The 113,850-nt window shown below is 41.1% G+C and overlaps 11 protein-coding genes and 1 pseudogene across 14 annotated transcripts; 6 read left to right on the top strand and 6 right to left on the bottom strand.

Annotated features, from left to right (window-relative positions):
• The first annotated feature begins 3,043 nt into the window (after positions 1-3,043).
• Positions 3,044-5,949, top strand: LOC129596138 (zinc metalloproteinase nas-14-like). The gene is made up of 8 exons (XM_055493327.1): positions 3,044-3,184; positions 3,280-3,386; positions 3,461-3,562; positions 3,654-3,777; positions 3,904-4,082; positions 4,163-4,447; positions 4,607-4,732; positions 4,825-5,949. Exons 4-8 carry the CDS (start codon positions 3,671-3,673, stop codon positions 5,571-5,573), a joined length of 1,446 nt encoding a protein of 481 aa, XP_055349302.1. The 5' UTR covers positions 3,044-3,184; positions 3,280-3,386; positions 3,461-3,562; positions 3,654-3,670; the 3' UTR covers positions 5,574-5,949.
• Positions 5,950-18,163: 12,214 nt separating this feature from the next.
• LOC129596101 (dual specificity mitogen-activated protein kinase kinase 4-like) lies at positions 18,164-25,117 on the bottom strand. Its single transcript, XM_055493283.1, has 13 exons — positions 24,718-25,117; positions 24,294-24,447; positions 24,070-24,130; positions 23,783-23,834; positions 23,128-23,189; positions 22,867-22,983; positions 21,736-21,855; positions 20,457-20,508; positions 20,251-20,375; positions 20,016-20,090; positions 19,354-19,508; positions 19,150-19,195; positions 18,164-18,669 (listed from the first exon to the last, which is right to left on the bottom strand). Exons 1-13 carry the CDS (start codon positions 24,803-24,805, stop codon positions 18,556-18,558), a joined length of 1,221 nt encoding a protein of 406 aa, XP_055349258.1. The 5' UTR covers positions 24,806-25,117; the 3' UTR covers positions 18,164-18,555.
• A 231-nt stretch (positions 25,118-25,348) lies between these two features.
• Positions 25,349-32,905, top strand: LOC129596118 (N-lysine methyltransferase setd6-like). Of its 2 annotated transcripts, XM_055493303.1 has the most exons (11): positions 25,349-25,578; positions 25,803-26,082; positions 26,195-26,332; positions 26,389-26,533; positions 28,930-29,083; positions 29,666-29,797; positions 30,118-30,409; positions 31,189-31,407; positions 31,975-32,152; positions 32,222-32,267; positions 32,643-32,905. In XM_055493303.1, exons 2-11 carry the CDS (start codon positions 26,020-26,022, stop codon positions 32,842-32,844), a joined length of 1,569 nt encoding a protein of 522 aa, XP_055349278.1. In that variant the 5' UTR covers positions 25,349-25,578; positions 25,803-26,019; the 3' UTR covers positions 32,845-32,905. The 2 variants fall into 2 exon arrangements, with proteins under 2 accessions (XP_055349278.1, XP_055349279.1); XM_055493304.1 differs by lacking the exons at positions 25,349-25,578; positions 25,803-26,082; positions 26,195-26,332; positions 26,389-26,533 and adding an exon at positions 28,589-28,782.
• A 134-nt stretch (positions 32,906-33,039) lies between these two features.
• On the top strand, positions 33,040-37,854 carry LOC129596087 (TBC1 domain family member 13-like). Its single transcript, XM_055493260.1, has 10 exons — positions 33,040-33,371; positions 33,449-33,489; positions 33,618-33,679; positions 33,740-33,836; positions 33,894-33,976; positions 34,795-35,150; positions 35,805-35,903; positions 36,307-36,532; positions 36,594-36,651; positions 37,416-37,854. The coding sequence occupies exons 1-10, from the start codon at positions 33,281-33,283 to the stop codon at positions 37,494-37,496; spliced, it is 1,194 nt and encodes a 397-aa protein (XP_055349235.1). The 5' UTR covers positions 33,040-33,280; the 3' UTR covers positions 37,497-37,854.
• A 1,684-nt stretch (positions 37,855-39,538) lies between these two features.
• LOC129596124 (uncharacterized) lies at positions 39,539-41,794 on the bottom strand (annotated as a pseudogene).
• Positions 41,795-44,040: 2,246 nt separating this feature from the next.
• LOC129596106 (LHFPL tetraspan subfamily member 3 protein-like) lies at positions 44,041-48,200 on the bottom strand. Its single transcript, XM_055493288.1, has 5 exons — positions 47,777-48,200; positions 46,784-46,861; positions 45,986-46,147; positions 45,247-45,498; positions 44,041-44,500 (listed from the first exon to the last, which is right to left on the bottom strand). The coding sequence occupies exons 1-5, from the start codon at positions 47,955-47,957 to the stop codon at positions 44,280-44,282; spliced, it is 894 nt and encodes a 297-aa protein (XP_055349263.1). The 5' UTR covers positions 47,958-48,200; the 3' UTR covers positions 44,041-44,279.
• Positions 48,201-49,965: 1,765 nt separating this feature from the next.
• On the top strand, positions 49,966-52,953 carry LOC129596105 (tryptophan 2,3-dioxygenase-like). Its single transcript, XM_055493287.1, has 4 exons — positions 49,966-50,300; positions 50,717-50,964; positions 51,267-51,728; positions 52,341-52,953. Exons 1-4 carry the CDS (start codon positions 50,096-50,098, stop codon positions 52,614-52,616), a joined length of 1,191 nt encoding a protein of 396 aa, XP_055349262.1. The 5' UTR covers positions 49,966-50,095; the 3' UTR covers positions 52,617-52,953.
• Positions 52,954-53,796: 843 nt separating this feature from the next.
• Positions 53,797-63,134, bottom strand: LOC129596122 (uncharacterized). Its single transcript, XM_055493313.1, has 6 exons — positions 62,882-63,134; positions 62,098-62,620; positions 57,643-57,953; positions 56,188-56,421; positions 55,101-55,438; positions 53,797-54,346 (listed from the first exon to the last, which is right to left on the bottom strand). Exons 2-6 carry the CDS (start codon positions 62,405-62,407, stop codon positions 53,797-53,799), a joined length of 1,743 nt encoding a protein of 580 aa, XP_055349288.1. The 5' UTR covers positions 62,408-62,620; positions 62,882-63,134.
• Positions 63,135-65,768: 2,634 nt separating this feature from the next.
• Positions 65,769-66,366, top strand: LOC129596128 (uncharacterized). The gene has a single exon (XM_055493318.1). It carries the CDS (start codon positions 65,856-65,858, stop codon positions 66,129-66,131), a length of 276 nt encoding a protein of 91 aa, XP_055349293.1. The 5' UTR covers positions 65,769-65,855; the 3' UTR covers positions 66,132-66,366.
• Positions 66,367-66,884: 518 nt separating this feature from the next.
• On the bottom strand, positions 66,885-69,714 carry LOC129596100 (X-box-binding protein 1-like). The gene is made up of 5 exons (XM_055493281.1): positions 69,439-69,714; positions 69,266-69,362; positions 68,626-68,703; positions 68,195-68,478; positions 66,885-67,562 (listed from the first exon to the last, which is right to left on the bottom strand). Exons 1-5 carry the CDS (start codon positions 69,579-69,581, stop codon positions 67,451-67,453), a joined length of 714 nt encoding a protein of 237 aa, XP_055349256.1. The 5' UTR covers positions 69,582-69,714; the 3' UTR covers positions 66,885-67,450.
• A 262-nt stretch (positions 69,715-69,976) lies between these two features.
• On the bottom strand, positions 69,977-71,071 carry LOC129596085 (cytochrome c oxidase assembly factor 5-like). The gene is made up of 4 exons (XM_055493258.1): positions 70,781-71,071; positions 70,482-70,527; positions 70,340-70,395; positions 69,977-70,240 (listed from the first exon to the last, which is right to left on the bottom strand). Exons 1-4 carry the CDS (start codon positions 70,883-70,885, stop codon positions 70,199-70,201), a joined length of 249 nt encoding a protein of 82 aa, XP_055349233.1. The 5' UTR covers positions 70,886-71,071; the 3' UTR covers positions 69,977-70,198.
• An 88-nt stretch (positions 71,072-71,159) lies between these two features.
• Positions 71,160-88,614, top strand: LOC129596084 (proteasome activator complex subunit 4A-like). 3 transcript variants are annotated; one of them, XM_055493256.1, is made up of 19 exons: positions 71,160-71,240; positions 71,307-71,437; positions 72,229-72,668; positions 73,381-73,720; positions 74,604-74,997; positions 75,713-75,952; positions 76,041-76,196; positions 76,743-76,884; positions 77,248-77,562; positions 78,109-78,616; positions 79,680-80,092; positions 80,729-81,022; positions 81,624-81,978; positions 82,621-82,952; positions 83,776-84,086; positions 85,228-85,593; positions 86,134-86,350; positions 87,068-87,413; positions 88,015-88,614. In XM_055493256.1, exons 3-19 carry the CDS (start codon positions 72,246-72,248, stop codon positions 88,392-88,394), a joined length of 5,532 nt encoding a protein of 1,843 aa, XP_055349231.1. In that variant the 5' UTR covers positions 71,160-71,240; positions 71,307-71,437; positions 72,229-72,245; the 3' UTR covers positions 88,395-88,614. The 3 variants fall into 3 exon arrangements, with proteins under 3 accessions (XP_055349231.1, XP_055349230.1, XP_055349229.1); XM_055493255.1 differs by having other exon boundaries at positions 71,178-71,437; XM_055493254.1 differs by lacking the exon at positions 71,160-71,240 and having other exon boundaries at positions 71,431-71,552.
• Positions 88,615-113,850: the final 25,236 nt, after the last annotated feature.

Genomic DNA, 113,850 nt, shown 5'->3' with positions numbered 1-113,850 from the left:
GCACGCTGCGGTCCTGCGTGACTTTTAAAGGGTACATCATGCCGCTGGTAGACTGTTCAGATATTCCCCTGCTTGCAAATATTCGCCAAATTCACAATCGCGCCAAGCCGCCGCCAACTACGATCGCAGTGAAGTAGTAAAGGTTAGTAAGGTAACAGCAACTTCGTCAAACACGTCTTGACGGCGGCCTACAGTAGTTGTTCGTTTCTAACTTAAATATGAACAAACGCCAGCGTGAGAAAAAGATACTCGGTACTTTTTACAATGTACACGTGCATCTCCTACATTGTTTCTCGAGTTCTAAGCGAACAAATCTACAAAGAACGAGTACTTTGCTGCCATTATGGGCCTTTTCGTGCGCCTTCAACTGCCTTGAGAAAACCGTTTTCACGCAGAAGCTGCCACGTACCGATACTCGTTACATCATTAATATTAGTTATGTCTTTTGGTTATTTGTGATTGTCGCATATTCTTAAATGGTTGTACGAGTATAATTAATGATGTTTTATTTGTACAATGTGTAATACATAAATAACTAACTTTTCGTAATTCGTTGACCTTCCATTAGCCTGACATGAAATTTCTGCTATTTATTTATGCTCCATATCCTTTTGTTTTAGAAATCACCCTCTATTAAATCAGTAAGGTCACTGAAGCCGAAAGACATAGTTTTTTAAATTTTTTTTCATGACAGTGCATCGCATAATTACGAAGCTAAATACAAAAATGAAGTTTAAAGGAAAAAGGAAGTGTCATAAGCTTCTTAAACACAATAACGCCAAGGACAGTACTCGTATTGGCATTTTGTAAAAATTGTAACGTCACGTCTGCTTCATTTCTAGGTCTGGTTACGATTTACGAAAGAAAATCAGATATACTCGCCGCAATAAAAATATTTCGAGAGAGGCAGCTAAAATGTGCTCATGTGTGCGAAAAGCGGTGGAAAGTCAAAGCAGAAAGCAGTCGTAGTGTAGCGGCTGACCAGTATGGTGAGCGCTGCGACAGTGTGGACGGGCGGGTTTGTATGGACGTGATGCAGCTGACAGCAGTGATTGCCGGCAATAGACTGCAGTTGGACAGCAAAGTGCACTTCTGTGTCCGCGCTCCGCTGCAACAGGTTCATGGAAACCCGCACGTCCACGCTGTCGCAGCGCTCACCGTACTGGTCAGCCTCTACACTACGACTGCTTTCTGCTGGGCTTTTGACACTTTGAGATGCATATTTTAATCTGTCCAGTACTTATTCCACTAATTAAATTACTTATCTCCTGGTGTTAGATCGGATCGGTATAAGAGACCTTTGCCGGATGGAAGATTGCCACTTATGCGGTTATGCCACTAAATCGATCGATGTACGAAATGAGAGAATGTGAAGCATTCGTTAGTTAACCGGTAGTTCCCAAAATATGTTTTTGCGCGGTTTGATACGTTTGAGACGTTCCACACGTGACGATTGCTTTCAGTTTCTTGGCTGACAGCTGGCAGAATGCCTCCGTGGATGAAATACGCTGCGGTCTATTTGATTCCATTTACATGATGCGGTAGGGTCGCTTTTGCCGCTCGACATCTTCGGCTTAGTGCACACGCAGGTAATCGCTGTGGCAATCCGGGAATGCCTAAGCGATCGCACCACTATGAAACCACAGAATTACAACATGCTTTTGCTGTTTGAGTTGTTCCTTTCCAATTGGAATGAACATCGGTGGCGAAATCAGATTTTGCTAATATGCCATATCTAGCTATTATTACCTTCTATCGTACAACAATCGCTCATTTAGAACCCAACACGTTCACTGATTTGCCCAAACTCCGCCTGCTGTCTTTGGACGCCACTTTCAACAACGTTTTATCTCATAATTCCGACAAGAACATTATCGATTACATCGCGCGACTGCACTGCAGTTTTGAATTCGCTTGGTTTCGAGAACGGTGGAAATCTAACAAATAACAAACTGTTTAAGCACCGGGTTAATGAAGACGAAATTTTTTTGTTTCGGAAGGCGTACGGACATAAAGCGTATGAGAAACGTGACATTTATCTGCCCGTCAACTGTCGAGAAATAAGTTCCAGATCCAACGCGCTAACCATCAATCACAGTCAGGAAGAAATCTCCATCAACGAGCCAGCATGTCATATGTGGGATGCGCGATAAAATGACCGTCTTCTTATTTTTCTGTTTTAATTCACTACCATACGGTTCGTTCTTACGATTAGTACGTATGTACTCTTGGCTGGAAATTGGGGAAACAGTTACTGTAGCGCCTCTTTTCTGTGGATCACACTCTGAACTCCTCAAAGGTGTTTTTTGCATACTCAGTGCTTGGACGCACGGTGCAGCCTGGAGTCTCGGGAAGTTGTTCACACATCGCAAGAAAATCATGCCATGGAAGACGTTTCACAATATGTTACGTGGAATCTCCGTGTCTGCGGCAAACGAGATGCTGCGCGCACAGACGGCTTCACTTTTCCCTCACGTGTATCATGTACAATCATTAATTCGGCTACACAGTGTCAGAAAAATAAAAAGTGTTGGAAGCCCGATGCAAATTGTTATACGTACCTAATAAAAGAGCTGGATAGTAAGTACTCGATAAAAGAAAGAGTAAGTACTTTGCTCGACGAAAAGCCGTTTGTATGCGTGCGGTACATACAACATTGAATATATATATGCAGATACGTCAACCCAGAATAAGTTCTGTTGCGTATTTTTCCGATTGCACGACAATATTATACTACAAACTATAGTAGCTACAAGTTCCGTATTCCTTTCTCGGTAGAGCGTCGGAACAATAATTAAAACAGCTCAACGGGAGGCTGGTTAGCCAGCCCAGCAAAGCACGAGACGTAATTATGCGCATAATAACACTCTCGTCGCAAACGTGACTGAGTTTTAAAGCAGTTCCTGCATGTATTTATGTTTTTCTTGTACCTGCTCAAACTTTATCGATTATAAAGTAAAGCATTCGGAAAACACACCGGTTTTACCGCATTGACGCTCCTTCATCGTAGTCTTCAGTCGCTGGATAAGCAACTCAGCATAATTGTGTGCTCAGTTCCGGCTGCGTTAGTGTAACACGCACAACACAAAAATGGCAGCGGAAACGTTAAGCAGTTGGCTGCGGTGCGGATTCACTCTGGTCATGGTCCTCCATGATTCTTCTTTAGCCGGAACGCTGCCAGATAGTATGTAAACAATATTTCCAGATTTCCTATCTTGCCGGCTTTCATCAGTGCTTTTTGGAAGAATGTTATCGGTACATTTACCATTATTTTTGCAGACTGGAGAGAGTACGTTGATGTCGCTGCATTGACAGCGGATAACGACCAATCACGATACAGCAGCGACTTTTGGGAGGGTGACATTGCGGGATTTGATTCTGAAGAGGTAATTAGTGTTGACCATTATCCATTTTTGCCGATATAAGAATAATGCGTAGTGCATGCTCGTCGTTGTCGCAGATGGAAGGAAATTCTGCCGCTAACGCGGTCAACGACGACAATTTGTTGTGGCCTAACAATACGATCCCTATGAATTCACCACGCAGCTTTCGGCAACGTTTAGTAAATCATAAATAACAATCTAACTATCGTCCCATTTAGCCAATTTTTAAGTAGCCCCGATGAATCGTGGTGGATTAAGTAATAATTTTAGGGGCGTCAGAAAAGAAGATGGTTGAGGAAGCGATGGGCATCATTATGCATCTCACCGACAACTGTGTGAAATTTGTGGCCCGCACCCACGAAAGTGACTACGTTAAATTCCAGAAAAGTTCCCAGTGAGCTACAGTCTTCGTAACTATTGTTACCGGAAATGGTCCGGAATGTAGACGGATTTACGGTTCTGTAAGACTGTAAGTCATGTGTAAGCCGGCGTCAGTGCAATAAAAGCACGCTTGTTGCAGATGTTCGTGGAATATCGGTCGCATTGGACGGAGACAGCTGATACAACTGACGTCGGGTTGTATCCTTCATTACGGCTGCATCCAGCACGAACTGATGCACACGTTGGGTTTCTATCACGAACAGTCGCGACTCGATCGGGATGACTATGTTCTCATCAACTGGGACAACATCGCGACAGGTGTGCAATTTTTACGATGGATGTAGTGGTAGCATGTTAGCAAACTATCAAGTAAAATGATTACCGGTTGTATTTCGCAGAGGATAAAGGTCAATTTGAGAAGCGTACAGGGAAGACGTATGGTCTCCCTTACGATTACCAGTCGGTTATGCATTACGAACTGAAAGCCTTCGCCAAAGACCCAAATTTCCCGACCCTTATACCGAAAGTGAAAGGAATGAAAATGGGACAGAATGAGAATCTGACTCCACTGGATTTAGCCAGGATTTACAAGCGTTTCAACTGCAATGTGCCCACTGGTAGACAATTCGTGTCAAAGCTGGGAGAATGTCGAGATTCCGCCACATTGGCGTCCACGACTTCAGGTTTGTCTGTTATGCTTTCGGCAATTACCGCTTTGCTAATCCATCGTCACGCTGCGTACTGTGTACGGTTTTGTCCAGTGTTGTGTCGTGGATATGAAACGTATGAAAAGAAGAAAAGCAGGCAAAGCGGAATACACGAATTGATCACATAACCCTTAGGCGATCAAGACATTACTGCCAGCACTGCAAGGTCAACCAGAAAAACACAGCAGGAATTTCGGACCACACCGATCAGTGATGCGACGCCTTTACTTGTATCTCCTAGTGTCCCAAAACAACTTCAAGGTGACTTTCCTGTATATGTTTTATACGGCGTAGTTTAACGTATGTATTCAGTACGAGCATGCTTTAATACATGCTTAGATATGTATTTACAGACATTCGTGACCGGCGCTTTGATCCGGATGGATACGTCTACTCAGTGCCGATTCGGCCTGAGGTGGCTTGGACGACTGAACAGTGTAACAGACAGCGCTCGGATCATTGCACTCCTTGGTTCTTCGGGTCTGATTGCAATCCTGCAAATCTATACTACGAGTTCACTTGTTACAGAGCAACCACCCAAGTAGAAATGGAGCGAATAATCGAAGCGATGTCCCGCCCACCAGTCCGCTATATACTGGCTCAATTGCCCGATTCTGAGTATTTAACCGACGAACTCTTGCAACCCGTTGCCGAACAGATTATTCAATTCGCGTTTTCCTATCTAAATACCACACGAGCCACAGACAAACTTCGCGATATGAAGCTGACCAATATGCTAGAATTTCAAGGATCGTACTGTATGGAGGATTTGGTTATTCGACGAACGGATTTCACCACATCGCTGAAACTTCGAATACTTGGTTTCTTTAGATGCGGTATTGCATCACTGGAAGCCGACAGTTTTTCCTATCTGGAGGATCTTCGTGTTGTCACCCTGGACATGTTCAATTTGGTGGACTTTTCTCAAAAGAAGCGCATTTATTGTGATCGGGCGTTTGCATGGTATCGAGCGTGGATATCCGCAAATCCGTATCTGATTCAGAACCGGACAGAGGGGAGCGTGTACAGTGTAACAGGGGGACTGAAAAACATGCCGTACACACAAAATCATCTATTCAGACCAGTCAACTGCAGCGCTTGACCGGTACGGGACAGTCGTACTCGGAGGTTACACTCCCACCGAGAAGATTCATCGGGCGTTCAAGGAAGTTTTACCATTCGTCGACAATGACATTACAGTTGCTGTGGGTTTGTGTATGTAGTGTGCTAGCCTTTTCAAACGAACGTCCATACTCGAAGTAGTCGTTTCCTGTTAAAGAATAATGCGTAGTGCATGCTCGTCGTTGTCGCAGATGGAAGGAAATTCTGCCGCTAACGCGGTCAACGACGACAATTTGTTGTGGCCTAACAATACGATCCCTATGAATTCACCACGCAGCTTTCGGCAACGTTTAGTAAATCATAAATAACAATCTAACTATCGTCCCATTTAGCCAATTTTTAAGTAGCCCCGATGAATCGTGGTGGATTAAGTAATAATTTTAGGGGCGTCAGAAAAGAAGATGGTTGAGGAAGCGATGGGCATCATTATGCATCTCACCGACAACTGTGTGAAATTTGTGGCCCGCACCCACGAAAGTGACTACGTTAAATTCCAGAAAAGTTCCCAGTGAGCTACAGTCTTCGTAACTATTGTTACCGGAAATGGTCCGGAATGTAGACGGATTTACGGTTCTGTAAGACTGTAAGTCATGTGTAAGCCGGCGTCAGTGCAATAAAAGCACGCTTGTTGCAGATGTTCGTGGAATATCGGTCGCATTGGACGGAGACAGCTGATACAACTGACGTCGGGTTGTATCCTTCATTACGGCTGCATCCAGCACGAACTGATGCACACGTTGGGTTTCTATCACGAACAGTCGCGACTCGATCGGGATGACTATGTTCTCATCAACTGGGACAACATCGCGACAGGTGTGCAATTTTACGATGGATGTAGTGGTAGCATGTTAGCAAACTATCAAGTAAAATGATTACCGGTTGTATTTCGCAGAGGATAAAGGTCAATTTGAGAAGCGTACAGGAAGACGTATGGTCTCCCTTACGATTACCAGTCGGTTATGCATTACGAACTGAAAGCCTTCGCCAAAGACCCAAATTTCCCGACCCTTATACCGAAAGTGAAAGGAATGAAAATGGGACAGAATGAGAATCTGACTCCACTGGATTTAGCCAGGATTTACAAGCGTTTCAACTGCAATGTGCCCACTGGTAGACAATTCGTGTCAAAGCTGGGAGAATGTCGAGATTCCGCCACATTGGCGTCCACGACTTCAGGTTTGTCTGTTATGCTTTCGGCAATTACCGCTTTGCTAATCCATCGTCACGCTGCGTACTGTGTACGGTTTTGTCCAGTGTTGTGTCGTGGATATGAAACGTATGAAAAGAAGAAAAGCAGGCAAAGCGGAATACACGAATTGATCACATAACCCTTAGGCGATCAAGACATTACTGCCAGCACTGCAAGGTCAACCAGAAAAACACAGCAGGAATTTCGGACCACACCGATCAGTGATGCGACGCCTTTACTTGTATCTCCTAGTGTCCCAAAACAACTTCAAGGTGACTTTCCTGTATATGTTTTATACGGCGTAGTTTAACGTATGTATTCAGTACGAGCATGCTTTAATACATGCTTAGATATGTATTTACAGACATTCGTGACCGGCGCTTTGATCCGGATGGATACGTCTACTCAGTGCCGATTCGGCCTGAGGTGGCTTGGACGACTGAACAGTGTAACAGACAGCGCTCGGATCATTGCACTCCTTGGTTCTTCGGGTCTGATTGCAATCCTGCAAATCTATACTACGAGTTCACTTGTTACAGAGCAACCACCCAAGTAGAAATGGAGCGAATAATCGAAGCGATGTCCCGCCCACCAGTCCGCTATATACTGGCTCAATTGCCCGATTCTGAGTATTTAACCGACGAACTCTTGCAACCCGTTGCCGAACAGATTATTCAATTCGCGTTTTCCTATCTAAATACCACACGAGCCACAGACAAACTTCGCGATATGAAGCTGACCAATATGCTAGAATTTCAAGGATCGTACTGTATGGAGGATTTGGTTATTCGACGAACGGATTTCACCACATCGCTGAAACTTCGAATACTTGGTTTCTTTAGATGCGGTATTGCATCACTGGAAGCCGACAGTTTTTCCTATCTGGAGGATCTTCGTGTTGTCACCCTGGACATGTTCAATTTGGTGGACTTTTCTCAAAAGAAGCGCATTTATTGTGATCGGGCGTTTGCATGGTATCGAGCGTGGATATCCGCAAATCCGTATCTGATTCAGAACCGGACAGAGGGGAGACGTGTACAGTGTAACAGGGGGACTGAAAAACATGCCGTACACACAAAATCATCTATTCAGACCAGTCAACTGCAGCGCTTGACCGGTACGGGACAGTCGTACTCGGAGGTTACACTCCCACCGAGAAGATTCATCGGGCGTTCAAGGAAGTTTTACCATTCGTCGACAATGACATTACAGTTGCTGTGGGTTTGTGTATGTAGTGTGCTAGCCTTTTCAAACGAACGTCCATACTCGAAGTAGTCGTTTCCTGTTATTTGTTCACCGTGTTTCTTTGCCCATGGAGCTGGCAGAAGAGCTGAACTCGTTATGCATTCATCTTCGAAAGTCTTTCGTTTTAACTCTTGAAGTTTCTGAGTGCGCTTTGTTTATGGCTGTCCTGGACTAGCTCTATGTTTACGAAAGCCGATCCTCACTCCCTAGCACAACTGTTTTTGCAGAGATACCTGGTTAGAGGCTGACAAGTTTAAGGTACTGGACAAGAAAGGGACGACTCGCTATTGCCAATGAACTGGTCGTGAGCGGCTAATTAACTGGGTGTATCGGAAGACGGTACTAGAGCAACGGACAAAACAAGCCATCCTCATGGGATCATTGGCTTTGGTTCATCAATTTTTGTATTAATCCGAAGGCCTAAACCCACTACTAACTGAAGCCGCAGAACAGGGACCACATCCTGTAACTTTTCCAGACACTAAATTCTTGTGGCGAAGAACACTTTCACACGGCAGAACACTACTATGCGTACAAGTAGTAACAGATTTAGGCATGCGGGGCAGCGGGAGTCACGTATTTCGTAAAAAAATGGGCGACGGCCAAAATTTCCTTGATAACTTTGTTCGGATATAGGATATTCATCGTAATTAATGAGTGTGGCCTGTACAGACAGAAATACTTGTAGTACTTAATCGTCTGGTGGCTTAATTACGGCATACACCGTAGCCCTTACTTTCCTCACTCCATAATAATTATGTTGAACAAGCGCAATAATGTTCCGAAAAAATACGAAAACTACGTTAACTAAATTTAAATTTTTCTTGTACCCGTATACCGTGTATACGGGTACAAGTACTTCAATGTGTTTTCCACCTTCACATTATGGAGCCGTGTGCCGGGCAGCAGAGACACGGTACCCTCTGCGTTACTCCGCATAACAAAAGTGATGGATTTATTGATCTTGTGTACAAGCTTGTATAAAAATATTAATAATCACGTAATCGATTTTTGAAAAGTTTTTGCCATGTGAAACAGCGCAGGCAGGGACTTCTACACCTCATCATAGGTAGAACAAAGAAAACATCATTACGACCGCCAGAACGTAGTACGAACTGAACCTGTACATACCCGTACTGGTCAATTAATTATATTAAAACATTTCCTTTTTTTACGATAGATTCTATTAGCGATGACGGACAAAGTCACAAACGCTTACAACAGTGGGCTGGTCAACCGTCAACGACCACGTAACAACCTATTAATGCTAGCATGTTACCAAGCACTGCAGTTTTGTTAAAAAGTGCAAAAGAAGAAAGCGGTACCTGTTATGAAGTTAAATTGCCGTTTTACTTTCCGCATTAACTGCAACATGGACGCACACGAAAACAAAAGCCATAAGTTTCCATACTCGCGTTATACTTATATATGGATTATTCGTTTCCCATGCATACATATGGGGCGTTAAAGGTATTATTTTAAACCAGCTTCCCGATGGGCTAATAAGCATGCACAACAATGTGCAAAACATAATTATGCGCATAATTAGCAGTCACGTCGCGAATGCTTATTGTTAAGTTTAAAGCAGTTTGGGAGGGTCCTTATAATTACAGTTCTTAAAGTTAGGTTTTGCTTCAACCTGGTTGCTCAAGCTGCACCGTTTTTTAAACGAAAGCAGTCAGAATATATGTATACCGGTTGAGCAGCACTGACGCTCCTAGTAGCCTTGGATAGGTGGGCAAGCAATTCCGAAGAACTTAATGCGCGCACAGCCCCGGTGTGTCCGTACCACAGAAACGACAGAATAATGAAAGCGGACAGGTCGAAAACTTGGTTACAATGCGGAATCACTATACTCACGGTCCTCCATGATTATTCTTTAGCCCGAACGCTGCCAGACAGTATGTGAACCATCTCGCCTGCTGCCGCCAAAAATTTTTGCAAGCATGTTGTTACGCCAATTACCATTATTTTTAAAACTTTTGCAGACTGGAGAGAATACGTTGATGTCGATGCGCTGACAGCGGATAACGACCAATCACGATACAGCAGCGACTTTTGGGAGGGTGACATTGCTGGATTTGATTCAGAAGAGGTAATTGGTGTTGACGGTTTTCCCTTTTTGCCGGTATGCAAGAATAATCCGCACTCGTTGTTGTCGCAGATGGTAAGAAAGTCAGCCGCCAACGCGGCCAACGACGACAATCTGTTGTGGTCTAACAACACGATTCCCTATGAACTCACCACGCAGCGCTCGGCAACATTCAGTAACCCAATAAAATGTTGTCGAATAACCTCCATTTTAGAAGCCTCGGAGAAGAAAATGATTGAGGAAGCGATGGACATCATCATGCATCTCACCGGCAGTTGTGTAAAGTTCGTGCCCCGCACCCACGAAACTGACTATGTTAAATTCCAGAAAAGTTTTCAATGAGCTACAGTACAGCCTTCGTAAAATCGTTACCGGAATATTTACGGTTGTGTGAGTTATGTGTAAGCCGGCGTCAGAATAACAAGAATACGCTTCTTGTAGATGCTCGTCGAATATCGGTCGCCTTGGACAGAGGCAGCTGATACAACTGACGTCGGGTTGCATCCTTCGCTACGGCTGCATCCAGCACGAACTGATGCACACGCTGGGTTTCTTTCACGAACAGTCCCGCCTCGATCGGGATGACTATGTTCTCATCAACTGGGACAACATCGCGACAGGTGTACAATTTTTACGATGTTGTGTTAGTATGTAAACTATCAAGTAAAATGATTACTGGCTGCATTTTGCAGAGGATAAAGGTCAGTTTGAGAAGCGTACAGGAATGACATATGGTCTTCCCTACGACTACCAGTCGGTTATGCATTACGAACTGAAAGCCTTCGCCAAAGACCCAAATTTTCCAACCCTTATACCGAAAGTGAGGGGAATGAAAATGGGGCAGAATGAGAATCTGAGTCCGCTGGATCTAGCCAGGATTTACAAGCGGTTCAGTTGCATTGTGCCTACTGGTAGACATTTCGTTTCAACGCAAGGAGAATGTCGAGCCTCGGGCACGATGGCATCCACAACTTCAGGTTTGTCCGTTAAGGTTTCGGTAATTACCGCTTTGCTAATCGACTGTCTTGCTACGTGCTTTGCACGGTCGCGTCCGGCGTTGTCTCGTGGATATGCAACGTATGAAGAGAACAAGCAAAGCAGGCAAAGCGGAATAAATGACTTAAACATAACTCTTAGGCGATCAAAACGTTACCAGCACTGTAAGGTCAACCACAAAGACTCAGCAGGAATTCTGGACCACGCCGATTAGCGAGACGCCGCCTTCACGTATATCTCTTTATGTCCCAAAACAAGGTGACTTTCATGTATATCTGTATTGTATACGGCGGATTTAACGTATTCAATACAAGTAAGTATTTTTACATGCTTAGATATTTAAAGACATTCCTTGTCGCTGCTTTGATCCTGATGGCTATGTCTACTCATTGCCGGTTCGACCTAACGATGCCTGGACTACCGAAGACTGTAACCGACCGCCTTCGGAACATTGCAGTCCTTGGTCGTTCGATTCAAATTGCACTCTTGCGAAATTATGGTACGGTTTCCCTTGTACCTCAGCAGCCACCCAAGAAGAAATGAAACAAATGATCGAGGCGATGGCCAGACTACCGCTCCGCTACATAATGGCCAAACTGCATGATGCCGAGTATTTAACCGGTGAACTCTTGCATCCCGTTGCCGAGCGGATTATTCAGTTTAACTTTCGCCATCTTCAGACCAGACGAGCCACAGGCAAACTGCGTGACATGAAGCTGAACAACATGCTCGAATTTTAGGCACTTATGTGCTCATCAGATTTGGTTATCCAGCGAACGGATGTCACCACATCACTGAAACTTCGAATACTTATCTTTTCTCAATGTGATGTTACATCACTGGAAGCCGACAGCTTTTCTTACCTGGAGGATCTTCGTGTTGTCTCCCTGGACTGGGTCAGTCTGGTGGGCGTTTCTCAAAAGATGCGCATTTAATGTGATCGGGCTTTTGCATGGTATCGTGCGTGGATATCCAAAAATCAGTTTCTCGTTCAAAACCGGGCGGAAGGGAGTATATACAGCATAGCAGACGGACTGGCTAACTTGGCGTACAACAAAGATGACCTTTTCAAATCTAATTTCGATAACTGGTGCACATGACCGGTAAGGCACCGTTGCACTCAAGTATCACACGCTCCCACCGAGAAGATGCCGAATGCCTAATAAAATTTTATTCGTTGACAGTTACATTACAGTAGCTCTGCATTTATGTATAGTAGCGCTTTTTAAGAGTTTGTACTTTATCCATTAACCGGAGCGCAGCGAAGGTCCTCTAATTCAGACGAAAAAAGTGTCTGTCCGTCTGTCTGTTACGGAAGTGAAAGAGCAGCGTCGTACGCGGAAGCAGGAAATGGCGCCATAGTTATCCTCTTTCATGTCAGGAGAGGATACAGAACCAGAGCGGATGTCCGCGGCTTATGTGCCCAGCTAAACATATCGATGACGATACCGGGCATCTGTTGCAGCACCCTAGAAATCACGGCTCTTATACCAGACAACTATGTGAACAGCACGCTTCAGTAGCGGATAAAGCTGCATAATTGTGTTGCATCCAGTATATTTACTGCACGTGGCATGTCGCGATTTATCCAGTTCATTATCGACGAACGCATCTCACATTGAACAGCAGGGCTCTTTACTTATGCTGTCCTCGCTGCAGGTCATTGATCTGGCTGGCTCATTCTCATCTGCGGTGACTGCGAAAACATTCCACCCAACCTTGGCGCTTCGGCCCGCACAAGGCGCTCATACGAAAAATCGATCGATATAGCCGTGCATGCAAAACTAGGGAAACGGAAACCAATAAAACTGCAGTCCTGCAACTCAAAGAAAACAGACAAAGAAAAACAGAAATGTACACTGTATTGAACATGAATACATGCGACAACACAACACATGGTGCAAACCAAACGAAGATGCAATTTTCACTTTGAAAAAAAAACGCAAAATGAAACAGAAGAAAATGCCATCTTAACCAAAATGTGGTTGATGTAACTTGAAACCAACATTTAACCAAGCATAATGCGCCCGCGTTAAAAACCAAGGAAACAGAAAGGTTTATTAATGCAACATGAGTAATCGAACTTTAGTCACATGCCGGCAACTTGGTGGTTCAGTGCGTTACGCTTCAATGCGTAACGTCTGAGTCAGTGCAGACATTTGACAACATACGAGTGCATTGCACCGCATTTACTGCTGCCGCTGTAATATATTCGCACAAGCCTGTTTTTTATTTTGTGCGTCCTACACGCAGTTTTGGATGCATGGAACATACAGACAGTTCCGCGTGTTTGGAAAAGTGAGAAATAGACCACTGTATTATAGTCAGTTACACAAATCATTAAAAGGTTAGTCGTACAATTGCGCTGTCTGTGAATTTAATTGCTAACCATAGATTTATACAGATCACAAATTTTGACATTTTTATTTGTTTTCAGGTGAATAAATTCTAGTTCTATTGACAGTAATCACCGATTAAATAAATACAAGTAATTGTTCCACTTTGCTTGGCAAATTGCAAATTTTAGGAGCCTTCCAATATACAATTTGTTGAAAGCAGGTATACAATAAACTATGACTAAAGTAACCGACTATTAGGGCGTCCCCCATGGCCAGTTAAAAACGATTGGATAACTAAACAGGAACTTACTTGTACCTTAGTTTCAGTGAAAGTAACGGTATTTTACCACAGTTTTTCAAAAATTTGTAGCAACATTCTGAATTAGCTGATGTTTAGACTGCAAAATCATTACTGACAGATAAAAATTTATAGACAACAGGCGGCAAAATAAATCAATAATTTAACACTATCAACTCTCTAAATTCCTCACAAAAATCTCATTTCTTACATCATCATCATACACAATTTTGTTTGTATATTTTTGAAAATGCACCATTTACAGACCAGGGCCCTGACTGTCCATGGCTAAAATGAATAATACAACTTTATTCACTCAAAGAAAAATTTTATTTTCAACACACAGCTATAACTAATATACTCCATACTGTCCGCCTGTTGCCTTACTGTCATAGTTTTTATTTTTAAAGGCTTTGAACTAACACGCAAAAAATTGATCGACGATCATTAATTATTATTATTATTCTTTAGTTTTACACCTGCGCTACTTTGTATACCGTACTTTCTCATTACATTTCGGACTTATTGCCACGTTAGTTTTTTTATCGATGTATCATGTTTACCGACAACCGACAAGTACTGTTGTTTTCTTTTAATGTCTTTAAGCCTCTCAACAAACCTATCAACAGTATCTGGTCTGTCTTCGATAACTGCTGCTTTCAGTTCAGGTGGCATGTGCTCAAAAATCACGCGTACTTTTTCCTGCTCTGTTGCAAGAGGGTTTGTTATGCGAAGGTAATCGAGAATCTCGAAAACGTAACCCAGAGGATTTTGTAATGGATTATTAGAAAAGCTTAGTGATTGCAGATCAAGGTCGTACGCACTTTTGCCAAACACTTTAAGAAACTCTTTCTCAGTTTCATCCCAGTCTGGTAGCTTAGTTTTATTCGTAATAAACCATTTTAAAGCGTCTTTGTTTAACCGCATCGGAAACATTTCTTTCAACTTTTCATTATCCCATTCGAAATATTCACCAAAAAGTTTGAATTTTATCAGAAAATCTGCCGCCGATTCTGAGTCTTGCCCAGAAAATGACGGCAAATCTGCAAGGTTAACCTTCCGGTCGACTTTGGCAGGATTTAATTTATTTAAAGCATCAGCTAATTTGTTTACTGCAGCTGCATCCATTTTGTTCTGTACAACTGCACCAACAAATTTTCTCTCCTCAAACAACTCTAGGTTTGCAGTAACCGGCAAAATATCGTTATCCTGAGAATTAAGAAACTCGTTGTTATTCCCAGTAACCGTACTATTCAGATCATTGGTTGTAACCTTGCTCGCGCCTGTAACCGGCTCTTTACTGGTAATCGGCTTCACTTTGTTACTTCTACTTTTTATGGCTTTTTCGCTTTTATCAACAAGCTCCCTTTCACTCACATGTGTTAACGGTAAGGTGCTTCTTGTAGCAGGCATAGCTTATTGCTATTATTAGCCATTGTAATTCAAGGTTAACAGTTACAATTATCATTAGAATTATTACTTAAAGCAGACTAAATTATCATTACAACTGGTACGAGTATATTGGCATTGCCGTGCATGTTAATAAATCACATGTACAGAGTACACAACAAAAGGTATGTACCCGTTGTACCGGTATTTATGTACCAACAACAGCTACGAGATTGCGCCGCGCGTGTACATGTGCACAAGCCAGGATGAACACGGCAGTACAGACTTACACAGTGAACAGAAATACACAGGAAACTCAGCTTTTTTTTTTCTCAACAAAAGTTATCACTTACATAAGCAAGTGCCGGTAACTGACACTGTTTACTATAAAGTTGATGCATTAAACAAAACGCTGCCCAACAATGCTGAGACGTGAATTTGCATGCTGCTAACTACATCAGGTTACCGGCAACTGATATTGCCGGTCACGCCCAAACAAAATACCGGCCATGAACGGTACGAAAGCAACAACGAGGCCACAAGAGTTCCATCACATCTACGGTACAAGCCGATAAACAACAGCTGACAAACGCGTGGTATGTCGGCGGGTTACACAGACTAGCACAGCTATTGTAGTTAAACGAAAATTATGATACTGTTCGTTGACCTTGTACATATTTCTATCTCAATGGGTATATCGTTCCCACACTTCCGTCTGGATTAGCAACTTCGATTCTTTGTACACAAGGGACGTAAGAACAACTATCACCTACGTAGTGCACTAACTGTTGTATCCCATTACATTTAACGCTGACTTCTATCTTATCGAATCGTAAACCGGTATCAAGGAAAAAGTTAGTCTAAACCATTCACGCTGGCGTTCCATCAAAATTCATGTAGTAACAACCATTATAACAACAAGCCAAGCAATATCGTGCAAAACGGAAAGATCTTCTTAACGTAGGGAGAAATGACTCATCGCAACAAAATTAAACAGCATGCTTCACTAGACACGGCTATCGATCTTCCACTTACACCATCCGTGTGGTTCTTCAACCGCGAACTTCGCCCGCGTCATCCGGTTGGCACCGTGCTCGCCGGCATCCAGCTGCATCCAATCCGCAAGAACAAACACAAAGGTATCCCACTGTAGACCGGTAACAGGCAGGCGATCCGGGTTCACAGGTAAAATCGCACAGGTGAAATCGGACAGGTAACAATGACTATTGCATTTAGTCGACTCGATAAACCACACAACCGCGCGTAAAAACACATAGAATGACTTTCACCACCAAATGCCCTCCATGTCAGATAGCGTAAAGCTACTGATGGTTTATGGTAGTGAATGACCTTTACTAAACAGCTAACTCAGGCACGACGCTAACCCAATCGTTCTGCTAACGGTGACCTTTATACAGACTCATTCAGACTAACAGTGCAACAACATCTAGGACAAGAAGATATGCCAGAGAACACTTCCCAAGACCAGATATTCCAGAGCTGCTAGCTATGCAAGATGACATTAATTCATTCACAAGGAGTTCTTCTCCCTCAAGCACTCAGAAGCGATTTCTGATCCAAAATATGAAAGATGACAGAACACGCCTTCAACTTAAAAACACTCATAGACAAACCATGAGACAACATTTTATTGATTGTTTTATGAGAGATCAAAGTACACTTAACACTTTACTAATTGGCTGATACTTTCTGGCCACTTCCTTCCGTTGCAAACCACATCAAAGTATAACTGTCCATACAAAATGTACTTCAACCAGTCGTACTCGTGACACAACTATGTGAACATTCACGTAAAAATATGCCGTTCTGCCGGTTTTTGTTAATTTTTGATTTAGTAGCGGTGTAGGAGCACGGGTAGTAGTGTGGAAAAGTCACGGATGACCGTTCTACCTTTCGTTTTCAACCCTGAGAGCTGTGCTCCGGTCTATCGTTGCTCAGTTAGGTGCACTTTTCTACACTTACTTTACTTTACTTGTTTTACACACTTTTTTTCACTTTTTTACACACTTTTTTTGTATACACACTTTTTTTTAACAGTTAGCAGGGGAGAGCAAGGGCAAGAGCAATAATTAAATTCTCTTGAAATTCCCTCCCACGATGATAGTGTTGCTGAAATGGCAGACGTTTATAAAATGCCCTCGTATGTAATTTTTCATTGTACCGACGTCTTTGGCCGCTACGAAGAACAGGTCAGGAGAACAGGACTTCCGATGATTAACAGGATGCGAATTACACGTTACGGTGATTGATCAGCAAGCTCTCTACAGGTTCGTGCTATGGACGTTGGCAATGCGACTCCTGTTCACTGCGCTGATCGGATGGACTACATCCACTCTCAATCGGTACCGCTCCGCAGTGATCGATCGCCACTTTCAGTGACCTTTCCCAGAAACTAAGCTCTTTTGGCGAGAACCAACGTTAACGAAACAGAACGTACACGCCAGTAGCCGCAGACATAGGCATGCCACAGCCAATGTCCACTGAGCGGTAACCATAATAGCATGACATCTGTAATCAAATACTGGTACTCGCAGCGATTAGTGACCATAAGTGCGGTATCATCCCGGTATGTAATTGTTTAGTAGCTTACGGTATCCCCACATCCCAGCCCTCACTGTCACCACACCATAATATTTTAAGCAGGCGCACTGCACTGATCATTCTCTAAGAAAAATACTCGTACTACAACTAAGCCGAGCAAGTACACAAATTTCTCAACTTTTTTCGGTGTACCGTGTAGATGTTGCTCTGGTTTTGGCAGAACGCATCAGACTACATTCGTAGTTACAGTGCTATCAAGTTTTGCCAATACCGTTTCTTCGATCCAAATAATTGTGTGTTTTGAGAAGAAATCGAAAAACTTACCGAGCCTAAACAAACTTTTCAAACATCAACCCGATTCCACCATTGATTTGATTCTCTATTTGCAGTTCTGAGCTCTCAGCGTTGGCGTTCCAACTGAATATTTCGTGTTTCAGTATGATCTCGTGACAGCCTTTTTATTATTACTACCATTTTTCTTTCCCGAAAATTCCACAAATGCCCATTAACAAACTTCACCCAATAAGAAAACATCAAATCAAAATAAAAAAAAATCTGCCACAAAACATCACGTTAACCGGCACAGAAAAATCGTAGCTGCGAAACTGACTGAAGGGGCGCTGGCCATCACACCAGGCACAGCGTGACGACCAAGTCCACACACAAACAAAAATCCCAAATAAAAATTTAGTAAAAGGTTATCAACAAAAAATCAAAAATAAATATAATCCTGTGGAGTATATAATCAAATTTTATATTTATTATATACAGAAAGAACAGCATCGAGTTTGGGCGTTGGCCGAGCAACGCGTCCCGTCACCGGTGCACACCGCACGCCATTTTTTCCCATAATCAGGATATGGATAAACCCGGGAGATTGGCGCATTCCATCTTCAGGAGAACGGCCTCCACGAAGGCGCGGGTGTCCGTCGGAGCGGCGGCGGCTTTACGAATAAACGCATGACTCTGCGAAAAGAAAAATGCATAAAAATTACTACAATTTAAATCAAAATTATTTAAAATGTCTTTTAGAATTTTTTTTCTCAATAACAATCGATCTGCGGAGCTGTTTCAGCCGCACAAAATAAAGCAGAAAGGATTTTTCAAGAATAAAAAACAGTAAATTAAATAAAAGAATAATAATTAATAAGTAAGTAGGTGCTTAAAATTTTTTACGTTTAATTAAAAATTTATAACTACTAAATTAATTCAGTCTTATTTCGAAATATCATTACTCCTGAAGAAATTACAAATTATAAAAAAATTTAAATGGAGAAATTTATAAAAATTACTGAAATTTAAATCAAAGTACTGAGATCGTATTTTAAAAGTTTGTAAAAAAACGGTTTTTACAAAAATTCATCTAAAAAACATCTACCTATTTTAATAATTTTGTATACTGGGAAAAGCACATTTTTCACACATAATTCTGGTTAATCAGCTTACCAGGAGGAGTTTATATTTGGGTCTCTTTGGTACATCTTTGGCCAAACTGCAAAGAAAACATTAATTAAATATTAAATTTAAGGTGGTTTGGTACGAAATAAAACCAAGAAAACAGCAATTCCACACAACGCTTGAATATTTTTCCCGATTTTTTGTAATATTAACGAACATTTTACTGCATGCTATATGACCAGGATTACCCACCAAATATTGACGAAATCGATGAATTCATCGGAAAAGCGCGGATGCCGCATGCGGTCTAGCCGGGGCGGTTCGCCCTCAACGACCTGGGCCAGCTGCTTGAAGACGTTGTCCCATTCCTGAATAGGATAGGGGAATTGACCCAACGCCAGCTCCATCTGCAAAACATCAGCGAATACTTATTAATCACTCAGAAACACTTCGACCACTTCTTGTGCCAATATAGATAAGCGGAGGCATGCTTTATCTGGATTATAATTTTTATTAATACGATAAAAGATCTTAAAACATAAAATATTAACGAACAATATTTTGTTAGTTTTATTTTTACCGCATATTAATTTATAAACTATTCCAAATAAAATAAGTATTAACGAACAACAATATTCTGTTAATTTAAGATTTTTTACGCGCATATTAATTTTACAGATGAATAGAATATTCAATATTCTAACTAAAATAGCTAGAAACGAATAATATTATTCTGTTAATTTATATTTTTTCCCCGCGCATTAATTTTATATTTAAAACAAAATATTAACGATCAATGTAATTATTATTAGTTCGTTAATTTTATTGATGCCTTTCCTACCGAATAAAACTGCATTTCCGTCAAGGCTATTTAGTACAGTTTAACTGGATAGAATTAAGATATACAAACTCACCAGTGTGATGCCCAGACTCCAGACATCCGAACGAATATCGTACTGCTGCGCTTTGGTCGGATCAATACGTTCCGGCTGCAGGAGAAAATCATGTCAATTTATTCCCATTTTTTTCCAATGTAAATTATTGAACAATTACAATAATATTTCAACGAAAAATTTACTGGTAATAATAGCATCGTTTTAATTTAAAGTTGGAATTAGAGGAAGTTTTCTGTAAAAAAAAACTGCTTACCGCCATGTACGGTCGGCATCCGACATTGGTCCGGGCGATGGAGTCCACCAAACGGCCACTAATACCGAAATCACACAGTTTCATATTGCCACGCCGATCCAGCAGAATGTTAGACGGCTTCACATCTGCCCACAACAAAACATATTTTTTAATTACGTATTTTTCTCGTATTTTCCCGTACTTTAGAATGCCATCGACGGACTCACCACGGTGTATGATATTTAACGAGGATTTCAAATAATCCAGCGCATTCAACGTCTGCAGTAAAAAACAAGAAATTTGTCAAACTCGGACTTGAGTACGGTAGAAACAACTAACCATAGTGATCGGATGAAATATCGTAGTGTAGTGGCTCACAGGAGGTAGCACTGTCTGAGCACTGCTATTCAAAGTTAAGTGCTTACCCACGAAAACACTCAATGCTCTGACTAAAATTTTTTCCTCTATTTATTTCTTGGAAAATTTATTTTCGAGCATTACCACACCATTTATTGCCCAAAAATTATCATCATTATTAGTCAAAATGCAGTACCGGTATATTTACATTATACTGATGATTACAGCAAAACTGTCAGACATCACTAATATAATATTCTGCCGTATTACTCGTACGAAGTATTCATGTTCAGGATAACTAGCACATCACAAAAAACTCAACGCATTAATTTATCTCAACATGTCTGTACTACCAGGAAAAACAGGGTTTTTTATGTGCGGAATAAATTCACATTACTCATTCATACGAGCCTACGAGAATTGTATAAATCAGTAGTATAAATTTATTCGTTATATCAAGAAAACAAACCCGATTTTTTCCTGGCAATACGTTAAAATAAATCCGGCTTGCGTTGCGTTATTTTAATAAGGAACTAATTCACCTGACTTCACACCAGCCAAGATTCATTTAGTTTATCAAATGGCAGCGCTTTATTTTAAGTAATTAATTTCTACCCATTTTTCCGTAACCATTTTCTTTAATTTCTGCTGATTTTCTGGTAGGCGTTCGCACTCAGACAATAACGATAATTTTACGATATCGTTATTGTTTTATAACAAAATTATCGTTTTTAATATATTCCTGTCGTATTCGGTGATAAAATTTGTATTAACGAGTACGACAGAAATAAATCGGTCGATATTCTTGCACAGTCGGGGCTTTCATTGGAACAATCACCAATAACCACTTCCTGGCATTTGCGAAAACATCACCAGCCCGACAAAAAGGCCATTTACGTCAGCCAGACCCGGTCTAAATTTATCCCGGCGGCGTGCTAAATTCAGCCGCTTAATTCAATAATCCCTCACCGAAAATAGCCACCTCGTAATAATCCCGGGATAAAAATAGCTATTTTTTCTACAGGGATTTCTATTTCGGTCCCGCACCTGCCGCTACACGGCCAACTTGAGGTCAGCCTTGAATCATCGCCAGCAGCGATCAATACCTTAATGGCATCGCTACGCAAATGCTAAAATTGTGCAACGTACCGCCACGGCGATTTTTCCCAGGATCTCCTCGGGAATTTCACTCTGGAGGATTTCATAGATGAATTTATAGAATTTATCCAGGGATGTATCCATCAGTTCCATACATATCCAACAATCACCCTATTTTTGACAAAAGACAATCCATTCACTATGTTTCTTATCACTTTTGCAAAGACAGATTTTACTCACACACAGAGTTTTTCCATTTATTTCAGATATTAATTGATTCTGATTTACTTTTCTCCACAGATTCTAAGCGTTTTCAGTGACTGTACAGTTTTTTTTTAAATACTGTTGAGATGCTTGTTAAAATTGTTAGTTTAATTTATTTTTATTTGGATTTTTTAATTTTTTTCATTAATTTTTATTAGACAAACCGAAAATTTTTCATTAGTGTGTTAGTTAGATTTTACGTGCCGAACGGTTTCTTCTCGAACATGAACACTAAATTAGGAAAGGTCGCAGTAATTGCCGATTTTTATCCCTGTCTAGGAACTGACTAAAATATTAAGTATTTAAAACAATTTCAAAATTACAATTACATTAAATCATTTTTAATTCTTACATATGAAAGCGTATTCTGTAGAAGCTTTTATACGTAACCGTCACAATTTCAGGATATAAAAAAGAATTAAATTAAACAACAGCTTTGGTCGGTTAAAGGACTACCGCAAACATTAAAATGTCACCTTTTAATAGGCAAGAACTAATGTACGAGCTGTACAGATATGTATGCAGCTGCAGGTAAAGCAAATGAAGCAATTCCAGTTGATGCGATCGTAGTGCAAGGGCCTGATGGCGGCTGCTGTACAGCGGTGAACCGCAATAATTTAGAGATACATTAATAAAAACCCGAAAAAAGCAGTCTGGCAACTCTGCCTGCCTACATACGATAGTATAATTTCTACTTTTTTATTCTGCAGTTCAACATTCGTAATTACAAGAAATAGAATATATAGAAAGTATCAAAAAAAATAAAACTAGAAAAGCAGAAACTATCTGTAATTGTATGTGAGTTAAAGTACCAATAAAGGATTTATTGCTAGAAATACCAAAACATCCCATGCATAATTGTAAACGAACCAGAGAAACGATGTACGAAAATCTGATGAGTTTCGGTAGCCGACTTACATCTTTGAAAATGGCCCCGAAGAACTGGATGATATTGACGCAGTTGGTGCTGCGCATCACCACGGCCAGCTCAATGAGCTCCTTCTGTTCCCGCTCGTCGACGTTGGAGAGGATCCTCTATTAAGGATAACACGCCGCGGGTTAGGGCACACGCGGTGTCAATAGTGCGCTCATCAATTGCATCGAATGATCCGCATTATACTCGTATTTATGACTCATATTACCACCCAACAACATTCCGTCAATCAATATTACGCTCACCTTCACCGCCATCACCGTCCCGCTCGTCTTGTGCATCATCTTATTCACCGACCCGTAATTGCCTAATCAAACAATCAACGCGTGTCACTTCAACGCAGCGCTAAAAGCGCAAACGATGGACAAATTAGCCGGTGATTAATTTAAGTATTTTCTAAGATTTTCCTCGCAATTAGCGCTAATGTACTAATAAAGATTAAAAAATAATAGGCAAATTTATCTAGCAATTCACACGCAGTAAATCAGTAATATACGAGTAGAAGCCGAAAAACAGCCTAAAATGAAGAAAAAATTTTTAATTATTTTTTATAAAATAAAAAAACAAATTCTGTATAGAAAGTTTTGCGCAAATTAAAAAAATAAATATAAAATAAATTCGAAAAGTAATTTTTTTGTGGAAGAAAAATGCACATCCATTTTTAACAAATAATTTTTACAGGGAAAATCTCAGAGTACACAATATTTTAAAAATTACTTAAGCTTTAAAAGAAAATTCAAAAACAACCAAATGTACTTTTCAGTTTTCAAAAGCCAAAGAGGCGAGTTGCAAATACGAGCACAGTGTTTGTAATTTATGACAGCAAGTATAAATATTATTATTACTTTTGCAGAGGAGAATTAAAAATTAATTATGCGTAATCTGGAATCGGTGTCTTACCTCGACCAATCTCGCCCAAGTCCATCAAATCTTCCGCGGTAAATTCATACACCTGCGCGAATAAAAAGAAACTAGCAGATATAAAAACATATGTAATTATAAAATTAAAAAGTAGTTACAAAAACTTTTTCCTTAACAACAATTATTACCAGCAGCTGTTCAAGAAAAGCTAAAAATCTGACAAAATAAAAAAATAATATCAATTGATAATACCCGTCTACCAAAAAAAATTAATTTTCTTATAAAAATTACAACTGAAGATTTTTTAAATTATTTTGATGACGTACCATGTCGGGCGATATCTGCAGCTTCCCAGTCGTCTGCAAACTTCGCGACTGCAAGCGATCTCTGCAAACAGATACTGACATAATTATGCAGTCAACTAACTGCCGACATATTGAATAAACATGTTAAAAGTTCAAACATTTTGCTAAAAAAACCAGTGAAAACACAGCGCCTGTACGAGCATCGAAAGCATCTAATTAAGCAGAGAAAATCAACCAAAACTCACATTTGCGTGCTGAAACCAATATCCTCCAGCGACTGCATCTGCAGTGGAAGGGAGATCGAGGTCTTCATCGCGGATGATGTTTCCAGGCGTTCTGGCACGGCGCTGCTCTTGCCGAATGATAAACGCAATTTACTCTTCCGCTCGCCCAGATTTCCTGCAGAATTCCCATATAATTCCATTACGAACCACGAAAAAAAACGACAACAAAACAAAATTCAATTCCAACAAATGCAACGCAACCCCGCGACTCTTTGCTTCAACCAGCACAAAATGCATCGACGCAGACAGAGAATTGACCCAAAGCGCACGAAATAACATTAAACATTATGAACAACACGCGCATGCGATAAGGAATCTGTACGCTAGAATTTAAAGCAAGACGAAAACGGGGAAACGTGCAGGCGCGCCGGGATTAAATAATCACCTGGATCAGAAAAATCCAGTTCCAGTCTGGAGGTACTCCCAGGAACACTGTGCGGTAGATGGGGCTTAGCATGATCCCCCGTGTCCATCACAAAATTCCGCAAATCACAAGAATTCCGCGGGGCAAATATCAGCCCCTCCGTCCGCAGTGTGGCACAGCACAAACGGACCAGATCAATACTTCATGTACCCATTTTAAGCGCCCCGATCACACTGTGTAATCCACTAGATCAACCCCAGTAAACTGCAAACTCTTCAAGAAATTACAAAGATCCTGACAAGTTTAATCCGTCAATATCATCCCGCCAAGGCAGTGCGGACCGGCTGTTTTAAATGGAAATTTTCAGGGAGAAAAGTGGATGGCATGAATGAAAGTGAAAGTCTGTCTCTCTGGTCTGTTGTATATGTTGGACAGATTCGCGGTACAATTGAGAAAAGAGCGCGAGTGGCGCAATGAATCATAGGTAGCCGCAGTCTGTCTGCGCTGTATGCTGTATGAATCATGCTGGCCGCTCACGGGCGGCTTCACGGGGCGTGGGAAGACAGCGCGACGTACGTATCCGTGTGTTAGACGGAAATCGATGCGGTTTGATCTGTGAGTAAATGTTGTGGCGACGCCGCGTCACCCCGCGCTCGTTAAGTATTCGAACGTATCGCACCGATCAACGGGCATGTCTTTTCATTCAGAAATTTAACGGAAACCCATTTGGCAAGGCCGCAAGGCGTTCCAAGGCGGAAACACCGCGGGGAGTATGGACTGTGCAAGACTTCCGACGACTCGTACAGAATGTAGCCAAACGCAACTGCAACCGCCCTGGAAACACATAATTAGGGATTTTTTCACATCAGCAACAATCGATTTGTACGTATAAATTGCTCGTTGCCCCATTGCGAATCCTTTATAAATTTTTTTTAAAATAGCTTTCATCATCGAAACGGCTATTGTAAATTTTTATAAAAAGGTTTTTTATCTTACAATTGAAGTGAAACTTATTTTTGCGTTGCCGCTAAATAAGAAGATTGTGCAGAATTCATTTTTACAGCATACTGTGATTTCATTTTATGAGTGCGCTGTGGTTATCGCAGGTGGGCGGTCCACTGCATTTAAACCTCGGCTCGCTATGCCTCGCTTGTCTGGTTTCTGACTTTCTGTGTTGTTCATTTTCCGCTTTTTGGATGTTGATTTTTGCAAATTTATTCGTTGTTCGTTTTATTTTATATTTCTCTTGCATGTATAGCGTTTTGCGAATATTTTTTGCTGTGTGAATTCTGAGATCTTTTTGGCGTGTGCCAAATATTTGCAATGGATGCCGATTCCGGCGATTCGTCACAGAATGGCTGCGAAAGTGCTGCGAAGCGTTTCAAGGTGAAGTTTTTTTGAATTTCTCAACTTTTCCCACGAATTCTACCACAGAGGCATAATTTAGCATTTCACTGGTCAATTTCTGTAAGTTTTACAATTATTGTGATTTTCTCAGACGCACCACGACGCGTCAGAAGGCAACGGCATCGCGGCGACCGTGTGCGGTGTCCATATCGACAGCGCTGATGCGGAGCTGCGCGAGTTCGTCGCCTGGTGTCTCAGCGAGCCCGCTCCGTGTTCCATCAATCCCAAAGTGCGTGCAACTGTTTCTGGCATGAAACAGGGCAGTGTGAAGATGGTGTTTCGCAGGTGTACATGGGCCGGGTGGGGTCGTGTGCGCGGTACGGCATGAGCGCCGCGGAGGACATCGCGGATGGTGAGGAGCTCTTCAGGGTTCCCCGCGCCAAGACCCTGCAGTGGGAGAACATCCCGGCGCTCCTCAGCGTGCGACCAGGTATGCGCGGATATCAGTATAAGTTTCAGTATGTGCGCCGGTTCTGTGCGGGTCGAGAAATTGTTCTGTAAATATTTTTCTTTTATTTAATAGCATTTGCCATTGTTTATTTGTTTTGCGTTTTCGCATATTTTTGCATTTATTTTCCTTCACCTTAATTTATTATAGAATTTTTTATTTACCCAAAAAATGGCAGTTTTTGGTTTTCATTAACCAAAAGAATTTTTTCAAGGCTAAAATCGATACGGTATATTTTTTTAATTCAAATATTGTCATTTTTTTGGGGGAAAAGAAATTTTATTTTACATCTATCTTCTATCTATCTATCTATATAAAAGAATAAGAAGGTGCACGAAATCTGTGTGTGTCAGGGTCTAAGTCATAGACACGTTCAACCAAACTTGAATGTCTATGTACCGTTCGATGGCCTTGAATGTGTAGATTTGTACAAAGTTATCAGATTCCAGAAAAACGTAAACAGTTTTGAGAAAAAATTCAAAACTCTAACATGGAAAGTCTACGGGGCGTCAAAAACCAGTTAACAGAGCGCAGCTAAGTAAATATGTAGCTGCCACCTTGCGCAGGTTGTGGAGCTCTACTGATTTTAATTACCGTAACTGCGAAGAAGTACTTACTTACGGCTGCAGCTTGCAACACCTTATCCGGTTTGTACGTAGTCGAGTTCGTTTAAATTGCGTTTAAATTGTTGAAGGTAAAAGGCACACCTTTAAACTTTAAAGTTTGTCCAGTTGTGATTTCTACAGATTATTTAAAACGTACTGTAAAAAACTACACATAGTAATCTGACTGCTATTCCAGTTATGAAATTTGTGCAGTTGCTGCTGCTGGGCTGCGAAGTTTCGCAATATCTGTGGAAATTGCTACAAGCAAAAACTGAAAAAACCGGAAAATTTTGTGTTTGTTATGTTCAGTTTTGTAAACGTGGAAACTTCTTGCGAGCTTTGCCGCCGTTCGGGTTTCAAACCCCATGTTACCAAATTTGATAGTTTCACAGGCACTCAGGCAGGTGACACCGGTCGACACGACACAAGCGGTTTCCGTGGCACAGTAATAGCCAAATTCCGAATTCACACGAACTAACAATACACAGCAATTCCACAATTGGCGAAAGTCGAAAATTAGATTTGCTTTTAGTGTTTTCGGAATTGCACTTTCAAACCACAAGTAGACGTGAAAACCGAAAGCCAAAAGTTTGCGACCACTTCGTTCACAAATTTTAAAACCTTTCGGTTGGTCTCACTACGTTCACCCCGTGCGCTACATTGCGCGCTATTTACTATGGTAAACTACCTTTTCGGTTTTCGCCATTCACCGTCCATCATGGTCCGACGTGGGCAAACACTTTGAAGTGTATTTTCTGCACAATAATTTTGCTGTGTTTAAGAGACGTACGCGTTATTGTAAACATATCTGAGTTCCAGAAATTATTATTTTTATAAATTCCAGCAATAAATTCCTCTGAATTTCGGAAATTATTCCCAATTCTACGTCCAGAAATTCACTGCGCAACAACATAATGGTATTTTGTCCGACTGTTTAAAGTATCTAGCAGCATATTTCGGACATTTACGAAACATATACTTTCGAAATATCTTAAAAAATGCAAGTGAATGTAAAGTACAGAAATATTTTAAACAAGAAGGTGTGGTTAAAGCAAATGCAAATATCAGGCGAAGGGAATTTTGTCTTGGACCGTTGGGCAGCCAGTACCGCAATGAACGGAAGGAAAAGTAGTACGAGTACCGAATTCGAAAGTTTCAAACTTTTTTGTGTACAGAAAGAGTACGATTGAAAGGCAATGAGAAGTGGTGAACGGAGTGGTCAAATTATTAATTAGTTTTCAAATGTTTTAAACGGTGCAATCGCGCAAGTATTTTTGGTTGTTTGGCTGGCTGTTCATTATCACGACTGCTGATAAGTACGTAATTTTTACTATCGTGCCATTTATAATAACGAAAATAAGTACAGTATTGTACGAGTAGGTCTCCATAGTTCGTGCAGTTATCAGTCACTAATTCACTTCGCGCAATTTGCGCGGGGTCCACTAGTAAATTATAATTTCTTATTTTTCATGAACGATTCATCATTTTTTTGCAGTGGACATGTGGAAGTAAAATTCGATTTTTTTACGGGTTATCGTGCTTTTTTTTTGATTTATGATTTATCTTTCGTGTTGTTGATGTTGCTTTTAACTTCGCTTTGCCGATTGTACTTTTTGCAGTTCATCGGTCAGATTTGTTTTTCGAAAATCGATAATATTCATGACTGGACTGTCCAGAATGGTGTTTTCGGTTATTTCAATTTGCTAATAAATTGTGCACGTTTGGCATGTGGTCGGTAGAAGTTTTGTACTGGAGTTGTGCTTTGTGTTGTAGAAATGGAGAAGATGGCGCTGGAAAGTCGCTGGGCACCGACAATCGTGGCCATCCTGCTGGAGGCGACAAAAGCACCGCGCGAATCGCTCTGGTATCCCTATCTGCGCATGTTCTTCCATCAGTCCAATCTGGATGTGCCACTGTTCTGGGATAGGTATGTGTTACTGTCCCGTGATTTATTGCGTAATAATTAAGGAAATTTATTTTGCCACACGGCACAGCGTATCCAGTGCGCCGTAAGGAACCTCGTCAAATGGATGAATTTAAAATGAATTCAATTTTTTGCATGGTCTGCGGAATTTCACAATCTTTTCCCGGGTGTTGGACTTTTGGTAATTGTAAAATAAACGCAAGACGTTTGTTGTTAGTCGCCCTGAACCCAGTGTAGAGTGTCGTGTTATCGTAGTGCACTGGCAGAATGACGATCTCATTCTCATCGTTGAATAATTCCAAGGCGTATATTTGGCGTTTAATAGGTGCTAGTTAATAGATGTTTTATGTTGAAAATGTTTCCTTTTTCTTTAATTACATTCCACGATCAGTACGATGCGGTGCGTATTTGTGGTTGTCTGCAAAACATGCGACACGTGCCGTGGTAAAGGCGAAAAACTGGCATTTGCATGATTCTGTCCGTTGTCTGATTAGCGTTGAATGTTGCATGCAATTCAGTTTGGAGGAATATTTTTTCGGTTTATGAAAATTGGGTTTTTGTCCATTTATTTGATGTTTATCGCAGAGCGACACAGCAGCGCTTGCTGGGAACGTCGACGGTGCCGCAGCGTATCACTGGGGATCGTCAACGAATGGAGACGGATGTGGACAAGCACATTGTGCCGCTTTTACGCAAACTGCATCGCTTTCAAGAAAAGTACAAACTGCAGACCTGCTTATTGTTTTCGTGTGGACGGCATTTTTATAAGTTGAATAAGCAATAATAATAAATAATAAAAAAATTTCGAATATTCGGGCAAAAGCAAAAGCTCAGTAATCAACATGATTAATAAATAATAAAGATAATTTAGTAGCAATTTAAAAAAAATTAGATAATAAGAATAAAAATAATTGACCTAAAAAAATTTAAAGATTCGAAAAAAATAAAAAGCATCTTGGATAAACATGATTAATAAATAATTGTTTATTTGATATTTATTTTCTGGTAATAATTTTAATTTCTTTCGTGGATAACAGCGAATTGGAAAGCCTCCGCGAGACGGTGGTGAAGATCTCCGGTTTTATCATGGCGTACAGTTTCACGCGGCCGGACAGTGAGGACAGTGCCAGCACGGTGGATAAGGAGAATTCCGATTCGGAGGACGAGGACCGCGAAGCCAGCCAAGTGGGCAATGCGCTGATGGAAGTGCCGATTATGGTGCCCATCGCCGACTTCCTCAACGCCAGTGTCCGCCGCAATAACGCCAGACTCCACTGGGACGATGATGGGGAGGTGCTGAAAATGCTGGCGGTCAAAAATATCAAAGCGGTACGTGCGGAAAAAGTAGTTTAATAAAAGGCAACAATAAAATCCAGTGTACAGTCTGTACTTATACAGGATAAATCACTTTCTGTGCATGGAAAAGTTATTAATTTTAAAAATGGAAAATTAACGCATTATAAGGTGTGCATCTATGTTTCTCTAATTCTTGCACATGATTCTTGAACACAGCTTTTTTTATGGAAACCCGGTTTGCCACTGCTCTACGAAAGTTCCACACTATTTTGGTCACAACCATAAATCTATTCCAAAAAATAAGTTCAGTTTGATTTAAATAGTTTAATTCTGACAATGAAAAGTGTTATTTAACTCAGACTTATGAGTAGTAAAATGGAAACCGTCATTTAAATTTGATGAATTAAGATTGAATTAAAATTAATTGTCAGCAAAAAAAGCGCATTTATGCCGCATAATGTATTTTAATTTTTATTTAAATTCAGACTTATGAGTATAAAATACAATGAATACCGTCAGTTTGATTTAAATTTGATGAATTATTCGAATTAAAATTAATTTTAACAAAATCCAGAGTAATTATGCCGCATAGTTTTTTGTTATCCGTGAATCATAATACAATGTTTCGTTAAATCTGCATTCATACGGAAAATATGAGGTTGTATTTGAACTCACATTTGTGGTAGTAAAATACTGCTGTAATTATTCCCATTTTTCATGCTTCATAATATCATTCAAATCCAGTAAAAGAAGACTAAGTTGAATTTATTTGCAATTAATTGTGATAATTGAGAAACTGGTTGAATTTCCAGGGTGAGGAGATATTCAACACATACGGGGAGATTTCTTCATCGGAATTATTGTATCTCTACGGGTACGCGGAGGATGACGAGGAGAATCCCTTTGAAGAGGTCTTTATCCCGTCGTCCTTGCTGCGCGACACCCTCACCGATTTACTGCAGCAGAATCCGCCGCGGCTTCCGCTGTCGCCGGCCCAACTGGATAAACGCTGGAGTTATTTGGAGAAAAAGGTCAGCAACAAGGAAAAGTAATAAATTATGGTCTTTTTTTCCTCATAGCGAAATCAGCTTGGTGTGTTTTTGTTTCCTTTTACAAGTAACCGGCATACATATTGCGTGAATTTCTGCTAGCGATACGAGTTGTATTGATATCCGGCATGCAGCAATGTAGCCTCTACTGCTGTAGAAATTACGTAGTACAATGGCAAATGCGAAAGCAAATTGGAATGACTTCTACAAGTTTTACAGAGATACAGCCTGTATAACCGATTTTCTGCAGATGCTTTCATTTTCTGATTGTTTCACATTTTTATCGGATATGCAGAAAAGAACGAATCAGTGTGAATTAACGTAGTGCGATGGCAGAATGTTCAACATAACAAGAAAGCGCTCCTGAAAAGTTATAAGCTCTATACAAACATTGCTACACTTTTCGCTTAGATTTCGTTTGGTTTATTTTTTCTTTTTATTTTTCAGTTCGCGCAAGTTTGGTCTTTTTGTGGAAATATGTCCTGTTTGTGTAAAATTTGATGCAGTAAATATTCCTTCGACAGCTGTAATTAAATTTTGCTTTTTTAGGAACTAGTTGGTGAGAAATATCCGATCGTCATAGGGAAGAAAGAAATTCTCACGGATATGGAAGTGAGCCGCATTATGGAGGTGCTGACCGCCGACGCGCAGGCATTTGCCGACATGGACGCGGCCGGTGAGGATGAAGAAGAGGAAGCGGATTTCAGCCGGGAGCAGTACCGTTTAGGTGATTTTATCGGCGTGCAAATTTAATTTGTTATTATTTACTTTAATTTTCACTTGAATTGTCTTGCAGAAAATCTCTCGAAACTGGATCCCGTAGCGAAGGATATTTTTGCTAGGTAATTTAGAGCTTTTCCATTTTCGGTTCGGTCGTTGCCTGTGCGGTTTCTGTTCAAAATTAATTGTATGGTTTTTTGATAAATTTTTAAAGAAGATTTTTCCATAAGCAAGCATTATTATAAAAATGATAAATTTGCATGTTTCAGATGATAATATTATTTGAATTTTGTTATGTTTAAACTATGTATTTTGTTGAAATCAAATCGAGAAAATATTCCTGTGTATAAGTGGCTTTTTTCGGTGTTTTAAAATTTATGGTTTTGACAAATAGAATTTCGTTTTTGTCAATTAGAAAATAATTATTGTTGCACTTATTTTTTTTAAACATGTTTTTCATGTACTTACTAGTTTCATTTATGTGTTTTTTTATTCAGAGTGATACAGAAAAAACTGAACGAATATCCACGAACATTGCCGGAAGAAAGAAAAAATATTGAACACATTCAAGAATTGTTGTCCAGACAAAAGAGCGCCGGAAATGTGGATGCAGATACGCAGCGCTCACTGTTTATTGCTTTTGTCCATCGAGCCGAGTTGGTGCTGTTAAACGAATATTTGCGCTGTTTGAATTCTTGATTCTTTTTTTATTTTTCCATTACTTTCATTGTTACTTAATTTATGAGAAAAAATAAAATATGCACGGAAAAAACGCAATACATTACCACGTAAACGGCCAGCAGAAGAAAACTGTGCGCACGTGTACAGCGGCTCTGTACAGACCAACCTACACAAATTATACAGGGAACTGCAGACGTTGCGCCATTACAGCTCAGACGTCCAAAATTCGAATTTCCGAATTATTTGTTTTGATTTTTTTCACTTTGGATTTGTTTTCGTTGATTCTGCAGTTGTTTTCCTAATTTGATATGGCATTTAATTAGATTTTCCCTAAATTATGTGGAAAAAGGTTACAGGGTTATGATTAAGAACTTGTGATTGCTGCGGGGATTTTATTTTTCGGTTATGATAGTGTCACTGTTATGATTTATCTCGTAAATTAGCGCGGACTGCAATGGCGCACCGTTCCAGAACGGAGGATCTGGAGCGCATCTTGGCCGACGAGCGCATCAACATGGATGAACTGCGTGCAGCTTGTTTTCAAGGTTGATTAAACTTGCATTTTCCACGTTTAAATTACCGATTTCATGTTGGATTCTATACGGAAACCGATTTTTTGAAGGCGTTCCCGACGAATCTGGCCTGCGCCCAAAATGCTGGAAAGTAAGTTGATATTTCCCTGTACTGACTGAACAGAATTGTGTAACGGCGTACAGAGATCCAGCAGCCGTGCGCGGTGTTTAATTATGAATACATTTTTCTGATGGATCAGCTGTTTTTTCTTCATTCAGGTGATGCTAAATTACCTCCCACCGAAGCGTGCGGATTGGGAATCGACGTTAAATCGTCAAAGGTAAGAGAATCCGGGAAAAAGTTGAACAAAAAATGTCAACCTGTTGCTTTCGGACTGCAGGAAGCTGTACATGCAGTGGGTGCAGGAGATGATTATTTATCCGGGCGAGCACGAGATTCCCAGTGATGGACGGCAGGATATCACGTGTGATGATCATGTAAAAAACGCGGAAAATTATCAGGAAAATTTTGTGATTTATTGGAGATTTTTACAGCCGCTGAATCCCAATCCGCAGAGTAATTGGAGCGCGTATTTCAAGGATAATGAAGTGCTCATGCAGATCGACAAAGACGCCAGGTATGCAGCGTTTAATATTCCACAATAAAAAATCTAAAATTTCGTAAAACTGAAATATTTGTTAAATTATTTGAATAATATTAAAACTTCGTTTTTTCTGCGCCTTAAGTGTTATCATGAGTTAGAAGTTGCCACTGCGACGAGCGATCTATGTGAAATGTGCCTGAATGCGTGCAGAAATGGGGAAAATTGTAGTGTAGTGGAACTTGAAATCCAGATTCTTCCTTTGTAGAATACAATTTGGAACGGTAATACAGCTGATCAGTTGCTACAATAAAAGCGTTCCTGTAATTTAAGTAATTTTTTCTTTTTTGTCTAGTACGTTTTTCCTGTTTTCTTTTTTGATACATTTCTGATGCAAGTGCGATGACTGTAGTTTCGCAACGAGCGGCGGAAATAGGCTTTCCGTCAGAGAAAAATATAAATTAGTAGCGTGGTTAAAAAAGGCAGAAAAAATGTAACATACATAGAACAGTACAAAACAAAAATTTAAAAATAAAAAAATTAATAATCAAAAACAGAAGTAATAAATTTAAATTTTTAGAAAAGCGTTCCTGTATTTTAAGTCAAAAGTTTCTTTCTTGTACAGTAGGTTTTCATGTTTTCTGTTTTTATGCATTTCTGATGCAAGTGCCATGACTATGCTTTCGCCATGAGGGACGGAAATTCGGCTTTCATTAGAGAAAATTGAAAATTAGTAGCGGTGTTAAAAAAAAACGGAAAATGTCTTAAAAAATGTGGAACAGTCCAAAATAAAAATTTTAAAAAATAAATAAAAATTTAAGCGGAAAACAATAAATATAAAGATGGATGTGCAGGCGATTATATCCCGACATGTGCTTCTTCCAACGCCCCACCGACTACCCCTTCCTCATGGCGCACAAGACGCACGCCGCCGCGGAATACCTGCGCAAGCGCATCGATCACTGCGTGCTCAAGTGGTCGGCGGTGGTGAAGAACCGGTCGGGCGGGTGGAATATGAGCAGCGGCGGCCGGAAGCGGACCGAGTACGAGAATCTGTCGGAGAACGAGGAGGCCCACTGGGAGGTGGTGGAGCGCATGCTCTTCATCTACGCCAAACTCAATCCCGGCCAGAGCTACGTGCAGGGCATGAACGAGATTATCGGGCCCATTTATTACACCTTTTCCACGGATAAGGATGCCGCCTTCCGAGGTTAGAGATTTTGTTACATTTTATGAATATTTTTTACATTTTCATAATTATTATTCGGTAACATTTTTTTTCACATCGTTTTCCGAAAATTTGTAATATTTGTTGGTTTACCTTCAAATTTTTTATTTCTTTTAAATTTTTATTGGGTGACGCTTTATTGAGTATACTGCACCATTACATTGTTGTGTACATAATATGAGTAAACGAATACGTAATTATAGCAAGTAAATCTCGTTAAATTTATCCGCTTCGCCAACGGTTCCGAATTTTTATTTCATATTAGCAATATTCTGTTTTTCATCGATATTGGGCGGTGAAGACATCGTGGAAATTGTAGTGTAGTGGAAATTGTGCAAAATCTGTGCCTTCTGAAAGAAAAGGCGTAATTCTTCCGGTTACTTGAATAATAGTTAATCAGTTGTCAAAGTTTTTCAGCTGATGTTTCACCTTTATAAAGTTTTTCACCTGATGTTAGATTTGTTTTTAGAAATTCTTGAGTTAACTGTTTTGCTTTTATTTTATGTTGTTGTATTGGTTAGCAGAATTTTCAGGAAAGTTGTAATTAAGATGTTTGAGTTTGAGTATCATTTAGTTTGAGTATCATTTTGTTTGAGTTGTTTACCGTTTAATGAAGAATTAATTTTCGTTTTTCAGAGCACGCGGAAGCTGATACATTTTTCTGTTTTACGAATTTAATGGGCGAAATTCGGGATCGATTTATTAAGCACCTGGACGAATCAGCCAGCGGAATCGGTAAGAAAGTAACGAAATAAATTTGCGCTTGATTGTGGAGTTTGGAATTTGGCTGGATTATGGAATTAAATAAGTAGGCCTCTTGTTTCCTAATTAACTTTATTTTATTAATTTGGGTATGATTTTTTATTAATCTGGAAGGTAATGCGTGATTTTAGTTTAACGTTGCAATCAGTGTGTGTAAAATGCAGCGAGTTAACATTTGTGTTAAACGTAGTGCAGTGGATGTTTGTCCCTTACCCTGGGCGCCATTTAATCTGATATTGATGTTCTAATATTAGAGAACAGTTTTCAGCGGCTCATCATAAAGATTTTTTTTGGCTCATTCTTTTATTCTTCCGGTTTTTATTAAACAAATTATTTTCTTGACTACTTATTCGCTTTTTTCTGTGTGTGTATGCAGTGAGCTCCATGAACCGTTTGATGGAGCTGTTAAAGCAGACGGACCGCGTTCTGTGGGCGTGGTTGGAGGAATTGGACCTGAAACCGCAGTACTACAGCTTCCGCTGGCTGACCCTCCTCCTCAGCCAGGAATTCGCCCTGCCGGAAGTGCTGCGCCTGTGGGACAGTCTCTTCGCCGATCGGCAGCGCTTCGACTTCCTCCTCGACATCTCCTGCGCCATGATCATGTAGGCCGCTTCGTTTCTCACGCTGAGACATGATGACTCCTGTGTTTGTTGATTTTGACAGTTTAATACGGGATCAGCTGTTGGATGGGGATTTTGCATCTTCCATGAAATTATTACAGGTGCGTCCGATAATTCCATCATTTGCGTTGGAAAATGTCATGGTTGGGCTGTAATTATATGTTTTTTTAAATTTACTTGATGAATTTTTCCGCTTTAACCATAATTTGTAAACGTCGGCTGCTTTATTCCTTGACATTTCTGAATTTGCTGCATAAAATCATAGTAAGAATGAAATAGCACTTGCCTTCTTCTTTTTGACGCCTTAGTGTCTTAGTAATTAAATAATACTAATACTAAGTCTTTAATTCCTCATTTTGCTGCCTTAAATTTCGTAATTAGAGAATACTTTTGTTTTTGTTGCTCTGCTGTTGCCGAATTTCTCATTTCGTGCCGTTTTTGATTTAATTTCCGTTTCGGTAAAAACTAGTCCATTCTTGGTTAATTCTCAAACACTGCGGGTTTCTTCTAATAAAAAACAGTAAAGTTTCAAATTTTGGTGTTTATTATGAATTATCCAACGGCCAGGATGCTGGGCACAATGCTATCATGGTTTCTGAGCCACAATACTACGATTATTCGTTTGATTATTAGTAACACATGCACGTGTAGCGATGATAGCAGCCAACAAAAAATTGTATACAATTGTAATATTGAAATTAATTCGCTATTTCCTGATGGCCTGCATTTTCTTGGTAACATTACGTTTTTCCTGTTTGTTTGTCCGGTTTTTCTGTATTTTAAATTGAAATGGCTAAAATTCTTATTCTAAATGGTTAAATCTTTATTTAAAATGGTTTTAATCTTGTGTTTTTCTTTTTTTTAGAATTATCCCAATCCGGATGTACATAAGATCCTCGTCAAGGCCGTCCAGCTGCGCAACGCCCGCAAACCCGCCTCCTCGTGATAACATTCCGTTGGACTGAGTTTTTGTTATATTGTTGCCAGTATAAATTGAAATGAATTTTTTAATTGATCTTAACCGCCTTTTGATTTGTGTGTGGATGGATTGGTGAGCAACGACGGTGTGTGTGCCTCAGCGATACGTTTCAGTGGAGTTTCCGGTTTTTACAACGAGATTACTCGGCGCTTTCTCGTGGTGGTAATGTGCTTCCCGATTGGAAATCTGCTGAAAGTGGTTTTTTTATTAATTTTATTTGGTGGGTGGGCGGTTTTTGCTAACCGGGTGTCTGATTGGTTGTTGATTTTCTGAACCGCTCAAAAATTCTTCCCGATAATACTGCAATAAATTCTGTGAGATAGAAGTCGGATAAGTAATGCTTGCATAGGTATATTATTTAGAAGGTAATTCAAAGTATTTCGTTATAATATAAAATATTTAAGAATATCTGAAATATTACATATATAAAATTATGAATATTATTCAAAATATCTCATCTCTTCATAATCTTATTTCATAATATTAATTTCGAATTATCAATATTTTTAACCCATTTCGGCGCTTGGATTTCACTGTTACTGCTCAATAAATATGTACATTAAAATTCATATTTTGAAATGGCCAAATTATGCGGTTGTTCAAAAAAGATTTTCTATGCTTTTTTTAGTCTTTCCTGCAAGAAAAGTAAATTATGACAACGGTTAAAAAATAATACTGCTGGCCGCGTAATAAGATTATCATTCTAATATTGCATTTTACGGCTGATTAACGAACCGGACCTAAGACTTTCGCCACTGTGCTACGATCTCCATGGTTAATTTGCCTGACTTTTAGCGTATCAGCGCAACCCAGCGGCATATGCGTACGCTAACAGTTACAATCCGTTTTGTCACATTTTCTTCAACTCGTATTATACAAAGAAATCCTGAATAACTTAAGTGAATAGAAACGATATGAAACAGTGACTGAAAAAACAAAAAAATCACCTAAAAAGCCAATTTAAGCCATAATGTACCACCTAGCCGTTACGTACCTCGTCATCACCTACCTCGAGCTCGTTAGTCGTAAATACAGTTATTTATGGCATTCAGCTGTTCTGCTTCCATATTCCATACAATTATGAATATCTTTCAGTGACCCTTTTGTTTTTCTGTATTATCTGTACGTATCTAGTTTAATAAATTTCTTACGACGCATGCGCATTCGGTGTTGTTTTTCATACACACCTGTTGCTAGATCGCATTTCTAAATTTACTAACGTTCAGCTCCGGTGTGTACATGGGCGTTAACGAAGTAAAGGGCACCTCAGGCGCTGGACCAGTGACAATAACCACATTGTATTGTGCTCTAATAGAAAACGCTCGTTGATCCGCAACAAATGATCTTCTATTTCTTAGTTAAATATCTTTGTTTCTTATGTTTTCATTTCTTATTATTTTTACTTCATTTTTATTTCATAATTACTTTTGTAATTTTATTTAATTATGAATTTTTTATATTGTATTTCATTTATGTCATATTTTTTTAATTTAATGATAATTATTTCTGATGTGCGTCTGTAATTAATGCGGCGCTTTCTTTTCTCGAGTTTCTGTCAGTTTGCCATACATAATTTTTCGTTAATTTGTTTATAATCTTTAATTTTTTCTCCTGTATTACACTTCATCGAACTAAATGATGACTGACCTTTTGATCAATCTTCTTCCGTACGTCGCGGTTATACTGCCCAGGTAAGCTACTATAAAAACGGATAATTTTCAACCCAGCTTCAATATGCCTTGTGAAGCTGAAGAGAGCCTAGTTTAGAAAATGAGGCTGATAATGCCGGTATCTACGAATAACGTAAAACAGGAACACATGGGCCACTGGCGATATATAGATGAAAATATACTGTGTCATCACTTGTCCAGTTGTCCTGTTGTTGAATCTCCGATCTTCTCCGATCTGCTGTTTATTACCACTAGCGTTGCTCTGTTGTGTTCAAAGATTCAATAAAGGGCTGTTCGGCGCGGCTTGTCTCAACGGAAGTCGGCGACCAGCGGCGCCGTTCAGTTGCGACCGTTCGGACATCGTCGGCTTTCGAGCACTTGCCCCGACATCCTCAAAGCGGCATCCACAGATGAAAATGGCCGTTGCAGTCGCGGTGTCTGCGGTTTGCCGATGGAGCGATCGCGGCGCGCCGTGAACTCGCTCATCTTGCCGGGATGATCGTGATCGTGGCCGGGTGGGTACAGCACCGGCTGCAGGTTCGTCGAGCGCTTCGACACCACGGAGTGGGCGTCCACCGGGATCCCGGTGCCGGTGTAGGCTGAATTAATGTCACCTGTACACGGTACATTCAATTTTACATCCACATTAATAACCAAATACAGTAATTGAAGTTAATTATAATGGTATAATATTTTAATTCGGTTAAGTTATTATAATAATAATATAATTATAATTTATAAAATGATTAACTAATTAATGAAAATTCTAATTAATTTAAGTATAATATCTAATTATTCTTCTGCAACTATAAATAAAAAACGCGTGTGGTTTTTTCAGTCTAATTTCAAACGTAGTGATTTTAATGCTTATTATTACTTTTTTTTACATCTTGATTTACTAAAAAAGGATGAAAACTTCGTATGCGAAAAAAATTTCATAATTACCAAATCTACATTGTAGAGTCGCTATCGCGATCGTGGATTGTTATCGCTCTCCTATCGTAATAAGAAGCAAAGAGTTATGAATAGTGAGCCACCGTACTACAACATATCACCAAATGCGAACTGACACCGTACTTAATTGCAGCGGCTGAGACGAACTTTTTTACGATCAGAAGTCAGCAGATAGCACAATAATAATAAACAAAATCAATTACTTCACATATAATTGTGATTCTGTTAACGATAAAAATAAACAGAATAATAAAATTAGGATAGTACTTCACCGCGTCGTTGCCGCACACCGACCGCACCACCGGATGGTCCCATCCCGACGGATATATGACCACGCCCAGGAACATCAACAGCGCGGAAGATAAAAATCAGATTATGTGTATTTTCACTATTTTGACAAAAATAATCATAATGATGCAGGCGACACTGTGCGGAATGCCGTGTACACTATTTTTAAGAGATAAGCCCTATAAAAAAAACAATAAACTTCATTAATAAATTTTTAAAATCAATTAGTAAACAGCTATTAATAAATAACGTAATAAAAAATCTGAGCAAATGTCAGTGATGGAAAAATGGAAAAGATTTAGTTTTATTAATTTTACTGCGTTTCATTGCAGTTGAGGGATACGTCAACAAAGAGGCGCGTTTACGCGTAAATTTCGAGATGGAAGAAGCCGCTGTTCTACGCTACTGCCTACCAAGGAGATATTTTAATTACATTTTACCGTAGAATTCAATTTAAAATTGTATTAAAAAAGTATTAATTCTCAATATTTGTGTACGTACTCTGTACGTCTTATTTTTGGTTCAATGTCAATGGCGCCAAATGTTCCGACTTACCGGAAAACGCTTGCAGCCATCCGCAGATTTGATATACAGTGGCCGGATGTAGAAAGAAGAACAGGATCATGCACACAATACAGATCAGGATGATCAGCGCCGAAATCCCGATGAACACCGTGCTGGCGCGCAAGGCATGACTGGGGATCGTGGAGAAATCCGCTGCAAACCAATAAATGCACAGGTTTGGAGGAATTATTGCCTACACTATTTAATATTTTCTACATAATACCGGTAAAAGTGCCTCTTTTATTCAAATAAATTGCATGTACATTCACTCAAAAAATTACTCTTTCAGAATATAGACACCGAAAAAATAATGCAAAATTCAAAAAATGCATTAAAATGCAAAAAAAATAGAAGGACAGACAATAATATTGTTCAGTACCGCAAGTATTAACCTTAGGCTTGGATCCACAGAATTGTATTGGAACGAGATCGAGAACTTGCCAATAGCCCGTACACTACGAAATCACAGAATCGTTGGCAGATCATGGCGATGCCGGTTCTCACACACCTTAACAACCAACCGAAAATCTGCAAAATATATTTCTCAACACGTAACGTATAATTTTACACATATTATTTTATTAATTCTCTTTGCAACCACAGGTAAAATTATTCTTTTGTTAAATTCTAAAGACAATGTTTTTTTTGCCACTGGAATTTTTTTCATATCGGCTCCCAACCAGAGAATCTTCAATGACGGTTTGGCAGGAGAAGGCGTTTGGAACAGCCGTTGAATAATAGTCCAGTACGCAGTTGCACAGTACAATCAAATTCAAATACACCGGTCATGAAGAGTAACCGCAGCTTCCGCTGGCTGACCCTTCTCCTCAGCCGGGAATTCGCCCTGCCGGAAGTGCTGCGCCTGTGGGATAGTCTCTTCGCCGATCGGCAGCACTTCGACTTCCTCCTCGACATCTCCTGCGCCATGATCGTGTAGGCCGGGTTTTCAATTTGTCATACTCTGAGACTTTCGGTCAAAGGTCATGACTTGTTGAGTTCGTTGATTTTGACAGTTTAATACGGGATCAGGTGTTGGATGGAGATTTCGCATCGTCCATGAAACTACTACAACAGCATCCAATAATTCCACCATTCCTCAATATTAATCATATTAGAAATTAAATATTAGTAATAATAGTAGTCATTAAATATAAACAAGTAACACTGTGATTCCTCAATGTGCTGCCGTAAATTTAGTAATTACAGAATACTGTTGTTTTTGTGGCTCTGCTGTGGCCACATTCCTTAACTGGTGCAGTTTTTAATAAGCATTTCTCTGTAGATATTTGTCCGTCCTTGATTAATTCACACATTTTTCGGGTTTCTTCTACAAAAAAGCATTTATATTTGTTACATTTTGGTATTTATTATGCATTAGCCAGCGGCCTGCACGGTTGCCATTAGATGACCATGGTTTCTCATGGGCCACGATACTACGAGAATTCGTAATAGTATTGCCACATGTAGCGATGACAGTAGGGCCAAGAGCATAAAATTTCAATAAAGAAATTAATTCGCTTTTCCTTATGGCCTGCATTTTCTTGGCAACATCATTACGTTCTTCGTAGTTACTTGTCCGGTTTTTCTCTGTTTTTCTGTATTTTAAAATAAAATAAATAAAATTTATTTTGAATTATTACAACCTTTACTCTGTTGTGTTTTTCCCCCTTTGTCAGAATTATCCCAATCCCGATGTACATAGGATCCTCGTCAAGGCCATCCAGCTGCGCAACGCCCGCAAACCCGCCTCCTCGTGACAACATTCCGTTGAATTGAATTCTTTGTTATATTGTTGCCAATATAAAATCGCTGTATTGTATATAAATTTAAATGAATTTTTTTAATTGATCTTAACTGCCTTTGATTTGTGTGTGGATGGATTGTGTGAGCAACGACGGTGTGTGCCTCAGCGATACTTTTCAGCGGAGTTTCCGGTTTTTACAACGAGATTACTCGGCGCTATCTTGTGGTAATCATGTCTTCCCGATTGGAAATCTGCTGAAAGTGATTTTTATTAAATTTAGTTTGGTTCGTGGGAGGTCTTTCCTAACTGGGTTGTGAAGCGAGAAGCGGTCACGTACAGGGACAAAATCTTTCAAAGGATTTCAACGTATTGCGCCGTGGTGCAGTGGTACTGCCTACGCGGATCTAACGACGTAGCCGGGGTTCGATTCCCCCATCGGCGCCTTTTTCAGCCGTTTCTCGGTTTCCCTCGGATTGCGCCCTGCTTAGAAGGTGTTTGATTGGTTATTGATTTTCTGAATCGCTTAAAACTTAGAAAGGCGTTGACACTGCGTATGTTTATGCGCAACGAGTTATGTGAATTTTGCGCAGCTTATACGTTTTTGCCCATTTCCACGGCATTAGTCGAAGATTTTTTATACTATTGTATATTAAAATAGGGATAATTTCGACGCCGATATATTGTCGCCACTATTTCCTTTGTAGTATCAATTATGCTAGCTATTCCAAAAACATTTTTTCTGGTCTTTCGGGTTAGAAAATGAAATTACTGTGAAAATGCTTTAAAAATTAAAAATGCACTAGATTGCATAATATTATTATTTTACAGTGTCAATAATTTTTGCGCTGTGGTGTTTCGGGGTCAACTTCATGAGATGTGGTGGTTCATTAAAGCCCCTCTGCTACGATCTTCGATGTTATCTAATAAGTATGAACCACAACTATGAGTTAGCAGCATACCGAACGAGATACAGGCGCGCTGTCGGTTCCCTCATTGGATTTACCACGTTGGCGATAATCTCACGAAGAATTAGTGAATCGTAATTTTGTAAATGAAAAAAAATTAAATAGGGAATAGAAAATAGGGAAAAAGCATATAAAAAACTGTAGTACTGTTAATCGTTTATATGTACAGAGTACAAGGGTTTTCCAAAGTAAGTTTCCCTGTTTTGTACCTCCCGCCGGCTCCCGGCACTGACGCAATCAGCTATTATTATCATCTTATTACAAACGTCCATTAAGAAACTGTAGAAACTTACAGGAATTTTCTAAACCTGAACCTTTTGTATGGCTTTTTACTTTTTCCATTCTTTTCTGGTATGAAAATCATGCGAACGCCAAAGACTGACCTTTTCAATCACGCACGTCCCCAGCGTAATATACTGCAGTAGATTTACTGCATTTCCACTATAAAACGACTAATTTTAAATCCAATTTCAATGCTGTATAAAGCTGAACAAAGCCAAAAGACAGTTGTCGGTATCTACATAAAACAGGAACACATATTGGCCACTTGCAAGATAGAGAACATCTACAGGTGAAAATGGTCGTTGCGGTCGTGCAGCCGCGGTGTCTGCGGTTTGCCGATGGAGCGGTCGCGGCGCGCCGTGAATTCGCTCATCTTGCCGGGATGATCGGCGTGATCGTGGCCGGGCGGGTACAGCACCGGTTGCAGGTTCATCGAGCGCTTGGACACAACGGACTGGGCGTCGGCCGGGATCCCGGTGCCGGTGTAGGCCGAATTAATGTCACCTGTACACAATGCATACAATTATAATTATTGTAAATTATTATTCTACAGTATACAGTACTAACATAAAGCGGATGAATGTTGTCTACGTGGCTCCCCATATTGTGACTACCTTTTCTGCCCCATTCTGTTTCTCAACCTGATTTTAGTTTTGGTTCTTCTTTCGTTCGTACGGGACGTTCTAATAATTAGGCCTGCGATCTGACCGCACAGTGAACTGGTGTTTCTTGATTCTGGTAATCGTAATAATAGATCCTTCTTGACCTTGCATATCCTTTTCCAACCTGAACAGTTGATTGCAGCTCCCTGGAAGCAACTCTACTTGAGATGCTTTATGAGCATCGTTATAGTACACACTACACACTAACATTATTACTAAAGAACATTTTGAAATTTATAAGCAAAAAAATATTATTGGGTCATATGCAAAAATTTCTATTCGTCGAAGTCTAATGGGAGGATTCGAGATCGTGCATAAAAATTTTGTGACTAACGTTCTACTACTGCATTTCACCGAATCCATGGTACGTAGTATTTGTTCACTGAGTAGCATTCGGACTAGGGATAATTTATGAAAACTCGCTAAATGCTATAATTATGATAATAAAAAATATTAACAATTTAATAAACTATTTTTCGATATTCAGTACGAGGTCTGGAAATGTCAAAACGGAAAATAAAATCTGGAGAGCAGAAAGCCTCCTTAATAATATTATGAGAGCCGTGTCTGCAGGGGAAGGATACCTACCTTTATAGACAGAGGGCGCTCGCGACGTCGTGACCATGGTCTCCGAGAGGCGGATGTAGCGAGTCCCCAGGACAAAGGCCAGCGCGGCTAAAACGATGGCGTCGAACATGCCGAGAATGGCCAGAATATATGCCCAGCGCACACTGCAACCGCCCGGGTAGTATTTGACCGCGTCGTTGCCGCACACCGACCGCACCACCGGATGATCCCATCCCGACGGATAAATCACCACACCCAGGAACATCAGCAGCGCTGTACAGAAAACGCAACAAAGGTTATTTTTCCCAATGCAGACTGGAAAAGTTAAAAAAAATGTAGTGAGACAGCTAGGTAACACGGTGCGGAGTGGCATGTAATCGTACAATTTTTAAAGGGAACTGCTATAAAAAAACCATAAAATTCAATAAAAATTGTTAAACTATTTAGTAAACTATAAATAAATCAAGTAATGAAAAAATGTGTGCAAGTCTCTGAGAAAAAGGGAAAACTTCTATCTATAATATTGCGTTGTATGCAATTCGGGATATCTTAGCTAATGCGCGCATGTATCGGGCAGGTCAGGAGGAGGAGGATGAAGCCGCTGTTCTACGCTATCACCTACCCACGGAGATATTTTAAATACATTATCTGATCATTTCATATAATGAAATTTTAATGAAAGATATTAATTCTGAATATCTGCGTACGTCTAATCCTATTTTTTAATTCGAAGTCTATGTTGTCAAAGGTTCCGGCTTACCGGAAAATGCTTGCAGCCATCCGCAGATCTGGTAGACCGTGGCCGGATGAAGGAAGAAGAACAGGATCATACACACAATACACACCAGGATGATCAGCGCGGAAATCCCGATAAACACCGTGCTGGCGCGAAACGCATGACTGGGGATCGTGGAGAAATCCGCTGCAAACCATTTCTGCGCGTTTAGAGGAGAACTGTGTGTACTGTTTTCTAAGACCGGCAAATTAAAAAGCACCTACAGGATATGAATAAAAATGCATGAAAATTCACTTAACAAAAACTAATTAACCTTTCAACTACCAAAAAATTAATTTTTCGAACAATGTTCTTTCTTATCTGTAAATAACGTATATGGGACTAGATGCAAAAATTAAATATCAAGGAAAGCAAATAACTCTTATCACCGTAACTTCCTTTTCTATTGCTTTCAGACCATTACTTTAGCCAGTGCACTACAGAATCACTTGTTTAATCGTGCCGATGCCGGTTTTTCGATAACGTAAAGATAAATTTTCTTTCTTTCACTGGCTTCGCAGCCAAAGGTAAAACTAATTATTAATAAACGTTTTTATTATTATAAATTAATAAACGTTATTAATAAACGTAAAAAGGCCCGTTTTTGCCGTTGGAATTTTTTTCATCGCTTTCCAAACAGAGGCTGTTTGGCAGAAGAAGCCGTTTTTGAATAACCCGTTAAATAATAGTTCAATATGCACTGCACAATACAATCAAATTCAAATACACCGGCCATGATGAAGCCGTTATGAATGTGTAGAAAAAGAGAAAAATCTGCCTTACACAGCGTTCCATCGCAGCTCAACTCGGTGCCCATCCCGGTCCATCGACAATATTTGTACAAGCCGAAATGTCCGGTGCCTGTCCAACAACACACAAAAACGGCTGTTAGCCAATCGCACACACACACACACACTCAGCGTGCGTACAAATAGCTAAACTGCTAAGCACGACACATTGCGCCATTGCGGTGCGGTGCATAATTAGCATACCACACATCACTTGCGCCAACAACCGGTTTTTTTTATTCAGTAATCCATATCGCTTAATTCATCACTCCTACTGACGATCAAATCATTTGCCTGTCTATTCTCTATACGGAATGATATAATTTTCGCATCTTGTCGATAAAACTGAAGTGAAATAAATTAATAAAAATAAAAATAAGAAAGGACTCGTGGTTCGTTATAACGATAGGATCAATTTACACTGTTGAATATGCAAATAATCGTCCCATGCAATTTGACGTGATAAAATTAAAACTGTCACAATTTCAATTTTATTGTGTACTAAATACAGACATTTATCGATCCACAGGTCTTTTATGACTTTCTGAAAACTGTAAATGTTTTTTACTATAATAAAAACAATAAAAGCTTTATTTCACGAAAAAAAATTGTAAAACAAATATAGCGATTTAATAAATGAGCAACAAGCTGACGTATAGTTTCGAACGTTTTGAAAAAATTTTTGCTAATTGTATTGGAATTTTATGCATTCTGGGTAAACTTTCCAGTGAAGTGTGAACTGGCCCATTAAGCGCCGACGTATATAGCCGTTACACTACGAAACCATACACTGGAATGGCAGTAAGAAGTAGGAGCAAACCCGACAGCAAAAGATTTTCACCATATTATAAGAAAATTTCAAAAAAATGCCGTTATTACAAACGCGTGAAATTAACTTGCAGCTAAAAAATTTTAACACATTCAGAGTGAATATACTAACGACATTGTTGAGTTCGTCACTTTACGGTGCGCACCGGTACGTTCCTACCTGGACTGAGCAGGGTATCTCCCAGCCACTGCGGCTGCACGAAGGCGACAATATTGATAATGGCGAAGCAGACGGTGAAGATGGCCCACAGCACCCCGATGGCCTTGGCATTGCGGGCGTAATTGGCATGGTACACCTGGTAACTGGTCTCACTGTAAAGGTCACCGTATTTGGACGACATCTTCCCGGGAGATCCGTATAATCACGCCAAGAAATCTTCAGCCAATCGCGATATCAAAGAACCATAGCGAGACAGATAGAGCGCGTGCAACAGGTCGCAGATTACGATCAGGATCTGTCTTTTCGATGGGTGACGCAATGCGCTCTCTCGCGCGCGATTGAGTGAGAGAGAGACAGAGACAAGTCCGTTGGTGGACGGCGCAGAATGTCGATGGAGATGAAGAGGCTGTTATGATTAGGCATTATGACGGAGACCGAGAGAGTGGATGCAGAGGCTGATCGGTGGAAATTTAAAAACTGGAAAGTGCTGATGCCGCAGTACGTGGTTGGTTGTACGTACAAATGTCGGCGCGGTGGAGTGTGTGCAGGGCAAACAAAGAGAGCGCGCGGTTACGTACGTCTGTTTGCCGGCGATTAGTCACACTTGGAGTGCAATCGAGTCGCCAGCGGTAAGCACTCGTCGAGCAGGTTGTGCGGTAACCGCCGCTTAATCGCGTCGCTATTAAAAATTGTATCGAAATCATACTAACCCTGTGTCCGAATCAGACAGCGCTTTCTTTGAAAAAAAGAACGATAAGAACATCAGGAAAACAAAAATTTATTAATATTACATTAACATCGTAAGTTCTTGTTTGATTATGTAAAACTCGAGCCTCGACGCTAACCAAGCCAAGCCTTTAGCCGCTACACTACGAAATTGTACCACGAAATACAAGCTAGAAGTGGTAAAAATGACAGCAAACAGTAACGTTTTAACTGCGTAAAAATTGCAAAAATATTATTACCAAAAGACAAAGTAACCTGCGGCGAAAAAATGTAGCAAATTTAAAAATATTATTGTTGTGACTTGTGAGTATTTGGTAACGGCGCTGTTCAGTCGAAACATTAAAAATACTACAGTGGAACCTCCCGACCCTGAACACTCTCGGTACGCAGTCTCTTGTTCAGGGTTCAGAGGTGTTCATGATTCGGAGGTACTGCCCCTAGGGGCGGAGACCTTCTTAGGGGGCCCCCTAGCTTTATATCAGTTATAGATATAATATAGTAGCAATCTACAATGTACTATTTGTATCATGTTTTGATGATCAGTTCGATACAGCTTAAGACAACAGGTTAAAAACGACAATTAGAATTAAAAAGATAAATTTTAATATTCGTCGGCCGAAAATGATCGAGAATATACTTTTTCTTATCAGAATAAGGAGCGGTTATCTTGTCCGCGACGTGTTTTTTGCCGTGCTGTTCATATAAAAACTAAAAATTTGTCCACACAGTAAAATACTAAACGGCAGACGAATAGTTACGATTAATAATACTTAAACTCCATGAGCGCTTGATCTTCCGGATGTTTTGCTGAACTGCTCTGTTCAAGTCGTGGAGGTCTAATTTACTAAGAAGACACACTACGGTACGTAACAGAGTGTTCACGGTTCAGAGTTCAGAGGTGTTCAGGGTTCAGAGGTCCCCCCTAATGTTATACATTACGAGAAGCGCCGGTATGAAAAAAGCTGTTCAAGATTCGGAGGTGTTCAGCGTTCGGGGGTGTTCAGAGTAAGAGGTTCCACTGTAATTTAGTAATTTTTTGATAATATATGTTATGTAAGAATAAAGGCTCATGGTAAATTATTTAATTATTTCTACATAGTTTGCTTATAATTGCCTGCATTTGTTTAAGTTTTGTTAAGATAATTTTTTTGTATGGATGAAGAAAATATTTTGTTTTATGGTTTACGCAAAAGATTCTATGAAAATCAGCAATGCAGATACCTGTTCACTCAAGTCTTCGAAATGCTCTAATAATCGTCTTAATTGCCTTATACAAACCGCATCGTGCAACCATGAACTGAACAGAGAAAATCCAATTCCAGTTTTCTGAACAAGTTTTGCGACATTTTAGCAACAACACGGCACCCGCACTGAACTGCTAACGATCACATTTTCCATCTACTAAAACAAAATGATAAATGATCTCCTTCGGCTACGCTGAGCCGCTGCGCTGTGAAAACGGTGGATTCTTCAATAATATTTTGCCTTCTTAATTCTTATTACTGCCCTTCTGTCACGCGTATTTGAAGGGCGTCTGTCCATACACCAGTATTTTGCAAAATTTTATTTTTGATTGTCTTCTAAGTGTGCAGGATGGCGGATAAGGAGAACCATACCAACGGCGTCGCGGATGAGGATAAACCGGCGCGCTTCGGCAGTTACAATGTCCACAGCAGTGCGGCCAAGGTGGAGGGAAAAATCTACAAGGATTATCTGCATCTGGATGGACTGTTGTCGAATGTCGATATGATGAGTGCCGTGAATTTGAAGCCCGTACATGACGAGCATCTTTTCATCAGTACGATACGCCCAGTTATTTTCTCGCATAATTATTTTTATATACTGACCCTTTAAAATTTTTGTTAATTTTATTTTAATTGTTTAGATATTTTAGTACAGAGTATAGGCCTTTATTCCTATTACGTGGTAATTAATCTGCTGTTGATAAAATTATTTTTTCGATAATAGAACCTCCGCATGAAGCCCATTTGATTTAATTTTTTTATCAAAATTACTCTCGAAAAACTTGCAAGCTGCAGTTTATTGTCAGCCAAAGACTATGTGCAAAAGTGCTTTCAGTGTCTATACAATTTTAACCGGCAAAAATCCAGTTTGACATGTGCGAACAGGTTTGAGTGTACAAAGTACTGTGTCCGTTTCACACGTACGATTTACTGCACTATCTCGAATTTTTCACGGAGCCCATCTTTGTAGTTATCCATCAGACATACGAATTGTGGTTCAAGCAGATCATCTGGGAGATGGACTCGGTGCGGCGCACCCTCAACGTGGACGTCGTGGGCGAGCGCAGTATGCTGACCATTCTGCAGCGGATGAACCGGGTGGCGCTCATCTGGAAGATTTGCGTCGAACAGTTCGCCGTGCTGGAGACGATGACGCCGTTGGATTTCATGGAGTTCCGCGGCTTCCTGGCGCCGGGTAGCGGCTTCCAGAGCTTGCAGGTATAAATCACGCTACACTGCAGTTTGATAAGCAGCTTTTTCGAAGCGTCCATAAAGTAGCTGCCACCCAGGAGGCCACTGTCTGAGCGCGTCTGATGTCGTCAAAAATTTCGTCGATCAACGAAGTCTTCGGTGTATCATAGTCAAAACTAACGAATCAGGAAACAGCGGCGTGACCTTTGGCATCAATACGAATTCTTAATCAGCAAAACAGAATGCGACTTATTCGATTGTAAAGAAATTCTAAAATCGTAATATTAAAACCCGGCGACCAGCATGTTGATTTCCTGGTCTTTTTTCAGTTTCGCATCATCGAGAACAAATTAGGCCAGAAAATGGAGAACCGCGTCAACCAGCACACCATCATCCAGTCCTTCCAGGATCCGGATTCCCAGTCCCAACTGCAGGTCTCCCTGACCGAGCCCTCCCTCTGCGATTTGGTTATCCGCTGGCTGGAACGGACACCCGGTCTGGAGGAGGACGGCTTCAACTTCCCGCAGCGGTACGCAGCCGCCGTGCGCCGCTACCTGGCCGACGAGGAAGCGGTGCTACAGACCGAAGAGGATCCCGAGCAGCGCAAGTCAGCAGAGGCCGAGTGGAAGAAGCAGGTGGAGACGTTTGACGTCCTGGTCAACGAGCGGGCCTACAATGTGGAGCGACAGTTGAATAAGCGCCGTATGACGTACAAGGCCTTTATGGGGGCTTTGATGGTCAGCTGCTACAGTTCGCAGGAGCGCTTCCACCTACCGCATCAGTTTTTAACGGTAAGAGTTCATAGGTTTCTGATGGTTTCTTAGGGTTTCCTAGGTTTCTTAGAATTTCTCAGGATTTCTTAGCGGTTTCTTGTGTTTTTCTTAAGGTTTTCTGAGAGCTTCTTAGAATTCTTGAGTTTCTTAATCAACAACACGTTTACTAACACAGCACTATTTGATACGCAAAACAACCGGAAAACTTTTAAGTACCCTAAAATTTTAAAACAAAGCTACTCAAGAACTAAGACTAAGGCCTCGAGGGACCCACTTCAAAAATGAAAAGAAATTTAAAAATCTAAAAAAGATCTTAAAATTCATAACTTAACTGAAAATTAATTCGAGTGCCTAGTTGGCCGGATTGATCAGTTATAATTTTCCTCTCGCCGGCTCATTACCTACTTCATTGAGTTACGTACTGGCTTTCTTTGAAATACCGGCATCGAGTTAGCAATTAATTTTAATAACACTTACAATTTTCCACATGGCACGTTCGGCACGCGGGAACACGACATCCCGCGCAGATTACATTTTACTAATCCATATTGTAATCAGCGCAACTGACGCAAACGTAACCCAGTCCCGTTGAACTTCCGATCAGCATTCCACAAATTAATCAATTTCTAGATCCTCATGGATATCGATAGCCTGATGACAAAGTGGCGCTACAACCACGTCATGTTGGCGCAGCGGATGTTGGGCAGCAAGACCGGGACCGGGGGCTCCTCGGGTTACCTGTACCTGCGCTCCACCATCAGCGACCGCTACAAGGTCTTCCTGGATCTGTTCAACATCTCCTCCTTTATCATTCCGCGCCACTACATCCCGCCGCTCACCGACCACATGTCGTCGCAGCTCAGTGCGCATGAGACACTGCGCCTGTCGGTGTCCGATGCCAAGTGAATGACGCATGGATGGAAATGGATTAATTGTGCGGTGAAAGGTCGCGGGTCTATGTAGTTTGTACGTACGTGTTGCGTGCACCCCATTGGCTGATTATTTTCTTAGCAAGTACTGTATTTCAAACACAGCGATTTTCAGTCTACCTTATTGATTAAATAAATGTTTTTAGTTATTCAGTTCAATAACTTATTCCGAACATTTTTGTACGTACGAGTTACAAGTATAACTAATTACTTGATTGCCAATAGCCAATAGGCAATACATATACATACATATATGCTGTGTTCAAAGTAAGACTGGAAAAATATGTAACACACGCTTATCAGAACGAAAATGAAAATGCAAGTAATTTCAATCTGCCATCACCGGGAACATTTTGCGTTTCGAAAAAATTCTTCTCTGCAAGAGTAATGAAATGTAAAAAGTAGCACTAACCAAAGGGAATACTGTTCGACAATCTATTTTAAAGCTTTCTACCATAGATTATTTGGAGAGCTGTAAAAGGCCCTTACACTACGAAAATGCACATGTTATTGTGGATCATGGCTAACGGACCTGTGCCGGTTTTCAAAAACAAGTCTTAAAACATCCTACAGCCAACAGTCACTGGGAAAATTGCGCCGAATGTGCCAAAACTTTATTTACTTTGCAGTAATTGATTGATAATCGAATTTTTATTTACGATTTTGTGCGTTTTTATATTCAAAAAAATAAAAAAAGTGCAAATAACTTTTAAAAAAATTCAGAAAATAGAATAGTTAAAAATAAGAAAAACTTTACTAAACAACTATACAATAATTGAGCATTAGTCACCTATAATCGTACTGGTTTAATCATACTGATTTTCTCGCCAATATAAACACCCGGTCAAAACGCGCTGGCTTTATTCTTGAACCAATATGTGAGAAAGGCATTTTTTCCGTATAATGTCCATTAATTTTCTGTCTAAACACCGACGAGTAGAAATATTACAGTTGCACCTGAAAAAAAGGCATTATCACTAACGAATCGCTTGCTTAATCCTCGTCTGCAACTTGCTTGAAGATGTGTGGCATATGCACAAACCGAAAAAGAGAGCGCAAAATTTCAACCTGCTCATACACACACGCACACACCGATCGTTGACAACCCAATAGGAAAGCACCAGTCTGTACACCATAAATTAGAATTCCGCCCCGCTCTATCTCCGGTGCTGGACACCATTGGGCGTGGCTTTGGACGGCACGGCAAAGGTAATCCCCCCCGCGGACCCCCGCCGCCCCCCGGTCCCGCCCTCCCCCGCGGCGGTCGGCGGGGGCCGGCGACTGTACTCCGGCTCGCGGTCGCTCTTCACTTGGCCGACGTGGGCGGCGATGATGCGGCACAGCATGGGCTCGGTGTCCAGCGGGAAGAGGCAGACCGCCTGATCCGGCAGGCACACCGACTGAAACCGCCGCGACGCCAGACTGGGCTTGGCGCCGAAGCGTTTGAGGGCGTTGGGCGCGAAGGTGATGTAGCGGTCCAGGGTGACCTGTTCCACTTCGCAGAAGAAGAGCTTGCGCTTGCGCAGGATGTGCTTGGAGTGTTCGCTGTTGAGGATGTGCCGGTCGATGGAGGTGCCGTAGAGCTCCACGGCGAAGGCGTTGGCGATGTTGGCCGAGATGTCGATGAAGCGGCACAGATTGCGGATGAGGTCCTCGATGGGCGCGAAGGGGTTGTCGGCCAGACTGGCCAGACGGATACGCAGCATCCTGCAATAACGCACAAATATGACTTCGAAGTTATCATTACAGATACGACTTTGACAAGAAAACATAAGGTTTCAATGTCACATAATTAAAAGGTCAACAGACTACATCACAATGTCGATTGCGGAAAAAAAATGAACATCTTTTGTGATAAGTTAACAGCCACTTTTTGACAGCCGAGACGGGTGGAATATTTTCGTATTGACTTTGCATGTAATTTTGTTCCCTTTTAAATAAAATTCATGTACTAGATTGGTTCAAAAACTTACAAATTAAATGCTGAGATATTATAGCAAATTGGATGAACCGAACAGCTGCTAGCGCCAGCAAAAGAAAAATTTCGAATCATTGCACCTCGATTTACGCACTTTTGTAAGTTGTACTGTGTTTTATATCACCTGTGGTACGAGTACAACGTAATTTTATCCACTACAGGAATCAATGAAGAGAACACAAGATCCGTTACACTACGCTCTATTCAATTTATTACAGAGCACAGGCAACGTTCACCTATATTTGCAGCCGAACTGCCAGTAACAGATTTTTCGGATTAACTTGCACATGCTTAATTTTTTACGTTAGCCTAATTTTCGCTTGATCACACGTGATCTCGATAATTAAAAACTAAATAAATAAATAAGTAAGTAAAGTAAAACTTCGGTTAAAGTTGCAAAATAATCTGAGAATTATCGGTATTTAGGTTAGAAAATTGCCGATGAGTAAATTAGTACAACGTGAGCTACCCGTCAGCCAGTACCTGTACTTGCTGATATCCATGCCGACGAAGGCGTCCTCGTCGAAGGCAAAGACAATCACACAGTTGACGGCCCGCTTGGGCACAAAGTCCATATGGATGAGGAAGTCGCTGATCTTCTGCCAGATCAGGTCCGGCACCCCGCTGCTGGCGTCCACACTGACCAGCCGGCCGGTCTCCCGGAAGTACTGCAGGAAATTGAGGACGGCCGACTCGTAGAGGGCGTAGCGGCGCTGCATGCGGTACGAGTCCATCTCGTCCGACGTGCTGGCCTCCGACCCGTCCGCATTCGTCTTCTTATCCTTCGAGCCGCCCTTCCCCTCGCTCTTCGGCAGTTTATCCTGCAGTCACACAAACAATTATGTCTTTTTTCGGAAAGCGCCGACTTTTCTCCTCATCGAATATGATATAAAACAGCGGAGTAAAAAATTCAGTCCACTTGTAAACTAAATTTCCCGTGCAACTCAGATTGAATTATGGCATTCTCATAGTACACATGCGAAAATTTCCAGTTTGTGTGATAGACGTAAATAACGACCACATGTGCAATTAATACTAGTAGAATTGCCGGTCATTTTCGACATCGGTGATAATACTGTACTGAACGTTAAACAGTATCAATTTCGTAGTACACGGGCTCAGTGCCACTAGCGTGAGACATAGATAGATATCAACCAGAGTGATTAAAAAAAAAATCGAAACAGCTTGAATGCAATTTTCAATGAAGAAGTACGAGTATTTTTGATAAAATTGAGTAACTTAACAAACTGCCACGATTTCAAAAAATACTGAAAATTTTTTAAGTGAAAGATATGAAACAAAAGAAATAAACCTCAATTAATAGTTTCCTAGATATTCTTACGTAATTTTTAATTCAGACTTCATGGAATTACATTCAAAAAGACGCAACTGGTCAGCATTTTTATTCCAAATTATTTATTATCCATTTTTTTTAAAAAATGGAAATCACGAGCGTTGAGTGGCCAACGCTAATCAGTAATCAGTGCGGCGGTTAGGTGGCGACTCCAACGCGTGCTAAGGAAACACAACCGCAACCGGCAGAAATGCCGGGTACATAGGTATACTGTACCTGTGGCACGGCAAGATCAATGGAGAAGAGCACCGGGTACTTCTCCTCCAGCTTCTCCATCTCATCCCAGCAGTCCTTAATCAGCGTCTCGCATTTGAGCAAATGGCGCATATTAGGCATGAGGTCCACCAGGAAGCCGCTGACATTATGCGACACACCCAGATCAATCTCGTCGGACACCAGCTGCAGTAGCCAGTCCAGGGTGATGCTGGAGGAGTATTCCCGCAGAATATCCTGAACACCGAATCCTCGCGTTTATACAGGAGCGATCACGCGGCTAATTACACGTATATACCGAGTAGATACGCTTATATATACCGTTGACCTTTCCGCACATCGTCGCCGGATATCCGGCGCGGCGCGGATTTGCCGGTCTCTGGTTTTATTACAGGCATTCGAGGATTAAATTACATTCTTCAGAAGACAATCGCGCGTCGAGGCGGTAAAAAAAGTGTGCGTTGTGTTTACGCAATTTACACTAACTAACTTCCTCTATGGGTTTTTTTCGATTTGCATTGCCCAGCTACAATTACCAAATTTAAGCGGCGATATATAGTCAGATTAAACAGCATATATAACAGCATCATGAATCTAAATAATTTTATGTTATAAAATAATAATATTTATTTAAACTGTTTAATTATACTCAATACCTCTTAAAACGATTATTTTTTATTATTAAATCATACAAAAAACTTTTAAAATGTGACAAAAACTTGCTAAAATAATTCATACCTTAGGAACGAGAGCCAGTTCATTTCCGCTGTAATTATTCGTTATTCTGTTTATCTTTTTGGTGCAATTATTCTGCACATTTCCTTCAGTTAGCGCCGCTAGATAACAGCACTGTTAACCTAAGAAAACTCAAAAAATAAAATTCTAAAGAAAACTTTTCTTATGAAATATAATTTTAAAAAATTTGGGCTCTTAAATGAGCAGCATTGTCAGCACATAAATTGTCAGTACTTTCAGTGCTTATCTTATTAGAATGTCCGCTTCTAGAGATGATTCCAATCGGTCATTCAAGAGCCGTTACACTACACATATGCCTACAATACGCTCCGGATGTTCGAAAGAGTTAAGTAGCGGCTACGACCTACATAATTAAGCGTACACTGGAGCCGAATTGACAAAACCGGCTTTCGTAAAAACATAACATTTCACTTAACACCTCAAGTCTTTAATTAATTTTGCTTAACCACGTGGATCGTTAATTACTGGTGCAAAATACCGCAATTAAAATTAATTAAGGACTGCACAAACACAATAAAAACAATATCAGCAATTTTATTTATTTTGAGCTTTAATTATCTTCTTGATTTTTTCCTTGAATTTTCGTTTGGTATAATTATTCTGTGTATTTTTTTTCACTTGATAACTTGATATTTTTCACTTGATATTTTCTTCACTTTAGTTAATGCCACTGGATAACAGTACCAAAATTCGGCAACCCACCTGTAATCCGCGCATATCCGGCCCGGTATTAATGCGATCGTTCTCGTCCACCTCGCTGCGCTCGCCATCCTCCTTATCGCCCACCCGCAGCGACGACTTGGAGTCGGAGGTAGGCAGACTGCCGCGCCGCGGACGGGCGCTGCCCAGCGCCGCCAGACTGCCCGAATGGATACTGCCGGTCTCCGCCAGCATCGTACTGCCGATCGCGCCGCCGAACGCCGTCGCCTTGACATTATTGTGCGAATTAGCATCGCGTAGCGACGTACTGGAGGCCACCCGGTCCAGCACGTGCTGCAGGAGAAGGGCTTCGCCTGTCGCACACAAGATTAACATGGATTTACAGGTCATTTTCATTCTTCCGCGGGATTATACCGTCTAATGACCGCCTCCCCCCGGGCGCTGTACATGCGCCCCATGCGGAAGTGGCGAGGACAATTATTATAATTATATCACTTAATTGATTATGATTTTTATTAGAAGATATAACATGTATCACGTTGACACATAGTCTGAGAAGACAATTAAGGCCAACATCTCCCGAAATTACCCCACAAAATACGATATAACAATGTGCTCGGAAAGCCGGTAATTACAGTGCTTAGGCGGAAATTAAACAGGAGACGGAAACGCGTCATAGTCTTGTGCAACGGTTAATTTTAGGCAATCTCGTGTTAATTGCCTGTCGCGATATTATTATTTTCTTTGTTTACTGTGACCTCGAATACTTTCAAATTTTATTATTCAACTGCTGACTACTTCTTTGCCGTAGTTATATTTATGTTTGCATTGTAAGTACGTACTTAAACAGCTTAATGAGCAAAATTTTAACATACATCTTAATAATATTTAAACATTATTTATCTTATTTTTATTTATACTTGTATTTTAAGAATCATGGTATAATGATTATATTTTTTGTTATTAATTTTGTGTACAAATACCTATGCCATTTAATATGCAATTACAAATATTTTTTATTTAAGCATTACACGTTGGTAATTATATTTTTTGGCGTTAATATGCATTATTTAACTGAAAGCGTTGGAAAGGTTTTTCTCACTTAATCAGTAATCGTCCCACGCATCTGTACCACAAAATCAATTAATCCCTGGAAAATCGGGGAACAAGCCAACGCCGGTCCCGACGGTAATTAGCCCCATTATCGGGGGGACCGTGTACTTACAAATCCCAGCGGACCGGCATGCACGGCGCGGTCTTCGAGAAACGTCGGGATTTATCGGACACGGATTAGTATATAATACTATACACATTATACACATATATGGCGAATACGGTGGTTGAGATCGCGCGCCTTAACACAGCGCAACCGCATTCTCGGATCGATAGTGGTAAACAATTAGTATGCCGCCCGCTGTGCAGGGTCCCCCTTAACGCCGACCGCCGGTGACAAGAGCGAGACCGGCGATGCAGGCACCGTTTCCGCCTGAACCGGCGCGATTGCCTCGTTACACGGATAATCTAATCAGTTTTACGCGATTATAGAGACACGGGCTCCAGCGTTTTTCACGAACCCTGGTTGTCATTGTGCAAGGGGAGACTTGGTGCGGTGGACTGGAAGGGGAAGAGCGGGGGAGCAAAGTAGCCGGATGCAGTGACAGCTGGGGGAAAAACTGTGGCGCTGAATGGGCGTTTTTTCCCTCGGTGCAAAGTGATGTCACTTGATTGCCATATTATGAGTGGCGGAAAGAAAAGTATACCAGATTTTTTTATCCAAGAAATGTGCGCCCAATCTTTGCCGTTGTATATAAGCACACCCGGCTTTCTTGTTACAATAAAATAGTGAAATACAGAACCATTAAATTACTTTAAGTTTGATATTAATCATTAACTGCTGTACCTTTGCCTCACAATTTGCCGTATAAAAATCTTGTTTTATTTTTATAACCTTTGTCAACAGTCAGTAAGATTTTAGCCATCCACCTGTACAGACAGAGAGATGCACGAAAGTAAAACAAAAAACAGTCGTAATGTTCCGGTGGATACTGTGGTGGAACCACGCACGAATTCGTCCGATACATGCGGCCATACATCTGACGAATGCATGCGAGATTCCACCACAGCATCAGCCGGTACACTACAACTGCGTTCTGTCTGTTTGGCTGACCAACAATTAACAAGTTTATTTAGTGTGGCTTACACTTTTTTCCTGGCACTGCAATTGAAATAAATTTTTGAAGTATGTAATTAAAGAAATTAAATTACATTAGTATGTGCACTTAATGCGCTTTTTTCCATGGTCGGGCCGAAAAAAGTTTTGCAGTTTTGCAAATAAACTACAATCTGGCGGTACAAGATTTTGTATTGCAGTAGGCCGTTTTGACTAGAAGTGGTTTTTCTGAAGACATGCCATAACGCTACGTTATTGCTTAGCAAACCGGTACCGCAAAACATTGTTCTTGAGAATTCTGATTATCCTTTCGAAGAACAATGTTCGCTCGTGTCCAGTACATCCGGCTTGAATGCCCCGACATACTTATTTAAAAGATTTAAAATACACTGCAAGTTTATTCTTAGAGGAAAATCACTTTTAAAAACGTCGCTGAATAGTTACTACAGTGCCGTTTCACGACACATTTTTATATGACAAATATTATTATTAGGCAAGGGGAATCTTCCTTAATGTCGGGACCATTATTTCTCAACCTGCTTTTGCAAAATTCCACTGCCTGTCGTTTACAACACATCCCCGATTTCCGTCGTAAAAGCGTCACATGCACCAACAGCGCGCCGCTTATATAAATAGCCCGCTATACACCAAAGGTCATCGGCGCACAGCTTAACCGCTAATATCGCTGCACGGCGTTAATACCGCGTTTATATCGCGGCGCCGTATGAACGCGGTACGAAAACCGCGCAGGAGAGATTGATTAATTATGTAGTAAGAGGAAAATGGATGCTGCGCGCGGGAATCAACACAGTTACCGGCACGTAGCGCCACTGTATCGGTGTGCGTCAGCTGTAGTTCGATACCGCTGCACACGCACATCATAATTCCGCGGGCGATCGAAGAATACATACACACATCCACATCCAAAAACGGGAAGTGGGTCGTTCGCTTATGCAACACAAATGCGAGATGCCGGGGCCGGAGCAGCCTTTAATCACTGGTGAAAAGGTACGCAACGGACGATCTCTCCTTTCTCTGTACACCCGCGGGTTCAATAGGTGCCTATCGATCGGCCGCGTCTAATTTCCCTCGTGCGGCAAACAACCTGCTAATTTTGTATACAGTGTGAGGAGACTGTCGAGGCCGTGTGGATAAAACTGTGTGTGTGTGCACAGACAGTTGGAAAAACTTGTCAAGAACCATTTATAGAACAACACTCGGGTTCTTCTGTTTCCTCTCTCGACTGTCAGCTGCAGGAGAAGAGGGTAGAAAAACAACCCGGCATAATCGCCACCCTAATGTCCGGTACATGTGGGAAGTGACGGGACCGGCGGCCGCCCTCGAGGGGGGTTGGCGCTGACGCCGGCTAAGTGGGATCAAAAGATCGCAGCGACAATGAGGTGCTTGAGCGGGACATTTATTTTATTCTTCACTGTACGTAAATCTCGCTTTCTAGGGCACATGTCAGCGTTTCTGAGTTCATTTGCGTTACGCATCCAAGAGCAAAGCAATCTCTTTTTGGATGCCGATACCTTACAGTTTACAACAGCCGGCAACTGTCGTTAATCTTGAGATACAGGAACGTTTTTGGTTTAAGTTTTAAAATAAATTCGCCCGAAAAAGAAAACACTATCTACTGTAGAACAACACTACGGTAAGCCGGTAACAGAACATATTCCTGAATTTTAGATTACGAAAAAATCCTAGAAGCACTTATTTAAATTCATGGAAAATCACTGAAATTTTAATGGATGACTTTATATGATCGACCAACGCCCCAAAAATTAGCATAAATTGTCCTGACGGTCTACCGGATGCAGGCTGACAGGAGAAAGTGCTTTCTGCCATCGATGACGTAACGACATGGGGCATTGTTTATGACGGCGATTAGCCGGTCCCGGTGCGGGCGGCCTACACGAAAATGTCACCCCCACACGGCACACACTGGTTACTTGTGTGCAGCCTCACAATTTATTCATTCATCCTCCCATTATCAACCACCCCATTTTCAGCCTACTTAATTATGGATTTTTCCACAAGCCCAAACACATTTACAACGTCTACAATTCCCTGAAAAACCGGCATCCTAAAGTATAGTAAAAAAAATGCGACACACAATACGGACCAATGGAAAACAAGAAATAGCCAATACGACAAACTTTGACCGTTAGGTCACTTTTTCCACCCCCGAGTTGGATGGTAAACGATTTTATCGATAAATCGGAGAATCTACCTAGTATTTTTCCAAGGACGCATTACGCAAACTCTCCTATCGAACACGCTGATGACGCGCGCGACGTCACCAGATCCCGATTAGCCACACTTACCCGATATCACGGTCAGGCCGAACATTTGAGCGACATCATCGACCACGCGGCCCTTATGCGTCCCGGGTCCGCCGAAGATGAAGATGATCTTGGGGCCCAGATACGGACCGGGGCGGGTAACATTCATGCCCACCCGGATACTGATCTTGGGCATTTTCTTGGGGGCATCCTTCCCGTTGCTGACACGGGAGCGGTTGAGGAAGACACGCGATGGCCACGAGAGGCATGACTGCATGGAGGACGGGGGTGGTTGATCCGCGCCGCCGTCAACCGCCGCGGCTGCCGCTAACGAGGATGCACCGCAACCCATGGACAACGACACATTACCAATGCCGGCCGACAACGGATGACCAACGCCGGATTCATCGTGCCATAAGATGACGTAATGAAACAATAGTCGATTGGGAAGAAAACACACAAGGTTTTGGTTATTCCACAGCGGAAGATCCCACTTTTTTCGGAGAATGCGGAAAGTGGTTGGACACACACCAGTAGCTGGATGTCGTCTCGAGAGAATTATTGTCTGCGGTGCGAATCGATATTATTAGAGGAAAAGATGGCCAACAGTGGCTGAGAATGCGTTGAGTACTGATAAACGGCCAAAATAGCAGCAAATGTCACATTATAGTTTGGTTGTGCTCTGGCACAAGAGAAAAGGAAGAGAGGGAGGTAGAGGGAGAGAAAGGGAGAAAGAGAGAGAGACTACAAGTGCTGTGCTTGAGCTCGTCTCTTTTTGCAGCTTCAATGCCAATCCCCACGGCGACATGTGCGTACATTCACTTACCCGGATGTGCCAGTGTGTGTGTATGGAGGGAGCTGTATGTGGAGACGTACGTGTGCGGGAGATCAAGCGGGATTATGGGATGGTGGGAAGGCAGGTTCACCTGTGCGCCGGGAATACTTACCGCGGGTGTGATCGCTGCTAGTGGTGCACGGGCGGGGAAATGTTGGTATCTGGTTGTTGAATTACTGTAATAGAAATGTTGCTGTCTTGTTGAACTTGTTGCACTTGCTCCAGTGGAAAGACGCATCGAGCACTTCGGTTCAAACCTTTTAAGCAGGGAGCTATTAATCTGGTCGTTGTTTTCACAGCGCGGTTGTTTGCGCAAAGAATTTCTTGGGAAGTTGTGGTTCATCATGACCTTTGACCTGTAGTGAATAGGCATTAGATAATATTCTTTCGGGTTAACATTCCAATTAGCTGAAAATTTTATATCTCGATATACGACCCTACGTTGCATCGAGTAGTACAGCATTGTGGCATAAGCCACTCCGGAAGTTTGGCAGTTTGCGGTCCAGTGTAACGACAGAAATGGGAAGGATCGACCATCTTGCGACCAGTGAGAAAAAATTCTGTTACGGCAGTCTTTACTTATTCAAATGTTTAACAACTGCGAAATGTACAATTACTTACAAGAACAACAGGTTGCAAACATAAAAGTAAGTTTTCACTGCATTTCTTCGGTTGGCAGCCCGACAGGAGACAAAACTGAATGATCCATTGAAAAAAGTTCTTCTAAACTTAAATGGCAGCACCGCCAGCACGCGTTGTCTACAGCCGCAGCATCGACAAATTAATAATTATTATGTTGAAACTTGCGTATAATTGTTTATTTGTGATAACTATCAACCACGTACGGAAACTCCAAGTAAAAATGTAATGGAATTTGAATACACTACCACAGAGCAGTATATGTACTACGAAATGTACGAATTACACCTGTGGGTGACCTTTCAGTTTTCGGTGCAGTGCGGCGGGGCGGTACGTGCAGACCACTGTCCAGTCAGTCCAGATAATTTTAACTTGTAAGAGGTTTTATTAGGTTCCCGCTGAGTGAATATTCATCCCTGGTGGACAACAGAAAATTATCAAAATTCGATACTACAAGTTGTGTTGGCTGGGTTACAGATTGGCTGGGTTACACTGTACCCCGTAGCCGGCGAAACGGGCTGTATTAGAACAATGTCGCAGCCTCCACGATTACGCAACGCGGCCTTAAACCCTCGCATCCACCACCACCACCTGTAAAGATGCGGTAACGCGCGGTTAATCACAGTGATGGCGGTGGAATGGGGGCGATCGTTGATCGATAAGCGGTGCGGCGCGCGTTCCACTCCAACAGCACCGAACAGTGAGGCAGTCAGTGCGCGGGATCAAGCATAAGAATAGTGAGTGTACTGTATCCCTTTCCGCCGTGCCCGCCAGCGTATAAATTCCTACCTGAATGTCAGCTCTCTGCGCTGTAGTCAGCGTACAAGCGGTGTTGCGCTGACAATACCAGCGGTCGGAGTTTGATTAGCAAGTGGCGTTTTAACTGCCTCTTGCGCTTCCCTACACCGCAGTAGTGCAGCAGCAGCCCCATCGACCGTGCACGCGCCGCATCATTATCGAGCCCATCGTACACGGGCGTTGAATTAGATCGATGGAGTCCGGGGAAAACAATGGCAGGCATCTCGACGAAGAGTCTCCCTTTTGCTTCCCTTTGGTCGGCGCTTTTTTTCTCGCAACCACTTGCCACCTATTTAGCAGCGCTCTCACTCAAAAACGCCCCTGTTGGACAGATGTATCAATTTTTCCGACGTGTGCAGCGTCATGCGCGTTGTTGTAATATCAAATTTTTCTGTAAATCGATGCTGACGTGTACGGTGTACATGGAAAGATGCATGGTTAAATACGGGGACCATTATTCCGCCCGCAACCATGACCGCGGTTTAGATATCCGCTCCTACTCAAGTGTCGATCGGATGTATATATTCAATATTGTGTATTGCGCAGCGCAGTGCAGTGTTAATTATTGTCGGTCTTTCTGGAAAGCAATAATGGGAAAAGACATACGGTGGACGCCGTGATTGTATGCCTCCAAGAAATAATTTCACTGGAAATTTTTCAGCAGTTATTATTATTAATTCCTGGAAAATTTCGGGTGAAATTATTGAATTGGGTAATGGGTATATTGTCGCTCATTTACCAGTTTCCGCACAAAAAGTGATACGCTGCTTTTTTGTAACTCGAATTCATACAAAAAACGAAAGGTTTTAAATCTGATTTGCTATCCGCTGATTGGATAGATTTTTTGACAAAATTTGGGTTATTGTTCGATTTTGGTTTTAAGTGTTATTGAAACTTGAAAGGAACTAACAATTAATTAAATCTTTATAATTTTAAATTTTATCCATAAATTCAGCCTAATTTAAGCTAATAACAGCAATACAACCTTGCGATTTATAATTTCACGCTGTTCTTATGTTGGACTGTAAGTAATTTGTCGACAATAATTTGTCGGCTTTTTATGCTACACGTTTGTACGTTTGTATGTACATACGGTATGTCGTTTACAGTCCGAACACGCCCATAAAAACAGCTAGCATTTTAAACAGCAGCGCCGGCAGTGGCCCGGCACCGCTTTGTTACCGATTTCCGTTATACGCGCTGATTCAGCAGTGCGGCATCATTTTTATATCGCGATCATTTTAACAGCCGCATTAAAAACACCACGCGCACCCATCCTTACACATAAAACACCGCCGAACCGCAGCGTTATTAACTCTCCCTTCTGGATACACATCAACGTTTAATTTTATTGACCGATCGTGATCGGATCAGATAAACATTTCCACCATTCAATGCACGCTCGAAACTGCTTGTGATGTGTATCAGAAATTAAACACACAACACGAGAGAACTAAAGAACGACACACTGACAAACATTTGCCAACGCATTGCTGTTTGCTCAAAATATTTTTTAGAAGGTATAGAAATGTCGTTCGGTTATGCGAAGCGGTTGACCGTGGTGGTCCTGGTAATGAGCGTGATGTTCCTGCGTCTGGACGCCGAACCCGCCACGTCCCAGGAGCACACGGGACAAGGGAGGACGCCGTTGCCACGCTGCACGTTTAGCCACCGGGTGACGCCCGGGGATTCCTGCGAGGAGATCGGGGAGACGTACGGATTGGCGCGCGCCACCATCCAGAACTACAACCGCAATATCGACTGCAGTCGGCTGCTGGTCGGGCAGAAGGTCTGCCTCAATTGAGGCCGGGTGTAGTCTAGTGTGTGATTTTATTGCTGTTTTCGGGGATAATTAAATTTTATTGAAGGGTGTGACCACGCCCAGGTGATACTTGTGATTTAGAAAGCATTATTGATGATGTACTTACGGTGTACTGGTTGCGGCATAGTTTCGCAGTTAAAAATTTGGCAGTGTAATTCCAGCATTTGAAGTGTACATAGTCGAGTACAAATTAAATGCAATAATTACTTAAGAACTTGATAAACAATTTTACGTTCAAGTTCTAACTCCATTAATCATTATGCAATCTGCTGTATATGTCTTTCATTACAGTTTCATATATCGTACTCGAAAATTCATACGACTAATTATGTCACACGAAAACAAAAAGTTTTGGTTGTTTTTTATTCTTTTAAATTTATTTACCAGTAAAGCACTCTGTATTGTACATATAGTGTGCCCGCATTTGCACTTATTGCTATTTTGATGGCTTTTGTCTACTACAAACTAAAAAGTGTCTGACAACGAAAAAACATTTTCACTTTGTTATTCAGCACGTAAAAATTCAAAAAAGGGTTATACAAACAAATTGATCATCGTTTATTTAATAAATAGGCAGGGAATCCCAAAAACTCCATCTTATTGATCAACTGCTAAATCCCATACACTACGTTTTGCGCTAGGGTATGGCAAGTTCATATTAAAAACGCAGCTGCAGCAATTTCAGATAAAGTGTAGATGCTGAGCGTATAAATAATACGCGACGCAAGCCATTAATTAAAACGAAATATTTTAATCATTTGTATGTATTCTTGAACCATACAAGACAAAATTAATCGAATAACGGGAAATTATCCCGAGCCACCAAAACATAAGACCGGCTTATGACGACCGAGAAACCCATGCACACCGACATAAACGTAATAAATAGATATTAAACTTTGTAAAAACCAATGATAAAATTAATCTTGCCGAGAGAAATCCCAATTTTTACATGCATAATAATGCTGCACAGTGAACACACCAGATAGGATTTATTACCAGAGTTAAAAAAACGAAACACGGAAATGTGCACTAATGAGATAACGATGAACTGTGTAGTTATTCGACGGGAACGATGAAGGATGTCAGCATCTGATCGAGATCCCGCAGCGTCTCCTTCCAGTACAGATCATCCAGCTCCTCCTCGCCCAGCGAACTGACCCCGCTGTCGCTGGCCACCGGGGAGGCGGGGACCAGGGGGAGGGGTGGGGTGCTGGAGGAGGGAAGGGTGTCGTCGTCGGGGATGTGGATGAGGGGGTGGCAGGGGGCGCTGTTGGGGTCGTCGAGCAGGAGGGGCGGGACTACGAACAGAGGGGCACGGTTTGGTCCGCACTGCAGGAGATCTTGGAGGGATTCCAGCTCTGCTGGTGTGGGCCCCACCATGGCTCCCGCAAGTCCTTCGACGCTGAACAACTGAACAAACGCAAGAAATTAAATTATTAAAAATTAGGGCAATAAATAACAATTATTAAAAATTAGAAAAATAATTTTTTAAAAATTAGGACAACAATTATACGAGAAAAACTAAGACGAAAAACAAGAAAATTAAAGAAATATACGGGAATGCGAGAAACATTACAGAAAGATTAATCTGAATTCTGAATAACACGGATTCAAAAAAAAGGCTAAATTGCTAATGAGCCGAGAAAAACAGCAAATTATCGTACAGCAGGAAGTCGAATACGTAACGAAATAACGCCAAAAACGCCACAAAATTCAAGCTCTGGTTTTAAAATCCTGCCATTTTACCAATAGCACATTAACGCATTTTACCACTAGCACATTTTATCAATAGGTTAACAGCACATTTCAAATATTAACTGTGTAGAAAAATGCGGCGAAAAATCGGACAAAACTGCTTTAAAAAATGTAAAAATTTCAACATCAATAAAATGTTATATGTTGCAACAGACGGCATGCTATACAGTACGTACAAAAACTGTCAAAAAAGGCGCGATAATTAGAAGAATTTAAGGAGGTAATAAGGGAAAAAACACGGTGCTAAAAGGGAATATTGTTGTTGTGAATTTCAATGGGGTACGCACCTGAGCTTGATCTGGGAACGGAGCAGCTTGAGGCGCTCCATTAAGGTCTGCCCAAATGTCCTGGAGGATTGCGAGGAGATCCGGCGAGTCGAGGTCAGCTGCATGATCCAGACACAGTGCATCAGCCAGTTGATCAGCATCCTCATGACCTGTTCCTGCTGCAGAGGACCACTAATGAGCGCGGCGGACTCAAAGGCCATGGGGCTACTGTCAACGGCTTCCGGCACGATGCTGGCGTCGCTGCTGGTTACGGTGGGGCACGACTCAGCCTTCACACTTCCCGTCTACCACAACAAATACCACCACATTAACAAACTAGACAAAATGTATAATCGTACCAAAAACATATATTTTGCAAAATTTGCGAGTTCGACAAGATTGTTGAATGGAAGCATTAAAAAGCGGATGGAAAAACAACAACGACAACGTACCTTCAGAATTTCGTTCTCGATTTTCAGTTCGTCATTTTGCGATCGCAGTTTCTGATTATCTGTTTTTAAGGTGGTATTCTGCAAATAAAAAACAAAGATATTTATTATAATGCCTCGCGTATAAAATTTTGGTTTCAGCGAGATCTATAGAAATCGGAAGAAACTCGTGTTTTACTCGTACACTACACTACGCAAATTCTCAGTGTTAAAATGTGGGCTCACAAAAATGTGGTGACACGCATGAAGACGCCGCCCGTAGTGGTAAGGCAAAGTGTGAAATGACGTCATTTCCGTCAGCCTATCACAAGCACGGTTCTTGGAAAACCGACCTAATCGGGAATGGAAAACTACATTCCACAATTCGAAACTTTTAAGTTTTATCCAGAAATGAAAACGCTTTTAAAAACAACAGGAAGCAAGCAGGAAATTGCTCAAGGTAAAACAAACGAAGAATTAAAAATATTTCTTTTACAAGGAGAACTGCAGGATGAATGCAAATTTAAAGGTGCAGCATAAACATTAAAATAAAACTGTATTAATTTTATAAATTTGAAAATTGGATAATAACAGTGACTAATGCCCGATCTCCAAGGCAATGAAGATAATAACTTATGACCAAAAAGGATTATTGAAGACTCACTTCGTTGCGTAACTTCTTGATTTCCTTCTCCAGGTCATCCACATACTGTCGTTTACGATCACGACTCTGCTGGGCTGCAACGCGGTTCATCAACTTCCTAAACAACGATTCACGTTTTCATCCCTTCAGTTTTTCTTCTATAACACCTTAGCCTCAAAGTCGAAAGAATTTACCGTCGTTTCTCGCGATCGACGCCATCATCGCAGTCCAGCTTGCGTTTCCCTCCAGCAGACTCGACGCTGGAGGTGATGCTGGGCGAGGGACTGCACTCTTTGACACTTCTGACTTCCTGCTTAATCAGTATTTGGGGGGCCATGGCTTGTTTCGTTTCTGGATGGTAAACGAAACAAACTTCAATGAAAATCTTCAAGAAACCATCACTAGGAAAGGGGAGAAAATGTCTTTATTAAACTACTCCTGCCAGTGTGCGCAACACACTGACATTGCGACTGAATGCGAGCTGTGTTGGAACCTGATGTGGGCCCGTGTGATTGGTCGGCTGGCATGCGGAGTGAGGGTGATCGGCTGACGTCAGGCGGCTTATGCAATTATGGGCGGTGCGTTGCGGTTACGTGCCTTGTGCGCCGGGGCAACCGCCACGCGCTACGGTTTACGAAATCACGAATTTCTGTTGATCAATCAGCGGAAATTGTGAAGTAAAAATTGTAAAATTCCAGATTTGAAACTTCTCAATTCCGTTTCAACTTTTTTTTCCCATTTTTATTTGCACACTTCCGAATTTAAAGCGACTTTCACTTAGTTACCCATAATATTCATCATATTTCTCCATCACATTCACAAATAAAAATGCACACAAGCCGAAGTTATGACAAATAAATACAGCTAAAATATTCACTGCAAATATTCACTGCATAGCAGTGAAAAGCAGCCAGCAAGCTTCAACATACACATTTGACTATTTTACAAGTCCACTCATTGCGCCTTCGGCCCGCGAAATCGCGATCGCATATCAATCTGCAACCAGGTAAACTTCGTCAAATAAATCTTACACGCAACGCAATTTACAGTTTCCAGATCACCAAATACATAGCGTTTTTAATTAATTTTTCTTACCAAAGATCGTTTGCACTCGAAAAACGCTGTCCGCAGCGCATAACACTCATCCGGGACTGCAATTCAACCACAACACATTTTTTGCGATACAAAATCAGCTGTTTGGATATTTATCGGAAGAAATGAGAATGTATCGGTTTACCTGAAGGATGATGTTCGATGAGGCATTGCTTGGGCGTCTTTCTCTCCTGCGTAACAAGAAGAAAATTCACTCCGAGTACCAACAATCAAAATACAATCTCGCAAGTTTTCCGAATTCTATCCAGAAACTGAGAAAAGGAAGAAAACGCGAAACACTACGAAATACTTAATAACAAAACTAGCAACGTGCAACCGCAGTGTCAAAGTTACTTATCAAAATTGACAAATTGGAGAAATTGTAAAAATCTGTGATCATAGGCGAAAAAATCAAAATTAAAACGCTGGTTATTTTGAACGTACCACCGCGCAGCAGTCTGTCTGGAGTAAGCAGTTTTTCAGATCCGCGCGCACTTCCGCGCAGGGAGAGTGATCCTTCAGACGAACCTCGTCGTAGTAGTTCACCATTGCCGGATACAAATGCTGTTGCGATTCAGATCATCCGCTAATCCAAACCAACAGAAGACTAAAAAGAGACGTAAAAAATTGATTCAGAATTTTGTATTTATTTTGAATGATTTATTTTCGGATTTTCTGAATGAAAGCCACTCTGATGCAGCGTAGCGAGGCCAACTCAGTGGTAATCCGGGGCTAGAGGGGAATCGTTCGTCTTTTACTGTTGTTCACTAAAGCGAAGCAGCCTCGCCTCGCTTCTCTTCTAACTTTTAAATACCCATTGGATTATTGTGGTTTGCTGAAAAAGGGACGTCCATTTATTTTGGTTCTTCGCGTGATATTGCAGAATTTGTCAGCAGAATCGCAGGTATTTCTATACGTTCCTACCTTTTCTGTTATTTTCACCAATCAGACCATCCGTTTTTTTATCCAGAAATTTCTCTTTCACTTTAATCGATCGTTCGATGTTGATGATGCTGCACAACGGAGCAGCACAGCCCTAATCGCTGATAAGACCCCATCGCGGAAATCAGTATTTATGCGCCTGCAGTCGTGAACGAACAGGTACTAAGAATGGCAGTCGTTACAAATTTGTGGTTAGTTGTGTAGTTTTATGGAAATTTACTTGTCATGGCACGACGGTTATTGCAAATCATCGGCGAGAAGAGCGCGTCGTATGGTGCGGGTTCTCAGCGTTTGTTGTTTACCTGTCTCGAAGATTTTTGATTTTTTTCTAACGTTATCGGTTAAGTTTTAAGTTCTCGTAACCGTCGCATAATTTTTACTCTTCTTTTACCATCTTTGTTTCAAATGCAACGAAAATTAATTTTGCCGTAATTAGTATTTTAGACATTTTTAGTGAAGTAATATTACGTATTTGAATTTCTAATTCTTGATTTATTCGAACTGGAATAAAAGAATTAAATTTATATGCGCATAATATTTGCTAGATAGAAAAATTAGAAACGAAGATTTATTACGCCAAAACAATCATGATATCATGGTGTGAATAATTTATAAAAATTAGCAGCTGCAATAATTATTTTTGAATATTCGAAAATGGACTTTTCGCTAAAAAATATTTTACAAAACCAGTAAAAAAAATTAATTGAAGGAAAATTTTGCTAGCGATTGAATACATATTTAGGCGATTGATCTTGTGCTTCTTTGCGAAAGATTTGGCGAAATTGGCGGCTTTCGTAAATTTTTGGGCTCTCGAAAATGGATTATATGTGACGAATTACCACGGATATTTAAAAATTATTTAACAAAAATTTAAAATTATCTTCCACGATCACTAAAACCATTAAATGATGGAAGAGTTTGAGATTAATCAAGTGCGTTGGTGTTTGTAGAAGAAATCGGAGCCAAGATGCTGGAGATCGACATTGCGGATGCGGAGCATGTCCTGGACGCGGACGACCTGGACGAGGACGAGCAGGAGGAGTACGACGCGCTGCAGCGGCGCTCCTCCACGGCCGGGCCGCCACGGGCGCGCAAACACTACCAGCAACAACTGGGCGCCAACTTCATGCTGCCCTACCACTCCCTGCTGGAGGAGGAGGCGGCCACGTGGTTCGCCGAGATCAAGGAGGGCCTGGCGCGCTCCGTGCTGACGGGGGACTACCGGCCGGGGCTGGTGTTGTGGTTCGGCCGGATGGAGCAGTATTTGCGGCTGTACGGCCGGCGGTTTGATAAGGCCGACCATGTGCAGCTGGTGCGCTTCTTCTTCGAGCTGGTCATCGACCACAACATGGAGGCCAGTATTGTCGCGCGGTCCGCGCAGATTCTAACGGTGAGTGTGTGCTAAGAAATTAGAAATATAAAAAATAAAACACAGCGTAAATGTTTAAATATTCAGTGTAATAGTTTGGAAAGGAGAAAATGTAAAAATCGGAGAATTAAAAAAGTAATTAATCAATTAATCAAATTGAAAAATGATCACTTACTTAGTTAATTAGAGAATTATTTTGAAAAAATCGGAGAATTTAATATTTAGGTTCCAAGAGAACAAGCAAACCTTTAAAAGAAAGCAGAATGAAATTACTAAGACAGAAGTCGTAATTTGAAAGAAATACGTTTTTTAATCGGTTGTTTATTAGCTCTACTGCTGATTTAGTAGTAGACACGGTTTTAAATGGTCAATCAGCTGATGCAAAAAAGCGATTTAGATCTGGTTGAATATAATTTTGGTTTGCATTGGTAAATATTTGTGATCCCGCACCTCAATGACACTGCTCTACGAAACTTCTGAGATTTGTTGAAAAGTTTATGCAAGTATTTTTGTTGCGGTAGATTCTGTTATGGTAGAATTACAGCTGCCTTTCCATACAATTCGCGATTGCTTTCGATTTAGCACCAGTCGGCATCTGCATGCCACTGCGGTATGTGGTCATTCGTATTACTGTTGCCTTTTTAAGGTGTATCGTGCTGCTTAATAAATACCGTAAAAGAAATTATAGTTTCTGGTTTCAATTGTGCACTGTACACTCGCGTTTCTCGAACAGGATTTACTACGCAAAACGGAGCTGCTGACGCCGGACGATGTGCAGATCCCGTGGCGGAAACTGTACGAGACGTACGAGCACTTTCAGTACAACCGCGACGAATGGCACGGCCTGATGAGTGTGCCGGACTCGTTGGAACGGCGCCTGACGGAACTGATCCACTTCTGTCGGGTATACTTCGCCCCGGAGGCCGCCCAGGAGATGCTGGACACCTGGCGCCCCCTGCTCTGTCCGCACTCCTCCTCCATGAAGAAGGCCATCAAGTATTTCAGTATGTTCCTGCCCACCGTCGGCCGCGAGGGGGAGCAGCCGTGGAAAGTGTGGTTCGATGAGATGATGGGTAAGAAAACAAAAAAATACTGCCAACCCTTCTACAGGCATTGCCTAGTGCATGCAAAAATTTTTCCAAACGAAATTACGAAATTGCGAAATTTAGTTGGAAAATTGCATCATTAGAACGGCAGTTTAATTCGGAAATGTGATATGAAAACGCAAAAAAACAACATTATTCACATTGCGATTTTTTCTTATACTCGTAATATACCGTTTAATTGCAATGATGACATTTATGTTCTACAGCCCTTGCACTACAATGGGCCAGGGCAATTGCTCTGTGTAAGTCTTACGCGACGCGCAAGCGGCAGTCGGGTAAAAAAACATGACGTCACGGCGCGTAAGCAGGTAAACGAATTGATTGGTAAACCAGAATTCTGGGATGGGTTTTCAGCTTACCCGTGCGTGTAACTGTTGCGCTTCGAAATCGAAGCGCAACCGTTACCCAAACTACGAGTAACTCGTAACTCTCCTGCATAGATCAACAAAATTTTTGTTTGTTTGAACCTAAAGTGCATCCAGCGACCCAGATTGACACTCCTTAACTCAGAATTAACTTTTTTGTTGTAGTACCACATTAAAGCATCAAAAATAAAATTTTCGGTTCCACTTCAGTTTTTTAGTTGTTCAATTTCTTTCTTGCCACGGAAGCGTACTCGACTTACGTTTGGACGATAAATTTTTCGCTGAGTCATGGACAGATTTTTACGCGTTTCTCCGTTACCCGACGCGCAATGGTTACCCAGATGTAATTGACCTGGCCCAATATGCCATTGCTACAAGCGTACATGTAAATTTGGCTTCATTGCTTCTATCGCACGTCGTGTGTTTTGTGAGTGGGGATTATTCTGATATTTGTTTTTTTTTTAAGTTATGCATGATGTTGACAGGAATCTGGATGACGTTCTCGGGTGTGCCGACCTGGGAGAGCGATCTGGTGTCGTTGCTGGCGCGGGTCGCGCTGGAGACCAGCGGCCACATCGACTGGCGCCCGTACATCAGCGTCATCTTCAACAAGTTCCTGCGCAATCTGAAGCTTCCGGTGGGGAAGAAGCGGCTGAAACTGGTGTTCGGGGGGAAGGCCTTCGATGCGACCAGTGCGGCCATGTGGCCGGTGGGCATGCTGCACCATGAAGAGTGCCTGGTGGCGTTGGAGACGCTGTTTAAGGCTGTGGAATCGTATTTTTATCCGTCCAACCACGGCGAATGGTCGGGTAATCTGTCCAGTGTGATTATGCGGCTGGCCTTGGGGGTGGTGGCGCGGGTTAATGCGGAACGATACCGGTAACACTGCGCTGAGAAATAATTCTGTTTTAAATGAATTACAGTAATTTCCGTGATTATCGCTTTTACGGTCATTTATATCTGAACTTTTTTTGAATTTTCCGATTTGGTTCGGCATTTTATAAGCTATTTTTCCTTTCATTTGTTCCCAGTCATCTACATGTGAATTTCATTCTTGACTTTTTCCTATTTCATAGCCATAGGCATTGCATTAGCAGTTTTGCAGTCATTTATATCTGAATTTTTTCAAATTTCTCCTGTTTTATTAGCCATACGTGATATTTTGAAAAATGTTTCGTTTTGTAGAATTTTTCTTTGTTTATGTACTGTATATAATATGTTTTTACCGTGAATTTCTTCTTTATACAGTTATATTGGCAACTTTCCTGATTATATAAACGCTTTTTTCATTAATTGTTTTTTCATCATAATTGTTTTCGGTTATGAATAAAGAAAGAATTTGTGAATTTTCACCCCTTTGCGATTTTATGTGTTTCACAAAAATTTCTTATTTTTTCTTCGAGTTATTTTTCCTCTGAATTTCCGGATTACTCGAATGGGTGTAAGGTTTTTATCCCCCCTAGGACTTAATTGCGGAAACGCATCTTTATTGTATCATTATTTTTTTTTCTCGGCATTTTCACCATGAATTTTTGTTTATCGCGGCGGACAGTTAAAAATTACTATGTGAAGGAATGCGTTACTTATTTGGCAGGGAAAAATCCTGGACGCCGGAGGTTCCCGTGGACGCCCGCTTGACCGACGCGACCATCCGGCGTTTCGTTAAAGGAATGAAGCCGTTGGTGCTGCTGAATATGTACAGTAAGAGCATCGGGCCCCGCCTGGAAAGTATGTTCGCCTTGAAGAACCTGGCCGAGCTCTGCCCCGAGGAGATTGTCCCTGACATCCTGGAGCGACTGTACCCGGCGCTGGACGCCTTGACTGAGCCGCAGCGGTGCGTAATTCATTCGGATTTTTATGTTGACCATTTTTCGTAATATTTTCCATGTTGTGAATTGTTTATTTATTTTTAACGGGTTTAGATTGACGGTCTCGCTCTCGGGCATGAGTATGTGCATGCGCAGTTTGCTGATGATGCCGGATGGACGGAAACATGTGCTGCCGCTGCTGCTGGGCGTTCTTCCGGGGATTGATTCCAATGATTTCCGCAAGAGCGGCTGCACCTTCCAGTTTCTCACGTAAGGATACGTAAAGAATAGTTTTGGTATTTTTTGACGATTTTCCGTTTCTATTTTAAGAATATTTCATAGTGCGTATTTTAAGAAAAGAGAAAAAAGTTAATCAATTTCTTTTCGCATATTTACGTTAATTGTCTGAATCTGAGCAGTGGAGCGAACTAATTTTATTGTTCACGACTATATGCCTCACGCCGCTCTACTACATTAATTCCATGTTCCCCCTGAACATCGGCACTAAAATCTGCTTATCAAATTTAATTACTGTAATGATTTTTAAATTTTAAATTTATTTTTCAGATTTGATTTTTCAACAGTATGTTGAGGTTTTCAGATACAAATTCAAGATATACTGAGCAAATGTAAACCAATATCAAGGAGAAACTTAGTGAAAGTTTTTGGCTCGTAAACAACATTTTCACGGCGTTATCGTGTATTCGTCGTACCGAGTATGACTATCGCATCATATGTCTTGCTATCCAGTGGTAGTCGGATGTTTTCTTGATTTACAGTCATTCGGTTTATGATTGTGATGTATTTTACTTGCAGTGCCTTGCTGTCTATGGTGCCGCTGGAAGATTCATCCCGCTACGGTGACCGAGACGAATTGACGCCCGAGGAGCGTGATCTGTGCCTGGAGACGTCAGGATTCGAGGATTTCGCTCTACAGTGCATGGAACGCTGTTTAACTGTAAATATTCGTGATGATAAGCATTCTTCCTTAATAATTACGAATTATTTGAAATTAATTTTATTTTATCATCACAATTTAGTGCGAATTGTTTTAGATTTTTATCGTTAATTTTAATATTTTTGTTTGTAGCAAATTATTTTAAGTTAATTTTTACAGGAATACTTAATTTTTGAATATTAATTTTTTTATTTCATTTGTTGCGAATTGTTTTCGGATTTTTATCGTCATTTTGAGTACTTTGTATTTTGATTTATGGCGAATGTTTTAAACTAATTTTTGCTGAATTTTCGTATAGGTGTTGTGATTGTTCTTTCTCCTGTCAAATTTCAGGTGTTAATGTTTTTGTATATTTTTCTGCAGTATATTTTGAATTCGACGAACGACCTGCACGGCCGGCATGACTCGGTGTCGCGCGACATCAACGAGCGCATGACGCAGGAGGAGCGCTTCACGCGGCTGGGCATGTCGTCGCTGATCGCCACCATCATCTTCCAGTCGTCGGACAATATCTGCCAGGCCATCCTGCAGAAACTGTACTCCTTCGTGTCCAACCGCACCCTCAGCTACAGCCACTACACCGGGGTGGCCGTGTCCAGTTTCTGCGCCATGGCCATGAAGTTCCGTCTGCGCATCGCCGAGACCGAGATCCTCGAGCCCCTCATCAAAATGCTGAAGGTACGTGCACGAAAACTAATTAAGGAAAATATTAGTGAAAATAAACCGGCAATTACGGAAAATGTGTGTACGTACTGTAATTACGGAATGGAGAAAGTTGACAATATTAGCCTGTATGCATATATCGAAAATAGCCGTTAATGATTTATTAGAGAAAAAGATAAATTTCAAAAACAAAAGAAATTGCTAATAGGTAATTTATTTGAAATGGCTAATAATTAGTTTGAATCTAGATTTTTAATTGGGCTGGAAAAAAAATTGAAAAGCTGAGTGATGGCAGTAATAAACAGTAAAAAAAACAGCAAAATTTTAGAGGCAGTAAAAGATTGGAAATGCAAGATAATTAACTGTGTCAATTAGTAAGCGTATAATGCCTATGAAAAAGGTCTATTTAAATGTGTTTTTAATAATATTGATTTAATTGTGAATTTGAGCTTGGGAAAAATTGACTATCAGGCGTGAGATAAACAAGCTGCTTTAATAAAAGTGAATTTTAAAGATAAAAAATTGCTAAAGCTGCCAGATTGATTAAATTGAATAAAATAGGTGCGCGTGGATCTGCGCCGTAACGACATCCCCGAAAACGACCAGATCGACGACGAACTGGCCTGGACAGTCAAGCTGGTCTCCGACAGCCTAGTCTTCTGCGGCAAATCCATCCTAACCCACCGCAACACCCTCCTGGAATGCTTAGAGGTCTTGAAAGAGACGAAATGCACGCAGCTGTTCAAGCTGGTGGCCGGCATGGTGCGGGCGGTGCTGCGCGGGGTCCTGAGCACCTTTCCGGTGAATATCGGGTCGGTGGATGCGCGGGAGATGGCGGAGGAGAGCGGGGAGTATGTCCCGGTGCGGCAGTGGGGCAAGCTGGTCCAACCCAGGAAAGTACAGATGGACTGGCATGTGGCGGATGAGGAGGAGCTGGATTTCGCGGAGGAGATGCTCGGGGTGTTGCTGCTGCCGGCGTTGGAGGCGTTGCAGCGGCATGCGAGCGGGGAGGGGATGATGGAGCGGAAGGAGCTGGAGCGGACGCTGTTGATGGTGGAGATGTGCGTGGGTGAGTGGCGGGAAATCGGACGTCCGACTGAAATTGTTTTGTTACAGTTTTTTTTAAGTTTCAGTTTAATAAATTTATTTTAAAATTTTTCCCCTTTTTCAATTTAGTTGAGTTTGTATAATGCTTCGCATTTGTTGCAATTTTTAATGTTAAATTTTATATTTATTTTACAAAATTTATTGTATATTTTTATTTTTTCATTTTTTTAACGTTTTTTGTTTTGTTAATCTTCATTAAAATGCGTCCGCTTCTGTTACTTAAATCTACCGCCGGCTTGTTGTTATAGCGCGATTAATCTTGGTTCTTAGACCGACAGGGATAGTGAAATCCGTCCGAAACAAATTTGAGAATTAAATTGCGAAAATAAGTTTTTTTCACCAGTTGTACGAGTACTACTTCCAGCTCCTTGCCGGTATCTCCTGCTTTTCCTGTACCTTTACTATTTGATTTTTAAGAGAATTGTTAGAACTTTGCGAGATGTAAATGGTTCAGTTTTTCCTGTGGAATATATTTTAGTCCACGCCGGGAAAAAAATTTGACGGCGGCCAGAGCCGACTGACGATCGATGCAGCACGCTGTTGACGATATCGTGGTGTTTCGTAGTGTAATGGCAACTGTCCAAATTTGCCTCCAATTTCATAATTTGTCAGCATGTGACGGTTCTGTAAAATCTAACTGCTGCCGAAAAGCTATTAGTTTTTCCTTAACGTTTTGCATGATCGTCAACTGGCAAATGAAACGCTGCACCGGTTTCCAGCACATGCCGGCATAAAAAGGGTATTTTTGATTAATTTGTTTAAGTATTTTTCAAAGTTTTAGTTGGTAGTATGGTCGACACCGCGGCCACGAATATTGCGAAAATAAATTAGAGCGTAGATTAAATTAAAGTTATTGATTTAAAACTGATTTGTAAAATTTCTGCTTGTAGCCGGTGCCGGCATCCGTTTCCCCTTCCACCCCGCGCTGGAAAATATTGCAAAAATAAATTAAAGCGCAGATTAAAGTTAAATGTATCAATTTAAGTTATTTTCTTAATTTTCATTAATATTGTTTATGCTTGCAGCCGGTGCCGGCATCCGTTTCCCCTTCGACACCGCCCCCGAGAAACGCCTCCTGCCCTGCCCCACCTCGGTGGAGATCTACTCCAAGCAGCCCGATCCCATCATCAGTCTGTCGCAGCGCGAGATCCGTCTGCGCGGCCAACCAGCCCGCGACTACATCTTCCAGCACGTCCAGCCGGTGCTGCGCAAGATCTCGGCGGCGGATGAGGACGACGTCAAGTCCATCAAGATCATTCTGCGCATCTTCAAGGCTCTCATGTTCTTCCGCGGGCTGGAGAACGAGGAATTGCAGATGCGGATTAAGGCGCATATTATTTCCAGGAAGACCATGACGCGGGTGCTGGGATCGAAAAAGGAACAGATGCGCTTGGTGGTGTTCGAGCGGGTACTGCTGCAGCATGAACGACGCCATTATGTGAGTGGAAAAATGCACACTAATCACAAATGGAAATATTTGGAAAAAATAACAACATCTATTAATAAAAATATTGTGTTAACGTGTTTTAAGTAATGATTACCGATTTTTCTTCGATTATTTTGGAAAAATTTCTTGGATATTACAATGTGATGATTTATTCTAATTAAAAATACTTGAATAGTATTAATGTAATTTTAGTTAATCTATGGCTTGATTGCTTTTGACGGATATTTTAATTGTTGAATTTGCTTTTGCGTTTTTTTGCTGCATCAAGAAGGCAAATTTTATGGTGGTCTGCATAACTTCATTTTCATCAGATGATATTTTATTCCTTTTATTTTCTTAAGTTTTTTGAATGGAGAATATCGTTCTTGATTCTCTCGGTGCGTGCTAATGTATGACATTGTAGTACAACGGCTGACCTAGAAGCTGTCTCCGAACACATACGTATGGTCGGTGTTAACTTAATCATTATTGGCCGCCTAAGAGATTTTCCGTTTTTTCGTATGGAAGTTTCTTCAACACTGCTGGCGTAACTGCGCTTTTCATTGTATTTATATTTCATCTAATAAGGCGTTGCCTTTTTTGCCCCGGCATCGAAGAACGGTTATTGAGCTCTTGGTCGGTTTCTAGGACCATCGTGGCTCACCGCTGACCGTCCTGCGGTCGGCCATCATGAAGGAGATGATCGATCTGGCCACCGGGCAGTACCGGGATGTGCGCGTGCTCGGGCAGAACTACTTCCAGGACGCCCTGGCCAATCTGCAGTTCACCTACCGGGCGTTCGTCGACGACATCATCAGCAAGCTGGAGACGTCCAAGGATAACAAGGAGATGGCGGCGCAGATGAAGGGCGCGCTGTATCTCATCTTCGGCGGCAAAGGCGGCTCACTGGTCACCAAACACGACTGGCACACGCTGTCCAAGGTGAATTCGGCATAATGCATTAGGAAATTGTACTGAATTTAAAAAAAACAGTCCCATCACAGAAGCAAATTTGTATTATAATCTTAAATAAATAATTACCTCCACTTTAATTTTTTTAATTTCTAGGAAATTTACAATTACTGGCCAGTCAAGATTTTCTTGAATTTTAGGAAGTAACGGTTAAGCGTTTCTTCGATAAATAAAATTTTATCTCCTTTAATAACTTTATTTTATCTCCTTTAATTACATTAGTAGTGAACAGGTTTGTGTAATTATTTAATGTAATTTGTGTAATTTAACTATGATTAACCTTTTTTTCGATATTAAATTTTTACGTTTTTTTTATTGCAGTAAAATGCATTTAAGTTAATTATATTGTAGCGCTTTTGTTACAATAGAATAACATCGTTTCATAAGCATAACCCTGTAAAAATAAACCGTAACGTAATGAAGTTTTTTTGAAGAACAAATTCATTGTAAAACTGTTTTTTTTAAGCCTCTAATTTTTTCTTTTAATACATACAATAAATTGTTCTCGTTTCTTAATGCTTACGGTACTGATTATTCATGTAATGGCTAAGCAGCATTTGGTTGTTTGTAGTGCTTTCCGTGCCTGATCAAAGTGACATCGGAGAGCAAGACGGTGTCGTTGATCTTCGATAAACTGGCGGACAAGATGGACCGGCACTTCTCGACGACGACGATCCACATTGTGCAGGCCGAGAAGGCCATGGAAGTGGCCCGCCAGATGCTGGTGAAAAATGCCGGCGCGGCGGTGGACGGCGATCCTCCATCGGTCCACGATATGGAGGAGATGTGGGAGAACCGGGCCGTGGAGAGCCGGGAGAACGAGAAGCTCTTCTTCGTCCTCGTCAATGAGCTGCTGGATTTTGTACGCGAACGCCTGACGAAACCAAAGAACTTCCACTTTTCCCTCTTTGTCCTGTCGCATCTCAGTAAGTTGATCGGTTTTGCACGGATGGCAGAATGTATCGGGCTTTTATTCCCAGAAATATTATTATCAGCAAAATGTGTAATTTCAAAAGAATATACTTAATAGGAAACTCATTGCACGATTTTTTTTGCAATTAATAAAATTAGATTCGTTAGTCATCCGCGGTTTCGTTTTTATCGGTTAGTGATGATTGTAGTGCAACGGTTGTGGTTAGTGATGTTAGGGGAGGGGTGTTGGTTCATTAACTCTTTACTATAACCATCGTTTGCGATATTTGAAAATCATTTATGATCAAAAATTTTTATCTGCTCACTGAAATTTTTATTTGGTTATTTTTTGTAATGATTAAAACTGGAACTTATTGCTCTTCTGTGTTTGACGGTTGCACATGGTTTCAGTTTTGTTGATTAGTAATGAACGTAGTGCAGTGGTTTTGAGTGGCGACTGTTTGTTCACTAACTTTCCAAAATAACCAGCGTCGGCAACATTTGAAATTTGCGATATTAGAATTATTGATTGTTTCCTACTTTTTATGAAGCGTTTTTTCGATGCCTCAAATTATTTCTCAGAAGGATTCTTGCTTGAAAATGTTCCGCAGTGTGAGAAGCGTTGTTAACGGATAATGTACTGAATGAATTTGTAGTTCGTCGTGATGTGGCCTTGGAGCCGAACATGATCGACACCTTCATGGACAACTGGGCCAATCCCAGTTCGGAGAAGGCGCGCAAACTCTCCCAGCACCCGATGCTGAGTTTTATGCGCTGGCTGAAGCGGCCCATCGTCCGCACCGAAGTGCACTTAAAAAACACGCTGACCAGCGCGCCGAATGGTCTCCCGCCCGCCGGGATCCGTCCCGACAATCTCTGGCTGTGCTTCGACGAAGCCAAACTCCCTCGCAACACGGAGGAATACGATAATACGATCTTCGTGGAGAAGATCCAGCATGGCTACTATGGATGGCCGGAAACGCTGAAGGTGTGTTTATAACGGACGGTAATTGCCGGTTTATATGCTCGGTTTGCTTGAGCTTGTTGTAAGCGGAATCAGTGAAATTGAAGAGTGGTGAGCTCGTGTTCCATGTGCCCAATGTTAAAGTTAGCTTTTTTTTGCAAAGGCATTTAGTTGACATGTCTCAGCTTTGTTCAAAATATTTTTAAAATATTTTGACATTTTATTAATGGTGCGAAGTTTTGATAAAACGGTGCGCTGATAAAACCTTTTGATTAGTATTTTTTCTTTGTTAATAATTGTTAATAATTTGATGCCTGTTTTAGTTTTTGAAACACCAGCGCTTTTGATAAATTAGTGTTTTTTCTGCGTTAATTGTTGTTAATAACAATTAACTTTTTTAGAATAAATCTGACGTTATCAAAGTAATTATTTTGGGGCGAATGCGCTAGTTTTTTTAAGATTTAGTTATATAACATCATACGATCGTAGAATGGTGGCGTACTGTCCGGGTAAAAGGGAATTGCGGCCGTAAATTCGAAGCGAAAAGTTTGCTAAACAAATTTTGATGCAGCTTAAGAAATAATTTTTTGTTTTCCAGATATCGGTTCACCTTTGTACTATAGAAAAAATTTTTTGGTGTGGTGGATCTTGAATTTCTTTTTTAATTATTGGGAACCTTGTTTTTGATTCTCTACAGAATTATGAGTGAATGTTGTCTCATAGATAATAAATTCTAAATATAAATTTACTGAATATTGTTAAATTCATATTTTTAGAAGGCTGTGCTCTAGAAAATTGTATTATTGTTTAACAAATAGTTTAATGGTGTCTTCATTTCTTCCGACAGTTGGCAGCTCCGCTGAAGGATCAGATCTGTCTGGGTAAAGTGCCGGAATCGTTGAACCAGCTGGAGAAGATCATCTACGAGAAGATGACGGACGAGGCGTACGTGGATATTCTCATACGATTGCTATCGGTGGAAGACTCCAAGTTGCACGGGAAATTCGATACATACACCTACTGGATTTTCCGCACACTGTTCCGGCATTTTGAAGACGCGTTTTTGCCGCTGTTATTACCGCATCTGCAGCGTTTGATCGCGTCTAAAGAGGAGCATCAGCAGCGGTGTGCAGCGGAAATTTTAACGGGAATTATTCGGTAAAATAACGGTCAAAACGCCACCATTGCATAAGTAAAAAAAAATTAAATTTGAATAAAATTTGATTTAATTTTAATTTGAAACAAAGTAAAGATTAAAAGTATGAATTTAAGTTGATTTTTTTAATTTAAATTTTAGATTTAATTTGACATAAATTTAAAATAAAATTTAGTTTTCAAATTGCCGGCATTTTGTATACGGAATTAATTGCTTGAGAAATTGAACGCTTCGTTATTAATTATACCATCCTCGATGTTGATTCGTTATCGCGCAGGGCAGTTTCTCGCATTTAGACATCTTGCCACGGATTTTTCGTGAAATCGAATTTCCAATTTTTTTAATGGAATGTTTTGTGCAAGTCATATTTCCTCCAAATTTTGCCAGAAAATCCGATAATTTTGTCAGAGAAAATTATGATAACCGCGGGATATTTTTTGGCAGTATTTCACAAGGAAGTGAGTAATTTTGGTAGACACTGCCAAGGAAGTGTTTCGTAACTCGATTTGATAGACAAGGTAGACGGAAACGCCAGTAGCAATGTGTGCGGAAGTTTGGGCTGTAATTATTGAGTAATCGGAATTGTGCTCCATTTGAAGAACAGCTGCCGAAAGTAATAAACATTTAAGAAAAACGAAGGGAGATAGATGATAATGCGCGTTTAAATTTAAATAGACGTGCATGGATACAGTCGAATAACTAACTATTCCACCACCAGCGCAGGCATTTTTTTTATCTTATTAGCGATTAAAAACAAAACCTTAACCAGAACATTGAAAAATAATAAAACTGAAATGTTACAGAATCGGAGTATTAACATGAATGCGTGATCAGGTTTTGCTTTTAAATCCGAAATGAGGAAATCTTAGCTTGCCATCGCTCTACGGTTAGCTGTGATTTATGTGTCTTCTTCATCTTACTAACATTGGCACTGCAGAATTAATAATATGAATAAAAACTGCACACTTTTGAAAACAATCGCACATTTTTGAAAATAAACAATTTTTGAAAACCTAAGAAAATAATTTTTGAAAAAGAATCATGAAACAATAAACATAATAAATTATAAAAACTGAATAAAATAAAAATAGTATAAATAAAAGTTAAACTGAGTTCAATAGAATAATTATCAATTTATGGCAGTGGTTCCAAGCGATGGCCGTACAAGAAAATCACCCATCTATGGGAGCAGTTAACCCCGCTACTAAAATTGGCGCTGAACAATCTGACCACGGAGTCGCTGGCGGATTGGGGGGAGCTGGCGCATTCCGGGCTAAACGAGGGGGATGCGCGGCGCACCTATCCCCTGCTGAAAGTGCTGTTTGATCTGCCGAAGAACGACACCTCTTTCCAGGCGTCATCGCGGCTGTACGTCCTGCAGAGTGCCTTCTTCGTGCAGTATGACTGGCGCCGGAAGGAGCTGCACCAGCGCATCGAGGAGATTATGAAGGAACGGATGGAGGAGCGCTACCGCGACCGCGTGGCCTGGACGCTGGCCAATATGTACAGGTGAGGCATTTTTGTTAAAATATTTGGTAATTTTCTTGGAAATCCTTTCATGATTTTTTCCAAAATAAATTTCTCGGAACTAGATTTTTGGTGAGAATTTTTTGCATTTTTTTCCACATTAAATCAACGTTAACTTTTCCGCTATTTGGCTCTGAGCATTTTATAAATGTTTTGCGGATTAAAATGATTTTTTATCCGGTTAAGGCGAATTAAATCAAACTAAAATAACATAAACAAATTAAATTAATCAAATTAGTTCAAATTAAATTAAGATTGCATTTTCCCGAGCATTTGGTTTCCTTTGACTGTTTTGTCAATGTTTTGCCATTTGAATTTAATTCTGTCTAGTTAAAGTGAATTTAAATCCCGAATAATTCACTCGATTCGCTAATTTTTCGGAAGAGCAGAATAATAAGAAAATTGTCGGGTTACTTGTAGTGCGATGGCTGCGAATCTAATTCGGAATCACAATGGTCAAGTCATGTGCGCATTAAACTGGTTTTGTTAATGGTAAAATTTAGGATACTCTTTTTACTGTAGATGTGAAATCCAGCTGCCGAACCTGTCGAAAGAAATGGAGCAGGGACCGAAATTTGTGAATCTGCTGAAGGAGTATTTTCCGCGTTGTAAGGAGTTGCTGAAGAGCGGGAATAGTCCGACGGAACTGGAAGATATTATGCGTCTGTTCAAGACGATGGTCAAACTGATCTGTCAGCATGTTCTCAACACGATGGGCTTCTCACCGCCGGAGCTGCAGGTAATTTGTTTGATAACTTTCTTGATGTCTGACTGAAATTCAGATCAGAATGAAAGAAAATGGTTTCTGTTGCACTCTGTGCCTGCCGGCATTTCTCGGAAAAGACTGAAGCCGAATTTAGTAGTGACTAAACAACTACGTACTTTGTATCCGCTTTATTTTTAGATACTATTAAAATTTCTTGTTAATAATGGTTTAATTAGCACTAAGGTTTTTGCGTTTTGGAGCGGTTTTATATATATTTCTTTGAATTTTCTTGTGGTTATTTTCTTAATTAAGTGGGATAAATTAATCATTTGAATTGTGTTTTTTTAATAATTTTCTCAAAAGAATAATTTAATAGTTAAAAAAGAGCAGGCATTTTAAATTGTTTAAATTTGGTTGTTTAATTTTTTTTATTAATTAGCATTAAGACTTTGAAATTTTGTATAAGTTTTTTAGTTCATTACCTTGCCTTGCATTATTTTATTTGATTAATCATTGTTGTTTTAGATAAATTGATCTTTGTGTGAGCAGTGCTAAGCTGATAACATTGTTCACAAAATGAAAGATCGTAGAGCAGTGGTTTAGGCTGGCTGATGACAAGCGCCATCTTACCGGCATAAACCGCTGTTGTACGGTTTTTGTATCTTTTTATCCGTTTTATTTCACTGCTCTGATTAATTTCTCTACTTTGCTGTTTTTTATTAAAAATTTTTGCATCCCTGTGCTGTGTAGTGGTTTCTGCCGTTGCTGATGCGTTTCGAGAGCGACACGCGGGACGACGAGCTGCGACGGGACTGTGTGGCGGCCCTGGCCTGCTTGTCGCAGATCGCCCTGTCGCCGGCGGAGATCGGGGAGATGCTGGGGCAGGTGGAGCGCATCTTAGCCGATGTGGGCAATGCGTTGTGGTGGCGCGATCGGGTGCTGGCGCTGGAGCATCTGCAGACGGCCGTCTTCAGCAACTTCTTCGCCATCCAACGCCTGACGCCGTCGCCGGTGGCGCGCGTCAAGCAGATGGTCCTGGGCAGTCTGGAGGATGAGAGTCTGGAAGTGCGCGAGATGGCCTGTGTCACGTTGGCCGGTACGTTCTGCGGCCCTCAATTTGTTAAGAATCAGTCGGAATATAAATGGAAGTATTTTCTGCGGCAGTAAATAATTTCCGCCGGGCTCAACAACGAGTGAGATTAATAATTTATTCGGTAGTAACACAGTGCTTGTTCGGTAATTTTGCCAGTTATTTACTCGATAATGTGTTAAACAATTCATTTAGTATCTTGATAAATACTTTTTATTAGTTATTTCCTGGGCTCTAAATGACGATTTTGTAGATCTGGTTTACTAAAATGTTCTACAAAAAAATAGACAAACTGCTAGAAAAATTAGCGAAATGTAGAATCTTCTGTCTGAGACTTTGAGTTGTAAAGATTAGTTGCATGTAGCTGCGTCTTATGTATAATTATAACTTTGATAATTTTTTTGTCTGTAGGATTTAATCATTTATTTAAGGAAATTTCAGGACATTCTTTGGTATTAGTGCTTTTCTTCGGTTAATAATGCTAGTTTATTCTGTGAAGCAGTAATTTTTGTGTACAATTTACTTAAGTTTAAAAAAGTTCTACTACTTCGTGAATTAATTGTGTAATATTATCGTCGTTATTATAAAAGAACGGGCGTTGAAACAGGTTTGGCGCAGTGCGGTTTCCTGCAGTTGGACAAACCCCTCCTAGACCGCTTCTACCGGCAGTCGGAGACGCCCGTCATCAAACAGCCGACGGACGCCCGCACGCCCAAATCCCTGTTAACGCGGCACGCCGGCGTGTTGGGGCTGTGCGCCTACATCGTCTCGCAGCCCTACGGCATCGGCCAGCACGAACCCGACGTCCTGGTGCTGCTCAGCGGGCACGTCAACGATCCGCAGCCGGTCAACCAGACGGTGAAGAACACCATCAAGGAATTCCGCCGCACGCATCTCGACAACTGGGCCGAACACAAGACCAAGTTCACCGAGGAGCAGCTGGCCTTGTTGACCGATCTGCTCGTCTCGCCCACGTACTATGCGTGAAATAATACTGTGTTCTTGGTGGAAAGTTATGCTGTTAAAATGGAAGAAAAATTTGGGGAAAATTGTTGCGTTGATTTGGCGTGTTTTTACTGGTTAGATTGGATGTCCCTGGATTGCAGATAATAATGTTATTGACTTGAGTTTGAAGAGATTGTGATCGTGTGGCTTGCGATAATTTTCCTCTGAATATTGTTTTTTATTAATAAAATATCCCATTCTACCGCTCGATTCATGTTACAAAAAAGTGCGCAAAACTGCGTGATGTAGCGCGAATGACGTATACGACTCCAAGTGCCTTGCAGGTCCAGTATAAGGTCGAACAAAAATGTACTGCTCGTTATTGATGATGAGCTGCCTTATTTATTTGCCATGTGCTGATGCAAGCCGGCATTTGTTTACAGTTTTACGGTACTCGTATCCATATGTACTCGTACAATGCTGATGCACTGTATTTATGCGCTGTTTCATGCGATGACCTCAAGGCACGGGTGCGAATTAATGTGCCAATCCACGCAGAAATGGCTGAGAAATCATTTGACTTAAATTAGGCCATACAAAAAATACATACTTCTATAGTATATGCATATAGGTACAGTATTATATCGGTATTGTTGTACACAATATACGTACTCTGTATGTAGACAAAAATGGACACCAAGAGCAACCTCACGGAGGAAGCATAAGTAGACGCTTTTAAAAACCGAAACCGTAATACATACCATTATCTAATGTTACAAAATACCTGATTTGCGATAAGCACGTAGACTAGTACCCATGCCCACAAATCGCGAGCACTGGCCATAAAAAGTAATTAAAAAGCAATTAAGACTGTGCTAACTAGTAACGGGCATGGTCACAGAGAGACGGGCCCGACTCCCAAAAGTGACAATCGGTAGGCCGCAAGTGCACATGCACATGCGATAGGCAAAATGAGAGATGAGTTACAGGAGAAGGGAGAATTTGGTCTGTCCAGTGTCTACCCGTGGTCGGTCCATCGCGGTTTCGCGGGTGTCGCAGTATAGAGTTCTCCTGTAAGTGCACCTGTGCTACACCTGTGCAGGTCGACGATGACCTTTACTTGTTACCTATGTGCCCTATAACGATTAGGCAACGCACCCGTAAGACAGTGACCTTTATTCAATATAACACTATGCCCACAATAACAATACTAATGCTAGGTAATCCAGGTGTAGGCTGGTAGTCGAGTGGTAGACTGCTGGTGGACTGCTGTCAGACTACTGACTGGTACGGTGTGGAAGGGTGCTTTATATATTGTCCTGGTCCGGATGGGCTCGGCTGCCATGGGAGGGGCTGGTGTGGCGACAAGCCAATGACAGAGTACATGACGGCATGATGATGTAATATGCGGTCACTATGATGTCATATGACCGCGCAGGAATGTGCACGGCATACCTGCACGCGCACTTCCGGTGACTGTTGGCGGTGCTGTGCGACTAGTGACGATGTCGTCACACGGGTGTAGTTTTCCGCAAGACGAAAGAGGTAAGCATCTCTCTCCGACGCAGGACGCGATGCCTCTTAGTCATGGTATCTATAGCATGGGTACTGGCCGTTTGCTTATCGCAAATTCCGAACTATAGATTTTATGAATAAAATGTATGTACAATCAATGCAGAAACACCGTAAATTCTACAGTGTACAGAGTCGTTAAGCAAGCTGCTGGCAGCGCAACAGAGATCTGCTACGAACTTGTATAAGATGTTTTAGATTTAGAATAATTACTGTATTTATTTTCCTACAGCGAAGAACCGATATTACATAACTGATGGATGCAGCACAGATAACTGGGATTTTATAGCACAGTAAATCTACCAAATAACACCGAGCGTCGGTGTTGTTGACGAGGGTAATTTTGACAGTTGATGGATGCATCTTACATTATTGCAAACAGTTCCATACATGCTCGTACGTATGCCGCGCCGGAGTGGACAAAAGTGTAACATTCCTTTAAAGATAAACAGTTCTTTAAAGAAACGCGATTGTTATTCGAACATTAGCACTTTTTCTTTGAAGAGCCAAAATATCTACAAATTTTGTGAAGAGATGCTTGAAGTTGAAAATACATCATTTTGAGAATTTTTACATTTATCATTGGACTAGGAACTATTCTCTAAAGAAACTTGTCCGAGGAAGTATTCTTTAAAGAAAGTCGTCTTTAGAGATCCCCAATGTCTAAAGACCTGAATTTGCAGAAGGAGCTTTAACTACATCTTTGAACGTACGTTTATGATCAACCATCTTTGAAGAGCGCAAGAAATACAAAAAAACATTAACACACCCCGGAGTCACTCTTCGACTTGAAAATTCAAAATACTTATACTTCTCCTCATATACATATTTATTTAGTCTTAACGCCCAAAACGTAATTCTTCGCCGTTTTTATGGATTCGTAGATCAGTGGTCAGTTTTAGTGGCCTAAAAAATTTTCATATTTTCTGTAGGATTACCAACATTTGCAATATTTTGTTTGTTTGTGAAATACAAGTGGTCAGAGGATGATCTTCAGTATAGAAAACGCACACAGCACCCGAAAAACGTTTACTGCACAGTACTTAATACAGAATACATAAGACTAACGATTGTAACCACGGAACCAGTGGATACATAAATACTGTACTTGCTTTTTAGTTACAATAATAGTATTACATTATATAGATATAAAACTGTAGAGTGCAGATGATTGTAGAGTGTGGAGTGCAGATATGTAATTAAGTATTTTCTGCTGCAGTAAATTACAAGCTTACGCAAAGTGTCCGTAAAAGATGAAATACATAACTTAAAAATTCTGCGAGTTTTACCCATGTTTACACGAACATAGTTCTGTACTTGCATGCAAATAAAATACTAACAATAAGATGCAATACTAACAATACGACGCAAGGCCAGAAGCCACAAGTATACGAGGTTGCGCGGTAACGTGTCAAAATGTCCGGTCAAACATAAACTTACAATCTAGAGAAGCACTCTGCAATGTTTACCGAGCTGATCCGTAGCGCACTAGTGTAGGTCGTGTATGCTGTGTGAGCACAATAACTGTCGCCTTAAGCCACATTTCAGCGGGACCGCGCTGTCCACGCCTTCGCTTGCGGGCGTTCGCCAGCTGTGTGTAAGCCCGGCCCTCCCGTTTTCGGTGTGGGAGAAAAGGTGAGCTGTGAGGTGGAGTATGAGCATTCATGTTGGATGAGCCGGCGTGGGTAAGAGCAACGCTGGCGCTTCCTCTCCGGGCGGAGATGTCACGAATTGTTGCTAGGACGTCAACCGGATTTGTAGTGCGGCCAATTGTTCCGGAATTCCCGGGACCTTGCGTACTCCCAGTTGCAAACAACGGTCCTGCACTGACGCTTGCCGCAACTAGCGCGCTGCTGGATGATGTTGATTGTAAATGATGGCAGGAACATAAATGTGCACATGCCGGATTTTTGCAGACAAGGTACCCGTCAGGGTTTTCAATAGTCTCAGTCCCCGGAATCCAAACTGTGCAGTTACAAAGATCGCACGAACTTAGTGCTGCTTTACCATACACAGAACGAAGCAACTCTGCCATTTTATTTCGCTATATGAAGAGTAGTTATTATTCTTTTTATCGAAAATGCAACGGAAGAACTTTGTAATGAATAAACAAATTTCGGTGAACTTGCCGAGTGCGCAAAGTTATGAAATACGTCAGCACGTGCTGTATTTTGCGCGTGTGCTGTAATCGTGGTTAACGAGTACTGGCATCCCGGATTCAAAAACAAAAGAAGGAGGTCACTCTTGGAAAAGTCTGTCTAGCAGTCGGATCTGATGTTATTATCTAATGCTGACCTTTTAATATACAGCATTGCAAGTACTCACATGAACAGCGAGAGAGACCGCCAGGCAGACGATTCTGTAAGGTTTAACAGAGTATCCGTTTCTTGCCGGCACTGCATCGCTTAATCACCAGCTATGCAACAATTTTCAAGTTTTAATGTGGAATTATTGAGGTTATCAATCTGCGTAATACTGCAGTGCAAGAAATAATCTCTTGATGCGATTAATATACAAACAATTATACCAAAAGCAGCAGTAACAGCAGTAATAACAGCAGTACACACAAATCAGTACAGCAGTACACACAGCAGTACACAGCAGCATAGCAAAAACAAAATAACTAAGTTATTTTGACTAAGTTTTAAATAATAGAAACTAAAAACGCCTTGCGAGAAGCATTACGAAACGTCTATGAAAAAACAAGCAGTTATATAGTAACAAAATACCAAAACTTTTATCAGTTAGATGACTGCATAAGTCTTACGTAAACCAATCCCAAGTAATTATTCCACGTAGCTTACTCCAAGTTTCCGTAAGTATGCAACATATAATTCATCATCTCTTCGTAGCGCGAAATGCCGGAAATCATATCTCCTTCGTCTTCCGGAAAGCGGCTGTACAAGTCGTTTAGATTTTCCTCCGTCAGTGGGAGTATGATGTTGGGAACAATAACACCAGACTCTTCTGCGACGTCTTCCGGCAGTGGTCCATCCACATCTATGCCATATATCCCGATATCGGTTGGGTCAATGTCAGCTCCTCTTGGGCCGCTTGTAAACAGACCGCTCGCATATAAAGCTCTTGGACTGTGGCCGCCCTCACTAGTCAGGCCATGAGAGTTGTAGCTAGCCACAAACTGTTGCAAAGAACTGTTAATTTTTGGCAGAAATATCCTGTGCAAACAAAATAAATGCATCTCGTTGTCTGGATCAAGAATTCCGCTTTGCTCCAGTTGCATGAAAATTGATTTGTAATAACTTGTTACTTTGCTTGTAACATCCCTCCAAAGACGCTCTATGCGTTGATTGTGCACGGAACGGCCACAAATAAAACTTCCTCGGCCCTCCCCGCGCTTTTCTTCCATGTAGCGTCTTACATCAACGTTTTCGACACCCCGATCTCCTCTTACTCGAGACGGCAGTGCACCTAGCGCTGCTGCCCCGTCAATAAAGCACCGCAGCACTGTTTCGGCTCTGTTGTTATCGTTACACCTGAGGAAAACAACGAGACGAGAAAATCCATCAATACAGCCGTGTATTACAAGCTTCCAGTTGATCAGCTTATGATTGCCGTCGAGATGCCATAGAGAGTTCGGCCCAGCAACTTTGTACTGACGGCGGGGGATTATTGCTGACCAACGCTCCAGTACTCCCCACGGATCTACCCTTCGAATTGAATCGCGCACACGATGCCGAGATACGCCTAAACCTTTGCTCCGAATTCCTCCGCAAACCATAATCGATCCTGAACCGGGCGCTTGCACGATTATCGAGCGCACGTGTTCATCCAGTTGCTCATCCGAAATAACGGTAGCGGCCTGGTTATCGACCAAATGTAATTCTTTTCTCCGCCGCTGCAATGTTTTCGTTGAAATTCGAAGAAGACCAGAAATTTCCGTCCAAGTTAAACCTTCACCGCGTAAGACTTCCAATACGTTTCTATCTAAAACAATCTTGGGCCGCCCGTTGGTTCGCTCCAGCTTGACGCGCAGTAGTTCCGGTTGCTCTTCGACAGGATCCTCGATCTGCAGAATTTGTAAAGGAAGTTCTTTGTGTTCGGCAAGTAACGTTAGCTCACAACTGCTTAGAATAATAATCTTTATTTTTTGTTAGATTTTTTAAACAAAAATTGTGCCAATAAACGTGTCTTTAAGAAAACACAAATGAAGGTATACTCAAGAAGAAATTTAAATTTTAATAATTTCATTAAATAGAAGCTAATTACCTTACCTGTCGATAGGCCAACCGCACGCGATTTAGTAGTGCTAGAAGCGTTCTGCGGTGAAACTCCAAATCAGTTTCATTTGCCATACCGTCTAAGAGATCCAATAAATTAATTACGCGCATCAGATGTGCTTCTTCTGTCAACAAGGAATCTGAGTTGTTGGCGAACTGAGCTAAAACCACTGAGGTACCGCTTGAAACGGTGTCTACGTAAGTCTGAAGTTGGAGGCGTTGCGTTTGATCCATGATGAATATAATAAACTCAATCACACAATCCAAATATACTTCAGGAACGATTAATATCTCGAAAAGTCATAATTACAATTGGCCTGCACTTCATACGACAACATTTTGTCTCATTTCGTTTCTTAAGATATCAAAAATGGAAACGGAAAAAAGCTAGCTAAGGTGATTTTCTCGTCATCTATATATCGCAAATAGAAATGGAAAAAAGCTAGGTAAGGTGATTTTCTCGTCATCTCACCGGAAGTCATTCACTGACGGTGATTCGGACTCGAAATGACTTGCAACATACTCTTTAAACTAACAGCTAACATCCTCTTTACAAGTTCTTTAATGTGCTCTTCCGTGATCATCGTGCCTGAACTCTTGTTTCAGCTTTCGTTCAGAAAGAAAGTTGTTTAAACAGTAATGCACAATTATCGAACTTTAAAGAGTTGTTCGCCATCACGTGTGTGTCTTAGTATTCCACGAATTGTTGCACTTTTGTCCAACCTGGCGCGGCATACGTACGACTACGGTGTGACCGTCGGTGCCTAACAAACAGACATTTCCACAAACCGCAACCACAAACCACAAACGCCAAAAGACCCAGAGTAATCAGATAAATTCCGTTCTGAGTATCTGTATATACCATTAAAATGTAGCTCACCTGCTAATTAGTGCGAGAGCGTAATATTAATGGGCACAACTATACGAGTTGTCAACAGCAAAGCGGTTTTTTTCTAAATACCGTCAGCGGTAACCTTTGCGAGAAATTCGTATTTAGAAGATGATCGGTACACTCGCGGTCACACTTGTCGGAGCCGCCTGATTAACCGGTCTCTGGGAAAGGGCCATATTCAACGCGGACTGAATTCCAGCACCCCGTTGGTGTTTAGACCCATCGTCCCAGACATCGCGGTCACAGGCAATTCCACGGTGGCCAACGCGAAGTCGTTAGTGGGCCCAAAGGTCAAATCTGCAGCGCCGGCAAACGCTACTAAGCGTAAACAGCTCAAATGTGTGATACAGCTGCTCTCTTCAAATCCGGCCGACAACGCAGACGCCGGCACAAGCAGTTAAAAGCGATTGATTTTGAACAGACATCAGTGCGAGAATCATCACACATCAGTTATACATAACTGCATTCTGATGGCCCCTTAGAGTAGTAATTATTTATATCGTCGCGAATGGCGATACTACGCTGTCTGTTATGTACAAGTTGTTTTTTTACTTTGCCAAACAAAGTCCAATAGTATCCTTTCTACTGGTGTACCACAGCGCGCACAAACATTATTCCCGCTCTAATTAGCCTTATTACAGCAAGCGCGGATGTTCCGCGGACAGTTTAAACGGTTTCTCATTTATGCATGCCAAATTATCTCACCATAGATCACAAGTAATGAAACAAGGCTAAACACATTGGTGAGACTTGAGAGTACACATTGGTGAACTCAGAAATCCATTTCCACAAGTCAAGAGGAAACCAAAATTGCGAGTATTTGGAATTTAACAACGTATATGCAGATAAATTCATTCTAGGATACTTGTAAACAAAATCCCAAAGCAAAATGATGTGTGACAAGCAAGCGGGAAAAAAAGGGTAATGGAAAAAATACGGTCCAATAAATTTGTATACAAATTGCTTCCCTTTCGGCATGACACTGGCACATGTGACCTGGCGGGCGTCACTTATTGTCGGCGATGTTTTTAGTCATTCACAAATGACAAACGTTTTTAGCATACGTTCATCGTTTTTAGCTTACTTTATCTGGACCAGGTTATTTTTAGCCCTGGCAGGGACCAGGTGCTCGAATTAATTGTTAAACACGTCTTGCGCATTAATCACCTCATACGTTTTTCAATTTACGTAGGACAAAATGGTCGCGCCTCCGCTAGCTTTGTTCCGTGTTATGGTTTGCCAGCTAAAAAGACCGACCTTCTCAGCGGGCATTTCTTCAAAACAACCCGGAGAGCCTCTGCTAAGGCCGTCGTCAAAAATAGGCAAATATTATAAAAAAAAACATAGACGCTATTAATCTCGATGTTCCACGAGATGACCTTTCTTTATTTAGGAAACTCTATGGATGATATTGATTATTGGATCCGCTCGATCAATTTGCATCAGTGTCAGGCCCGGCCGCTGCACTCTGTTCCCAAAGACGAAGTAATGGATCAAATAACAGACCGGTAGTTACCGATGAAAAAAACGCAGCCAGTGTTTGCTACCGGGGTACAATTACTGTACATGCGAAAAATTGCCCAGTCGATTCCTGGATTTCTTAAACGTGCTACCGTACGCTGGAACTAGTTGTATACAAAAAGTGTTAAAAATGATGCTGCGCAAATCTGTATGTATAATTACAAAGATATATAATATATGTGGTTAGCATACAAAATGAGACCGTTAATCGTTGTGACGGAATTGGATAAGATTGATAAACGTACAGCAGGACTAAAGTTATTTGATCGTTAAATCAGCTGCTGCTTCTGTAAATTGTCACACTAGGCGCTTCTTCGAAACACATCAATCGAATCATCTTGAATATTTACATATTAAAGTTCTCCTGTCATTCTGCAAACACAATCCTCCGACAATTACAGAACACAGACAACAGAGGCGGTCTTTGCATTACCCATTGTACCGACACTCTGTGTGGACCGACAGTGGACGCAGCTGATGCAGTAAAGCGTTTTAAATTGCATTGCAAGCTGCAGCTAACGTCTGCCTTGTACGATCACCCGGGTTAAAAACGTTTGCGTATCTACTGTTTCTGATCATTTACAAACTGCAAACGACTCTGAGGATGTTTTCATGCATGTGTGTTAGATTTCGCTAGCTTCTTCGACATAGTATTACGTCATACGATGGACAACGTAAGTTACGTAAAATTATACAGCATGGACAACGTAACATTTCTCAACGACTCCAGTTGGTCCAACTGGACCAACACGACCACTGCCGCTCCGTGGATCGCGGCTGGCTATTATGTGCTGTGGACCAGCATTATGCTCCTTACATTCATTTCCAACGGCTACATATTAATGGTACTATATAAAGAAGGAGCTGCTAACAGGAGCGGCCCGGTTCCCTGTACTGCTGCCGTCACCCGCCTGGAGTGTGACGTTACGGCAATACATACGGTTAAATCAGGCGCGGTATATAAGCGCCATGTATAGCCACAACGTAAAACACCAGCCGGCTGACATCAGAAGTACAAGGGACTGGTTCGGCTAGACTCATTTTTCCCCTTATATTGTACATGACAAAGAGGATGCAGATGTAATTATTGCAGATATATTGATGAAGAAGAGGGTTAGCAACATTTTCTGCGCATGCATAAATGGATTTGGCCAATAAGACATTCCGTGCTCCATTGCCGTTATTTATTTCTTTATCATCAGAAAAAACGGCACAAAGCTTAGAACAAAAGGTGCATGCCAACAAAGCTGAAAAAAACCATTATTACGGCAAGCTTACAGTAATATGGCGCTGTTATACTGACATCACTTAGATGAGCTTAAGCAATCAGCATAATGAGTTTGCGTATTACATACTGATACGTAATGACGTGTACTGGCGTCCCTTAGTACACATCGGTACTACTTTACTACTTCTACCCCTACAACTAAGGCTTAGGCTTTACTACAACTCCTACGCGAGTCATGACCGCGACTCCGAGTGTCGACTTCTCAGAAATCCCCAGCAGAGAACTTTGACCGCGACTTGCCATTTCGACGTGACCGCGCTTCGATGACGTAGCTCAACCTATTGTTCTAGTGTATTAGTTGACCTGATGTTCTCATTAGTCCACGTGTAGTGATGCAGCGGTGTGATTAGTCCACGTGTCCTCAGATGTCTCTTATTGGCTAGAGTTTATATCCCTATTGTTCTCAGACCCGTACCTGCGCGTATGAAGAGCCAGCACTTGCGGTGCCCAGGGCTATATAAGGCGCTCGTCGCCCACACAAATGTCAAGAGTTGTAATCCCAACAAAAGTAGAGTCTTGTTACTCGATCTGATTAACTTCAGGCTTTTGCTCTGGTCTTCTCTTTCCAAGTGAGGCTGTTCAAACTGACCTCTGGGTGACCTTTCACCTATTGTCAGGGGTCATTCCTCTACTTCGTCGACGTGCATTATCATCTTCGGATAGTCTCGTAACGTAACAGGCTACCCACTTGATCCCACTTGTTTGCCTTGACCTTTCGGTCCCTTCGATCTTCATGCCCTGTAGCGCCAGGTTGATGGATTTGTCATACTCATACGCTTCGGCTACCATCTAGCGTCGGACAGGTAACGTATAACTTCACGCATTCCTTGTGTTTCCTTTCGTGTCTTCTCTTTCAGCAGGCTTTCGAGTTCCGGATCCTCTTCTTCATCCTTGCATATCATCTCATACTTGTACATCAACATCCTTGAACTTTCGCTCCATGAAATACATAAGAAGTTGAGATTAAGAGTCGCTCTATTCCTCCGACTGGTCGTGGTCTGGGAAGTGCATATTTCCACCGCACAACCCCTTCATTTTATTTTATTATTCCTTATTGCACGACATGGCGCCCACCGGGGGGCCATATTTTTATTTTTACTTATTCTCTATTGCACGACATGGCGCCCACCGTGGTTCAAACTTTCCCGATGGAGCAGAAAGTTTAATTTAATCTGATAGTACAATTAAATTGATGGTGCAGGATGGTTGGTGGTCAACTCGAGAGAGCCCACATTAATTGAGTCCGTTAGGAGCCACTAGTGTGGTGCAGGAGGTCTGCGTTCCAGTTCTGACCTAGGGTAACCGAGTCCCCCGGTTTCATTGATGTATAGATTGATTCGCACTTAGCGATATATATTTTGGGTGACAATACGGACTGAGAACAGTATAGGCACTTGAAAACTGTTCGTGTATGCGGCACTTTACGTGTCTATGATTGAAAAAGCACCGTAAGACCATTCGAGGTAAAAATTTCCTTTCATTTTATTTTCTTTTCTGAACCGGGCAAGCCAGAAAGACTACGTGAATTTGAACGGCAGAACCAGCAGAATCAGCTGATCGGAAATTGTAAGTCAAACGTGCGAAAATTCGCAGTGTAGTTTTAGCCGTTCTTTAATATTGAATCTTCGTAAAAATGTCGAATTTTTGTAAATATGGCGTATCCGAGTTAGCGGAGTAGCCATCGTACTACGATTTTCTGAAAATTTTCGGTAATCAACAGAGCAGATATAGCTGTCTCTCGTTGTGTAACGCAGTGTCACTGTTAACTGGAAATCAGTCACAGTGTTGTAACTAGCGGTTAAATACGATTCACAGTTGAAACCTTAAAGGTCAGCTGTAAATACGAGTTGCTTACTTACGCTTGAGTGCGTGTTGTAGCAACGAGATAAATACGAGTTGGTTACGCATGCTTGAGTGCGTGCTGTAACAACGAGATTTTCGGACGTGTTGTTTCGGTACCGCGGAGGTTGGTATTGAGTCAGCGTCGTCCTAACGAAACGGTGTTGTCAGGAGTCACAGCTTTGAGTAGCGTACGTGTATTTCTGTCAAGAGCCGTGGGTCATACGAGTTGGTTGATTCGTCAATCAACGGGAACAGTGTAACTTTCACTTTCTGAATCCAGTTGTAATTGGTAAGGTCAGTCGCGGTTGCATTGCAAACAAAATGTCAGAATCAGCAGAATTAACTGTGAAACGAGATGGCTTTTGGCCATTGAGAAAAGTTGAATCAGATAGATTGCAGTCGAAAGCGGTTGAAAGCGGGTTTGACACTCGTTTTCAGTTTCCGAAGAAAGTTCCCCTTGGCTTAATGTATAGGGCAGTAGGGTTAGAACCTCCGGAGAAAAAGAGCGCGTACTGCAGTCAACAATGGGTAGACTGGGAAGACAAAAATTCAACGTTGGTAAGAGCTCCGAGTTACTATAGCACTTGGTTCTCGCACGAACGGTCTATTCCGTCAGCTTGTTTGAATATATCAGAAGCAGAGTTTAAAGCAGCAAAAGAATGGGCGACTTTGAATGTCACTGCGTACGAGGCAGAAGTGCAGCAAAGAAAGGAGTCAGGTACTGGTAAGAAATCTCGGGATACCATAGTTATGTCAGATGGGCAGTTAAATGCCTCGGTAATTATTGAAAATTCTGGGAATGCGGTAAGTGAGTCGTTGTTGGACTTGGAAGATAGTTCGGCGTCGAGTGCACAGAAAAATGGCATGACTCTGTCCAGTATGCAGTTGATTTCAAGTCAGTCAGTCGGTACGGTTAATCCTGGGAAACAGGTAACTCCGTCAGTGGTAAATCCAGATCAAGTGGTGGATCCGAGGAGATCGGTGATGTCGCAACTGGTAATTCCACACTCAGTAGGGCAGTCAGTAAATGTGCAGAATGCAGAAGTAGTGGGAAATGCAGTTGAAAATTTGAATTCGGTAGCGGTAGGGAATTTCGTAACTCCGTCCAATATGGCGAGAGAACGTAGTGCAGCGGCTCAAGTGAGCGATGAACGCGTGATCGCTATGAGCAATGATCAGAATAATAATACGGTTGGCAGTAATTTCCTTGGTAATATTACGATGAGAGAAGGAACTCCTTTTTCTGAAAATTCAGACGATGAAAATAATACGGCGTTTAATTGCGAAAAGTCATTGTTGGATGAAGATATTCCTTTCGATGAAAATGCGAATAATCTTTTGCATCCTCTTCAGTCAGATTTGCGGCATTTCATTCTTGAAAATGATTTTGATCCTTTAAATCGGGAATTTGCGCAAGAAGTAAGTGAGGTGGACGCTAAGTTGAAAGCTTCAAAATCGGAGCAAGAGGCATTAGCAGTCACTCGTGATTCATTGGGTACTACGATTCGGTGTACCAAAAATTATGTTGCATTGTGTCTTAGGCAATTGCAAAATAGCGATGAGATTAATCGGTTGAATGAAATTTTGTCTAAAGACGATAAACTGAAAAATAAACTGCACAGTGATATTTCGGCGTTAAGGCAGCAGTTAGCGGCAGTTCAGGCAAGTAATGCAGAACATGAGAAAAATGTTCGTGCACTTTCGAGTAAGTGTCAGGTGAATGAAAAACGTATTCGCGATCTTGAGGAGGAAGATTCTCAGTCGTCGAAATTAATTTTGGAAAATCAGGAGCTTAGTGCTCAGTTGCGGTCAGTAAATGAACAGTTGCAGAAAATCAAGGCAGAAGCGTCGAAATCGCTTGGTTCGAGTAATTTGCAGGCTTTAGCTGTTTTCAAAGAAAATGAGAAGAAATTACTTTTGGAAATTGAGCAGTTAAAAGTTAATTGTAAACTGGAATGTAATGCAAAAATTGTTGCGGAAAAAGATTTAAAATCAGCCTTGAGCAGGGAACGCAAGCTTAATGCAACGCTTGAAGAGAAAAAGAAATTAATTCATTCAGTTGGTGTCAGAATTGACGGTAAAGATTCCGAAATTCTTGATTTAATGCAGCGTATGGAAAAATTGCGAGTAGAAGCAGAAGAATTGAAGGGCAATCAGATTTCGCATGAAAGAGAGTGGAATTTTGAACCTGAAGTTCGTGTAGGCACGGATAACTTGGCTTTTAATCAGCCACCGGCTCACACTAATATATCGCATATGTCAGGTCAGTCTCAGGGTTTTGTACCGAGCGGTATCGTGAATAATTATGCTAGCGGAAGCAGTCAGTTTAACGCGGGTAATTCAGTCGGTAGCAGCAGCAATCAAGTTTGCGGGGGTGAAAGCTCTCTCCGAGTTCCCTTAGTTTCGCGTAATGACAGTGGTCAGTTAAACGAACCGAGATCAGATCAGCCTCGTTCGGCAGCATCTCGTGTTAGGCATCAGTCGCAAGATAGGCGGCATACGCAGGCGGTTAACGTAGGGCATGTTCCCTTGGTTAATGTTGAAATACCGGTAAATAACGGTATCGATGATGACGGTAATGTCGACATGGAAGACGTGAATGCAGCGCCGGCAGGTGGTTTTGCTGCTCAGCAGAATGCGAATCCAGATTGGCTTGGTGTGATTAAAATTATGGCGGAGGCGATGAAGAATGCAAATTCCAGTAAGCCGAGTAATGTGATGAAATTACAACCGTACGAAGGTAAGCGGAAGTCAGGTTCGATTGAACATTGGCTCACGCAAGTTGATCAGTGTCGATTGTCGAATGGATGGAGCGACAACGATACGTGCAGGCAAGTTGTCGGTGCATTGAAAGGTAACGCAGTATTATGGTTCCAAGGTTTACTTCGCGATAAACCAAATCGCGATTGGGAAAATTTTTATAAGAAAGAAATTCTTGAACATTTTAATATTGCGACGTCTCCAGCAGATATACGTAGGGAAATGACGGCAAGAATTTTTCGAGACGAAGATACAGTTGATAACTATGCGGATAGTTTCATTAAGTGGTTTAACGATTTGGAATTAGGCGATATTGAGAAAACTAGCATTTTGCTTGAAGGATTGAAAAGTAATAAGCCAGATTGGTATAGGCATTTATTTATCATGAATATTACTGATCCGTACGAATTGATTAAGCATATGAGAGAGTTGGAAAAACTTCAGAATATTCTCGGTGGTGAGAAAAAGTCTCCTGAAACTCAGCGTGTAAGTGCAGGCGGTAACAATGGTTTCAGCGGATTTAGCGGCACTTTCAGAGGTGGCCGTGGAAATTATGGAAGTCGCGGTAATTATTCAGCGAGAGGTAATTCCTTCCGTGGCCAGTATTCAGGGCGTGGAAATTATACACGTCAGTATAGTAATTTTGGAAACAGTAACGGCGGTAACTGGAGTGGTCAGCCTGTTCAGATGGTCCCACCAGTTTATCAGAATCCGGTAGTTTTGCAGCAGCCTGTGTTGTCTTCAGTACAGCAACCAGTGTATGCTCCAGTACAGATGTCGAATCCAGTGCAGATGTCAGATCAGCAGTCTTTCGTTCAGATAGCGCAACAGCCAGGTAGCATGGCGATGGCTCCGGTGAATAGCGGTCAGCCAATTCAGAATTTTCAGCCTTTACAGAATAATCAGAATATGATGAATGCACAGAATTTTCAGAATCAGGGTAATTTTAGGCAAATGGCGCCTATGAATAATTTTCGCGGACAGAATAATTTTAGACCGAGATTTCAGAACGGTAATAATTTTAATCGCGGCGGTTTTAATGGGAATAATGGTAATGGAAATTTTCGTCCTCGGTTTAACGGTAATAATAATTTCGGTAACGGTGGTAGTAATTTTGGAAATAATGGCGGAAATTTTTCGAATGATATTCGAAACGATCAGCAGCAGAATAGTGGTCAGTTTAATGAGAGTCAAATTCAGAGAGACAAGTGGAGATTGTCGAATGGTAGGGAAATTTGCTATAAGTGTCATGATTTGCATGCAGCGTCAGCATGTCAGCGACCCTTAGCGTATCCTCGTCTGATTGAGCCCACCATAGAAATGTTGCGACGTTATGGTGCGCAGGTAAATGTGATTGAGTTCGAATACGTATGGCAGAAGAAACCGGCGCAGTGTAATACGACGGAAGTAATTGATATGTCGAAGTATCCAGCGTCAGAATTGGTAATTCATAAGCCGACGTTAGACGCGCAGGCGTGGTATTGTACGATTGATGTGAATTACAAACAGGTTAAGGTCATGATTGATACAGGTTCGAGTATTTCGATAATTCCCTTTCGGTTAGCGAAGAAGTTGGATTTGCATATTTTTCAATGTCCGAGTCATGTTAAGGGTATGTTGGTAAATACGGCATATAATGGTCAGCATGCAGTTGAACCTTTGTCGACTTTAATTACTATTCATGAATTTGGTACGGCATTTGAGCATACGTGTTTGGTAAGCACAAATTGCGATCGCGATCATATTATTTTGGGAATGGACTTTTTCGTCACGAAGCCTTTTATTTTGGACTTCAGTTCTATGACCTGGCGTATGATTCGTCAGAATTCGTTAGCAAAACTTCATGAGAATGCATTAAGAAAGACTTGCGATATGGATGAGATTGTCAGAGAGCATAATTTCGTCGAGTTAGCTCCAGTGCATACGTATTATGGTAAGTCGATTCCGGCTTTAATGCAGGCGAACATGTTGGGTTTTGCTCCGTATGCAGAATTTCTTCCGTACAAAACAGCGCATAATGTGTACATCGGTGCACCAGTCGATATTTGTCAGATGGAGATGGATTATGCGGTGAGAAAATGGCCGAGAGTTTCAGATTCGATTTGTTACGCAGACGTAGATAATTCGGAATCTCAGTTGAGTAATAATCAGCAAGCAGGTGGCGGTAAGCAAGTTTGCGGGGGTGTATCTCAATCCACCACCCAGCAGAGAGAAGTTACGAACGATACGGCAGTAAATCGTAGTGTAAGGGATTCAGACTTAGCGGATGTTCGTAAGCGATATGATAAATTACTTGGTCATGTTGATGAACCGGTAATTGTGAATAATCAGAATTTCCGCGGACAAAATAATGGCAGAATTTTTGAGGAAGAAGTTTTCAGTAGTACGAATTCAGGTGAACAGCAAGTTTGCGGGGGTGTGTCTCAGCAAGTTTGCGGGGGTAACTCTTTCCCAGCCGATAGCAGTATTAAGCAAGTTTGCGGGGGTAAAGGTAATGATGAGAATGTGCGTAGTTATGCGGTCCCACCCGCCCAAACCCTTCAGAATAATTCTCAGAATAAGAGTATTGTGCAGCGACGTACTTTTCCTGATTCGAATATGGTTAAACGTAATCAGCATTTGATGGAGAAAGGAATTAATCAGCCAGCAGTTAATGGCGATAAAGCGGTTAATAACGGCAAATCTTTGACGATTGCGGGTAAGAAATTGAACGTAGTTCCAGTTGAACAGAATAACGGTAAGAGAGTGCCTGTTAAAAGTGCACAGTATAAATTTGAATCGGATTGGAAACGTTGGATGATACCGAGACTTGATCCGGAAACACGTGAGATGAAACCGAGTCTTGTGGATTTCAATAAGGTCACGTTTTGGCGAGCACAGCAGAGAGCGCAGGGTGACGCTAAGTGTTGGTATCATTTGCATTTAAATCCTCATAAGGCAGATACGAATTTCATTAAGGAAGAGATTAACTGGTTTACGATTTACGATGGAGTTTTGTGTCATAAGAATGAGGCGCGAGGCGCTAAACCACGTATTTTTGTACCGTATCACTGGCGTGTTAAATTGATTTTAGCAGTACATGCGGCAGTTAAGCACGAGAAAATTTTGAAAGATACTACGACTTATCGTCTTTTGGTTGAAAAATTTTATTGGCCGAATATGCTAGTTGAAATTGATCATGTCGAGTCTAATTGTAAGTTCTGTTATCCTGAGCATCGGGATACTCGTCCTCCGAGACATCCAGATCCGGCAAGTAATGAGTACTTGCAGTCAGATTTGTCGAAAGATGAAGTGGCAACTTGGGTCGATCCGAAATACACGAATAAGTTCGCGGTATTGCAAGGAGAAACTGGAGATTTTGTCGATGGAAAATTTGTACCGGCTGAAGGCAATTATGATGTTGACCTTGGTAAGGCACCAGTCTCAGCGGTAGACCAGCGTGCTATGGCGAGAGCTATTTCTCGAGTGGATTTTGACGGTCCTATTCAGGTAAATAGACCAGGAGTAATACGTGATCCGTTACCGAGTAGTCTGTTGGATCCGATTAAGCGGAATAGAGTAGATGCGGCGTATAAGAAGAGTGATAAGCCGACGAAGGCTAAGAAAAACGGTAAGAAAGTGACATTTTCAGGAATAGCTCCGGCAGAAGATGATGAGTGGTCAGTTCCACCTGTTCAGTCGAATGTTAAGCAAAACGTTAGACAGTCGAATGTTGAGAAGAGAAATCTTCGGAATGGGTCTGTTCCTCGGAATGAGTCTGCTTTTCGGAATGAGCCTATATTTGAGTTGAACAAAGAAGTACCTGTGGTGAGCAATGAAACGGCACGTCTGGTGAATGAAGCGGCAACGAAGCAGAATAAACCGGCAGTTGATTTTTGTACTATGGAAGTTTTTCCTCAATTTGCGGTTGATATTAAACCTCGGTCTAAAGGAGTGATTCGTGCACGTATAAATAAGTCTGAATCTGAAATTGCTGAATTGGTGAGAAATGGTTTGGTTGAGCAAAACTTTGAGTATGAAGGTAAACGGTTTGGCAATTTGCTTCTGTTTGACGGTGTGATTGATGTTAATGAAAATGGGTGTTTACGTATTCCTGTGATGAATCTGTCGGATAAAACTGTGCAAATTGGCGGTAATCTATTTCTGGGTGAATTAGAGCCTATTGACGAAATTTATGCGGTCGGTTCGGATAAATTCAACGATAATTTTCATGATGCAGTTTGTACTATTGCCAAAAATTGCGAGTGTTGGGCGAAAAAACTCGTTAATAGGAAAGTAGGTGCCGATAATATTGACCGAGATACGGAGGAAATGGTCAGTAAACTCGAGTCTAAGCATTTGGTGTCGGATTCTACTTTTGGAACTCCAGCGGTTATTGTTCAGAGGAGTAACGGGTCAGTAAGTCTAACTGACGATTGGCGGAAATTATCGCATAGGATAAAAGACTTACCGAAGCGAGAGTGTCAGGTAGCCACTATGGAAACAAGGAAGGTTGTTAGTTCGGAAACAGAGAAGGATAGTAGTGTCCCCGAAATTCAGAACAGTACGCAGCAAGTCGATATTAGTATTGAAGGCATGTTCGAGAGTGTGCCCGAATCAGAACTAAATATAGTAGTCCTGGGAAGACAAAAGGTCGAAGAAACTGTGCCGATTCCGGCAGTGCAGACAGCTAAGGAAGTTGTTTCAGTACCGGCAATACAAAGTCAGAAATCAGTAGAAATTAATACAGCAACGATGAAACGGTTAGCTGATTTTAGTAAATTAGGGTTAGTACCTCAGTATCCGATTGAAATTCAGCCGAGAAATAGGGGAGTTATACGTGCGCGTATTAACAAATTCGGAAGTGAACTAGCAGAATTAATTAAGGGCGGATTATTAGAGCAGAATTTCGAGTATGAAGGTAAAAACTGCGGTCTATTATTGTTTTGTGACGGTATTGTTAAGTTTGATGAAAATGGTTATTGCGGTATAATTGTTGTGAATAATTCGGATGATTCGATAGATTTATCTGAAAATTTTTATTTGGGAAATGTTGTTCCGGTTGAAGAAATCTATTCAGAAGGCGAAAACTATTATGAAGATGATTTTCACGATGTTGTTTGTAAAAAGTTACAGGCATGTGAGTGTAACGCAGTTAATATTTTTAATGAAAGAAATGGTGCTAATAGTATTTGCATTAAGACGTCAAATGCTTTTTGCAATAATGGAAAGTCAGTTTGTATTGTTAGGGATAGTAAGGGAATACATAAAGTAGCGGATGATATTAGGAAATTAACTAATGAGGATTTTTATTGTTATTTGCCGAAGCAAGCAGTTGCAGTTAATGCGAGTCCAGAAATTATTTTCGACGGAGTAGTTAGTAGCGGCAGTCAAGTACAGCATGTTGATGCATGTACCGTTGAGAAATCTACGGTCGCACATAAGCGAGTTGAACCGGAAGTTAGTCCTGTAGCAGCACAACAGAAAGTAGTGGTAGAGTCTGTAGTACCAGTAAATGTAACGGGTTATGCGGAAGTACCAGTAGAGTTGCGTGGTAAATATGTACCACCGCAAGAAGTAACTCAGAAAGCGGAAGCTCAGTGTATAGAAGTCGCTAAGAATGACGAATCTAAAGTGAAAAGTAAGCGGTCAGGAAAATCTAATAGTTTGCCTAAATGGAGTAGACCAAAGACGAATGACGGTGATGAATTTTATTTTCCGTCTAATGCCGAATGGGATAGTAAAGCTTTTTGGTTGGAACAACAACAGAGGTGTGTAGATATTCAGTCATGGCGCAATTTTTATAAGAATCCGAAGAATGTAGATTCTGAGGCAGTACGAGCGGAAATTAATTCGTTGTTGGTTGAAAATAATGAACTTGTACGTCATAAAACGCCAGGTAGTGAGCGGTATAATTCGCATATTTTTATCCCTTTCCAATGGCGTGAGAAGCTTATGTTAGCTACGAATAAACGGGTTAATTATGAGAAAGAATTCGGTCCAGATATGACAATATTCAAGTGTCTGTATGAAGTTAAAAAATATTATTGGCCTAATATGAGAGAAGAAATTGAAAAGTTTGAAAGCAAACTCCCTGGTCATATTTTTAAGAAAAAATGGGGTACGAGTTGAGGAAACTGTACATTGCAGTATAAGTGTTGTTAATTTCAGTAGATAGGAAATGACGTAGTGAAGCGGCGTACGTAGGAGCTGCAATTCTGTCATATAGCGCCTATAGTTGCATAATCAGTAGGCAGTGCTTTAAAATTGAGAAATCTGATGTAGTGTATAGCAGGGTGAAATTTTTAGTATGGGAAAGCGTGGTTAATTGTAGCGCGATGGCTTAAGAGCACTTCCACAATGCTGTCAGCATTATGCTTAATTAAAGATTAATAGAGCTGTATGAAGTCAGAGCAATGGTGAATTTTGAAATAAATTTTTGTCGAATATTGTAGTGCATAGGCAAATACATAGGGACAGTTGGCTTGAGTTCACTGAAAGTCCAGTCAATTTAAGAGACACAGCGGTTAATTGAAGTCTTATGCAGCATTTAAATGGAAACTTTAAATTTTTCCTTTTTACTTAGAAACATATGGTACAATATACTTGTAAGCAGAGGAAATTAAGGCCGTATGAGTTATTATTGTTTTGCGGTATGTGGAAATCAGAGTTCGGTGTTGTGAGAAATTGTAGCTTAAAGGCTAACGAAGTACTGCATGTCGTTCAAAGCGCTCATCACACTAAATGTGTAACTATGAACGATGTTAGTCAGCAGCAGGCTAGCTAAGAGAATTTTCTTTTACTGAAATTTCGTAGTGTATTGGTCCAGTGTGGATGGTGATAGATGCAAAGTACTAACAAAGAATATCCTGGTTGATTGCGTGTGAATTTGCAAATTTAAACAATTTTTTAGAATCACGGCATAGTTTTTATGAAATCGTAACAGCATAATTCGGTTGCAGTATGATTTTAAATAATAGGAGTAAATATGAAAGTTGTAGTGAAATGGTTATAAGCATTTCAAATCCATTCGAGTAATGTTTTAACAGCTCAGGTGAACTTGAATGACAGATCGAGTCGGCGCTTCGGCGACTTAAAATTTTATTCTTGCGTATAAACGTAGTGAAGTGAGTGTTTGGCAGATTCCCGTTGAACATAGCGTTAGCTTAACAAGGAAAACAATGGTTAATGAAAATTCAGGATTTATCCTTCCTTTTTGTGAAATATCGAAATGAGGAATAATGTAGGATAGTTTTTCCATAAATAGCGGACATGCTATTTCGCAGTATGATTCAGATTTCGAGTACAGATGTGGTGAGCCGTAGTGTTATGGCTAAAACGCAGGAAATTCCATATATTGTTGTTTGAATCAGTAATTGATGTAAATGTGGATCTAACCAGTACAAGGCGGTTAAAGAAAGTTAAGCTTTTATACACAAAATAGTTTTTGCACAAAAGATGTTGGTAAATTTTTGAATTACTGAATAAAAAGGAATTAGGAGAATGGGAGATCATGAATCGGTATCTGCTAGAAGTATAGCAAGTATTTGAATATTGCAACATGATTTCGAGTAAAGTTAGAAACAGTAGCGAATCGTAGTACAGGGGTTGAAACCCAATCCGATATCCGTTTAAAGAACCAGATCAGTCAGTATGGTAGCGGATTTAGCCAGCGCTAAGGTGGCTTGAAATTTAAGTTTTTGCGGATTTACGTAGTATTAAGGCTTGGAGAGCAGCAAGCCATCCACGGCACTAAGTCCTTAAAAGTACGCGTCAAAGTGCGCACGTTCAGATTAAAAGTGAAAATGTCAGAATTTAACTTTTTGATTTGGAGAATATGTTTTTACATAAGGAGATTTTGTTCTGAAGCGGAAAGCATCAAATGAAGTGCGAAGGAATAGTTTTGGATGCGGTTATGAAAATTGTATATCGCGGCATGTGTAATTCATTGGTAGTAAATATGAAATCTTGTAGAATACTGGCGTTAAGGTTCAGTATCTGCTGGTCTCGAAACGGTACGCATTCTTCACTTTGAAATTCGAGCAAACGATTATTGAAATTTATTTTTATCGCGAGTTTGTAGAATTGCGGCAGAGCACGGAGTGGCCGTCTCAAAGCCAATGCAGTATGTGAAAATTGGTATTAGCAAATGTGGGAAAGTGTAGTGTAATGACAGCTGCAGTTCTTCTATGCTATTGTTGTCAATAAGCAGCTAGTAAAATAAAGGGAAAAGTTCATTTTTCGTGATAATAATAAGAGAAGATTAAGTTTTTCGTAAAAATGCAGATAATGTAAGAAAATCGAAATACTTATGGAGTATGTGTATTTTTGACGAGAAACGGGTTGCGAGTCACGCAAAAGCAGTTTGATGACGTAATGCTCAGCACGTGCCAGATGAGCGGTCAGCAGTAGCGTGCTTTGTGGGTCGCGGAGTTTCGTGTTCAAACAGTGTAGTTTTTGCGCGGTGTAGAACTTGTCCATTAATTTTGATGGTGAATTATGAATCCCTCTCGTATTGGAAGACTGGATATTCTAGCTCAGCACTTTGATAAGTTTAGTTCTGAGAAGTCTGTCGAAATGCCAGCGTTGATTAAACCTGATGCGGAAGGTTTGATTCGCAGCGGTACGAAGACGATCTTCGTCCGCCAGTACAATCGTGAAAATGACGAGAAGAGCGTGTTTGTGACTACGGTCGAGGACGGACCGGAGGCGGAGAACTCGGAGTTTTGGGTGAAAGTTCACAGTCTGGTGGACGAGCAGTTGCAGAAAACTGCGCAGCAAGAGAATGCGGGTCAGAATTGACCAGTGAAACGTATGGAGGAAGTGCGCGGAATTGTCTTTTCGGTATTCTGTTATTTGAGCTTTCAGTGAAAGCCTGCCTATTTTTGAAATCTTTATTTTTGTGAGATTTACGGATCTAAAGCTTTAATTTTGTGATGTTACACGGTTGGGAGAACTCAATGGTGTAAGCGCAGTAAAATAGCAGTCTGAATGCGATTTGGCGGTATTTGTTTGCAGAAATTACCTATTGCGTTGATGGATTGCGAATATATGAATTTTGTTAGAGAATTCGTTCCTCTTTTCACTTTTGTTTTGAACACTTCCGAATTAAAAGTGTTCGTGGATTGTCAATAAACTTGACATCGACGGTGTGTTCCGGTTGTTGTACAGTACTACGTACTGGATGTATTCCAGTGGGGATATTGCTGACAAAACTTGTAGAAAAAAGTTTAAGTGTATGGAAATGCTCCGTAAAATGCAAAATCAGTGTGATGAATAAATGTGCACACTTCCGAATCGTAAATTCTAAGTATTTGGGAAGAAAAAGGACTTCCGAGCACTTTTGTGCAGTATGACACAGCAAAACACAGAATCCTGTATTGTAGCGTAACGAAGAGTACGGTAGGGTGTAAGTGTACTGTGAAGAACCCAGTCGTCTGGGGATGTGTTTGGTAAACTCCAAACGAGTATTTCCGTCTGTCAGTTGTGAATTTAAGGTAGAGAACTTAATTCTCTATCATTCTAAACAAAAAGGAAGAAGAGATTGGTAGTGTTTCAGTGAGAAAGAGTAGTTTTGCAGAAGTCAGTGGTGTAGCGAGCGTAGGCTCAATAAATCAGCTGTGTGGCGATGGCACAATCGCAATGTGGTGGTTTTCGAACTTCGAAATTGTTGAAACTTTAACTCTTCTATTCCTTCGAGATCTTCATCATGGTTGGAGCAGTTTGCTCGTCAGATTCTTGAAAGTTTATACTTCATTGTGCGAGTGTATTGATTGTAATAATGGCAGCAGCTTTTCGTGCGGATAAGAGCGGACAGGAGTTGATCGTTCCTGTTACTTGTCGTATCAGACATGTTGAGCCAGTAGAGAGTTCTGATGCGGAGAATGTTGTTGTTTTGCGAGCGGATGGCGAACCTGCTGATTCGCAGCGGCCTGTGGCATGTCGCCCGTGCGATTTGAAACGACGACCTGATATTAGTGGCCTGGAGAGAGCGTTGGAAAAGCTCGATCTTAACGAGGAAAAGAAAGCAGCGAAGAAGCGCGAAGCAGTCACTGGAATTTCAGTTAAGTTGGTGTGAAACGTTCGGGATTTATGGTATTCCGTCGAACCAAAGTCGCGATCGAGAATACGACCATGCATTTGAAAGGAGAAACAGCCCTGGTGAACGAGCTGGTGCGGAAACTAAACGAGCACAGATTGAAGATTCGTCGCGTTTGGCAGAATGGTCGGATTGTGCGGATTTTGGGTCCCACTTACACGGTTCCGTGGCGATGGTCGGCGAAAGTGAGAAATCGTCCGATGCAGCACTTTCGGTGGTATACGTTCCCTAAGGATCGTCAGTGAAACAGTTTTGTAACTGTGGCGGATTATGGTGTTTGTTTTTGGAAAAAGCCTTTTGAGAAATGAGCATTTCGATGTGTACGGTAATGATTCCGGTATGATTACGGTATGATTGTTTTATTTTGTTGAATTTGTATAGTGATCTCTTCTGTTATGTGTGTCGATGCGGCATTACTTTGAATAAATAGTCGTGGAAATTGTACAGCGTGTGAATAAATTTGTGGTCAAATTATCGATGCGGCAGTTGGTAGAGCCAGTGTATAAACACAGTTTCAGTAAATTGTCAGTTTAATGCAGTAAAATAAATCAAATTTATAGGAATTTCGTAGTGGCCGAGTGGTTAGCGAATGCCTCTGGGTGAATCACCGGTTAAATTAACAATTGAACGTTACGAGTTCGAGGCCAGTGTAGGACAATATTTTTGGGAGTTATTTTTGCAGGAAGTGATAAGTAAAGTAGCATAAAAGATCAAAACTTATTAGCGTATAGGAAAATAAGAAATTATAGGAATTGGTAGATAGCGTGGTGGTTACGATCTTCAGTGAAGTCGAGCACTTAAAACCACAGTCACGGGTATCAATCCCAAACGATTATTTTTTTTTGTAGTTTACTTAGTGAATTATAGATAGCTTAGTGCAGAGATCTATGGTGACGCCGAAATCAGTAAAACTCTGTGTAACTGGGATCGAGTCCCTGCTGAAATTTTATTTTTAGTATTTATTCGGAAGTAGCAGTATGTTGCAGCACGTGAATGGAAATTACAAATTGCATCAGAAATCGTAGTGTAGGGTTTCAGCAGACAATTCTACAAGGACCCGAAGTGAAAACAATAAAAAACGATAACAGATGTTAAGAGCGGTAAAATCATAGGAAAATTTCACCTTTTTGTAATTTAGCATAGGGATGTATTTTCACTTTTAGCAGTATGAATTTTTAGTAAATTTTAGTAAAGCCTCATTAGCGTAGTGGTTGAAGCCACGGACAACATTAAGTTTAGTCCTTTTGAGTAGTTGATATCCTGTCGGCATACATATGGTTGATCCTTCAAAATCAGGATAGCGCTTG

Source organism: Paramacrobiotus metropolitanus, unplaced genomic scaffold (genome assembly GCF_019649055.1).
Source record: "Paramacrobiotus metropolitanus isolate TYO unplaced genomic scaffold, Prichtersi_v1.0 Parri_scaffold0000086, whole genome shotgun sequence".
NCBI classification, from domain to species: Eukaryota; Metazoa; Tardigrada; class Eutardigrada; order Parachela; family Macrobiotidae; genus Paramacrobiotus; species Paramacrobiotus metropolitanus.
This window is presented reverse-complemented; position numbering and strand designations above follow the sequence as displayed.

Excerpts from the sequence above, each read along its gene's own strand:
- LOC129596118 (XM_055493303.1), top strand. The coding sequence starts at position 26,020 with ATGGATGCCGATTCCGGCGATTCGTCACAGAATGGCTGCGAAAGTGCT. Across the intron at positions 26,534-28,929 it reads GCTCCTCAGCGTGCGACCAG|AAATGGAGAAGATGGCGCTG; the intron begins GTATGCGCGGAT and ends TTTGTGTTGTAG. Across the intron at positions 30,410-31,188 it reads CGGTCAAAAATATCAAAGCG|GGTGAGGAGATATTCAACAC; the intron begins GTACGTGCGGAA and ends TTGAATTTCCAG.
- LOC129596087 (XM_055493260.1), top strand. The coding sequence starts at position 33,281 with ATGGCGCACCGTTCCAGAACGGAGGATCTGGAGCGCATCTTGGCCGAC. Across the intron at positions 33,490-33,617 it reads TGCGCCCAAAATGCTGGAAA|GTGATGCTAAATTACCTCCC; the intron begins GTAAGTTGATAT and ends TTCTTCATTCAG. Across the intron at positions 36,533-36,593 it reads ATCTCCTGCGCCATGATCAT|TTTAATACGGGATCAGCTGT; the intron begins GTAGGCCGCTTC and ends TGATTTTGACAG.
- LOC129596128 (XM_055493318.1), top strand. The coding sequence starts at position 65,856 with ATGTCGTTCGGTTATGCGAAGCGGTTGACCGTGGTGGTCCTGGTAATG.
- LOC129596122 (XM_055493313.1), bottom strand. The coding sequence starts at position 62,407 with ATGGGTTGCGGTGCATCCTCGTTAGCGGCAGCCGCGGCGGTTGACGGC. Across the intron at positions 57,954-62,097 it reads CGGCCTGACCGTGATATCGG|GCGAAGCCCTTCTCCTGCAG; the intron begins GTAAGTGTGGCT and ends TGTGTGCGACAG. Across the intron at positions 55,439-56,187 it reads TTGATCTTGCCGTGCCACAG|GATAAACTGCCGAAGAGCGA; the intron begins GTACAGTATACC and ends GTGTGACTGCAG.
- LOC129596084 (XM_055493254.1), top strand. The coding sequence starts at position 71,504 with ATGGCACGACGGTTATTGCAAATCATCGGCGAGAAGAGCGCGTCGTAT. Across the intron at positions 84,087-85,227 it reads ATTTTAACGGGAATTATTCG|TGGTTCCAAGCGATGGCCGT; the intron begins GTAAAATAACGG and ends AATTTATGGCAG. Across the intron at positions 86,351-87,067 it reads TCTCACCGCCGGAGCTGCAG|TGGTTTCTGCCGTTGCTGAT; the intron begins GTAATTTGTTTG and ends TGTGCTGTGTAG.
- LOC129596105 (XM_055493287.1), top strand. The coding sequence starts at position 50,096 with ATGGCGGATAAGGAGAACCATACCAACGGCGTCGCGGATGAGGATAAA. Across the intron at positions 50,965-51,266 it reads GCGGCTTCCAGAGCTTGCAG|TTTCGCATCATCGAGAACAA; the intron begins GTATAAATCACG and ends GTCTTTTTTCAG. Across the intron at positions 51,729-52,340 it reads TACCGCATCAGTTTTTAACG|ATCCTCATGGATATCGATAG; the intron begins GTAAGAGTTCAT and ends ATCAATTTCTAG.
- LOC129596106 (XM_055493288.1), bottom strand. The coding sequence starts at position 47,957 with ATGTCGTCCAAATACGGTGACCTTTACAGTGAGACCAGTTACCAGGTG. Across the intron at positions 45,499-45,985 it reads ATGGCTGCAAGCATTTTCCG|CGCTGCTGATGTTCCTGGGT; the intron begins GTAAGCCGGAAC and ends TTTTCTGTACAG. Across the intron at positions 44,501-45,246 it reads AGCGCCCTCTGTCTATAAAG|GTGACATTAATTCGGCCTAC; the intron begins GTAGGTATCCTT and ends CATTGTGTACAG.
- LOC129596138 (XM_055493327.1), top strand. The coding sequence starts at position 3,671 with ATGGTTGAGGAAGCGATGGGCATCATTATGCATCTCACCGACAACTGT. Across the intron at positions 4,083-4,162 it reads CTGGGACAACATCGCGACAG|AGGATAAAGGTCAATTTGAG; the intron begins GTGTGCAATTTT and ends TGTATTTCGCAG. Across the intron at positions 4,733-4,824 it reads TGTCCCAAAACAACTTCAAG|ACATTCGTGACCGGCGCTTT; the intron begins GTGACTTTCCTG and ends ATGTATTTACAG.
- LOC129596085 (XM_055493258.1), bottom strand. The coding sequence starts at position 70,885 with ATGGTGAACTACTACGACGAGGTTCGTCTGAAGGATCACTCTCCCTGC. Across the intron at positions 70,528-70,780 it reads AGACAGACTGCTGCGCGGTG|GAGAGAAAGACGCCCAAGCA; the intron begins GTACGTTCAAAA and ends CTTGTTACGCAG. Across the intron at positions 70,241-70,339 it reads TCGAGTGCAAACGATCTTTG|ATTGATATGCGATCGCGATT; the intron begins GTAAGAAAAATT and ends ACCTGGTTGCAG.
- LOC129596100 (XM_055493281.1), bottom strand. The coding sequence starts at position 69,581 with ATGGCCCCCCAAATACTGATTAAGCAGGAAGTCAGAAGTGTCAAAGAG. Across the intron at positions 68,704-69,265 it reads TCAAGAAGTTACGCAACGAA|AATACCACCTTAAAAACAGA; the intron begins GTGAGTCTTCAA and ends TTTTATTTGCAG. Across the intron at positions 67,563-68,194 it reads CGTTCCCAGATCAAGCTCAG|TTGTTCAGCGTCGAAGGACT; the intron begins GTGCGTACCCCA and ends GCGTTTGTTCAG.
- LOC129596101 (XM_055493283.1), bottom strand. The coding sequence starts at position 24,805 with ATGGACACGGGGGATCATGCTAAGCCCCATCTACCGCACAGTGTTCCT. Across the intron at positions 23,835-24,069 it reads TGCAGATATCGCCCGACATG|GTGTATGAATTTACCGCGGA; the intron begins GTACGTCATCAA and ends TTATTCGCGCAG. Across the intron at positions 20,091-20,250 it reads GATGCCGACCGTACATGGCG|CCGGAACGTATTGATCCGAC; the intron begins GTAAGCAGTTTT and ends TTTCTCCTGCAG.